Here is a 118,118-nt window from a genome sequence, read left to right as displayed (position 1 = left end):
GAGGTAATAGCTACGTCTGTGGAAAAATGAAGATATTAGACTATTTTATGATTGCACATGGTAAAGAATGTGATTAAAGGCTCTTTTCCTATTTCAAAAGTTTTAGTTTTTGGGGGTAATAGCTACGTCCATGGAAAAAATGAGGATATTAGACTATTTTATGATTGCAAATGGTAAAGAATGTGATTAAAGGCACTTTTCCTATTTCAAAAGTTTTAGTTTTTGGGGGTAATAGCTACGTCCATGGAAAAAATGAAGATATTAGACTATTTTATGATTGCATATGGTAAAGAATGTGATTAAAGGCTCTTTTCCTATTTCAAAAGTTTTAGTTTTTGGGGGTAATAGCTACGTCCATGGAAAAAATGAAGATATTTGACTATTTTATGATTGCAAATGGTAAAGAATGTGATTAAAGGCTGTTTTTCTATTTCAAAAGTTTTAGTTTTTGGGGGTAATAGCTACTTCCGTGGAAAAATGAAGATATTTGACTATTTTATGATTGCAAATGGTAAAGAATGTGATTAAAGGCTCTTTTCCTATTTCAAAAGTTTTAGTTTTCGAGGGTAATAGCTACGTCCTTCAAAAAAATGAAGATATTAGACTATTTTATGATTGCACATGGTAAAGAATGTGATTAAAGGCTCTTTTCCTATTTCAAAAGTTTTACTTTTCGGTGGTAATAGCTACGTCCGTGGAAAATATGAAGATATTAAACTATTTCATGATTGCACATGGTAAAGAATGTGATTAAAGGCTCTTTTCCTATTTCAAAAGTTTTAGTTTTCGGGGGTAATAGCTACATCCGTGGAAAAAAATGAAGATATTAGACTATGTTATGATTGCACATGGTAAAGAATGTGATTAAAGGCTCTTTTCCTATTTCAAAAGTTTTAGTTTTCGGGGGTAATCGCTACGTCCTTGGAAAAAAATGAAGATATTATTCAATTTTATGATTGCAAATGGTAAAGAATGTGATTAAAAGCTCTTTTCCTATTTCAAAAGTTTTAGTTTTCGGTGGGAATAGCTACGTCCGTGGAAAAAATGAAGATATTAAACTATTTCATGATTGCACATGGTAAAGAATGTGATTAAAGGCTCTTTCCCTATTTCAAAAGTTTTAGTTTTCGGGGGTAATAGCTACGTCCGTGGAAAAAAATGAAGATACTAGACTATTTTATGATTGCACATGGTAAAGAATGTGATTAAAGGCTCTTTTCTTATTTCAAAAGTTTTAGTTTTCGAGGGTAATAGCTATGTTGTGGAAAAAATGAAGATATTAGACTATTTTATGATTGCACATGGTAAAGAATGTGATTAAAGGTTCTTTTCCTATTTCAAAAGTTTTAGTTTTCGAGAGTAATAGCTATGTCTGTGGAAAAAATGAAGATATTAGACTATTTTATGATTGCACATGGTAAAGAATGTTATTAAAGGCTCTTTTCCTATTTCAAAAGTTTTAGTTTTCGGGGGTAATAGCTAAGTGCGTGGAAAAAATGAAGATATTAGACTATTTTATGATTGCAAATGGTAAAGAATGTGATTAAAGGCTCTTTTCCTATTTCAAAAGTCTTAGTTTTCGGAGGTAATAGCTACGTCTGTGGAAAAATGAAGATATTAGACTATTTTTTGATTGCACATGGTAAAGAATGTGATTAAAGGCTCTTTTCCTATTTCAAAAGTTTTAGTTTTTGGGGGTAATAGCTACGTCCATGGAAAAAATGAGGATATTAGACTATTTTATGATTGCAAATGGTAAAGAATGTGATTAAAGGCACTTTTCCTATTTCAAAAGTTTTAGTTTTTGGGGGTAATAGCTACGTCCATGGAAAAAATGAAGATATTAGACTATTTTATGATTGCAAATGGTAAAGAATGTGATTAAAGGCTCTTTTCCTATTTCAAAAGTTTTAGTTTTCGAGGGTAATAGCTACGTCCTTCAAAAAAAATGAAGATATTAGACTATTTTATGATTGCACATGGTAAAGAATGTGATTAAAGGCTCTTTTCCTATTTCAAAAGTTTTAGTTTTTGGGGGTAATAGCTACGTCCATGGAAAAAATGAAGATATTTGACTATTTTATGATTGCAAATGGTAAAGAATGTGATTAAAGGCTCTTTTTCTATTTCAAAAGTTTTAGTTTTTGGGGGTAATAGCTACTTCCGTGGAAAAATGAAGATATTTGACTATTTTATGATTGCAAATGGTAAAGAATGTGATTAAAGGCTCTTTTCCTATTTCAAAAGTTTTAGTTTTCGAGGGTAATAGCTACGTCCTTCAAAAAAAATGAAGATATTAGACTATTTTATGATTGCACATGGTAAAGAATGTGATTAAAGGCTCTTTTCCTATTTCAAAAGTTTTACTTTTCGGTGGTAATAGCTACGTCCGTGGAAAATATGAAGATATTAAACTATTTCATGATTGCACATGGTAAAGAATGTGATTAAAGGCTCTTTTCCTATTTCAAAAGTTTTAGTTTTCGGGGGTAATAGCTACATCCGTGGAAAAAAATGAAGATATTAGACTATGTTATGATTGCACATGGTAAAGAATGTGATTAAAGGCTCTTTTCCTATTTCAAAAGTTTTAGTTTTCGAGGGTAATAGCTATGTTGTGGAAAAAATGAAGATATTAGACTATTTTATGATTGCACATGGTAAAGAATGTTATTAAAGGCTCTTTTTCTATTTCAAAAGTTTTATTTTTCGGGGGTAATAGCTACGTCCGTGGAAAAAATGAAGATATTAGACTATTTTATGATTGCACATGGTAAAGAATGTGATTAAAGGCACTTTTTCTATTTCAAAAGTTTTAGTTTTCGGGGGTAATAGTTTCTTCCGTGGAAAAAATGAAGATATTAAACTATTTCATGATTGCACATGGTAAAGAAAGTGATTAAAGGCTCTTTTCCTATTTCAAAAGTTTTAGTTTTCGGGGGTAATAGCTACGTCCTTGGAAAAAAATGAAGATATTAGACTATTTTATGATTGCAAATGGTAAAGAATGTGATTAAAAGCTCTTTTCCTATTTCAAAAGTTTTAGTTTTCGGGGGTAATAGCTACGTGCGTTGAAAAAATGAAGATATTAGACTATTTTATGATTGCATATGGTAAAGAATGTGATTAAAGGCTCTTTTCTTATTTCAAAAGTTTTAGTTTTCGGGGGTAATAGCTACGTCTGTGGAAAAAATGAAGATATTAGACTATTTTTTTATTGCACATGGTAAAGAATGTGATTAAACGCTCTTTTCCTATTTCAAAAGTTTTAGTTTTCAGGGGTAATAGCTACGTCCCTGGAAAAAAATGAAGATATTAGACTATTTTATGATTGCACATGGTAAAGAATGTGATTAAAGGCTCTTTTCCTATTTCAAAAGTTTTAGTTTTCGGGGGTAATAGCTACGTCCGTGGAAAAAATGAAGATATTAGACTATTTTATGATTGCAAATGGTAAAGAATGTGATTAAAGGCTCTTTTTCTATTTCAAAAGTTTTAGTTTTGGGGGGTAATAGCTACGTCCCTGGAAAAAATGAAGATATTAGACTATTTTATGATTGCACATGGTAAAGAATGTGATTAAAGGCTCTTTTCCTATTTCAAAAGTTTTAGTTTTCGGGGGTAATAGCTACGTCCTTCAAAAATAATGAAGATATTAGACTATTTTATGATTGAACATGGTAAAGAATGTGATTAAAGGCTCTTTTTCTATTTCAAAAGTTTAATTTTTCGGAGGTAATAGCTACGTCCGTGGAAAAAATGAAGATATTAAACTATTTCATGATTGCACATGGTAAAGAATGTGATTAAAGGCTCTTTTCCTATTTCAAAAGTTTTAGTTTTCGGGGGTAATAGCTACGTCCGTGGAAAAAAATGAAGATATTAGACTATTTTATGATTGCACAAGGTAAAGAATGTGATTAAAGGCTCTTTTCCTATTTCAAAAGTTTTAGTTTTCGGTGGTAATAGCTACGTCCGTGGAAAAAATGAAGATATTAAACTATTTCATGATTGCACATGGTAAAGAATGTGATTAAAGGCTCTTTTCCTATTTCAAAAGTTTTAGTTTTCAGGGGTAATAGCTACGCCCGTGGAAAAAAATGAAGATATTAGACTATTTTATGATTGCACATGGTAAAGAATGTGATTAAAGGTTCTTTTCCTATTTCAAAAGTTTTAGTTTTCGAGAGTAATAGCTATGTTGTGGAAAAAATGAAGATATTAGACTATTTTATGATTGTACATGGTAAAGAATGTGATTAAAGGTTCTTTTCCTATTTCAAAAGTTTTAGTTTTCGAGAGTAATAGCTATATCTGTGGAAAAAATGAAGATATTAGACTATTTTATGATTGCACATGGTAAAGAATGTTATTAAAGGCTCTTTTTCTATTTCAAAAGTTTTATTTTTCGGGGGTAATAGCTACGTCCGTGGAAAAATGAAGATATTAGACTATTTTATGATTGCACATGGTAAAGAATGTGATTAAAGGCACTTTTTCTATTTCAAAAGTTTTAGTTTTCGGGGGTAATAGTTTCTTCCGTGGAAAAAATCAAGATATTAAACTATTTCATGATTGCACATGGTAAAGAAAGTGATTAAAGGCTCTTTTCCTATTTCAAAAGTTTTAGTTTTCGGGGGTAATAGCTACGTCCTTGGAAAAAAATGAAGATATTAGACTATTTTATGATTGCAAATGGTAAAGAATGTGATTAAAAGCTCTTTTTCTATTTCAAAAGTTTTAGTTTTCGGGGGTAATAGCTACGTGCGTGGAAAAAATGAAGATATTAGACTATTTTATGATTGCATATGGTAAAGAATGTGATTAAAGGCTCTTTTCCTATTTCAAAAGTTTTAGTTTTCGGGGGTAATAGCTACGTCTGTGGAAAAAATGAAGATATTAGACTATTTTTTTATTGCACATGGTAAAGAATGTGATTAAACGCTCTTTTCCTATTTCAAAAGTTTTAGTTTTCAGGGGTAATAGCTACGTCCCTGGAAAAAAATGAAGATATTAGACTATTTTATGATTGCACATGGTAAAGAATGTGATTAAAGGCTCTTTTCCTATTTCAAAAGTTTTAGTTTTCGGGGGTAATAGCTACGTCCGTGGAAAAAATGAAGATATTAGACTATTTTATGATTGCAAATGGTAAAGAATGTGATTAAAGGCTCTTTTTCTATTTCAAAAGTTTTAGTTTTGGGGGGTAATAGCTACGTCCCTGGAAAAAATGAAGATATTAGACTATTTTATGATTGCACATGGTAAAGAATGTGATTAAAGGCTCTTTTCCTATTTCAAAAGTTTTAGTTTTCGGGGGTAATAGCTAAGTCCTTCAAAAATAATGAAGATATTAGACTATTTTATGATTGAACATGGTAAAGAATGTGATTAAAGGCTCTTTTTCTATTTCAAAAGTTTAATTTTTCGGAGGTAATAGCTACGTCCGTGGAAAAAATGAAGATATTAAACTATTTCATGATTGCACATGGTAAAGAATGTGATTAAAGGCTCTTTTCCTATTTCAAAAGTTTTAGTTTTCGGGGGTAATAGCTACGTCCGTGGAAAAAAATGAAGATATTAGACTATTTTATGATTGCACATGGTAAAGAATGTGATTAAAGGCTCTTTTCCTATTTCAAAAGTTTTAGTTTTCGGTGGTAATAGCTACGTCCTGGTAATAAAGAATGTGATTAAAGGCTCTTTTCCTATTTCAAAAGTTTTAGTTTTCAGGGGTAATAGCTACGCCCGTGGAAAAAAATGAAGATATTAGACTATTTTATGATTGCACATGGTAAAGAATGTGATTAAAGGCTCTTTTCCTAATTCAAAAGTTTTAGTTTTTGAGGGTAATAGCTATGTCTGTAGAAAAAATGAAGATATTAGACTATTTTATGATTGCACATGGTAAAGAATGTGATTAAAGGCTCTTTTCCTATTTCAAAAGTTTTAGTTTTTGAGGGTAATAGCTATGTCTGTGGAAAAAATGAAGATATTAGACTATTTTATGATTGCACATGGTAAAAAATGTGATTAAAGGATCTTTTCCTATTTCAAAAGTTTTAGTTTTCGGGGGTAATAGCTACATCTGTGGAAAAAATTAAGATATTAGACTATTTTATGATTGCACATGGTAAAGAATGTGATTAAAGGCTCTTTTCCTAAAACTTTTGAACTAAAACTTTTGAAATAGGAAAAGAGCCTTTAATCACATTCTTTACCATGTGCAATCATAAAATAGTCTAATATCTTCATTTTTTCCACAGACATACCCTATTCCACAGACGTATATTGCAATCATATAATAGTCTAATATCTTCATTTTTTCCAAGGACGTAGCTATTACCCCCGAAAACTAAAACTTTTGAAATAGGAAAAGAGCCTTTAATCACATTCTTTACCATGTGCAATCATAAAATAGTCTAATATCTTCATTTTTTCCACAGACATAGCTACTACCCTCGAAAGCTAAAACTTTTGAAATAGGAAAAGATCCTTTAATCACATTCTTTACAATGTGCAATCATAAAATAGTCTAATATCTTCATTTTTTCATGGAAGTAGCTATTACCCCCGAAAACTAAAACTTTTGAAATAGGAAAAGAGCCTTTAATCACTTTCTTTACCATGTGCAATTATGAAATAGTTTAATATCTTCATTTTTTCCACGGAAGAAGCAATTACCCCCGAAAACTAAAACTTTTGAAATAGAAAAAGTGCCTTTAATCACATTCTTTACCATGTGCAATCATAAAATAGTCTAATATCTTCATTTTTTCCACAGACGTAGCTATTACCCCCGAAAACTAAAACCTTTGAAATAGAAAAAGAGCCTTTAATCACATTCTTTACCATTTGCAATCATAAATTAGTCTAATATCTTCATTTTTTCCACGGACGTAACTATTACCCCCGAAAACTAAAACTTTTGAAATAGGAAAAGAGCCTTTAATCACATTCTTTACCATGTGCAATCATAAAATAGTCTAATATCTTCATTTTTCCACGGACGTAGCTATTACCCCCGAAAACTAAAACTTTTGAAATAGAAAAAGAGCCTTTAATCACATTCTTTACCATGTGCAATCATAAAATAGTCTAATATCTTCATTTTTTCATTTTTTTAAAAATAAAGATATTAGACTATTTTATGATTGCACATGGTAAAGAATGTGATTAAAGGCTCTTTTCCTATTTCAAAAGTTTTAGCTTTCGAGGGTAGTAGCTACGTCCTTGGAAAAAAATGAAGATATTAGACTATTATATGATTGCAATATACGGGTTTTACTTTTCGGGGCTAATAGCTACCTCTGGGGAAAAAATAAAGATATTAGACTATTTTATGATTGCACATGGTAAATAATGTGATGAAAGGCTCTTTTCCTATTTCAAAACTTTTAGTTTTCGGGGTTAATAGCTACGTCCGTGGAAAAAATGAAGATATTAGACTATTTTATGATTGCACATGGTAAAGAATGTGATTAAAGGCTCTTTTCCTATTTCAAAAGTTTTAGTCTTCGGGGATAGCTAGGTCTGTGGAAAAAATTAAGATATTAGACTATCTTATGATTGCACATGGTAAAGAATGTGATTAAAGGCTCTTTTTCTATTTCAAAAGTTTTAGTTTTCGGGGGTAATAGCTACGTCCGTGGAAAAAAATGAAGATATTAGACTATTTTAGGATTGCATATGGTAAAGAATGTGATTAAAGGCTCTTCTCCTATTTCAAAAGTTTTAGTTTTCGGGGGTAATAGCTACTTCCGTGAAAAAATGAAGATATTAGACTATTTTATGATTGCAAATGGTAAAGAATGTGATGAAAGTCTCTTTTGCTATTTCAAAAGTTTTAGTTTTCGGGGGTAATAGCTACGTCCGTGGAAAAACTGAAGATATAAGACTATTTTATGATTGCACATGGTAAAGAATGTGATTAAAGGCTCTTTTCCTATTTCAAAACTTTTAGTTTTCGGGGGTAATAGCTAAGTCCTTCAAAAAAAATGAAGATATTATACTATTTTATGATTGCACATGGTAAAGAATGTGACTAAAGGCTCTTTTTCTATTTCAAAAGTTTTAGTTTTCGGGGGTAATAGCTACGTCCGTGGAAAAAAACGAAGATATTAGACTATTTCATGATTGCTTATGGTAAAGAATGTGATTAAAGGCTCTTTTCCTATTTCAAAAGTTTTAGTTTTCGAGAGTAATAGCTATGTCTGTGGAAAAAATGAAGATATTAGACTATTTTATGATTGCACATGGTAAAGAATGTTATTAAAGGCTCTTTTCCTATTTCAAAAGTTTTAGTTTTCGGGGGTAATAGCTACGTCTGTGGAAGAAATTAAGATATTAGACTATTTTATGATTTCACATGGTAAAGAATGTGATTAAAGGCTCTTTTCCTATTTCAAAAGTTTTAGTTATCGGGGGTAATAGCTACGTCTGTGGAAAAAATGAAGATATTAGACTATTTTATGATTGCACATGGTAAAGAATGTGATTAAAGGCTCTTTTTCTATTTCAAAAGTTTAAGTTTTCGGGGGTAATAGCTACGTCCGTGGAAAAAATGAAGATATTAGACTATTTTATGATTGGACATGGTAAAGAATGTGATTAAAGGCTCTTTTCCTATTTCAAAACATTTAGTTTTCCGGGGTAATAGCTACGTCTGTGGAAAAAATGAAGATATTAGACTATTTTATGATTGCGCATGGTAAAGAATGTGATTCTATTTCAAAAGTTTTAGTTTTCGGGGGTAATAGCTACGTCCGTGAAGATATTAGACTATTTTATGATTGCATATGGTAAAGAATGTGATTAAAGGCTCTTTTCCTATTTCAAAAGTTTTAGTTTTCGAGGGTAATAGCTATGTCTGTGGAAAAAATGAAGATATTAGACTATTTTATGATTGCAAATGGTAAAGAATGTGATTAAAGGCTCTTTTCCTATTTCAAAAGTTTTAGTTCTCGGGGGTAATAGCTACGTCCGTGGAAAAAATGAAGATATTAAACTATTTCATGATTATACATGGTAAAGAAAGTGATTAAAGGCTCTTTTCCTATTTCAAAAGTTTTAGTTCTCGGGGGTAATAGCTACGTCTGTGCAAAAAATGAACATATTAGACTATTTTATGATTGCATATGGTAAAGAATGTGATTAAATGCTCTTTTCCTATTTCAAAAGTTTTAGTTTTCGAGGGTAATAGCTAAGTCTGTGGAAAAAATGAAGATATTAGACTATTTTATGAGTGCACATGGTAAAGAAAGTGATTAAAGGCACTTTTTCTATTTCAAAAGTTTTAGTTTTCGGGGGTAATTGCTTCTTCCGTGGAAAAAATGAAGATATTAAACTATTTCATGATTGCACATGGTAAAGAAAGTGATTAAAGGCTCTTTTCCTATTTCAAAAGTTTTAGTTTTCGGGGGTAATAGCTACTTCCGTGAAAAAATGAAGATATTAGACTATTTTATGATTGCACATTGTAAAGAATGTGATTAAAGGATCTTTTCCTATTTCAAAAGTTTTAGCTTTCGAGGGTAGTAGCTATGTCTGTGGAAAAAATGAAGATATTAGACTATTTTATGATTGCACATGGTAAAGAATGTGATTAAAGGCTCTTTTCCTATTTCAAAAGTTTTAGTTTTCGGGGGTAATAGCTACGTCCTTGGAAAAAATGAAGATATTAGACTATTATATGATTGCAATATACGTCTGTGGAATAGGGTATGTCTGTGGAAAAAATTAAGATATTAGACTATTTTATGATTGCACATGGTAAAGAATGTGATTAAAGGCTCTTTTCCTAAAACTTTTGAACTAAAACTTTTGAAATAGGAAAAGAGCCTTTAATCACATTCTTTACCATGTGCAATCATAAAATAGTCTAATATCTTCATTTTTTCCACAGACATACCCTACTCCACAGACGTATATTGCAATCATATAATAGTCTAATATCTTCATTTTTTTCCAAGGACGTAGCTATTACCCCCGAAAACTAAAACTTTTGAAATAGGAAAAGAGCCTTTAATCACATTCTTTACCATGTGCAATCATAAAATAGTCTAATATCTTCATTTTTTCCACAGACATAGCTACTACCCTCGAAAGCTAAAACTTTTGAAATAGGAAAAGATCCTTTAATCACATTCTTTACAATGTGTAATCATAAAATAGTCTAATATCTTCATTTTTTCACGGAAGTAGCTATTACCCCCGAAAACTAAAACTTTTGAAATAGGAAAAGAGCCTTTAATCACTTTCTTTACCATGTGCAATCATGAAATAGTTTAATATCTTCATTTTTTCCACGGAAGAAGCAATTACCCCCGAAAACTAAAACTTTTGAAATAGAAAAACTGCCTTTAATCACATTCTTTACCATGTGCAATCATAAAATAGTCTAATATCTTCATTTTTTCCACAGACGTAGCTATTACCCCCGAAAACTAAAACCTTTGAAATAGAAAAAGAGCCTTTAATCACATTCTTTACCATTTGTAATCATAAATTAGTCTAATATCTTCATTTTTTCCACGGACGTAACTATTACCCCCGAAAACTATAACTTTTGAAATAGGAAAAGAGCCTTTAATCACATTCTTTACCATGTGCAATCATAAAATAGTCTAATATCTTCATTTTTTCCACGGACGTAGCTATTACCCCCGAAAACTAAATTTTTTGAAATAGAAAAGAGCCTTTAATCATATTCTTTACCATGTGCAATCATAAAATAGTCTAATATCTTCATTTTTTCATTTTTTTAAAAATAAAGATATTAGACTATTTTATGATTGCACATGGTAAAGAATGTGATTAAAGGCTCTTTTCCTATTTCAAAAGTTTTAGCTTTCGAGGGTAGTAGCTACGTCCTTGGAAAAAAATGAAGATATTAGACTATTATATGATTGCAATATACGGGTTTTACTTTTCGGGGGTAATAGCTACCTCTGTGGAAAAAATAAAGATATTAGACTATTTTATGATTGCACATGGTAAATAATGTGATGAAATGCTCTTTTCCTATTTCAAAACTTTTAGTTTTCGGGGTTAATAGCTACGTCCGTGGAAAAAATGAAGATATTAGACTATTTTATGATTGCACATGGTAAAGAATGTGATTAAAGGCTCTTTTCCTATTTCAAAAGTTTTAGTCTTCGGGGATAGCTAGGTCTGTGGAAAAAATTAAGATATTAGACTATCTTATGATTGCACATGGTAAAGAATGTGATTAAAGGCTCTTTTTCTATTTCAAAAGTTTTAGTTTTCGGAGGTAATAGCTACGTCCGTGGAAAAAAATGAAGATATTAGACTATTTTAGGATTGCATATGGTAAAGAATGTGATTAAAGGCTCTTTTCCTATTTCAAAAGTTTTAGTTTTCGGGGGTAATAGCTACGTCTGTGGAAATAATGAAGATATTAGACTATTTTATGATTGCGCATGGTAAAGAATGTGATTAAAGGCTCTTTTCCTATTTCAAAAGTTTTAGTTTTCGGGGGTAATAGCTACTTCCGTGAAAAAATGAAGATATTAGACTATTTTATGATTGCAAATGGTAAAGAATGTGATTAAAGTCTCTTTTCCTATTTTAAAAGTTTTAGTTTTCGGGGGTAATAGCTACGTCCGTGGAAAAACTGAAGGTATTAGACTATTTTATGATTGCACATGGTAAAGAATGTGATTAAAGGCTCTTTTCCTATTTCAAAACTTTTAGTTTTCGGGGGTAATAGCTAAGTCCTTCAAAAAAAATGAAGATATTATACTATTTTATGATTGCACATGGTAAAGAATGTGACTAAAGGCTCTTTTTCTATTTCAAAAGTTTTAGTTTTCGGGGGTAATAGCTACCTCCGTGGAAAAAAATGAAGATATTAGACTATTTTATGATTGCTTATGGTAAAGAATGTGATTAAAGGCTCTTTTCCTATTTCAAAAGTTTTAGTTTTCGGGGGCAATAGCTACGTCTGTGGAAAAAATGAAGATATTAGACTATTTTATGATTGCACGTGGTAAAGAATGTGATTAAAGGCTCTTTTTCTATTTCAAAAGTTTTAGTTTTCGGGGGTAATAGCTACGTCCGTGGAAAAAATGAAGATATTGGACTATTTTATGATTGGACATGGTAAAGAATGTGATTAAAGGCTCTTTTCCTATTTGAAAAGATTTAGTTTTCCGGGGTAATAGCTACGTCTGTGGAAAAAATGAAGATATTAGACTATTTTATGATTGCGCATGGTAAAGAATGTGATTAAAGGCTCTTTTCCTATTTAAAAAGTTTTAGTTTTCAGGGGTAATAGCTACGTCCGTGAAAAAATGAAGATATTAGACTATTTTATGATTGCATATGGTAAAGAATGTGATTAAGGGCTCTTTTCCTATTTCAAAAGTTTTAGTTTTCGAGGGTAATAGCTATGTCTGTGCAAAAAAGGAAGATATTAGACTATTTTGTGATTGCAAATGGTAAAAAATGTGATTAAAGTCTCTTTTCCTATTTCAAAAGTTTTAGTTCTCGGGGATAATAGCTACGTCCGTGGAAAAAATGAAGATATTGAACTATTTCATGATTGCACATGGTAAAGAAAGTGATTAAAGGCTCTTTTCCTATTTCAAAAGTTTTAGTTTTCGACGGTAATAGCTATGTCTGTGGAAAAAATGAAGATATTAGACTATTTTATGATTGCACATGGTAAAGAATATGATTAAATGCTCTTTTCCTATTTCAAAAGTTTTAGTTTTCGAGGGTAATAGCTACGTCCTTCAAAAAAAATGAAGATATTAGACTATTTTATGTTTGCACATGGTAAAGAATGTGATTAAAGGCTCTTTTCCTCTTTCAAAAGTTTTAGTTTTCGAGGGTAATAGCTACGTCCTTCAAAAAAAATGAAGATATTAGACTATTTTATGATTGCATATGGTAAAGAATGTGATTAAAGGCTCTTTTTCTATTTCAAAAGTTTTAGTTTTCGGGGGTAATAGCTACGTCCGTGGAAAAAAATGAAGATATTAGACTATTTTATGATATCACATGGTAAAGAATGTGATTAAAGGCTCTTTTCCTATTTCAAATGTTTTAGTTTTCGGGGGTAATAGAATCTTCCGTGGAAAAAATGAAGATATTAAACTATTTCATGATTGCAAATGGTAAAGAATGTAATTAAAGGCTCTTTTCCTATTTCAAAAGTTTTAGTTTTCGGGGGTAATAGCTACGTCCATAGAAAAAATGAAGATATTAAACTATTTCATGATTGCACATGGTAAAGAATGTGATTAAAGGCTCTTTTCCTAAATCAAAAGTTTTAGTTGTCGAGGGTAATAGCTATGTCTGTGGAAAAAATGAAGATATTAGACTATTTTATGATTGCACATGGTAAAGAATGTGATTAAAGGCTCTTTTCCTATTTCAAAAGTTTTAGTTTTCGGGGGTAATAGCTACGTCCTTCAAATAAAATGAAGATATTAGACTATTATATGATTGCACATGGTAAAGAATGTGATTAAAGGCTCTTTTCCTATTTCAAAAGTTTTAGTTTTCGGGGGTAATAGCTACTTCCGTGAAAAAATGAAGATATTAGACTATTTTATGATTGCAAATGGTAAAGAATGTGATTAAAGTCTCTTTTCCTATTTTAAAAGTTTTAGTTTTCGGGGGTAATAGCTACGTCCGTGGAAAAACTGAAGGTATTAGACTATTTTATGATTGCACATGGTAAAGAATGTGATTAAAGGCTCTTTTCCTATTTCAAAACTTTTAGTTTTCGGGGGTAATAGCTAAGTCCTTCAAAAAAAATGAAGATATTATACTATTTTATGATTGCACATGGTAAAGAATGTGACTAAAGGCTCTTTTTCTATTTCAAAAGTTTTAGTTTTCGGGGGTAATAGCTACGTCCGTGGAAAAAAATGAAGATATTAGACTATTTTATGATTGCTTATGGTAAAGAATGTGATTAAAGGCTCTTTTCCTATTTCAAAAGTTTTAGTTTTCGGGGGCAATAGCTACGTCTGTGGAAAAAATGAAGATATTAGACTATTTTATGATTGCACATGGTAAAGAATGTGATTAAAGGCTCTTTTTCTATTTCAAAAGTTTTAGTTTTCGGGGGTAATAGCTACGTCCGTGGAAAAAATGAAGATATTGGACTATTTTATGATTGGACATGGTAAAGAATGTGATTAAAGGCTCTTTTCCTATTTCAAAAGATTTAGTTTTCCGGGGTAATAGCTACGTCTGTGGAAAAAATGAAGATATTAGACTATTTTATGATTGCGCATGGTAAAGAATGTGATTAAAGGCTCTTTTCCTATTTAAAAAGTTTTAGTTTTCAGGGGTAATAGCTACGTCCGTGAAAAAATGAAGATATTAGACTATTTTATGATTGCATATGGTAAAGAATGTGATTAAGGGCTCTTTCCCTATTTCAAAAGTTTTAGTTTTCGAGGGTAATAGCTATGTCTGTGCAAAAAAGGAAGATATTAGACTATTTTGTGATTGCAAATGGTAAAAAATGTGATTAAAGTCTCTTTTCCTATTTCAAAAGTTTTAGTTCTCGGGGATAATAGCTACGTCCGTGGAAAAAATGAAGATATTGAACTATTTCATGATTGCACATGGTAAAGAAAGTGATTAAAGGCTCTTTTCCTATTTCAAAAGTTTTAGTTTTCGACGGTAATAGCTATGTCTGTGGAAAAAATGAAGATATTAGACTATTTTATGATTGCACATGGTAAAGAATATGATTAAATGCTCTTTTCCTATTTCAAAAGTTTTAGTTTTCGAGGGTAATAGCTACGTCCTTCAAAAAAAATGAAGATATTAGACTATTTTATGTTAGCACATGGTAAAGAATGTGATTAAAGGCTCTTTTCCTCTTTCAAAAGTTTTAGTTTTCGAGGGTAATAGCTACGTCCTTCAAAAAAAATGAAGATATTAGACTATTTTATGATTGCATATGGTAAAGAATGTGATTAAAGGCTCTTTTTCTATTTCAAAAGTTTTAGTTTTCGGGGGTAATAGCTACGTCCGTGGAAAAAAATGAAGATATTAGACTATTTTATGATATCACATGGTAAAGAATGTGATTAAAGGCTCTTTTCCTATTTCAAATGTTTTAGTTTTCGGGGGTAATAGAATCTTCCGTGGAAAAAATGAAGATATTAAACTATTTCATGATTGCAAATGGTAAAGAATGTAATTAAAGGCTCTTTTCCTATTTCAAAAGTTTTAGTTTTCGGGGGTAATAGCTACGTCCATAGAAAAAATGAAGATATTAAACTATTTCATGATTGCACATGGTAAAGAATGTGATTAAAGGCTCTTTTCCTAAATCAAAAGTTTTAGTTGTCGAGGGTAATAGCTATGTCTGTGGAAAAAATGAAGATATTAGACTATTTTATGATTGCACATGGTAAAGAATGTGATTAAAGGCTCTTTTCCTATTTCAAAAGTTTTAGTTTTCGGGGGTAATAGCTACGTCCTTCAAAAAAAATGAAGATATTAGACTATTATATGATTGCACATGGTAAAGAATGTGATTAAAGGCTCTTTTTCTATTTCAAAGTTTTAGTTTTTGGGGGTAATAGCTACGTCCGTGGGAAAAATGAAGATATTAGACTATTTTATGATTGCATATGGTAAAGAAGGTGATTAAAGGCTCTTTTCCTATTTCAAAAGTTTTAGTTTTCGGGGGTAATAGCTTCTTCCGTGGAAAAAGGGAAGATATTAAACTATTTTATGATTGCAAATGGTAAAGAATGTGATTAAAGGCTCTTTTCCTATTTCAAAAGTTTTAGTTTGTTGTGGTAATAGCTACGTCCATGGAAAAAATGAAGATATTAAACTTTTTCATGATTGCACATGGTAAAGAATTTGATTAAAGGCTCTTTTCCTATTTCAAAAGTTTTAGTTTTCGGGGGTAATAGCTACATCCGTGGAAAAAAAATGAAGATATTAGACTATTTTATGATTTCACATGGTAAAGAATGTGATTAAAGGCTCTTTTCCTATTTCAAAAGTTTTAGTTTTCGAGGGTACTAGCTATGTCTGTGGAAAAAATGAAGATATTAGACTATTTTATGATTGCACATGGTAAAGAATGTGATTAAAGGCTCTTTTCCTATTTCAAAAGTTTTAGTTTTCGAGGGTAATAGCTATGTCTGTGGAAAAAATGAAGATATTAGACTATTTTATGATTGCACATGGTAAAGAATGTGATTAAAGGCTCTTTTCCTATTTCAAAAGTTTTAGTTTTCGAGGGTAATAGCTATGTCTGTGGAAAAAATGAAGATATTAGACTATTTTATGATTGCACATGGTAAAGAATGTGATTAAAGGCTCTTTTCCTATTTCAAAAGTTTTAGTTTTCAGGGATAATAGCTACGTCCCTGGAAAAAAATGAAGATATTAGACTATTTTATGATTGCACATGGTAAAGAATGTGATTAAAGGCTCTTTTTCTATTTCAAAAGCTTCAGTTTTCGGGGGTAATAGCTACGTCCGTGGAAAAAATGAAGATATTAGACTATTTTATGATTGGACATGGTAAAGAATGTGATTAAAGGCTCTTTTCCTATTTCAAAATTTTAGTTTTCGGGGGTAATAGCTATGTCTGTGGAAAAAATGAAGATATTAGACTATTTTATGATTGCGCATGGTAAAGAATGTGATTAAAGGCTCTTTTCGTATTTCAAAAGTTTTAGTTTTTGGGGGTAATAGCTACTTCCGTGGAAAAAATGAAGATATTAGACTATTTTATGATTGCATATGGTAAAGAATGTGATTAAACGCTCTTTTCCTATTTCAAAAGTTTTAGTTTTCGAGGGTAATAGCTATGTCTGTGGAAAAAATGAAGATATTGGACTATTTTATGATTGCAAATGGTTTTTCCTTTGTTGTTTCTTATATTCAATTTTGTTTTTGTTTAGTTCTTTTTCTTTTCTTTTTTGTTTTGTTGTGGAGATGAGGCCATATTACTTTGTTGTAAAACTGTATAAATATGGTTGGTGGTGATTGTGGCACCCCGGGCAACAGCCGTCTTAAAATGTTGGAAGCTTCATTTGTGGATTTTGGTAGTATTTTTACGGAACAGCTCCACCGGAATTATGATATTGGAATTGCTGGTCAATATGTTTCTTGTAATTCAAAGTACCTTTTTAAGGATGGTTTGAGGTCCGGGAATGGTGGTGATGATTCTGAAGATCTCAGAGTTTTCCATCTTAACTGCCAGGGTTTGAATTCATCTTTTAATTTTATAAGCGAGATATGTGAACTTTCCATTTTTCAGGTTATTGGTCTCACAGAAACATGGCTAAATGAGCATAACTCTGCTCTGTTGGATATTCCAGGGTATATATTTTATCATAGGAATCGTCAATTTCGTCAACATGGAGGTATTGGAGCTTATATACGGAGTGATATCGAAGTTTTGGTAAGAAGTGATCTAGTGCTGTTTCACAAGATGTTATTTGAGCCACTTATCCTTCAGCTCAGGCTTAACCCAAAAGATGTTTATGTTGTTTTACCATATAGACGGCCATCTGGGTCTATACCAGCCTTTTTTGATATTTTGGAGGAACAGTTGGATAAACTACCTACTGGTTCGCACCCATTCTTCATGCTTGGGGACTTTAATATTGACCTTAATGACATGAATTCGAATACTCCTATAGATTTCCTACAGCTTTGCATGTCATATAGTTTATTTCACACTATCAATATTTGTACGCGTGTTACCACTTTAACGGCAAAGCTACTTGATAATATTCTTTCTAATTCTAAATTTTCAGATCCAGGGGTTATTGTTACTGATGTTTCTGACCATTTTGGGATTTCGGCAAGTTTTAAAGTTTGTTTTCCGAGGCAGCAAGGTTCTAGACTGAAAATGAGTATGTTACCTGTGCTCAACCAGGGTAACTTAGAAAAGTTTAAACAAGAGATTTCTAATGTTGATTGGAATAATAAAGTTGAAAATCTAGATGATATAAATATAAGTTTTCAAAGATTTTATGATACATTGATCTCTATTTTGAGTAAAACCTGTGTAGTGAATCGGACAAGGTCAAGGAAAAAGATGCCCAAAAAGCCGTGGGTGTCACCTGGTCTTCTGCGGTGCATAAATAAGAAAGACCAGTTATATAGGGATTCAATAAGGAATGAAAACGATCCAGTTTGCACAAGAGTTTATAAAAATTATAGATATGCTCTTAATAAACTTTTGAGAAACGCGAAGAAAAAATATTTTGAGTGTAAATTTAAAGATGCTAGTGGTAACCCAGCTAAAACTTGGAAAATTATTAAAAGTGTTATATCTTCAACAGATCCGGTTCTGCCTGACAAAGTTACTACACGTGATGGGTTAAAATCGAATGAGCCATGTAATGCCCTTTCGGAACATTTTGCAACTATTGGGGCTAGATATTCTCGTACTGCAGTAGCTTCTGATAATGATCCTCCGCTTGAGATTTTTATGGGTACTTCTGTCGATGTATCAATGTATCTAAGACCTGTCACTCATGATGAAGTTCGTAAAATAATCTTTGAGCTGAAAAGTTCTTCGGCTGGGAGTGATTCCATTAACCTTCTTGTTTTAAAAGCCGTGTTTCCAAGCATTTCACATATATTAACGTCCTTTATTAATGCTTGCTTTAAGCAAGGGAAGTTCCCCAATTGTCTTAAAATTGCAAGAATAACTCCTGTGATTAAGGGTGGTAATAAGAATGATCTGGGGAATTATAGACCAATTTCATTATTACCTGTTATTTCACGAGTTTTAGAAAAATATATTAATATTAGAATTTATGAGCATTTGGAGCGTCATAAACTTCTACATACCAATCAGTTTGGTTTCAGGAAGGGCAGAACAACAGAAATGGCGATATCATTTATTACTACTATAATTCATGATGCTCTTGATAAAAAGCTTAGGGTAGCTGGTGTTTTTTTGGACTTAATTAAGGAGTTTGACACTGTTGACCATCCAATATTATTAAAAAAATGTGAATTTTATGGATTAAGGGGTGCTACATTGGGTTTGCTTTGCAGTTATCTTCAAAATAGACAGCAGTATGTCAATTTACAAGGATTTTTGTCTAGTAGAAATGTTGTTAATTGGGGGGTTCCCCAAGGATCGTTACTGGGTCCGACTCTGTTTTTAATTTTTATTAATGATCTACCGCATGTTGTGAAAGCTCTGCCCAGAATTGACGACTTTGTCGACAATGGTACGAGTAAGACCCAGCTTACTATGCCCTTATTTGCTGATGATACAACTTTGGTGTGTGTTGCCCCTACAGAAAAACTGCTCATGTCAACGATAAATGCAGCAATGAGCGGGATATGTACATGGCTTAAAATAAACCACCTTGACCTGAATATAGATAAGTCAAATTTTGTTATTTTCTCTCGATCTCCGAATTTTTACCCTTGGTTTACGGAAATAATTTCGGAGCGGGGAGTTATTAAACGAACAAGATTCACCAAATACCTCGGAATCAATGTTGATGAAACCCTATCATTTAAAGATCATGTGAAGTCAGTTTCGAAAATATTGTCACGTAACTTAGGTATCATGAGCAAATTAAAACATATTTTCCCCCCAAATGTTCTACGATTGTTATATTTTTCCCTGATTCAACCTTACATTTTGTATTGCTCGTTGATTTGGCTTGGTACTTTCCCTTCGATAGTTCGTCCAATCCGTGTGATTCAGAATAATGTTATCCGATTTTTTTTGGTGTCGGGAATCAGGAGTCTTTGAGGTATATGTAAAGAGATTTAAATATAATGCCTGCAGCTGGATTACGTGATTTTTATACCTTGATTTTTATATATAGGTATTACAGAGGTAGCCTTCCTGATTGTTTTACAGAAATATTTTGTGAGAGGTCTGATGTTCACCACCACATTACTCGGATACGAGGTAATACTGAGGTTCCTCGATTAGTTTCAAGTAGGTCTTCTTTTTCACTTATTTACAGAGCTTCAAAACTTTGGAATAAACTGTGTATGGATATCCAGGAAATAGGTAGCCTTGACCAGTTTAAGTCTGATTTACGTGTGGAGTTGCTCGGTAGGTATGCTTTTGAAACAGATTAAATAGAATAAATTTTACATAGCTTATTCATTTGTAATATTTGTGTTTTTTTTTGTTTTTTTTTTGCTGTCTTGGGGTCACGCAAGGGAGTGTATTGTTTATGTTTTTTGATTTTTGTTGATTTCGGTATATGGTCTCATTCTCCATATTTTCTTATTCTCCATATTGTCTCTTTATTTTCTTTGAATTTAGCACAGCCTCGCAAGCTTCGCTTATGTTGTGCTATTGATTAAGAAATGTTTATTTCTAATAAAATTGTTCTACTACTACTACTACTAAAAAGAATATGATTAAAGGCTCTTTTCCTATTTTCAAAAGTTTTAGTTTTCGCGGGTAATAGCTACGTCCGTGGAAAAAATGAAGATATTAGACTATTTTATGATTGCACATGGTAAAGAATGTGATTAAAGGCTCTTTTCCTATTTCAAAAGTTTTAGTTTTCGGGGGTAATAGCTACGTCCTTAAAAAAAAATGAAGATTTTAGACTATTTTATGATTGCACATGGTAAAGAATGTGATTAAAGGCTCTTTTTCTATTTCAAGAGTTTTAGTTTTCGGGGGTAATAGCTAAGCCCGTGGAAAAAATGAAGATATTAGACTATTTTATGATTGCAAATGGAAAAGGATGTGATTAAAGGCTCTTTTTCCATTTCAAAAGTTTTAGTTTTCGGGGGTAATAGCTACGTCCGTGGAAAAAAATGAAGATATTAGACTATTTTATGATTGCATATGGTAAAGAATGTGATTAAAGGCTCTTTTCCTATTTCAAAAGTCTTAGTTTTCGAGGGTAATAGCTATGTCTGTGGAAAAAATGAAGATATTAGACTAATTTATGATTGCACATGGTAAAGAATGTGATTAAAGGCTCTTTTCCTATTTCAAAAGTTTTAGTTTTCGAGGGTAATAGCTATGTCTGTGGAAAAAATGAAGATATTAGACTATTTTATGATTGCACATGGTAAAGAATATGATTAAAGGCTCTTTTGCTATTTCAAAAGTTTTAGTTTTCGGGGGTAATAGCTACGTCCTTGGAAAAAAATGAAGATTTATTAGGTACGATATTAGGTACGATTTTATGATTGGGCATGGTAAAGAATGTGATTAAAGGCTCTTTTCCTATTTCAAAAGTTTTACTTGTCGGGGGTAATAGCTACGTCTGTGGAAAAAATGAAGATATTAAACTATTTCATGATTGCAGATGGTAAGAAATGTAATTAAAGGCTCTTTTCCTATTTCAAAAGTTTTAGTTTTCGGGGGTAATAGCTATGTCTGTGGAAAAAATGAAGATATTAGACTATATTATGATTGCAAATGGTAAAAAATGTGATTAAAGGCTCTTTTCCTATTTCAAAAGTTTTAGTTTTCGAGGGTAATAGCCATGTCTGTGGAAAAAATGAAGATATTAGACTATTTTATGATTGCACATGGTAAAGAATGTGATTAAAGGCTCTTTTCCTATTTCAAAAGTTTTAGTTTTCGGGGGTAATAGCTTCGTTCGTGGGAAAAATGAAGATATTGAACTATTTCATGATTGCACATGGTAAAGATTGTGATTAAAGGCTCTTTTCCTATTTCAAAAGTTTTAGTTTTCGGGGGTAATAGCTACGGTTGTGGAAAAAATGAAGATATTAGACTATTTTATGATTGCACATGGTAAAGAGTGTGATTAAAGGCTCTTTTCCTATTTCAAAAGTTTTAGTTTTCAGGGGTAATAGCTACGTCCGTGGAAAAGATGAAGATATTAGACTATTTTATGATTGCAAATGGTAAAGAATGTGATTAAAGGCTCTTTTCCTATTTCAAAAGTTTTAGTTTTCGGGGGTAATAGCTACGTCCTTGGAAAAAAATGAAGATATTAGACTATTTTATGATTGCACATGGTAAAGAATGTGATTAAAGGCTCTTTTCTTATTTCAAAAGTTTCAGTTTTCGGGAATAGCTACGTCTGTGGAAAAAATGAAGATATTAGACTATTTTATGATTGGACATGGTAAAGAATATGATTAAAGGCTCTTTTCCTATTTCAAAAGTTTTAGTTTTCGGGGGTAATAGCTACGTCCTTGGAAAAAAATGAAGATATTAGACTATTTTATGATTGCAAATGGTAAAGAATGTGATTAAAGGCTCTTTTTCTATTTCAAAAGTTTTAGTTTTCGGGGGTAATAGCTACGTCCGTGGAAAAGATGAAGATATTAGACTATTTTATGATTGCAAATGGTAAAGAATGTGATTAAAGGCTCTTTTTCTATTTCAAAAATTTAGTTTTCGGGGGTAATAGCTACGTCTGTGGAAAAAATGAAGATATTAGTCTATTTTATGATTGCAAATGGTAAAGATTGTGATTAAAGGCTCTTTTCCTATTTCAAAAGTTTTAGTTTTCGGGGGTAATAGCTACGTCCTTGGAAAAAAATGAAGATATTAGACTATTTTATGATTGCAAATGGTAAAGAATGTAATTAAAGGCTCTTTTTCTATTTCAAAAGTTTTAGTTTTCGGGGGTAATAGCTACGTCTGAAACTATTTCATGATTGCACATGGTAAAGAATGTGATTAAAGGCTCTTTTCCTATTTCAAAAGTTTTAGTTTTCGGGGGTAATAGCTACGTCCGTGGAAAAAAAATAAGATATTAAACTATTTCATGATTGCAGATGGTAAAAAATGTGATTAAAGGCTCTTTTCCTATTTCAAAAGTTTTAGTTTTCGGGGGTAATAGCTACGTCCGTGGAAAAAATTAAGATATTAGACTATTTTATGATTGCACATGGTAAAGAATGTGATTAAAGGCTCTTTTCCTATTTCAAAAGTTTGAGTTTTCGAGTGTAATAGCTATGTCTGTGGAAAAAATGAAGATATTAGACTATTTTATGATTGCACATGGTAAATAATGTGATTAAAGGCTCTTTTCCTATTTCAAAAGTTTTAGTTTTCGGGGGTAATGGCTTCGTCCGTGGCAAAAATGAAGATATTAAACTATTTCATGATTGCACATGGTAGAGAAAGTGATTAAAGGCTCTTTTCCTATTTCAAAAGTTTTAGTTGTCGGGGGCAATAGCTACGTCCTTGGAAAAAAATGAAGATATTAGACTATTTTATGATTGCACATGGTAAAGAATGTGATTAAAGGCTCTTTTTCTATTTCAAAAGTTTTAGTTTTTGGGGGTAATAGCTACGTCCGTGGAAAAAAATGAAGATGTTATAGTATTTTATGATTGGACATGGTAAAGAATGTGATTAAAGGCTCTTTTCCTATTTCAAAAGTTTTAGTTTTTGGGGGTAATAGCTTCGTCCGTGGAAAAAATGAAGATATTAAACTATTTCATGATTGCACATGGTAAAGAATGTGATTAAAGGCTCTTTTCCTATTTCAAAAGTTTTAGTTTTCGGGGGTAATAGCTACGTCCGTGGAAAAAATTAAGATATTAGACTATTTTATGGTTGCACATGGTAAAGAATGTGATTAAAGGCTCTTTTCCTATTTCAAAAGTTTTAGTTTTTGGGGGTAATAGCTTCGTCCGTGGAAAAAATGAAGATATTAAACTATTTCATGATTGCACATGGTAAAGAATGTGATTAAAGGCTCTTTTCCTATTTCAAAAGTTTTAGTTTTCGAGGGTAATAGCTACGTCTTTGGAAAAATGAAGATATTAGACTATTTTATGATTGCAAATGGTAAAGAATGTGATTAAAGGCTCTTTTCCTATTTCAAAAGTTTTAGTTTTCGGGGGTAATAGCTACCTCCGTGGAAAAAATTAAGATATTAGACTATTTTATGGTTGCACATGGTAAAGAATGTAATTAAAGGCTCTTTTCCTATTTCAAAAGTTTTAGTTTTCGGGGGTAATAGCTTCGTTCGTGGGAAAAATGAAGATATTGAACTATTTCATGATTGCACATGGTAAAGATTGTGATTAAAGGCTCTTTTCCTATTTCAAAAGTTTTAGTTTTCGGGGGTAATAGCTACGTCCTTGGAAAAAAATGAAGATATTAGACTATTTTATGATTGCAAATGGTAAAGAGTGTGATTAAAGGCTCTTTTTCTATTTCAAAAGTTTTAGTTTTCGGGGGTAATAGCTACGTCCGTGGAAAAGATGAAGATATTAGACTATTTTATGATTGCAAATGGTAAAGAATGTGATTAAAGGCTCTTTTCCTATTTCAAAAGTTTTAGTTTTCGGGGGTAATAGCTACGTCCTTGGAAAAAAATGAAGATATTAGACTATTTTATGATTGCACATGGTAAAGAATGTGATTAAAGGCTCTTTTCTTATTTCAAAAGTTTCAGTTTTCGGGAATAGCTACGTCTGTGGAAAAAATGAAGATATTAGACTATTTTATGATTGGACATGGTAAAGAATGTGATTAAAGGCTCTTTTCCTATTTCAAAAGTTTTAGTTTTCGGGGGTAATAGCTACGTCCTTGGAAAAAAATGAAGATATTAGACTATTTTATGATTGCAAATGGTAAAGAATGTGATTAAAGGCTCTTTTTCTATTTCAAAAGTTTTAGTTTTCGGGGGTAATAGCTACGTCCGTGGAAAAGATGAAGATATTAGACTATTTTATGATTGCAAATGGTAAAGAATGTGATTAAAGGCTCTTTTTCTATTTCAAAAATTTAGTTTTCGGGGGTAATAGCTACGTCTGTGGAAAAAATGAAGATATTAGTCTATTTTATGATTGCAAATGGTAAAGAATGTGATTAAAGGCTCTTTTCCTATTTCAAAAGTTTTAGTTTTCAGGGGTAATAGCTACGTCCTTGGAAAAAAAATGAAGATATTAGACTATTTTATGATTGCACATGGTAAAGAATGTGATTAAAGGCTCTTTTCTTATTTCAAAAGTTTTAGTTTTCGGGAATAGCTACGTCTGTGGAAAAAATGAAGATATTAGACTATTTTATGATTGCACATGGTAAAGAATGTGATTAAAGGCTCTTTTCTATTTCAAAAGTTTTAGTTTTCGGGGGTAATAGCTACGTCCTTGGAAAAAAATAAAGATATTAGACTATTTTATGATTGCACATGGTAAAGAATGTGATTAAAGGCTCTTTTCCTATTTCAAAAGTTTTAGTTTTCGGGGATAATAGCTACGTCCGTGAAAAAAATTAAGATATTAGACTATTTTATGGTTGCACATGGTAAAGAATGTGATTAAAGGCTCTTTTCCTATTTCAAAAGTTTTAGTTTTCGGGGATAATAGCTTCGTTCGTGGGAAAAATGAAGATATTGAACTATTTCATGATTGCAAATGGTAAAGATTGTGATTAAAGGCTCTTTTCCTATTTCAAAAGTTTTAGTTTTCGGAGGTAATAGCTACGTCCTTGGAAAAAATGAAGATATTAGACTATTTTATGATTGCAAATGGTAAAGAATGTGATTAAAGGCTCTTTTTCTATTTCAAAAGTTTTAGTTTTCGGGGGTAATAGCTACGTCCGTGGAAAAGATGAAGATATTAGACTATTTTATGATTGCAAATGGTAAAGAATGTGATTAAAGGCTCTTTTTCTATTTCAAAAATTTAGTTTTCGGGGGTAATAGCTACGGCTGTGGAAAAAATGAAGATATTAGTCTATTTTATGATTGCAAATGGTAAAGAATTTGATTAAAGGCTCTTTTCCTATTTCAAAAGTTTTAGTTTTCGGGGGTAATAGCTACGTCCTTGGAAACAAAAATGAAGATATTAGACTATTTTATGATTGCACATGGTAAAGAATGTGATTAAAGGCTCTTTTCTTATTTCAAAAGTTTTAGTTTTCGGGAATAGCTACGTCTGTGGAAAAAATGAAGATATTAGAGTATTTTATGATTGCACATGGTAAAGAATGTGATTAAAGGCTCTTTTCTATTTCAAAAGTTTTAGTTTTCGGGGGTAATAGCTACGTCCTTGGAAAAAAATAAAGATATTAGACTATTTTATGATTGCACATGGTAAATAATGTGATTAAAGGCTCTTTTCCTATTTCAAAAGTTTTAGTTTTCGGGGATAATAGTTACGTCCGTGGAAAAGATGAAGATATTAGACTATTTTATGATTGCAAATGGTAAAGAATGTGATTAAAGGCTCTTTTCCTATTTCAAAAGTTTTAGTTTTCGGGGGTAATAGCTACGTCCTTGGAAAAAAATGAAGATATTAGACTATTTTATGATTGCACATGGTAAAGAATGTGATTAAAGGCTCTTTTCTTATTTCAAAAGTTTCAGTTTTCGGGAATAGCTACGTCTGTGGAAAAAATGAAGATATTAGACTATTTTATGATTGGACATGGTAAAGAATGTGATTAAAGGCTCTTTTCCTATTTCAAAAGTTTTAGTTTTCGGGGGTAATAGCTACGTCCTTGGAAAAAAATGAAGATATTAGACTATTTTATGATTGCAAATGGTAAAGAATGTGATTAAAGGCTCTTTTTCTATTTCAAAAGTTTTAGTTTTCGGGGGTAATAGCTACGTCCGTGGAAAAGATGAAGATATTAGACTATTTTATGATTGCAAATGGTAAAGAATGTGATTAAAGGCTCTTTTTCTATTTCAAAAATTTAGTTTTCGGGGGTAATAGCTACGTCTGTGGAAAAAATGAAGATATTAGTCTATTTTATGATTGCAAATGGTAAAGAATGTGATTAAAGGCTCTTTTCCTATTTCAAAAGTTTTAGTTTTCAGGGGTAATAGCTACGTCCTTGGAAAAAAAATGAAGATATTAGACTATTTTATGATTGCACATGGTAAAGAATGTGATTAAAGGCTCTTTTCTTATTTCAAAAGTTTTAGTTTTCGGGAATAGCTACGTCTGTGGAAAAAATGAAGATATTAGACTATTTTATGATTGCACATGGTAAAGAATGTGATTAAAGGCTCTTTTCTATTTCAAAAGTTTTAGTTTTCGGGGGTAATAGCTACGTCCTTGGAAAAAAATAAAGATATTAGACTATTTTATGATTGCACATGGTAAAGAATGTGATTAAAGGCTCTTTTCCTATTTCAAAAGTTTTAGTTTTCGGGGATAATAGCTACGTCCGTGAAAAAAATTAAGATATTAGACTATTTTATGGTTGCACATGGTAAAGAATGTGATTAAAGGCTCTTTTCCTATTTCAAAAGTTTTAGTTTTCGGGGATAATAGCTTCGTTCGTGGGAAAAATGAAGATATTGAACTATTTCATGATTGCAAATGGTAAAGATTGTGATTAAAGGCTCTTTTCCTATTTCAAAAGTTTTAGTTTTCGGAGGTAATAGCTACGTCCTTGGAAAAAATGAAGATATTAGACTATTTTATGATTGCAAATGGTAAAGAATGTGATTAAAGGCTCTTTTTCTATTTCAAAAGTTTTAGTTTTCGGGGGTAATAGCTACGTCCGTGGAAAAGATGAAGATATTAGACTATTTTATGATTGCAAATGGTAAAGAATGTGATTAAAGGCTCTTTTTCTATTTCAAAAATTTAGTTTTCGGGGGTAATAGCTACGGCTGTGGAAAAAATGAAGATATTAGTCTATTTTATGATTGCAAATGGTAAAGAATTTGATTAAAGGCTCTTTTCCTATTTCAAAAGTTTTAGTTTTCGGGGGTAATAGCTACGTCCTTGGAAACAAAAATGAAGATATTAGACTATTTTATGATTGCACATGGTAAAGAATGTGATTAAAGGCTCTTTTCTTATTTCAAAAGTTTTAGTTTTCGGGAATAGCTACGTCTGTGGAAAAAATGAAGATATTAGAGTATTTTATGATTGCACATGGTAAAGAATGTGATTAAAGGCTCTTTTCTATTTCAAAAGTTTTAGTTTTCGGGGGTAATAGCTACGTCCTTGGAAAAAAATAAAGATATTAGACTATTTTATGATTGCACATGGTAAATAATGTGATTAAAGGCTCTTTTCCTATTTCAAAAGTTTTAGTTTTCGGGGATAATAGTTACGTCCGTGGAAAAAATTAAGATATTAGACTATTTTATGGTTGCACATGGTAAAGAATGTGATTAAAGGCTCTTTTCCTATTTCAAAAGTTTTAGTTTTCGGGGGTAATAGCTTCGTTCGTGGGAAAAATGAAGATATTGAACTATTTCATGATTGCAAATGGTAAAGATTGTGATTAAAGGCTCTTTTCCTATTTCAAAAGTTTTAGTTTTCGGGGGTAATAGCTACGTCCTTGGAAAAAAATGAAGATATTAGACTATTTTATGATTGCAAATGGTAAAGAATGTGATTAAAGGCTCTTTTTCTATTTCAAAAGTTTTAGTTTTCGGGGGTAATAGCTACGTCTGAAACTATTTCATGATTGCACATGGTAAAGAATGTGATTAAAGGCTCTTTTCCTATTTCAAAAGTTTTAGTTTTCGGGGGTAATAGCTACGTCCGTGGAAAAAAATAAGATATTAAACTATTTCATGATTGCAGATGGTAAAAAATGTGATTAAAGGCTCTTTTCCTATTTCAAAAGTTTTAGTTTTCGGGAGTAATAGCTACGTCCGTGGAAAAAATTAAGATATTAGACTATTTTATGATTGCACATGGTAAAGAATGTGATTAAAGGCTCTTTTCCTATTTCAAAAGTTTGAGTTTTCGAGTGTAATAGCTATGTCTGTGGAAAAAATGAAGATATTAGACTATTTTATGATTGCACATGGTAAATAATGTGATTAAAGGCTCTTTTCCTATTTCAAAAGTTTTAGTTTTCGGGGGTAATGGCTTCGTCCGTGGCAAAAATGAAGATATTAAACTATTTCATGATTGCACATGGTAGAGAAAGTGATTAAAGGCTCTTTTCCTATTTCAAAAGTTTTAGTTGTCGGGGGCAATAGCTACGTCCTTGGAAAAAAATGAAGATATTAGACTATTTTATGATTGCACATGGTAAAGAATGTGATTAAAGGCTCTTTTTCTATTTCAAAAGTTTTAGTTTTTGGGGGTAATAGCTACGTCCGTGGAAAAAAATGAAGATGTTATAGTATTTTATGATTGGACATGGTAAAGAATGTGATTAAAGGCTCTTTTCCTATTTCAAAAGTTTTAGTTTTTGGGGGTAATAGCTTCGTCCGTGGAAAAAATGAAGATATTAAACTATTTCATGATTGCACATGGTAAAGAATGTGATTAAAGGCTCTTTTGCTATTTCAAAAGTTTTAGTTTTCGGGGGTAATAGCTACGTCCGTGGAAAAAATTAAGATATTAGACTATTTTATGGTTGCACATGGTAAAGAATGTGATTAAAGGCTCTTTTTCTATTTCAAAAGTTTTAGTTTTCGGGGGTAATAGCTACGTCCGTGGAAAAGATGAAGATATTAGACTATTTTATGATTGAAAATGGTAAAGAATGTGATTAAAGGCTCTTTTTCTGTTTCAAAAATTTAGTTTTCGGGGGTAATAGCTACGTCTTTGGAAAAAATGAAGATATTAGACTATTTTATGATTGCAAATGGTAAAGAATGTGATTAAAGGCTCTTTTCCTATTTCAAAAGTTTTAGTTTTCGGGGGTAATAGCTACGTGCTTGGAAAAAAATGAAGATATTAGACTATTTTATGATTGCACATGGTAAAGAATGTTATTAAAGGCTCTTTTCTTATTTCAAAAGTTTCAGTTTTCGGGAATAGCTACGTCTGTGGAAAAAATGAAGATATTAGACTATTTTATGATTGCACATGGTAAAGAATGTGATTAAAGGCTCTTTTCTATTTCAAAAGTTTTAGTTTTCGGGGGTAATAGCTACGTCCGTGAAAAAAATGAAGATATTAGACTATTTTATGATTGGACATGGTAAAGAATGTGATTAAAGGCTCTTTTCCTATTTCAAAAGTTTTAGTTTTCGGGGGTAATAGCTACGTCCTTGGAAAAAAATGAAGATATTAGACTATTTTATGGTTGCAAATGGTAAAGAATGTGATTAAAGGTTCTTTTTCTATGTCAAAAGTTTTAGTTTTCGGGGGTAATAGCTACGTCCGTGGAAAAGATGAAGATATTAGACTTTTTTATGATTGCAAATGATAAAGAATGCGATTAAAGGCTCTTTTTCTATTTCAAAAATTTAGTTTTCGGGGGTAATAGCTACGTCTGTGGAAAAAATGAAGATATTAGACTATTTTATGATTGCAAATGGTAAAGAATGTGATTAAAGGCTCTATTCCTATTTCAAAAGTTTTAGTTTTCGGGGGTAATAGCAACGTCCTTGGAAAAAAAAATGAAGATATTAGACTATTTTATGATTGCACATGGTAAAGAATGTGATTAAAGGCTCTTTTCTTATTTCAAAAGTTTTAGTTTTCGGGAATAGCTACGTCTGTGGAAAAAATAAAGATATTAGACTATTTTATGATTGCACATGGTAAAGAATGTGATTAAAGGCTCTTTTCTTATTTCAAAAGTTTTAGTTTTCGGGAATAGCTCCGTCTGTGGAAAAAATAAAGATATTAGACTATTTTATGATTGCACATGGTAAAGAATATGATTAAAGGCTCTTTTCTATTTCAAAAGTTTTAGTTTTCGGGGGTAATAGCTACGTCCTTGGAAAAAAATGAAGATATTAGACTATTTTATGATTGCACATGGTAAAGAATGTGATTAAAGGCTCTTTTCAAATTTCAAAAGTTTTAGTTTTCGGGGTAATAGCTACCTCCGTGGAAAATTTGAAGATATTAGACTATTTTATGATTGCACATGGTAAAGAATGTGATTAAAGGCTCTTTTCCTATTTTAAAAGTTTTAGTTTTCGGGGGTAATAGCTTCGTTCGTGGGAAAAATGAAGATATTGAACTATTTCATGATTGCAAATGGTAAGGATTGTGATTAAAGGCTCTTTTCTTATTTCAAAAGTTTTAGTTTTCGGGGGTAATAGCTACGTCCTTGGAAAAAAATGAAGATATTAGACTATTTTATAATTGCAAATGGTAAAGAATGTGATTAAAGGCTCTTTTTCTATTTCAAAAGTTTTAGTTTTCGGGGGTAATAGCTACGTCTGAAACTATTTCATGATTGCACATGGTAAAGAATGTGATTAAAGGCTCTTTTCCTATTTCAAAAGTTTTAGTTTTCGGGGGTAATAGCTACGTCCGTGGAAAAAATTAAGATATTAGACTATTTTATGGTTGCACATGGTAAAGAATGTGATTAAAGGCTCTTTTTCTATTTCAAAAGTTTTAGTTTTCGGGGGTAATAGCTACGTCCGTGGAAAAGATGAAGATATTAGACTATTTTATGATTGCAAATGGTAAAGAATGTGATTAAAGGCTCTTTTCCTATTTCAAAAGTTTTAGTTTTCGGGAATAGCTACGTCTGTGGAAAAAATGAAGATATTAGACTATTTTATGATCGCACATGGTAAAGAATGTGATTAAAGGCTCGTTTTCTATTTCAAAAGTTTTAGTTTTCGGGGGTAATAGCTACGTCCTTGGGAAAAAAATGAAAATTTTATACTATTTTATGATTTTATGATTTTATTTCAAAAGTTTTAGTTTTCGGGGGTAATAGCTACGTCTGAAACTATTTCATGATTGCACATGGTAAAGAATGTGATTAAAGGCTCTTTTCCTATTTCAAAAGTTTTAGTTTTCGGGGGTAATAGCTACGTCCGTGGAAAAAATTAAGATATTAGACTATTTTATGGTTGCACATGGTAAAGAATGTGATTAAAGGCTCTTTTTCTATTTCAAAAGTTTTAGTTTTCGGGGGTAATAGCTACGTCCGTGGAAAAGATGAAGATATTAGACTATTTTATGATTGCAAATGGTAAAGAATGTGATTAAAGGCTCTTTTCCTATTTCAAAAGTTTTAGTTTTCGGGAATAGCTACGTCTGTGGAAAAAATGAAGATATTAGACTATTTTATGATTGCACATGGTAAAGAATGTGATTAAAGGCTCTTTTTCTATTTCAAAAGTTTTAGTTTTCGGGGGTAATAGCTACGTCCTTGGAAAAAAAATGAAGATATTAGACTATTTTATGATCGCACATGGTAAAGAATTTGATTAAAGGCTCTTTTCCTATTTTAAAAGTTTTAGTTTTCGGGGGTAATAAGTACATCCGTGGAAAAAATGAAGTTATTAGACTATTTTATGATTGCAAATAGTAAAGAATGTGATCAAAGGCTCTTTTTCTATTTCAAAAGTTTTAGTTCTCGGGGGTAATAGCTATGTCCGTGGCAAAAAATGAAGATATTATACGATTTTATGATTGGACATGGTAAAGAATGTGATTAAAGGCTCTTTTCCTATTTCAAAAGTTTTACTTGTCGGGGGTAATAGCTACGTCTGTGGAAAAAATGAAGATATTAGACTATTTTATGATTGCGCATGGTAAAGAATGTGATTAAAGGCTCATTTCCTATTTCAAAAGTTTTAGTTTTCGGGGGCAATAGCTTCGTCCGTGGAAAAAAATGAAGATATTAAACTATTTCATGATTGCAGATGGTAAAAAATGTGATTATAGGCTCTTTTCCTATTTCAAAAGTTTTAGTTTTCGGGGGTAATAGCTATGTCTGTGGAAAAAATGAAGATATTAGACTATTTTATGATTGCACATGGTAAAAAATGTGATTAAAGGCTCTTTTCCTATTTCAAAAGTTTTAGTTTTCGAGGGTAATAGCTATGTCTGTGGAAAAAATGAAGATATTAGACTATTTTATGATTGCACATGGTAAAGAATGTGATTAAAGGCTCTTTTCCTATTTCAAAAGTTTTAATTTTCGGGGGTGATAGCTACGTCCTTGGAAAAAAAATGAAGATATCAGACTATTTTATGATTGCAGATGGTAAAGAATGTGATTAAAGGCTCTTTTCCTATTTCAAAAGTTTTAGTTTTCGGGGGTAATAGCTACGGTTGTGGAAAAAATGAAGAAATTAGACTATTTTATGATTGCACATGGTAAAGAATGTGAGTAAAGGCTCTTTTCCTATTTCAAAAGTTTTAGTTTTCAGGGGTAATAGCTACGTCCCTGGAAAAAAATGAAGATATTAGACTATTTTATGATTGCACATGGTAAAGAATGTGATTAAAGGCTCTTTTTCTATTTCAAAAGTTTTAGTTTTCGGGGTAATAGCTACGTCCGTGGAAAAAAATGAAGATATTAGACTATTTTATGATTGGACATGGTAAAGAATGTGATTAAAGGCTCTTTTCCTATTTCAAAAGTTTTAGTTTTCGGGGGTAATAGCTATGTCTGTGGAAAAAATGAAGATATTAGACTATTTTATGATTGCGCATGGTAAAGAATGTGATTAAAGGCTCTTTTCCTATTTCAAAAGTTTTAGTTTTTGGGGGTAATAGGTACGTCCGTGGAAAAAATGAAGATATTAGACTATTTTATGATTGCATATGGTAAAGAATGTGATTAAAGGCTCTTTTCCTATTTCAAAAGTTTTAGTTTTCGAGGGTAATAGCTATGTCTGTTGAAAAAATGAAGATATTGGACTATTTTATGATTGCCAATGGTTTTTCTTTTGTTGTTTCTTATATTCTATTTTGTTTTTGTTTAGTTCTTTTTCTTTTCTTTTTTGTTTTGTTGTGGAGATGAGGCCATATTACTTTGTTGTAAAACTGTATAAATATGGTTGATGGTGATTGTGGCACCCCGGGCAAAAGCCGTCTTAAAATTTTGGAAGCTTCATTTATGGATTTTGGTAGTATGTTTACGGAACAGCTCCACCGGAATTATGATATTGGAATTGCTGGTCAATATGTTTCTTGTAATTCAAAGTACCTATTTAAGGATGGTTTGAGGTCCGAGAATGGTGGTGATGATTGTGAAGATCTCAGAGTTTTCCATCTTAACTACCAGGGTTTGAATTCATCTTTTAATTTTATAAGCGAGATATGTGAACTTTCCATTTTTCAGGTTATTGGTCTCACAGAAACTTGGCTAAATGAGCATAACTCTGCTCTGTTGGATATTCCAGGGTATACATTTTATCATAGGAATCGTCAATTTCGTCAACATGGAGGTATTGGAGCTTATATAAGGAGCGATATCGAGGTTTTGGTAAGAAGTGATCTAGTGCTGTTTCACAAGATGTTATTTGAGCCACTTATCCTTCAGCTCAGGCTTAACCCAAAAGATGTTTATGTTGTTGTACTATATAGACCACCATCTGGGTCTATACCGGCCTTTTTTGATACTTTGGAGGAACAGTTGGATAAACTACCTACTGGTTCGCACCCATTCTTCATGCTTGGAGACTTTAATATTGACCTTAATGACATGAATTCGAATACTCCTATAGATTTCCTACAGCTTTGCATGTCATATAGTTTATTTCCCACTATCAATATTTGTACGCGTGTTACCACTTTAACGGCAAAGCTACTTGATAATATTCTTTCTAATTCTAAATTTTCAGATCCAGGGGTTATTGTTACTGATGTTTCTGACCATTTTGGGATTTCGGCAAGTTTTAAAGTTTGTTTCCCGAGGCAGCAAGGTTCTAGACTGAAAATGAGTATGTTACCTGTGCTCAACCAGGGTAACTTAGAAAAGTTTAAACAAGAGATTTCAAATGTTGATTGGAATAATAAAGTTGAAAATCTAGATGATATAAATATAAGTTTTCAAAGATTTTATGATACATTGATCTCTATTTTGAGTAAAACTTGTGTAGTGAATCGGACAAGGTGAAGGAAAAAGATGCCCAAAAAGCCGTGGGTGTCACCTAGTTTTCTGTGGTGCATAAATAAGAAAGACCAGTTATATAGGGATTCAATAAGGAATGAAAACGATCCAGTTTGCACAAGAGTTTATAAAAATTATAGGAATGCTCTTAATAAACTTTTGAGAAACGCAAAGAAAAAATATTTTGAGTGTAAATTTAAAGATGCTAGTGGTAACCCAGCTAAAACATGAAAAATTATTAAAAGTGTTATATCTTCAACAGATCCGGTTCTGCCTGACGAAGTTACTACACGTGATGGGTTAAAATCGAATGAGCCTGCTGTAATTTGTAATGCCCTTTCGGAACATTTTGCAACTGTTGGGGCTAGATATTCTCGTACTGCAGTAGCTTCTGATAATGATCCTCCGCTTGAGACTTTTATGGGTACTTCTGTCGATGTATCAATGTATCTAAGACCTGTCACTCATGATGAAGTTCGTAAGATTATTTTTGAGATGAAAAGTTCTTCGGCTGGGAGTGATTCCATTAACCTTCTTGTTTTAAAAGCCGTGTTTCCAAGCATTTCACATATATTAACTTCCTTTATTAATGCTTGCTTTAAGCAAGGGAAGTTCCCCAATTGTCTTAAAATTAAGGGTGGTAATAAGAATGATCTGGGGAATTATAAACCAATTTCATTATTACCTGTTGTTTCACGAGTTTTAGAAAAATGTATTAATATTAGAATTTATGAGCATTTGGAGCGTCATAAACTTCTACATACCAATCAGTTTGGTTTCAGGAAGGGCAGAACAACAGAAATGGTGATATCATTTATTACTACTATAATTAATGATGCTCTTGATAAAAAGCTTAGGGTAGCTGGTGTTTTTTGGACTTAATTAAGGCGTTTGACACTGTTGACCATCGAATATTATTAAAAAAATGTGAATTTTATGAATTAGTGGGTGCTACATTGGGTTTGCTTTGCAGTTATCTTCAAAATAGACAGCAGTATGCCAATTTACAAGGATTTTCGTCTAGTAGAAATGTTGTTAATTGGGGGGTTCCCCAAGGATCCGTACTGGGTCCGACTCTGTTTTTAATTTTTATTAATGATCTACCGCATGTTGTGAAAGCTCTGCCCAGAATTGACGACTTTGTTGACAATGGTACGAGTAAGACCCAGCTTACTATGCCCTTATTTGCGGATGATACAACCTTGGTGTGTGTTGCCCCTACAGAAGAACTGCTCATGTCAACGATAAATGCAGCAATGAGCAGGATATGTACATGGCTTAAAATAAACCACCTTGACCTGAATATAGATAAGTCAAATTTTGTTATTTTCTCTCGATCTCCGAATTTTTACCCTTGGTTTACGGAAATAATTTCGGAGCGGGAAATTATTAAACGAACAAGATTCACCAAATACCTCGGAATCAATGTTGATGAAACCCTATCATTTTAAAATCATGTGAAGTCAGTTTCAAAAATATTGTCACGTAACTTAGGTATCATGCGCAAATTAAAACATATTTTCCCCCCAAATGTTCTAGGATTGTTATATTTTTCTCTGATTCACCCTTACATTTTGTATTGCTCGTCGATTTGGCTTGGTACTTTCCCTTCGATAGTTCGTCCAATCCGTGTGATTCAGAATAATGCTATCCGAGTTTTTTGTGGTGTAGCGAATCAGGAGTCTTTGAGGTCTATGTAAAGAGATTTAAATATAATGCCTGCAGCTGGATTACGTGATTTTTATACGTTGATTTTTATATATAGGTATTACAGAGGTAGCCTTCCTGATTGTTTTACAGGAATATTTTGTGAGAGGTCTGATGTTCACCACCACATTACTCGGATACGAGGTAATACTGAGGTTCCTCGATTAGTTTCAAGTAGGTCTTCTTTTTCACTTATTTACAGAGCTTCAAAACTTTGGAATAAACTGTATATAGATATGAAGGAAATAGGTAGCCTTGACCAGTTTAAGTCTGATTTACGTGTGGAGTTGCTCGGTAGGTATGCTTTTGAAACAGATTAAATAGAATAAATTTTACATAGCTTATTCATTTGTAATATTTGTGTATTTTTTTGTTTTTTTGTTGTTGTCTTGGGGTCACGCAAGGGAGTGTATTATTTATGTTTTTTGTTTTTTGTTGATTTCGGTATATGGTCTAATTCTCCATATTTTCTTACTCTCCATATTGTCTCTTTATTTTCTTTGAATTTAGCACAGCCTCGCAAGCTTCGCTTATGTTGTGCTATTGATTAAGAAATGTTTATTTCTAATAAAATTGTTCTACTACTACTACTACTAAAAAGAACATGATTAAAGGCTCTTTTCCTATTTTCAAAAGTTTTAGTTTTCGGGAATAATAGCTACGTCCGTGGAAAAAATGAAGATATTAGACTATTTTATGATTGCACATGGTAAAGAATGTGATTAAAGGCTCTTTTCTTATTTCAAAAGTTTTAGTTTTCGGGGATAATAGCTACGTCCTTAAAAAAAAATGAAGATATTAGACTATTTTATGATTGCACATGGTAAAGAATGTGATTAAAGGCTCTTTTTCTATTTCAAAAGTTTTAGTTTTCGGAGGTAATAGCTACGGCCGTGAAAAAAATGAAGATATTAGACTATTTTATGATTGCAAATGGTAAAGAATGTGATTAAAGGCTCTTTTTCCATTTCAAAAGTTTTAGTTTTCGGGGATAATAGCTACGTCCGTGGAAAAAAATGAAGATATTAGACTAATTTATGATTGCACATGGTAAAGAATGTGATTAAAGGCTCTTGTCCTATTTCAAAAGTTTTAGTTTTGGAGGGTAATAGCTATGTCTGTGGAAAAAATGAAGATATTAGACTAATTTATGATTGCACATGGTAAAGAATGTGATTAAAGGCTCTTTTCCTATTTCAAAAGTTTTAGTTTTCGAGGGTAATAGCTATGTCTGTAGAAAAAATGAAGATATTAGACTATTTTATGATTGCACATGGTAAAGAATATGATTAAAGGCTCTTTTCCTATTTCAAAAGTTTTAGTTTTCGGGGGTAATAGCTACGTCTGTGGAAAAAATTAAGATATTAGACTATTTTATGATTGCACATGGTAAAGAATGTGATTAAAGGCTCTTTTTCTATTTCAAAAGTGTTAGTTTTCGGGGGTAATAGCTACGTCTGTGGAAAAAATGAAGATATTAGACTATTTTATGATTGCGCATGGTAAAGAATGTTATTAAAGGCTCTTTTTCTATTTCAAAAGTATTAGTTTTCGGGGGTAATAGCTACGTCTGTGGAGAAAATGAAGATATTAGACTATTTTATGATTGCGCATGGTAAAGAATGTGATTAAAGGCTCTTTTTCTATTTCAAAAGTATTAGTTTTTGGGGGTAATAGCTTCGTCCGTGGAAAAAATGAAGATATTAAACTATTTCATAATTGCACATGGTAAAGAATATGATTAAAGGCTCTTTTCTTATTTCAAAAGTTTTAGTTTTCGTGGGTAATAGCTACGTCCGTGGAAAAAATTAAGATATTAGATTATTTTATGATTGCACATGGTAAAGAATGTGATTAAAGACTCTTTTCCTATTTCAAAAGTTTTAGTTTTCGGGGGTAATAGCTTCGTCCGTGGAAAAAATTAAGATATTAGACTATTTTATGATTACACATGGTAAAGAAAGTGATTAAAGGCTCTTTTCCTATTTCAAAAGTTTTAGTTTTCGGGGGTAATAGCTACGTCCTTGGAAAAAAATGAAGATATTAGACTATTTTATGATTTCACATGGTAAAGAATGTGATTAAAGGCTCTTTTTCTATTTCAAAAGTTTTAGTTTTCGAGGGTAATAGCTACGTCCGTGGTAAAAAATGAAGATATTATAGTATTTTATGATTGGACATGGTAAAGAATGTGATTAAAGGCTCTTTTCCTATTTCAAAAGTTTTAGTTTTCGGGGGTAATAGCTACTTCTGTAGAAAAAAAGAAGATATTAGACTATTTTATGATTGCGCATGGTAAAGAATGTGATTAAAGGCTCTTTTCCTATTTCAAAAGTTTTAGTTTTTGGGGGTAATAGCTTCGTCCGTGGAAAAAATGAAGATATTAAACTATTTCGTGATTGCACATGGTAAAGAATGTGATTAAAGGCTCTTTTCCTATTTCAAAAGTTTAGTTTTTGGGGGTAATAGCTACGTCCTTGGAAAAAAAATGAAGATATTAGACTATTTTATGATTGCACATGGTAAGGAATGTGATTAAAGGCTCTTTTCCTATTTCAAAAGTTTTAGTTTTCGGGGGTAATAGCTACGTCTGTCGAAAAAATGAAGGTATTAGACTATTTTATGATTGCACATGGTAAAGAATGTGATTAAAGGCTCTTTTCCTATTTGAAAAGTATTATTTTTCGGGGGTAATAGCCTCGTTCGTGGAAAAAATGAAGATATTAAACTATTTCATGGTTGCACATGGTAAAGAATGTGATTAAAGGCTCTTTTCCTATTTCAAAAGTTTTAGTTTTCGGGGGTAATAGCTACGTCCTTGGAAAAAAAATGAAGATATTAAACTATTTCATGGTTGCACATGGTTAAGAATGTGATTAAAGGCTCTTTTCCTATTTCAAAAATTTTAGTTTTTGGGGGTAATAGCTACGTCTGTGAAAAGAATGAAGATATTAGACTATTTTATGATTGCACATGGTAAAGAATGTGATTAAAGGCCCTTTTCCTATTTGAAAAGTTTTATTTTTCGGGGGTAATAGCTTCCTCCGTGGAAACAATGAAGATATTAAACTATTTCATGATTGCACATGGTAAAGAAAGTGATTAAAGGCTCTTTTCCTATTTCAAAAGTTTTAGTTTTTACGGGTAATAGCTACGTCCTTGGAAAAAAATTAAGATATTAGACTATTTTATGATTGCACATGGTAAAGAATGTGATTAAAGGCTCTTTTCCTATTTCAAAAGTTTTAGTTTTCGGGGGTAATAGATACGTCCGTGTAAAAAATGAAGATATTAGACTATTTTATGATTGCAAATGGTAAAGAATGTGATTCAAGGCTCTTTTCCTATTTCAAAAGTTTTAGTTTTCGGGGGTAATAGCTACGTCTGTGGAAAAAAATGAAGATATTAAACTATTTCATGATTGCACATGGTAAAGAAAGTGATTAAAGGCTCTTTTCCTATTTCAAAAGTTTTAGTTTTTGCGGGTAATAGCTACGTCCTTGGAAAAAAATTAAGATATTAGACTATTTTATGATTGCACATGGTAAAGAATGTGATTAAAGGCTCTTTTCCTATTTCAAAAGTTTTAGTTTTCGGGGGTAATAGATACGTCCGTGTAAAAAATGAAGATATTAGACTATTTTATGATTGCAAATGGTAAAGAATGTGATTCAAGGCTCTTTTCCTATTTCAAAAGTTTTAGTTTTCGGGGGTAATAGCTACGTCTGTGGAAAAAAATGAAGATATTAGATTATTTTATGATTGCGCATGGTAAAGAATGTGATTAAAGGCTCTTTTCCTATTTCAAAAGTTTTAGTTTTCGGGGGTAATAGCTTCGTCCGTGGAAAAAATGAAGATATTAAACTATTTCATGATTGCACATGGTAAAGAATGTGATTAAAGGCTCTTTTCCTATTTCAAAAGTTTTAGTTTTCGTGGGTAATAGCTACGTCCGTGGAAAAAATTAAGATATTAGACTATTTTATGATTGCACATGGTAAACAATGTGATTAAAGGCTCTTTTCCTATTTCAAAAGTTTTAGTTTTCGGGGGTAATAGCTTCGTCCGTGGCAAAAATGAAGATATTAAACTATTTCATGATTGCACATGGTAAAGAAAGTGATTAAAGGCTCTTTTCCTATTTCAAAAGTTTTAGTTTTCGGGGGTAATAGCTACGTCCTTGGAAAAAATGAAGATATTAGACTATTTTATGATTGCACATGGTAAAGAATGTGATTAAAGGCTCTTTTTCTATTTCAAAAGTTTTAGTTTTCGAGGGTAATAACTACGTCCGTGGTAAACAATGAAGATATTATAGTATTTTATGATTGGACATGGTAAAGAATGTGATTAAAGGCTCTTTTCCTATTTCAAAAGTTTTAGTTTTCGGGGGTAATAGCTACTTCTGTGGAAAAAAAGAAGATATTAGACCATTTTATGATTGCGCATGGTAAAGAATGTGATTAAAGGCTCTTTTCCTATTTCAAAAGTTTTAGTTTTTGGGGGTAATAGCTTCATCCGTGGAAAAATTTAAGATATTAAACTATTTCATGATTGCACAGGGTAAAGAATGTGATTAAAGGCTCTTTTCCTATTTCAAAAGTTTTAGTTTTCGGGGGTAATAGCTTCATCCGTGGAAAAAATGAAGATATTGAACTATTTCATGATTGCAAATGGTAAAGAAAGTGATTAAAGGCTCTTTTCCTATTTCAAAAGTTTAGTTTTCGGGGGTAATAGCTACGTCCTTGGAAAAAAAATGAAGATATTAGACTATTTTATGATTGCACATGGTAAGGAATGTGATTAAAGGCTCTTTTCCTATTTCAAAAGTTTTAGTTTTCGGGGGTAATAGCTACGTCTGTCGAAAAAATGAAGGTATTAGACTATTTTATGATTGCACATGGTAAAGAATGTGATTAAAGGCTCTTTTCCTATTTGAAAAGTATTATTTTTCGGGGGTAATAGCCTCGTTCGTGGAAAAAATGAAGATATTAAACTATTTCATGGTTGCACATGGTAAAGAATGTGATTAAAGGCTCTTTTCCTATTTCAAAAGTTTTAGTTTTCGGGGGTAATAGCTACGTCCTTGGAAAAAAAATGAAGATATTAAACTATTTCATGGTTGCACATGGTTAAGAATGTGATTAAAGGCTCTTTTCCTATTTCAAAAATTTTAGTTTTTGGGGGTAATAGCTACGTCTGTGAAAAGAATGAAGATATTAGACTATTTTATGATTGCACATGGTAAAGAATGTGATTAAAGGCCCTTTTCCTATTTGAAAAGTTTTATTTTTCGGGGGTAATAGCTTCCTCCGTGGAAACAATGAAGATATTAAACTATTTCATGATTGCACATGGTAAAGAAAGTGATTAAAGGCTCTTTTCCTATTTCAAAAGTTTTAGTTTTTACGGGTAATAGCTACGTCCTTGGAAAAAAATTAAGATATTAGACTATTTTATGATTGCACATGGTAAAGAATGTGATTAAAGGCTCTTTTCCTATTTCAAAAGTTTTAGTTTTCGGGGGTAATAGATACGTCCGTGTAAAAAATGAAGATATTAGACTATTTTATGATTGCAAATGGTAAAGAATGTGATTCAAGGCTCTTTTCCTATTTCAAAAGTTTTAGTTTTCGGGGGTAATAGCTACGTCTGTGGAAAAAAATGAAGATATTAAACTATTTCATGATTGCACATGGTAAAGAAAGTGATTAAAGGCTCTTTTCCTATTTCAAAAGTTTTAGTTTTTGCGGGTAATAGCTACGTCCTTGGAAAAAAATTAAGATATTAGACTATTTTATGATTGCACATGGTAAAGAATGTGATTAAAGGCTCTTTTCCTATTTCAAAAGTTTTAGTTTTCGGGGGTAATAGATACGTCCGTGTAAAAAATGAAGATATTAGACTATTTTATGATTGCAAATGGTAAAGAATGTGATTCAAGGCTCTTTTCCTATTTCAAAAGTTTTAGTTTTCGGGGGTAATAGCTACGTCTGTGGAAAAAAATGAAGATATTAGATTATTTTATGATTGCGCATGGTAAAGAATGTGATTAAAGGCTCTTTTCCTATTTCAAAAGTTTTAGTTTTCGGGGGTAATAGCTTCGTCCGTGGAAAAAATGAAGATATTAAACTATTTCATGATTGCACATGGTAAAGAATGTGATTAAAGGCTCTTTTCCTATTTCAAAAGTTTTAGTTTTCAGGGGTAATAGCTACGTCCGTGGAAAAAATTAAGATATTAGACTATTTTATGATTGCACATGGTAAACAATGTGATTAAAGGCTCTTTTCCTATTTCAAAAGTTTTAGTTTTCGGGGGTAATGGCTTCGTCCGTGGCAAAAATGAAGATATTAAACTATTTCATGATTGCACATGGTAAAGAAAGTGATTAAAGGCTCTTTTCCTATTTCAAAAGTTTTAGTTTTCGGGGGTAATAGCTACGTCCTTGGAAAAAATGAAGATATTAGACTATTTTATGATTGCACATGGTAAAGAATGTGATTAAAGGCTCTTTTTCTATTTCAAAAGTTTTAGTTTTCGAGGGTAATAACTACGTCCGTGGTAAACAATGAAGATATTATAGTATTTTATGATTGGACATGGTAAAGAATGTGATTAAAGGCTCTTTTCCTATTTCAAAAGTTTTAGTTTTCGGGGGTAATAGCTACTTCTGTGGAAAAAAAGAAGATATTAGACCATTTTATGATTGCGCATGGTAAAGAATGTGATTAGAGGCTCTTTTCCTATTTCAAAAGTTTTAGTTTTTGGGGGTAATAGCTTCATCCGTGGAAAAAATTAAGATATTAAACTATTTCATGATTGCACAGGGTAAAGAATGTGATTAAAGGCTCTTTTCCTATTTCAAAAGTTTTAGTTTTCGGGGGTAATAGCTTCATCCGTGGAAAAAATGAAGATATTGAACTATTTCATGATTGCAAATGGTAAAGAAAGTGATTAAAGGCTCTTTTCCTATTTCAAAAGTTTAGTTTTCGGGGGTAATAGCTACGTCCTTGGAAAAAAAATGAAGATATTAGACTATTTTATGATTGCACATGGTAAGGAATGTGATTAAAGGCTCTTTTCCTATTTCAAAAGTTTTAGTTTTCGGGGGTAATAGCTACGTCTGTGGAAAAAATGAAGATATTAGACTATTTTATGATTGCACATGGTAAAGAATGTGATTAAAGGCTCTTTTCCTATTTGAAAAGTATTATCTTTCGGGGGTAATAGCCTCGTTCGTGGAAAAAATGAAGATATTAAACTATTTCATGGTTGCACATGGTAAAGAATGTGATTAAAGGCTCTTTTCCTATTTCAAAAGTTTTAGTTTTCGGGGGTAATAGCTACGTCCTTGGAAAAAAAATGAAGATATTAGACTATTTTATGATTGCACATGGTAAAGAATGTGATTAAAGGCTCTTTTCCTATTTCAAAAGTTTTAGTTTTCGAGGGTAATAGCTACGTCCGTGGAAAAAATGAAGATATTAGACTATTTTATGATTGCACATGGTTAAGATTGTGATTAAAGGCTCTTTTCCTATTTCAAAAATTTTAGTTTTCGGGGGTAATAGCTACGTCTGTGGAAAAAATGAAGATATTAGACTATTTTATGATTGCACATGGTAAAGAATGTGATTAAAGGCCCTTTTCCTATTTGAAAAGTTTTATTTTTCGGGGGTAATAGCCTCATCCATGGAAAAAATGAAGATATTAAACTATTTCATGATTGCACATGGTAAAGAATGTGATTAAAGGCTCTTTTACTATTTCAAAAGTTTTTTTTTTCGGGGGTAATAGCTACGTCTGTGGAAAAAATGAAGAAATTAGACTATTTTATGATTACACATGGTAAAGAATGTGATTAAAGGCTCTTTTCCTATTTCAAAAGTTTTAGTTTTCGGGGTAATAGCTACGTCCGTGGAAAAAATGAAGATATTAGACTATTTTATGATTGCACATGGTTAAGATTGTGATTAAAGGCTCTTTTCCTATTTCAAAAATTTTAGTTTTCGGGGGTAATAGCTACGTCTGTGGAAAAAATGAAGATATTAGACTATTTTATGATTGCACATGGTAAAGAATGTGATTAAAGGCCCTTTTCCTATTTGAAAAGTTTTATTTTTCGGGGGTAATAGCCTCATCCATGGAAAAAATGAAGATATTAAACTATTTCATGATTGCACATGCTAAAGAATGTGATTAAAGGCTCTTTTACTATTTCAAAAGTTTTAGTTTTCGGGGGTAATAGCTACGTCTGTGGAAAAAATGAAGAAATTAGACTATTTTATGATTGCACATGGTAAAGAATGTGATTAAAGGCTCTTTTCCTATTTCAAAAGTTTTAGTTTTCGGGGTAATAGCTACGTCCGTGGAAAAAATTGTTTCCACGTATTTTAATGAATGTTACAATACGATACAATACCTTTGATCGAGCTTTTAATCTTGAGCCTATAATGAGTGTATTGTAAGAGTGTAAGTGTATCCAAGTTTTCAAACAGCAGAGAAAGTATTTTTTGGGAATTGTATTATGATTTATTTTTCTGATAACTTGAAGATGCATACAATTAAATTGTTTATTTTTCTTAGGATTAAACATTGGTGAAAAAGTTTCTCCAAGATATAAGTAGAAAGCCTGACTATGGATTCTAATAGATAAGACCATATATATATATATATATATATATATATATATATATATATATATATATATATATATATATATATATATATATATATATATATATATATATATATATATATATATATATATATATATATATATATATATATATATATATATATATATATATATATATATATATATATATATATATATATATATATATATATATATATATATATATATATATATATATATATATATATATATAACAAAGATCAATGAAAAAATTATTTCAATAAATTTTTTAAGAAAATTAAAGAGCTCTATTATACCAAAACTAAGTAGGAGTAAAGTCAAATAGTCTTCCAAGGAAAAAACTACTCCAAATGCCCATCAACGAATAAATGAAGCCCAAAACAAACAGAAACTACAACAAATAACCGAGTCAAAATCCAAACGAGAGAAAATTAACATGAGTTGTGCTGAAAACCCCTATACCTTCTCAAAACCAGAAACTAATTTGAACTTCACTGAAAAACAGAACAAATGACAATAGATAATCAGAATATTATGCATATACTGACATATGTTTTTTTAAGTTTCAGGAATTTTTATTTATTGAACTGAAAAACGTAAAAACATTTAAAGTGTATTTTTTAGCAGCAAATTGCAAATTATATTCTGGTCTTGCTGTAGAATTAAGATTCATTTACACATTGCAGAAATCCTTGCCGAATTTGCAATCTATGAGCAATTTCTGTTCGTTTTTGTGCTCGGAAATTCTCTAGCTTTCCCCAGTAATTTGATTAAATCAGGGCAGATTCGTGACAAAGTTTTTAACGAAATAAAACCACAACCACGGAACATCAAAATCTTACTTTTTCACCCTAATTGCTTTCTCTTTTTGTCTGCTGTTCCTCCTTTGCACATTAAGAACTAGAGCGAGAATCTAAAGAAAGAATTGTTTACAGAAAGAAGTTGACATCATTATTAACGCTTGCTGCCATCTCTTCAAAATCAGTTTCAGCATTAAAACCTGGATTCGATAGAAAAATGCATATCAATCAAAATTCAGATGATCTGAGATATACCTATACAACCGTTTGAACTACAAAGGATGTTTCTTGAAGAGAAAAAAAATGATCCAAACTCTTATGAAATCGAAGGAGGAAAATTAAGGAAATTCTATTCTTGGAATGAAGTCAGAAGGAGTGAAAGCTGCTGCTCCTTTAGATTGCCTAAAAGAAGTCACTCTAAAGAAAGGAGCCAGAACTGGTAGGAACTGCCATTATAATGTGGGTAAAATTGTAGTTGAGGGGCTTCTTGCTGTCATTTTAGTGGCTCTAATCAGGCTTGAGTGCCTTGCTCTTCAGCAAGGCACTCAGGACCTAAATCAATCCTGGAAAGGTGCTAGGCTATTAAACTTCTAGACTAACGTTTACTTATTTTAGGGCTGAAAGACTGACTGAGTAGCTATTTGATTGAGGGTCTCTTTAGAAGAAAATTTCTTAAGCTAATAAACTAAAAATGTGGTCAATATGTATGCTCTTTTTAAATATACTAATGAATTCTTTCTTGGATGAACTCCTCACCTGACAGAACACTAGCAATATAAAACATGACTTTAGCACTAGCAACATAACTCTTCATTTCTTGAATCAAGCCAAGATTTACCAGTAGGCCCAGGCATATTGGGGGGGGGGAATAAATTATCCCTGAGTATTTATTCTTAATAAAACCTTAACTGTTTTTTTTTATCAAAGCTGCTCTGCTGCTGCACTAATCACATCTTGAAAAGCACAAAGTATACAAGTGAGCTAAGCCTATTCAGTTTTTGAGTGAGCTATTTACCTAGGCTATATTGGGTCTATGATTATGGATTACCTGTTAAATTTGAAACCCTTCTTGGTACAAAACACTGATGAGCAAAAAAAACACGACCGTAACTAATGTTACCAAGGTTTTGTTTCATTTTGTGCAGTTGACCATACTCAAATATTATCCAGGACACACTAAAGAAGTGAAGTTAATTATAATGAAATATACCAAAATGTGATGAAAATTTTGTACTTTTTAGACCAAATTGTGGAAACTACAATAAAAAATTATGGGAAGCAGGCTACCCCAAATACATTCCATTAAATACCTAACCACTTCTATATATTTTATACTTAATTAAAATATACCTGCTTTGCAGTTTGTATCATGAAAGTAAATGCTTATAACCAAATGTAGGAAAAAACCAGTTTACTTTGATCAAACAAAGCAAACTTTTTGAGGGTGTTCTGGATAATACATAGGTACCCAGTTAACATATATCTAAACATTGGCATCACCATAAGAATGGTTCTTAGAACAAACAACACAGAAAAAATATCCTTTTCCACCTCCTTTTAGGTGAAGAACTGCTTAAGATCTTCAGTCTGCCATGATAAATTGACATCATAGACACCTTTGCACAAAAATTGAGCAGAGAAAAAGGCTTTAGGCTATCAATTGGCTTTGAAGATAAATACCTCTTCTTACAAAATAATCACCACTTGTATGATATACCCTTGACCACCCAAGTTGTACATTTGTTGATGCATTGTAGAACCAGACAGCCAAGCATGAGAAAATGTAGACATATATTTTTGTGTTGCTATCTACTAATGAATTTGATTTATTTCCAATACACCTATGATATTAATCAAGGTACTTCCAACATCTTGTTGGTTTATTTAATTTACTTAATACCTATTACATATAAATATTTGATTCTCAAATTATTATCATAAGTGATAATCAACATTTTCATCATAAAGTTTATTTATTAAGCAAAATTGACCCTCCCTCCTATGGTATGACTTTGGAGTGGCTAAAACACTTGGGCCTAAAATCATCAAAGCTTTAAATCTAGCCCTCACTTCAAAACAGCAAACCAGATTTCTTCTCAATTTGCTGTTTATCTCTGTGTGATTGAATACATAATTTACTGAAATGTTTTTTGAAAGTATATTTATAGTGTACCAGTAAAGGAGAGGAGACAGAACTAAATCTTTCATTTTTGGCCATCCTGTGTTCAGTTTGTTACTCAAAACAATTCCTGATAGATAGCCTCTATGTTGCTCAAAATAGGCATAAGTTTAAAATCAGTTTGAAAATCCAGATGTGTGAAGTTTTTTTTATAGAAATTATTGAAAAAACCCTTCCACACCTGAACCAACCTATTCAAAGGGTAATCATAAGAAGAATACTTTTTCAAAGTATAAGAAATTCAAAAGCACACACCACTGGGATCACTTTGCAAGATCAAGGAATATGCTGAGGCAACTGACTAGGCACTTAATAGCTGACAATGAAGATAACTTGGCACTTGGCATTGAACATCAAATACAATCCAAAGAGGTTCTGGAGATACATATCTGCTAAAGATAAGAGCAGATAAACAATTCTATTCCTGCTCAACCCTGAAGGAAAAAAGCTGGAAGATCCAGAGGATATTACAAATTTGCTGAACAACACATTTGCATTCAACTTCTCAGTGGACTCCCGTGACAAGCCACCATGCACTGCCCCCAGGGTGGTCAAGCACCCAATGCCAAAATTTACATCACAATTGACAAAATTAAGAAGACTGAGTAAACTTTACCCCAACAAAGCTAAAGGCCCAGACAGTATACATACCAGGCTTCTTAAAGAATTTGTGGATATAGTAGCCAAGCTGCTCTGTTTGCTATTTGAGCTGTCCTTTCAGACTAGTAGCCTACCTGCAGATTGGCAGACAGCCATAATTACTCTAATATTCAAAGAATAATTTAGGACTCAACTGAGAACTATCCCATTAGCCTGACCTTGGTTGTGGGCAAACTTATCAAAGGGATGTTGCAATCTTATTGCAAATGACCAGGAATGGTCTTGTTTTTGGTGGTCAGCACAGCCTCAGGAGACACCTGTCTACTTAAACAGATCTAATACTAGCTTTTGAATCTATAACTAATCTGCTGGATCAGGGTTTTCCTGTCAATGTGTTACTACTGGATCAAACTAAGGCCTTTGTTAAAATATCTCACAACTACCTGATGATCAAGCTATCAGTATGATTAGATAGACAATAATGTTGCCCAGTGGATCCACAACTACCTATCTGGTTGAATCCAGATTGTCACTGTATATGATGAAAGAGGTGACCTCATCTCCACACCAGTTCATGGTAAGATTGGTGTCCCCAAAGGGACCAAAGTAGCCCCAACATTGTTTAACTTCTATGTAAATGATGCTCTTGATATGGTCAAGAATGGCTTGGAACTGTATGCAGATGGTTCTAAATTCTTTGGTTTGGCAGCCTTGACAGAAAATCACTCTTCTCTGCAAAATCTCAACCAACTGTTCTTATCAATAAATAGGAAAATGTCCTTTTCAAATATAGTACATAAAATGACTGTATGAGTCACTAAAACTGCTCCATTTACTGACCAAGCTGAAGATTTTGGTATATTATCTCACTATTTTAGTGCCGTCTATTTGAATAAATGGAAAATTGGTGCACCATCTGTAAAATTATGACAGGTGTCAGTAAAACTGCTGTATTTACTTACAAGGTTCAAAATTTCTGTAGTATTTGTTGGTCTATTTTTAACCAGACATATTTTTTTGGTAGAGTAAAAAAAATTATGGTACTTTGCACAATGATTCTACCAATTCATTTTTATTCACCAAATTCCCAACATTGGGGAAAGGGGGGGGGTGTACAATTCTTGACTTAAAAAAAAGTTTGAGTATGTAGTCACACAAGTTTCAAAAGCTTCATTTATTTTAAAGATCAGTCCTTGGAACATAGCTGCAGGGTTTGTTATGACAGGTACATGTTCATTTAATTCAGATATATATTTTAAGTCTATCATCATTTTAGAATTTGTGACTGTCATGGCTAAACCACAAGAGAAACCAGTATAAGACCAACATACAAGGAATGGCTTTATTCAGTCAACCCAAATGGGGGGGGGGGCATACCAAATGTTTACAGTTGTACATCAGTTAGAGGATTTTAGAAAACATGGCAGCACCAGAGTCCTTACATATATTCCAAAAAGGTTTAAGCCTCAGCAAAGGAAAGGAAAGCTATGAAGAAACTAAAGCTCTCATCAAACAGTTCGTGGTAACGAACTGTAGTAAGGAGCGACCCGGCTCAATAGTAACCAAAACTCTAAAAAATGGAATTTTGATACCAATAGCTACATCAAAAGAATTGCATTTTAATGCTGGTTTTAAATATATAAGTTTCATCAAGTTTAGTCTTACCCATCAAAAGTTACGAGCCTGAGAAAATTTGCGTTATGTTCATTTAATTCAGATATATATTTTAAGTCTATCATCATTTTAGAATTTGTGACTGTCATGGCTAAACCACAAGAGAAACCAGTATAAGACCAACATACAAGGAATGGCTTTATTCAGTCAACCCAAATGGGGGGGGGGCATACCAAATGTTTACAGTTGTACATCAGTTAGAGGATTTTAGAAAACATGGCAGCACCAGAGTCCTTACATATATTCCAAAAAGGTTTAAGCCTCAGCAAAGGAAAGGAAAGCTATGAAGAAACTAAAGCTCTCATCAAACAGTTCGTGGTAACGAACTGTAGTAAGGAGCGACCCGGCTCAATAGTAACCAAAACTCTAAAAAATGGAATTTTGATACCAATAGCTACATCAAAAGAATTGCATTTTAATGCTGGTTTTAAATATATAAGTTTCATCAAGTTTAGTCTTACCCATCAAAAGTTACGAGCCTGAGAAAATTTGCGTTATTTTAGAAAATAGGGGGAAACACCCCCTAAAAGTCATAGAATCTTAACGAAAATCACACCATCAGATTCAGCGTATCAGAAAACCCTATTGTAGAAGTTTCGAGCTCCTATCTACAAAAATGTGGAATTTTGCATTTTTTGCCAGAAGGCAGATCATGGATGCGTGTTTATTTGTTTTTTTGTTTTTTTTGTTTTTTTTCCCAGGGGTGATCATATCGACCCAGTTGTCCTAGAATGTTGCAAGAGGGCTCATTCTAAAGGAAATGAAAAGTTCTAGTGCCCTTTTTAAGTGACCAAAAAAATTGGAGGGCACCTAGGCCCCCTCCCACGCTAATTATTTTCCCAAAGTCAACGGATCAAAATTCTGAGATAGCCATTTTATTCAGCGTAGTCGAAAAACCTTATAACTATGTCTTTGGGGACGACTTACTCCCCCACGGTCCCCGTGGGAAGGGCAACAAGTTACAAACTTTGACCTGTGCTTACATATAGTAATGGTTATTGGGAAGTATACAGGCGTTTTCAGGAGGATTTTTTGGTTGGGGGGAGGGGTTGAGAAGAGGGGGATATGCTGGGGGAACTTTCCATCGAGAATTTGTCATGGGAGAAGAAAACTTCCATGAAGGGAGAGCAGGATTTACTAGCATTATTTAAAAAAAAATAAAAAAATAAATGTGAAAAAGCTTTTTCACCTGGAAGTAAGGAACAGCAATAAAACTTAAAACAAACAGAAATTATTACCCATATAAGGGGCTCACCTCCTTATGATACCTAGCTCTTTACGCTAAAGTATTTTTAGTAATTTCAACTATTTATTCTACGGCTTTTGTGATTCAGGGGTCATTCTTAATGAATTGGGATAAAATTTAAGCTTTAGTGTAAAGAGCGAGGTACTGACGATGGGGCGAATCCCCTCATATATGTAATAAAAACATGAGAATACAAAAGTTCTTGACGTAAGCTAATTTATAAGTTACGTAAATCTTTTACCAATAAAAAGATTAGTAAAAAATTAAAAGTTCTAGTTGCCTTTTTAATTAACCAAAAAATCGGAGGGCAACTAGGCTTCGCCCCCGCTCTTTTTTTCTCAAAATCATTCGATCAAAATTATGAGAAAGCCATTTAGCCCCCCCCCAAAAAAAAAATATGCAAAATTTCGTTTTGATTATTCCTCTGCGGAGAGCCAAAATCAAAACATGCATTGATTCAAAAACGTTCAGAAATTAAATTAAAAAAAACGAGTTTTTTTAACTGAAAGTAAGGAGCGACATTAAAACTTAAAACGCACAGAAATTACTTCGTATATGAAAGAGGCTGCTTCCTCATCAACGCCCCGCTCTTTACGCTAAAGTTTTTTACAGTTTTAAAAAGAAGAATTGAGAGAAAGAGTCAAACTTTAGCGTAAAGAGCGGGGCGCTGATGAGGAAGCAACCTCTTTCATATACGAAGTAATTTCTGTGCGTTTTAAGTTTTAATGTCGCTCCTTACTTTCAGTTAAAAAAACTCGTTTTTTTTATTTAATCTAATAAAAAGAAAGCAAATAAACCTCATATTAAAGACAAGGGGACTTGTAGCAAGGACAAAGAGAAGTTTCTTGGGAAGGGGATTGAAGACTGATGAGTTATTTTATATTGATAGTGAGCCACAAGCCAAACTAAACATAGTTCCTGAGATTGGTTTTGGCATAGGTCTCTGTTGGAAAAAAGGAAAGTTCTGCATTCTTTTTATGTGGGAAAAATTTCAGTGCAGAAGTGGTGAAAATTTTTTTTTCCACAGCAAGTTGAGAAAACTGAGGTAGATTTGACAAATATTGAGCTCTGACTCTTAGTTTCTCACTTCACATATAGAAGAAAAAGACTATTGAAAGACCTGGCATTTGGATATGACCTTTTCCCCCTACAGTGTCAGTGATTGAGGTGTTTCCATGTATTTTACGGAGTTTAATACTGTTTTTTTTTTGTACTTCAGATATTGGTGTTTGAGCAAATAGCTGGAGTATCTTGCCCATTGGGATTAGCCTCGTGGTCAGGGCTACTCCAGAAACATTAAAGTCTAGTGATCTTTGTGATACACACATTTCACCTTGCTTCAAAAGAAATCATTAATTGAATCTAGAATGTCAAGTTTGTGTTCTGCCCTGTGTATAAACACCAAGTATTGGTTGAAAAATTAGGCTTTTGTGAGACAAATGGTGAAAATCATTTTGTAATATTTTGTCTGTTCAAGCAATACTTCTAACACACAGGTCACAAAGCCTTAAATAATTAACCATAAGCAAAGGTCAAGCAATAAATAGCAGTAAGCAAACGTATAGACTATATATAACACAGATGCACAAATTGCAAGTAAGGATTGTTATATTTCCTTCTCTAGAGAAGAGCTTTCAATCATAAGCTTATTCTTGACATTGGCTTGACTTGTCAACCGCTCCTGGTTTTAACAGAACTTTTGACACTGTTGTTGATTTTGGCTATAGAAGGCAGGGAGACTACATTCTTTTCCTGGGCCATGACAACTGGCGATTTTGGCAGGCTGGTTGGACAAAATTCCACGTCTTCTACTTGGGTTGAGTCCAGAAAGCAATGTATTGAATCATGTACTGACAAGCTGCCTGTGTTTGAATTAAAATCAGAATTTTTATCATCTGTAGTCACAACTTTCAAGTGTTTTCTATTCATCTAGTGTTGTCAGTTTTCTTCTGTCCGTACTATGTAAAATTGTGGTGCATCTGTCTCTTGGAAGATTGTGTCAGGTTTGATTGTTGGACTGTACTTAAACTTGTTGGCCTATCTGTAGTGGTCTAAGACTTTTGGTGTGCTGATCATAATAGTGTCTCTGTCTTTTTCTTGCTTTATTCCATGCAGGTATGGATTCCCGCAACTGCAGGTATGGACAGCTTTTGTAAACAAGTGCTCAATGGTAAAGGGTGATAGGGATCTCAAATTTATACTCATTTGCAGCTGGTCTGGGGAAGCTAGACCAACAGCTGGTTTCCTGTCGTACCCAAGGAGGGGTTGTTTAAGGCTAGTTTTTTACTGCACTTCCCTGTTGGCCAAGTGTGATATAATGATTGCAATTTCTGTTGGTTGGTCCCAGTTTTGCTAGTTTGGGTACTTCCAGATAAGCTAGGATATTGAAAGTTGGTAGGCATATCAGGGACTGGAGCAGATTGAATTAGATATAGTCGCTTTCGTGATTCGATCATCGAGGGGGGGGAGTAGAGGGAAGATTAATTTGGAAAAATATTTAAAAATGCCTCTTTGAAAATCTTCATAGCACAGTGGATATGGTGCTGGTATGCTATTCCGTAGGTCTTAGGCTCAATTCCTGACAGAGACAATTTTTATAAGTTTTTTTTTCTTGCTCTGTCATTTTAGTATTAATTTTTAGATTAATTTCAAAACCTTTTTTAAAATGTCTGGCCTTGACTAACGCTTTTACCAAAAATATCAGATTGTATTACATTTTATGGTGATTAAATCTGGAATTTGCTATAGTATGGGCGAGTAAGCATAGAAATCAGGCAATGGATTTAAAGCAATCAAAAATTACAAAAAAAATCTGTTCAGCTTCAGAGGCAGAAATCTCGTGGAGTGGTGCTTGTCATGGTAGCCTCCAAAAAAACATCACTGCAATAACATTGTGAAATGTTGGCTCTTCCAACCTTGTCACAAGTGCCATATGAGCTCTTTGCTCCTGTTATTCCTTTGTCTTCATGATCATGTCCTTAGCAACACCAACTGTTTTCTAACCAAGAAGTGAGATTTTAGTCTTTGGATTATGAGGTACATGTAAATTTTTTTTTTCGCATCTCATCAGCTTCGAACGTGACTATAATAATCTACTATGATCATTTAGTACCTCCCAGATATGTAAAAGAGATCAATACCAACATGTTCCCACAGGTAGCTGGAAATATGGTGATGGTGCTGAATTAAGGGTTCTCTTGCATTTGCAGTAGGATAAATGGAGCATGCATGACACTTCTGGACAAAACCTTCTATTGCCTAACTCATCTTTAGCCAAAATATCACTGATGTGGCTCTGCTTTTTGTTTTCTTGGTACCAAGCTGTGAGGCATGGATGCTTTTCACTACAGCAGTTTGTATGCTTTGTGGGATGACAAGATAGTCATATTTCATAATGATGGCCATCAACTACACTCAGATTACTTTTTAGATTCCAGCATTAAGCTAAATACAACGGAACTATTGATCTTATTTAGGCCAATTTTCTTCTACCATGTTTACAGAACCCTCAGCTGTGGATCTTTCAGCATTTCTTGTTTCAACTCAGATAGCTTTTCTTGACTTATTATAGTAGATTCATAACAGAGCATACTTTGTATTAAATTTCTCTGTGAAAGAATGGATTCTTTGTTTCCAATTGGAACTAGGAGAGAGTATCTGGGATTGGTTGTTATGCTGAAACCATAGGGTTGTACATGTAACATTATTGTCTGAGGTCTTGGTGATGACTCAATGATTGGCTCATTGAGGATTGTTTTCAGGGGTATAGGGTCACTGATAACTTGGAAGTGACGGCCATAGAGATACTGATGAAAATGGTGAAATCCAAAGACAATAGCATGCAGATCCTTTTCGATTTGTGAGTATCTTTGCTTTGTTTCATTTGGTGATTTGGATTCAAATGAAAATATTTTATTCTCTTGAAGTAGGACATCACGAAGTCCTGATTTGGAATTATAAACTTGTACCTCTATCTGATTTTTTCATAGGACCAAAGAGCAATATTGTTGTTCTGATTGACAGGGGCGTCACTAGCCTTTCAACTTTGGGGGGGACGCCTGAGATGTGCTGACGAAAAAAAATTCTCCAGATGTTGGTACCCTTTGTTGAAATTTAAACTCGAAAAAAAACATGTCATATATCATAGTTTAAAACAATTAAAAAAGAGGAGACATATGGCTTGTGCAAATGAATCAGCTAAACTTTAAGTTGGTGCTGCTTTACTACTTTCCACTTGCCTACAAGACGGTTGAGGTCAGTCTTAGTCAGCAAGAGTTTTTTCTGACATTATAAGCTTGAGATGGTCAAGTCTTTCGTCTCCCATTGTTGACCTCAATCTGTTCTTCACAATCTTCATTTTACTGAATATTTGCTCACCTTTGGCTGATGTTACTGTAATTATTTTTGCAAATATGAATGCTCTGTACACTAAGGGTAATCCTCTTCTATTCTTCTTTGCTAAATAGGATATCTGGGCAAACTCAACTACGCTTCCAGAAACTCTGTCGTTTTAACGCTTGTAAACTTTTGCAAAAATTTCTTTTTCAGGCTGGAACACTTGAACAGGCATATCTGCTAATGGGAACGCTACTCTGAAAGCTTGACGCTGCGAAGGTCCAAGGTTCACGAGGCAATCAAAAGCAGGAAGTTCCAGATGCTTTGTTCTAGATGTCCAGATCTTTGATCTTTGAATGCTAGGGACAACTTTTCCCCTAAGACTGTTAAAATTTTCTTAAAATCAGTAACATAAAATGCGACATCCCCAACACTTCACTTGTTCTGTTGCCATCGGCGTATCTTCTAGGAAGCCGCCACTGACAATGGTAATGTCCATGTTCCCCCTCCAACCAAGAGTAGAATTATTCGTCATTCATGGGACAATCATCCTTCTCTGCAAATTAATAGCTTGACCATGCTGACAGATGCCGTTACTTGACCAGCGAGTTTGCTCTTGTTGCTCATGGATTGTTTGATGAGTCACCGTGGCTTTCATGAAGTTGCATGCACTGACGATATCCAGCTCTACTGCTTGAAGTTCATGAATCAGGACGTTTATTCTAGAAAGTAAATGCCCTCATGAACATCAGATGTACTATGAATTAGAATCTAGTAATGACATTAAGAAGCCCATCGGACTTCGACTTGGTGTATGTATCAAAGTTGTCTGAATTGGCCATTTCTCTCAGCAGTCCAACATCTTATGGCAGAACACTCCAAAGCGTTTCAAGCGGCTTCGATCTTGCAGACCACCTTGTTTCTGACATTCCCTTTCGATGAAGCTTGCCTTCAGCTTCTTCTACAGCCTTGCAACACAGATAGAAGCGTTTGAATCCGCTGGCGAAAAAAAATATAGGTTTGCTGTAAGACAACAAACATGTTTCAGGTCAAGGAGCTTGATTCACAGCAATGCTCCACTATAATATTCCCTCTCTGGGTGAGACACCTGAGGTACCAAACATTTCTTCTGAGCTTCTTGGAAAAGTGAGCCTGTTCTCCCTCCAAACGGCCACTCATGTTGCTGGTAAAATCATAGCATTGAAATGCCAGTCTGTCTTCATTGATACCAAGCTTCCTCATAACTTGCAGAATTTCTTTGGAAAGATCGACTTCTTTCTTTGACCCAGAATCAACGACGGTGACTAAGTGCTTTTTTGCGGCTCCTTCAACATCAACGTATCGGACACCTACAGCTAAATGTTCTTTGTGGCTGACATCTGGTGTCCAGTATGCAAACGCTCCAGAGAAGTGAGCTTCATTAACTTCCGCTATGATTCTCTGAACCAGCGCTGTTCCAACAGTGGCAATCAATTTGTTTTGACCACATCCCAACAGATAGCTGGTGACATTTGGCTTGTTCTGCTTACTCATCCATTAATTCATTTCAGTGTTATGCCTCGAAAGCAGATTTGCTAGCTCAACGTAGTTGCCTTCTTCATGATCTTTGCCGCGAAATGCAAGACCTTCTTTACCGAGTGTAGTGGTGGTGTCGAGCAGCATGCGTATGATGCGATGACCTCTATCCTTTTCTTTTTCTGACTCTATATCCTTTGTGAGTTTTTCCTTGTCAACTAAGTAGGGCAAAACTTGTCTCTCGCTACAAAAGTAATGAGATCACCAACAGAAGCTTTATGGCCATTTGATTGGAAATGAGTGACGAGCATTCCAGGGTTGACACCCTTGCTACGCATTTTATGCAAGTTTCTAGTTCCGGCAGCAAAAGCCCCATCTTTGTTTCTGTATTTGCGTCCAGGTCCAGTTGGGAACAAGGAACACGCAAAGCAGTAGTTTCGACCGAATCATTTCTAATCCGGTCACAAAGGGTATAGCCGTATAGGGATGCACCTATCTTGACGTTTTAAAGCAGCCATGCCAGTATCATTTGTATCTACTCTTTTTTCAGCCCCCACTCCATTGTGTATTATTCAGTCATCAAATTCTCATGTGGATGGTTTGGATTACGTCATATTTCCCATTACTGTTCGTATTTTTTAGCAAAATATCTTTTCATGATCATGGACCGAAGCCCCGAGACGTCCAGAATCTGGCAATAAACATCACGTTTATCAGACGTTTCTTCCAAAGGCTGTAGAAAATTTTATATTACGCTGTTTTGTACATTAAACACAAGAAAGAAATAACCGCGAAACAGTTCAGACCAATATCAACGAATACTTTGTGTGAATAGAAGCCATAAGTAAACAGAAAGAGACATGTTCTATTGGCAGCTGCTTATTCTCCAAAATAAGTAATGCCTAAAATCTGTGTCCTTTCCTTACATATCCGAAATCGCGCTAAAGAACCACATTAAAAGCACCAGACCATAATCCCTCTATGCATTTTATTTGAAATGCTTCATCCGCTTTAAGCAGAAATAACTGTCGCGTGAAAATAGGCTAAGAAAACTGCTACACGATGTAAAATACATGTCCGTGCGCTTCTGTGTGGGCGAGTCTCTAGTATTGCCTGTTTCTGAAGTAAATTCCTATTCCAGCTTCTCGAGTTAATTCTAAAAAAGGGCTTCGAGAAAGATTAGTATAGCTTGAACATATTTCATATCCAGTTTCTTGTGCTAAAAAATGATTCAGTATAAGACGCTCAATATTTGGAACAGAACAATCGCTGGCTCATACACAGGACTATCTTTTGTAACCGAACAACCGGCAACTGCTCAGCTAAATTAATTGCTAATTACTTCTTATTTGTAAGTTCAAAGTAAATGTCTACTAATTTTGTCGGTTTTGCCCTTTCTGGGAATTCTAGTTCTACATCAAATTATTATTCTTTCTCTTTACCTGAAAATCTTAATACTCCTTCATTTTAGTATTTAACTCGCCTTAATTCCGTACAACTTAAATTGTTTCGGAAGGCGATAACTACATCTTTAGGAATAAATGTATTTTTCAGCTCTGTTTGACGATAAAATTTACCAACAATTAGTTAATCAGTTTGTGACAGCTAGTTTTCCTCCCTAACTATTACGTGTATAATTATACTCACAACAAGGACGTGAGGAGGCTGGGAATCTGAAACACTAAAACAAGAGGCACCTCCAAAGACTGATTCAATTCTTTTTACTGCGCTAAATTAACTCAAGCTTGCATCTTGCTGTTCAAGATCATTTTCGCCAACCATGGATTCTTCTGGGTTTTTCTGCGAGCCACCTGGCCGAAGCCATTTCGGAATGTCAAACAGGGTCGTCTTTTGTACTTTCTTTGGCTTAACTTTCGCCTGAGTTCCGTTTCTCAGTTCTTCGGAATGACGCTTTTGCAAGTGGGTAGCTCGATAATCTGAGTCGAATTCACAATATCTCTCATTTTTCTTTCTTTCCTTGGACACTTCACAAACAAGCTTCGTCCTAGTTCTGGCTCTTTTCCCTTGTCCTCCGAACATGTTCCCATATCGAAGCGCGACACAATACAATACATCGAACTTTCGTATCTTATGGTTCTAGATCCAATGTCGCACTAATTCAAAATCACACTTACCTTTACATTTTGGAACTTGATACAACTGGCGGTCTAATTTGAGCATCCCTCGTTCACAATAAACCAGTTGGGTTTCCTAGCGAAATAGCATTTTCTGTATTTCGAATCAACATCGAGAATTTTATTAGGGTTGTACATGGATCAGACAATATCCTCTTTCGAATTTAGAATAAGAACGAATATACTTAATGTATTATTTACTGCGAGATCTTCGGCTGCATCGGTTTCATCCCCGATGCTGTATTTCTGACATTCTGAATTGCTGCAATTTCTCTGTGCTGACGGACTAGTAAACTTTTGAGCGTTGTCTGACGCAAGTTGACAAATTTTTGTTTGTATGTTGTAAAGTATATGTAAAGTATGCTGTAAAGAATTTGCTTTAATCTGTGTTTTTTGGTGCTCTCTACCGACGGACTAGTAAACTTTCGAGCGTTGACCGAGGAAAGCTTACAGAATTAGCTCTTTGTGTGTTTATTAGTGCTCTGTGCTGGCGAACTAGTAAAATTTCGAGCGCTGCCTAACTAACGCTTACAGAATTGGCTTTTTTACGTGTTTCTTGGTACTCTGTAACGACGGACGAGTAAACTTTCAAGCACTGCCCGATGAAAGTTGACAAAAAAAACACCGCCCGACGAAAAGTTTATTCTTAAGACCTTTAGGGGAGAGAGTCCCCAACCCCCTCCCCCCTCCCTTAGTGACGCCCCTGCGGCTCCCAGGGAAAAGGCTGTATGTTATGAAACTTGTCCATTATTCACATATATTATTTGCTATTGAGAAATGTACGAACATTTTTTTCTGGGGGGGGGGGGGGAGAACTTTCTATGGGAGAGTTAGTTTCCATGGATGAACTTTCGAGGGAAGTTTTATATGGGTGGAATTTGCCAGAATTTCCATTGAAAATTCTTTTATTTGTCCTCCTCCTCTTTGAAAACTCAATTTTTACATGTGGGAATGTTCTGGGGAAAATTTGCTGCTAGGTTGGAATTGTTTTGGGGATTTCTCTTTTGTGGGGGGGGGATTTCCTGGAAACAATTTCACGAATAGGGGGATCTCTGGCATGGTTTAAAAATGATCTTAAAATGAATATAAAATAATTCTTTCTTCGCTTAAAAATACTGTATGCTAAGAAAAGTTTTTTCAGGAGGATCGTCCTCAAGAACTTCCCTGGGGGGGTTTTAGGGTTTCCCTGGGGAGGCGAAATATTCTACTCCAGGGTGGATTGACTTGGGGGGAACTGTCTATGGAGGAATTTTTCGTTCAAGGATTTTCTATGGAGGGGAAGGTGGATTTCCCAGCGTTATTTAAGAAACAATCAGAAATTAAATAGAAAAAAAGAAGTTTTTCAACTGAAAGTAGGAAGCAACGTTAAAACTCAAAACGAGCAGAAATTATTCGGTATATGAGGGGACTGCCCCCTCTTCCACACCTTGCTCTTTATGCTAAAGTTCGACTTTCTGTACCATTGCTTTACGAACACCTCCTGAAAAATAAGGACTATTTAGCTAGAATAAGAAGTGCTTTTGACAGTTCTCAAAAAAAAAACTTCAGCATGAAGCACAAAGGATCGGAGAGAGGCAAGTCCCCTTATGTGTGGGATAATTTCTATTTGTTTTAAGTTTTAGTGTTGCTCCTTACTTTCAGTCGAAAAAACTTGTTTTTGTATTTAACTTGTATTCAAGATTCAATTCAAAAAAATTACTATTGCTCAGTAATATCCAACACAGCATTGCTAAATAATTCCAGCATTACAATTTCTTGTTTGATTTCTCTTATTATTTACATCAATGCTTTTAATTGAACAAACTACTTTGAAAATACTTCGCTTTTTATAATAAACGTACCAAATCTAAAGGCGTCAAACATATGGTGTTGGATAATTAAATTCGAATTGCTCAATGTTTCCAAACATTTATGGCATGTCTCAATATTACTAAACTTTAGGAATTCTTTTACCGTTTATCACAATAGGGTATTAATTGGTCGGTTTTTACAATTATTTCAATTTTCAGCAATCAAAACTAATTCAATTGTCACTTTATATAAGGTATTTATTGGTAAAATATGAAAGCTTATTCAAGGTTATGTGCTGTCTTGTTTGATTTTGTGTATTTTTTTTTAATTAATTCTCTACGGTCGTTCCTCTTGAATAATAAAAATTAATTCCTATTTGCACAACCGTATCCAGGAGGCGGTGGGGGTGTAGGTGGTTTGTACCCCTTCCTCTCCGAAATTTTTGTCTGATTCATAAAAATGCATATAAATGAGTTTTTAATGCGTTTTTAAAGTTTTTTATTGCACTTGGTATTTACCAAGTGACATATGGCAATCGCAATTTCTGTCCGTCGGTCTGTCTGCTTGTCTGTCGGTCCCGGTTTTGCTACTTTTGGCTTGGCACTTCCAGATTAGCTAGAACGATGAGAGCTGGTAGGCGTATCATGGACCAGACCAGATTAAATTAGAGATTTTAGCTTCCCCGATTCGAACATCTGGGAGGAGGGGAAGTGAAGGGACGGTTCAAAAAAATGAGATATTTTTAACTTACGAACTTGTGATATGATCATAATGAAATTTGACATTTAGAAGGATCTCGTGTCTCAGAGCTGTTGAATTAAATCCGGACCGAATCCGATCACATTGGGAGGAGTTGGAGGGGGAAACTGGAAATCTTGGAAAATGCTTAAAGTGGAGAGATCGGGATAAAACTTGGTGGGAAAAATAAGCATGAGTCCTAGACACGTGATTGACCTAACCGGAACGGATCCGCTCTCTTTGAGGGAGTTGGGGGACGGTTATGTCGGTTAATTCGAAAAAAATCGGTATTTTTAACATACGAATAGGCGACCAGATCTCAATGAAATTGGATATCTAAAAGCACCTCGTAACTCAGCTTAGAAACCGGAAATCTTGGAAAATGCTTAGAGTAGAGAAATCGGGATGAAACTTGATGGGATGAATAAGCACAAGTTTTAGATATATGATTGACATAACCGGACTGGATCCGCTCTCTTTGGGGGAGGTGGGGAGATTTCCAGTGCTTCAGCGAGTTTGGTGCTTCTGGACGTGCTAGGACGACGAAAATTGGTAGGCATGTCAGGGACCTGCACAAATTGTACTTGTTAACAGTTGTTTCCCCGATTCGACCATCTGAGTGGGTGGAGGGAGAGGAAAAATTGGAAAAAATGAGGTATGTTTTTCATACGAATGGATGATCGGATCTTAATGAAACTGGATATATAGAAATATCTCGGGTCTCAAATGCTCCGTTTTTCATTTGGATCAGATCTCGCAACATTGGGGGCTGTAGGGGGGAAGCGAGAATCTCGGAAACCAGAAATCTTGGAAAACGCTTAGAGTGGGGAGGTCGAGATGAAACTTGATGGGAAGAATAAGCACTAGTTCTAGATACGTAATTGACATAACCGGACCAGATTTAATTTCTTTGGGTGAGTTAGGGGGGTGGGGGATATTTCCAGTGCTTTGGTTAGTTCAGTGCTTTTAGACGTGTTAGGACGATGAAAATTGGTAGGCATGTCAGAGATCTGCACAAATTGACTTGATAATAGTCGTTTCTTCGATTTGACCATCTTGGGGGCTGGAGGGAGTAGAACAATTTGAAAAAAATAGGCTTTTTGAACTTACGAATGGGGGGAATTTAATATTTATGAGGACCTCGTGTCTTAAAGTTCTTATTTTAAATCCCGACCGTATCCGGTGATATTGGAGGGAGTTGAGAGGGGAAACAGGAAATCTTGGAAAACGCTTAGAGTGCAGAGATCGGGATAAACTTAGTGGGAAGAATAAGAACATGTCCTAGATACGCGATTGACATAACTGGACAGGATCCGCTCTTTTTGGGGGAGTTGGGGGGGGGGTCCATTGCTTTGATGAGTTCGGTGCTTTTGGACGTGCTAGGACAATGAAACTTTATAGGCGTGTCAGAGACCTGATACAAATTGATTTGATGACAGTCGTTTCCCCCGATTCGACCAACTTAGGGGCTGAAAGGAGAGGAAAAATTGGAAAAAAATAAGGAATTTATAACTTACGAATGGGGGATCGGATCCTAATGAAATTTGATAATTAGAAAAACATCGTGTTTCAGAGCTTTCAATTTGAATTTTGACCGTGTCTGGTGATATTGGGGGGAGTTTGAGGGGGAAACTGGTAATCTTAGAAAACGCTTAGAGTGGAGAGATCGGGATGAAACCTGGTGGGAAGAATAAGCACAAGTCTTAGATACGCTATTGACATAACCGGACCAGATTAGCTCTCTTTGGGGAAGTTGTGGGGGGGGACTGCCAGTGCTTTTGCGAGCTCAGTGCTTCTGGACATGCTAGGACAATGAAAATTGGTAGGCGTGTCAGGGACCTGCACAAAGTCACTTGATAACAGTCGTTTCCCTGATTTGACCATCTGGGGGGCTGGAGGGAGGGAAAATCGTGAAAATTGAGGTATGTTTATCTTACGAATGGGTGTTTGGATATTACTGAAACTTGATATAAAGAAAGATCTCATGTCTCAGAAGCTCCGTTTTCAATTTGGATCCAGGGACATTGGGGTGGAAGGGGAAAGCGCAAATCTTGGAAAACGCTTAGAGTGAGGCAATTGGGATGAAACTTGATGAGCAGAATAAGCACTAGTTCTATATACATGATTGACATAGCCGGACCGGATCCGATCTCTTTGGGGAAGTTAGGGGGATATATCCAATGCTTTGGCGAGTTCATTGCTTCTGGACAAACAGCAAAATCGATAGCTCTAGTATTGAGTCAAATTTTAGTTTCTGATCTCGTCACAAGTGCTAGATGAGCCCTTGGCTCTGGTTTGTACTCCCCTTAACATAATAGCGACGAAGACCACATTGCCTTTCCATAACAAACAAACACAAAGTAGAAACAATAGGGAAAATCTTTTCAAGACAGTGGAATTTCAATTCTGTGAGTATTTTGGCCCTATGTCCAATGGCCGTCTTCACAGAATTGATTTCCACTGTCTTGAAAATATTTTCGTTATTGTTTCTGCTTTATGTTTGTTTGTCCCTTAACATAAATTCTGGATCCAGCCTTGCTTTTTTGGTCTTCCAAATAGTGCTGTATTGTTTCATTATTGTTTGTATCAATATTATTTAATTTTAGGCAATCATGTCAAGGAAATAAAATCTTGCGGCTTGGTAGAGAAGAAGATTTTTTGCCTGACAGATCTGATCACAACAGAACATTCGGCTACGGTGACAAACTTGATCACAGTACAGTATTTAAAAGAAACCAAGAGAAGTTAAGCTTAATGGTCAGATGGTTTGAAGAATTTTCTGGCCAGGAAAAAACGTCTTTCCTTCAGGCGATTTTGGTGAGTGAACACGCTTACAACGATAATGGTAGTAATTAACTACAAGACAAAGGAATACAAAGCTCAAAATTTGTGACGATGGGGAAACATGTTCTTTTAAATAAGTTTTATATGAACTTATTGAGTTTTCGGTTCCATGGATCCAATCAATTGGATAACTGTCCAAAGCTATTCAAATTGTGTGCATTTCATTCAGAGCTGTAACTAATTCGTTTTGATTTTGAACAGCTAAAGAAAGGCTCCTGTATAAACTCAACCAGTATATAGCTAGGGTTGCCGCTTCTAGTCATTTATTACTATTTATAGTGATGTTTATAGTGCTGAAACAAAAAGATCAGTAAATAAGCACATAAGTCACTAGATTATTGAAGGAAATCACTAGTCTTGTAATTTTTTTAGCTGGTGGCAACCCAGTTAATACCTAGCCTTCGAGGAAAAGCGAGTTTCTGAATTTGATATGAGGATCGTACAACAACTAAGAACCTGTGAATGTCTTGTATTGTGTCAGTGACTGAAGGTTTCTTTGTTCTCCTATTGACTTTTTTTTTTATCATGGGTTAAACCTAGTCGTGCGAAAAGGCTCTTAGATTGTTGAATTCCCTTTAGAATTTAAATTTAGGCACTTAGATTTTTGAATTCCCTTTAAAATTAAAAAAAAAATTTTAGTTCTTTTCAGTTCAGGTCTATCCTGTCTGGCCACATTGCATTTTGTTTAAAGGATTTTTTTTTCGTCTTCTTCATAAAGCAAGAGTTCCATGAACGCCAAAGGCTCCAGTAACGACAAAAAAGTGACTGTGTGTCTTCTGTGCAGGCTCATATAACGTACAAATGTAAAAATAAACGTTATCGGATATTCTACAGCGTATATTCTGCCTATATTTTGGAATTTAGTTAGAATATTCGAAAAATTCTTCTTTCTTCATTTTTATTTCGTAATACTTTTTACTTTGTTATCAAATTTTATATTTCTTCTAGCAGCGCAATTCTTTATTCTTCATTTTAGTTTTCGACTCGTGCTGGTAATCGCGTTCATGTGTCTGCTAACTGCACATTTCTTTGTTGTTCACTTTTCATCTTGGATTCACCTAACCTGATTTTCGCTAATGCTTGTGATTCTTGCTGCTGCTGATCTTTTAACCGCATATTTCTTTGTTCTTGCTGTCGTATGTCTTCAAGCCAATTTTCAAGCCAACATATTCTCTTTGGTGTTCAAGCCAAGGAACAGTTGCTTTCCTATATAGGGGTATTGGACAAGGCGGTTCTAATAGTGTAGTTCCTTTTTCATCTGATTCTAGCTTTAGGAGTTATAAAGAAAAAGGCGTGGAAGAAAAGAGGTTAAGATGAACAAAAAATCGACCATTAAGTCTACGGTTGGAAAACAAGAAACAACGGTGACTGGCCACAAAAACGATATAAATAGGTCAGGACTTTAAGAAAGAATTCCTATTTTTCACCTGATGGCTGTATCGAACCATTGGTGACGTAATGACACTAAGAAAAGGATCAATTATATGACAAGCGGCAACTGGCCTGGGATATATTGGCGAGAAGGGCGACAAGACAAGGGGCAGTCTTACTATCAAGAAGAGCGTGAACGGTGTAGAGCTGATAAAAAGTGGGGTAATTTTAAAGGTCCTATCTACAAACACGTGATCAAACCTGCGGATAATGAGCAATCATTGGGAATATTGTACACTACTACCAAAAGTCAGGAAATTTTTCCCTGTTGTCAAGTTTTGTTCGAAATTATCAGGTTTCAGGTAGAAGGATGGGGACATGCCAGGTTCTGATAACTTAACACCCAACCCCCCAAAAATAGGAAAAAAAGAATCATAAGAAGGAAACATGTAGAAATAAATACTACATGCAAACGAAGTCTATACCACATACTGTACCTATATTTTAGAATATCAGCCTAGCACTAACCTACATATAATACATTATCTTCTTCTTTAAAATATTGACAGCATATTTAAGGATTATTGATTATGTTTGATGGGGGAAATAGTGTTAGCAACAGCTTCTGATATGCACCATTGGAATTAACATGATCGGAAACCTTTTATAGAATCATTAGAGTTTTCTACATTGAACAACAAGGAAAATCACTTCCTTGTATTTGTAGCCCTGATATGTCTCCTTTTTTCTATTTTTTTGCCAGGACTAGTGGGTTGTCAGAACATTATAGAGACATGTTTAATAGCCCATTTTAAAGGAAATTACCACATCTAGTTGCTGTAGTAAGTAAGAAAAAAACATTTGTAAAATAAAATCAATTGTTTACTGAAAACTCTATTTTCGTATACAAGATCGTGGTTGTAGCGATAGCTGCTATCTAGTATAAGATGAACGTGACAAAAATCTGTTAACTTGAAAAACAAGAAAATTGGCTGTAACCACGGTATTTTGCGTCGAAAATATCTGTTTTTTCCGCTTCCCCCTTCTCCCAAAATAGCTGGGTGCTTGAACATTACAGTGAGCTGTTTAAAGGTTCATTTGAAAATAAATTGCCTCATCTAGTGCCTTTTGTAATAAAAAAAAATCAATAATTTTTACAAGAAAGTGCATTTTAATATACAAGATGATGAATGTCGTCATAATTGCAGGTTAGAACCATATAGGACGCAATAATTGAAGGCTATATTATTTGCTTTTTACGTCTTATTTTCATGTCAAATTTACGCTAGGCTATGAAAGAAAAAACTAAAATTTTTTAAACTTTAAGATATTATGTAAACTGCAGAAATATTTAGGGAGTGTATAATAAAGGAGGAACTCTAGGTCATAGTACCTTATTTTTGAAAATAAATGATTACATACATGATGATGCGACAAACACTTATCTTTTGACAAGATAAGAACCATATATACCCCAGGGCATAACTTAAAACGCCTGCCCCGGGCCCAGGGGGGTAGCGTCGACGCTGGATTTTTATTTATCGGCCCTTTGATCGATTTTTAACAAAATTTCTACCGTAAAATTCTTATCTACCGTAATGCATTTGGAGAGAAAGGGGGGGGGCTAGCTGGCTTTTAATCACTTTTGACTCTTAAAAAGTGAACTAGAACTTAAAATTTTTGATCAAATGAGCCCTCTGTGAAGTTTATACGATCGTCCCTTCTATAAGAATGCCCCCAGGGCATAACTTACAACGCCTGTCCCCTGGTCCTGGGGGGGGGGGGGTTGTGTCGAAACCGGAGTTTTTTTTTTTTTTTTTTTTTTACCTTTGAGCTATTTTTAACACAATGCCTATCTAAAAATTTTATTTGATGTATTTTGGGAAAAAATTGCATTAGGGAGATGGCTATTTGCCCTCCGATCTCTTTTGACTCTGAGAGAGTGAACTAGAACTTTTAATCTATAATGATGCGAGCCCTCTCTGAAGTTTATTTGAGCGTCCCATCTATAAGAACCATATTTTCCCCCAAGGCACAACTAACAATGCCCGCCCCCGGGCTCTGGGGGTTGTTTCGACCCTGGATTTTTGTTATAGGATCTTTGAACTATGTTTTTAAAAAAATGGCTACCTTAAAATTTTTATTGGATATATTTTGAGAAAAAAGGGCATGGGGGGTCTAGTTGCCCTCTGATCACTTTTGACTCTTGAAAAGGGCACTAGAATTCTCGATTTCCAATTGAATGATTCCCCTTTGAAGTTATATGACAACCCCTTTCATTTGAAGTGCTTCTGGGAAAACAAATTATCGATATATATAAAAATAAGTTGTCTGTGTGTGTGTGTGTGTGTGTGTGTGTGTGTGCATGTGTGTGTGTGTGTGTGTCGAGTGACGTCATGTTTGTGTGTCGACTGACGTCATGAAGTTAGTTGTCGTCATGTTTATTATGACGATGACGTCATTAAAGGTATTTAAGACATTCGTTCACGGACAAATGTTTAATTGTAAAATGACTGAAGAACCTACAATGGCAAATGCCGAGGAAGCTGCTCAAAGAGTCTATGCCAAAAAACTTGCTGCTGATAGAGAAAGTGAGAAAAGAAAGCGTGCCGAGGAATCACAAGAACAGCAAGAAAACAGGCTTGCGGCTAAAGAAGGCGAAACCCTGCAGCTAGATGAAAATCCACCTGGACAGCGAGAGTCAAAACATATCAAAACTGAAAATGAAAGCGATGATGATTGGGTTTGGGATTTTGACTTGGATAAGGTCATCAATGCCTACCAGATTTAAGTTAAAAAACAAAGGTTCGGCGATATGTACTTCATAGTGACCCTGAAAAATAAACAAGAAAAAGAAAACTGAAAAAAGAAAAAAGGTAAAAAACTAAAAAAAACTAAAAAGAAAAAACACTCAAAGAGAAATTACAGACCAGGACACAAATGACGACCGAGACAGAGGGAATATAAATGACGACCGGGAACCTCAAAGAGAAATTACAGACTGGGACACCCGGACACAAATCACGACCGGGACACAGGGAATATAAATGACGACCGGGACACAGGGGCACAACTACAACGGGGACGCCGGGGGCACAGGCGGGATATATAAATGACGACCGGGACACAGGGATCTTTCGAATAGAAATTATAGACCGGGACACAAATGACGACCGGGACACAGGGAATATAAATGACGACCGGGACACTCAAAGAGAAATTGCAAACTGGGACACCGGGACGCAGGGAATATAAATGACGACCGGGACACAGGGACACATCATTAGAATAATGAGGTATAGATCTGAATACGTATTGTTTTTCCCATGGACAATTATATGTTGCATGTTCAAGAGTCAGTAAACCTGACAATCTATTTATATGTACAGACAAAGGGACAGCGAAGAATGTTGTATATTCGCAGGTTTTACGTAGTTAAAAACATATATTTATATCTATCTCTATTCACAGGTGTCTATCCCTAGACACAGGGACACAACTACAATGGCGCGTAACGACTTAGGCGCGCGGGGGGGCTTGTGGGGTCGCGAAGCGCCCCACCAACTAGATGTTGGGGTGGCGCGAAGCGCCACCCCAACAGCTAGTAAATAATAAAACTTTGGAGCCAATTTCTTTTCATTTCGGATTTTTATTACTTCAGACACTTTGCTTATGTCCTTAGCTTTAGCTGCCCTTATTGGTCTAGTCTTACATGATGGTCCAGGTTGTAGATATGTTAATTGCCTAGGAGGTGGGACAAAAACTCCATGTTCTTCCTACGAAATACCATTTATAACAAATGATCTATAATACTTGTAAATTTTCGTTTTTTGGGTCTACCTCTAGATAAGTTTTTCATCCTGATATGTCTTTTCATATTGCAATCTTTCAATAATTAAATAAAAAAAACTAGTTTTTTTAACTGAAAGTAAGGAGCGACATTAAAACTTAAAACGAACAGAAATTACTCCGTATATGAAATGGGTTGTCCCCTCCGCAATCCCTCGCTCTTTACGCTATAGTTTGACTCTTTGCCACAATTCCACTTTTTAAAACAATTAAAAACTTTAGCGTAAAGAGCGAGGGACTGCGGAGGGGACAACCCATTTCATATACGGAGTAATTTCTGTTCGTTTTAAGTTTTAATATCGCTCCTTACTTTCAGTTAAAAAAACTAGTTTTTTTTATTTAATTTCTGAACGTTTTTGAATTAATGCATGTTTGATTTTGGCTCTCCGCACATAAATCATTGAAATGAAATTAGTATATTAATTTTTTTTGGCTAAATGGCTTTCTCTTAGTTTTGATCAGACGATTTTGAGAAATAAGGGGTGGGGAAGGAGGCCTAGCTGCCCTCCAATTTTTCGGTTACTTAAAAAGGCTACTAAAACTTTTAATATTCAACGAACGTTTTTATTAGTAAAAAATATACGTAACTTAAGAATTAACTTACATAACAAACTTTTATATTCTTATATTTTTATTATGTGTACGAGGGGGTTTGTACCCTCGTTAATACCTCGCTCTTTACACTAAATCGTAAGTTTTGTCCCAATTCTTTAAGAATGACCCCTGAATCAAAAAGGCCGTAGAATAAATAGTTGAAATCACTAAAAATATTTTAGCATAAAGAGCGAGGTATTTATCTCCTCCTAAATACCTCGCTCTTTATGCTAAAGTATTTTTAGAACCCCTCATATGCGTAATAATCTCTGTTCGTTTTAAATTTCAATGCTATTCCTTACTTTCATTTGAAAAAACGTTTTCATATATTTTTTTTCATTGTTTTTTTTATAGTAATGCTAGAAAATCCTGCGCCCTTTTCATTGAATTTTTCTTCCCCCATGACATATTCCTCAAAGGAAAGATCCTCCCACAAAGCCCTCTCCCATCAACCCCACCCCCAAACCAAAAGATCCCCATGAAAACGTATGTACACTTCCCAATAACCATTACTATATGTAAACACTGGTCAAAGTTTGTAACTTGCAGCCCCTCCCTCAGGGATTGTGGGGGAGTAAGTCATTCCCAAAGACATAGTTATTATGGTTTTCGACTATGCTGAACAAAATGGCTATCTTAAAATTTTAATCTGTTGACTTTTGGAAAAAAATGAGCATGGGAGGGGGCCTATTTACCTTCCAATTTTTTGGTCACTTAGAAAGAGCACTAGAACTTTTCATTTCCGTTAGAATGAGCCCTCTCGCGACATTCTAGGACCACTTGGTCGATAAGATGACCCCTGGGAAAAAAACAAACAAACAAATAAACACGCACCCGTGATTTGTCTTCTGGCAAAAAATACAAAATTCCACATATTTAGATAGGAGCTTGAAATTTTTGCTATAGAGTTCTCTGATATACCGAATGCGATAGTGTGATTTTCGTTAAGATTCTATGACTTTTAGGGGATGTTTCCCCCCTTTTTCCAAAATAGGGCAAATTTTCTCAGGCTCGTAACTTTTGATGACAAAGACTAAATTAATTGAAACTTATATATTTAGAATCAGCGTAAAAATTCGATTCTTTTGATGTATCTTTTAGCATCAAAATTCCGTTTTTTAGAGTTTCGTTTACTATTGAGCCGGGTCGCCCCTTACTACAGTTCCTTACCACGAACTGTTTGAAAAGAAAATAATTCGTTATTTCGGGGCTTCTGACATTATTACTCCTTTGCGGAAGTTAGGCTCAAAATTGAAAAAGGATTATATTTTTTCTCTGGGCCCCTTCCACCTCTTAGTTCGTTTATTTTCCCGTTAGTTTTCACCTGTTTTCGCTTTATAGTTGTGTTATCTCTTAGCAGTTCTTTCGTTAGTTGAGTTATGGCTGTGGTATATATGTTTTATCGCTCGTATAGTTGTGTTATTTTCAAATTATACTCCATAATAGAGAGGCTCCGAACACCCAGCATTGTATATTAAGCTCTTAATTTGACGTTTTTTTCTAACGTGACCAGATTCGTCTTGCGACCTTTTCATTGAATTTTTTCCCCCATGGCATATTTCTCCAAGGAAAGATCCTCCCACATAGCCCCCTCCCTCAACCCTACCCCCAAAACCAAAAAAAATCCCCCTGAAAACGTCTGTACACTTCCCAATAACCATTATTATATGTAAACACTGGTTGAAGTTTGTAACTTGCAACCCCTCCCCCAGGGACTGTGGGGGAGTAAGTCATCCCCAAAAACATAGTTATTATGATTTTCGACTATGCTAAACAAAATGGCTATCTCAAAATTTTGTTCCGTTGACTTTGGGAAAAAAACTAGCATGGGAGGGGGCCTAGATGCCCTCCAATTTTTTTGGTCACTTAAAAAGGGCACTAGAACTTTTCATTTACGTTAGAATGAGCCCTCTTGTGACATTCTAGGACCACTTGGTCGATACAATGACCCCTGGGAAAAAAAAAAAAAAAAAAAAAAAAAAAAAACAAATAAACACGCACCCGTGATTTGTCTTCTGGCAAAAAATGCAAAATTCCACATTTTTGTAGATAGGAGCTTGAAACTTCTACAGTAGGGTTCTCTGATACGCTGAATCTGATGGTGTCATTTTCGTTAAGATCCTACCACTTTTAGGGGGTGTTTCCCCTATTTTTCTAAATAAGGCAAATTTTCTCAGGCTCGTAACTTTTGATGGCTAAGACTAAACTTGATGAAACTTATATATTTAAAATCAACATTAAAATGCGATTCTTTTGATGTAGCTATTGATATCAAAATTCAATTTTTTAGAGTTTTGGTTACTATTGAGCCGGATCGCTCCTTACTACAGTTCGTTACCACGAACTGTTTGATATTTGATTAATGACGCAAGTCTGATTACTAACACTGATTGTCTGCTAATTTTCAAAATTTTGGTATTCTTTTTTAATGTTTTTGCTTGTTGTAATCCCTTGATAAAATATATAAATTTATTTTTGCAATTACCAGTGTTATGTTCTTTAAGTAATTTAATATCTTTTCATAATGCAGTTTCTTGAAAGTTATTTGATTGTTCATGCAAGTTCAATTACTAACAACGATTTCAACTAAGCTTCAAACGTTCCGTTTTCAAATATTCTTCAAAGATATTTGATTATTATTAAGTCAATTTTAATTTCTAACAACTATTTCTACTAGACTTCAATTTTTTGGTTTTCTTTTTTAAGGTTTTTGAATTGTTGTAATTCCTTTTCAAAATATATATACAAATATTTTTGTACTTACCAATATTTTGCTCTTTAATTAATTTAATGTAAACTTTTCCGTGCATATAAGTGTGACAACGGTATTGTAATACTGATGTGTTAAAAAATGACGTCACTCACATAAATATTTTTTTTATGAGTTTTCTCAAACTTTTCACCGATCTCATATAATAAACTAGCTGTTGGGGTTTCCACCAACACCTTCCCATCAACTCCTAGTTGGTGGGGGCGCTTCGCGCCCCCCAAGCCCCCCGCGCGCGTAAGTCGTTACGCGCCATAGTAGTTGTGTCCCTGTGTCCCGCCTGTGAATATAGATAGATGTATATTTGTTTTTAACTACGTAAAACTTTCAAATATACAAGATTCTTCGCTGTTCCATTGTCTGTGCATATAAATAGATTGTCGGGTTTACCGACTCTTGAACACGCAATATATAATTGTCCATGGGAAAAACAATCCTTATTCAGATCTATACCTCATTATTCTAATGATTGCCCTTGAGCTTTGTCGATGGTGATTGCTAATCGAACATTCCCTGTGTCCCCGTCGTCATTTATATGTCCTCCTGTGCCCCCCGGCGTCCCCGTTGTAGTTGTTATATGCCCTGTTTCCCGGTCGTCATTAGATATATATATATATGTTTGTAAAACTTGCGAATATAAAACATTCTTCGCTGTCCCATTGTCTGTGATTATAAAAAGATTTTCAGGTTTACCGACTCTTGAACATGCAACATATAATTGTCCATGGGAAAAAACAATCCGTATTCAGATCTACACCTCATTATTATAATGATTGCCCTTGAGTTTTGTTGATGGTGATTGCTAATCGAACATTCCCTGTGTCCCGGTCATTTATATATCCCCCCTGTACCCCAACGTCCCCGTTGTAGTTGCGTCCCTGTGTCCCGGTCATCATTTATATTCCCTGTGTCCCGGTGTCGAAGTCTGTAATTTCTCTTTGAGTGTCCCGGTCGTCATTTGTGTCCCGGTCTGTAATTTTGTCAGTCGACAAACAACTTCATGACGACATACAGCTCAATCCTTACAATTACGTCAGTCGACAAACATGACGTCAGTCGATACACAAACATGACATCAGTCAACAGACAAACAACTTATATAATGACGTCATTCGACTAATATGACGTCAGTCGACACACACACATGACGTCAGTCAACAGATAAACAACTTATTTATATATATATATATATATATATATATATATATATATATATATATATATATATATATATATATATATATATATATATATATATATATATATATATATATATATATATATAAGTATAAAAACTTCTCAGCATATAATAAGTTAATATTAAGATTGACTGTGGCAACAATCAATCTTAATATATGTTCATTTTAGATACAGAAATAGAAAAAAGTCTTGTTCTTGTTGTTCGTGCTAAACCAATTCAAAACTGACTTAAGTCAAAATCTTTCAAATTTTACCCTGTCACAGCACATTGGATTAAAGTGAACTCTTAATTAGAGGATTATGGGTTCAGTCCCACTTGTGGCAAGGGATAAATACCACGGCCAAATGGTCACCAAACATAAATTAGTTCCTTGTTTATTGTATACGTACCTCTAAAATGCCTTCAAAATAAAAGTAACCGAATGCTCTAAAAAATAGAAAAAAATTAGTTGGATCACATTCAATGAAATGTTAAGCAAAAGCTATAGTGGGAGGGAAGGTGTGAAGAATTTCTTAGGAGTGGGCAAGAATAGAGGTTTTTGTATCAAGTATTTTACTAGAAAAAATAATGTATTTTCCCGAGTGTTGGCCTTTTTTCATAAAGTTAGCGAGAGAAGAGAAAGAGTAGAATGCAGTAATATTGGGGTAAACTGTATTTTGTAACTTAAACAATAATTAACTTTGTACTGAGCACTGAAATTTAGGCAATTATGCTGAAAAATTTCCTCCGTTTCTAGGTGGGGGAACATTTGAAAAAACACAGACTTATTTTATTCAAAACGTCGAGAACTGTGAGGTAAATCATCAAAACAGCTCTATGTCTCTGAAAACTCGATGGAAGGTACCAGTCTGAATCCCCCCTGTCCCTTACCTATGTGCATACTTCTATTTTAATTTTTTTATTATTTTGACTTTCAGAAGCCTCCTGTGTAACTCAACCCATTTTTTAGCCCTCGTCTAACTCTACCCCGTTCAAATTAACAGATGTTTAACTCAATCCTCTTGCAGCTCAACTCTCAGTCAACTCAACCCCTGGTTAACTCAACACTTTAAACTTCATTCAACGTGACCTTATTTATCTCAACCCTCATGCAATTCAATCCTAATTCACTTAGCTGGTTACTTGTGGGGGTAAATTTGCTGGGGTTGATTAGATCTAAAGAAAAAATTGCAATAAAATAAAGCAGTACCTTAGATTATTTATTTTAAATTTTCCCAGATATCATGGGCGTTTTTCTGACAATGCACCCATCCCCATCTCCTTCTTATGGTTCCATGGTCCTTGGATATATAAAAAAAAATCTAAAAGTAATTGCTAAAGCATTTTAATAAAAGTAATGGAATTGTTACTTTGTAATCGCGGCTTGTTTCTATTAATCACATCGCTATGTTTCCGTCTATTGGCACCACATTTTTAAATCTTTTCAAGCAACATTTTTATCCAACAATTATATTAAAATCTCTTGGTGAAATGCTTTTCAATGGGTCAAAAATTCGAGAAACACTGCTAACAAAGAATATATGACGCATCATGGATTGCAAAACAATGGAGAAATATGTTATCTAGGCTATATATGAGACCATACAGGGTGGAGGTGTGTATTTTCAGAAAAAAGTTTGTGGTATTTGGATAGAGCATAAAATAATGAATCTAATGGTACTACCTTGGCCGTATTAAAAGCTTTGACGCTTGTAGGCTCAAGCGTTTTGGTGAGAATTTTAGGGTTATTTCCGAAAATTCAGGGATAGTGGAAGTACTAAACGCAACGTAACTGATGAGCTAAAAATAATTAAAGAGAGGGGTGATACCGAACTCTCAGCTACCATTCTTGTGAGACATCTGACAGTTTACAAGTGGCCACGGTATTCCTGTGTTGTTTAAAAATCCCTTTTTTGTGAATAGGCTGCGTGGCAGCGGAGTGCCCCCGGCACTTGGACGCTAAATCATAGCAGTCCAGTTGGTCAAGAAAAAAATCGTTCAGTGATAATTTATTGCAACCTTGGTGTCGTGTGCCCCTAGGCCGGGCCTAGTGAGACACCCAGACCTGGGTACTACTTTTGTTTATTTAGGTTCTTCCATTTAAATGTGGTCAGCCAAAGTAAATTTACTGAAAGGTGTCTAGTGGATTGTAGGTTTTGTTGAACGGGAGTTGAATTGAAAAAGGGTTGGCTTAAATGAGTTGAATTGAACGGGGCTGGGTTCTACGCTTACCTTCCCAAATATTTGTTTTGAAGATGTATTGTTTATGTCATACTGACTTATCAAACATGTTTTAGCCACTGTGTGGTCCAGAACAGAATCATACAATATCATCCGTTGTCCAAGACAGACTACATTGTTATTGCATTCCTAATTGCCAGGATCCTCTTGCCTTCCTGCCTGCAAATGTTGTGGAAAAAATATTGTCTTTCCTTGACTGCAAGTCTCTTGCAAGATCTCAGGGAGTTTGCAGGTAAGAAATAGATATTCAGGGTTGCCAGCCGTTAAGAAAAATTACTAGATTATAGTGATGTTTTGGTTGATTATTTCCTTCAATAATCTATTAATTTTTGAGCTGATTTGGTGAGTTTTTTGTTTAGAAAATAATAAAAAAAATGACTAGAAATAGTTTTAAATCACTAGGGAGGGTAACCCTGATCCCAACTGTTAATACTAATTTAGCTAGCAGAAAAATAATTATTAATTAACAGTAATTTGTTGATAAAAATTCCTATTAAGGCCGTGATTAAGTGAACTGAAGGAACTCGAAAATCCCATGTTAAATTGAAAATTTATGTTTCAAAAGTACTCAAGTATTCATTGGCGGAAGATGCCGCTTTTAATATCAGGCCATAGCTTCTTGAAGATGCTACAAAATGTTTGAAAGGATTTTGCTCTATTTCCTCTAATTGCTTAGAAATCTTAAAAAATGTCTAGGTCTTTTTCACAAGTGTACTCGATAAAGGATATTACTTTTAGAACAAAATCGGTACTATCATGAGCAGAAGACAATAACCTGTAAGATGATTGGAACCATTTTCGATTTATTTTCCTGTTTTCTAACAGTCTCCTAGAATATTTTCAGCTACCTGAAATTTTTACAAGTCGGTTGCCAGAAAGAATCTTTTCAGATCGCCGATAATACCCCCCAGAGACCAAAATGACAAGCTGGTATAATCAGCTGCTTGTTAGTAGAGTGTGAAATTTTCATAAATTATTTCACTGCAATGAAGAAACCTAAAAAGGAGAAATAGTCAGGAGCCTTCAGTAAAGTTGTGCACACAAAGCCAAAATCATGGGGAGAATTAAATCAAAGTGAGGTATACATCTTAAAAGTGTTACCACACATAGACAGCGCCTTTGTAAAAAGTATTTGGAGCTTGGTAGATGTAAATATCAAAAAATACCTAATAATGCGGTACGGTGAAGAACTAGACAAGTCAAAAGATTTAGGTTAAGCGACAAACCTTGAGGCGGAGCAGAACCGTAGAACCGTAGCTTCCTCCCCGTTGCCCTACCGGGTCGTGACTGGTTGTAGAAACTTGGATTGCGACGTATTGAAGGATTGCCGGCTAGAGACTTAAGTTTGGAAGCACAGGTGAGGAGGAAAAAACCCGTAAAAATCATAGAACCTTAACGAAATATACACCACCAGATTCAGCGTATCAGAGAATCTTACTGTAGTTTCAAGCTCCTATCTACAATTAAACAAAAAAAAAAAGTTTTTTAAGTGAAAGTAAGGAGCGACATTAAAACTTAAAACAATCAGAAATTACTCCGTATATGAAAGGGGCTTTTCCTCCTCGACGCCCCGCTCTTTACGCTAAAGTTTTTTACTGTTTTAAAATGTAGAGTTAAGAGAAAGAGTCAAACTTTAGCGTAAAGAGCGGGGCGTTGAGGAGGAAAAGCCCCTTTCATATACGGAGTAATTTCTGTTCGTTTTAAGTTTTAATGTCGCTCCTTACTTTCATTTAAAAAAAACTCGTTTTTTTTTTTTTATTTCTGGACGTCTTTGAATTAATGCATGGTTTGATCTTGGCTCTCCACACATAAATAATTAAAACGAAATTTGCATATTAATTTTTTGGGGCTAAATGGCTTTTTCACAGTTTTAATCGAAAGATTTTGAGAAAAAAGGAGCGAGAGAGGAGACCTAGCTGCCCTCCTATTTTTTGATTACTTAAAAAGGCAGCTATAACTTTTAACTTTTTACGAACGTTTTCATAAGTAAAAAATATACGTAACTTACGAATTAAATTACGTAGCGAACTTCAATATTCGTATGTTTTTATTGCGTATATGAGGGGGCTCACCCATCGTCGATACCTCACTCTTGATATTAAAGCTTAAATTTTGTCCCAATTCCTTAAGAATGACCCCTGAATCACAAAGGCCGTAGAATCAATAGTTGAAATTACTAAAAATGCTTTAGCGTAAAGAGCGAGGTATTACGAGGAGGTAGACCCCTCAGATGCGTAATAATCTCTGTTCGTTTTAAGTTTTAATGCTGCTTCTTACTTTCAGTAGAAAAAAAACTTTTCATGTTTAGTTTTTTCATTGTTTTTTTTAAACAATGCTAGAAAATCCTGCGTCCCCTCCATTGAAAGTCTCTTCCCCCATGAGAAGTTTGTCCATGGAAAAATCCTCCTCGGTAACCCTCCCCCTCAAATATCCCCCCCCAAACCAAAAAAATCCCCCTGAAAACGTCTGTACACTTCTTAGTAACCATTACTATATGTACACACAGGTCAAAGATTGTAACTTGCTGCCCCTCCCACGGGGACTGCGGGGGAATAAGTCGTCCCCAAAGACATAGTTATTGGGTTTTTCGACTGTGGTGAATAAAATGGCTATCTCAGAATTTTGATCCGGTGAATTTGGGGGAAAATGACCGTGGGAGGGGGCCTAGGTGCCCTCCAATTTTTTGGTCACTTAAACAGGGTATTAGAAATTATCATTTCCGTTAGAATGAGCCCTTTCGCGACTTTATGGGACCACTGAGTCGATACTATCACCCCTGGGGAAAAAAAAACAACAAATAAACACGCATCCGTGATTTGTCTTCTGGCGAAAAATGCGAAATTCCACGTTTTTATAGATTGGGGATTGAGACTTCCACAAAAGGTTCTCTGATACGCTGAATCTGATGTGTGATTTTTGTTAAGATCGTATAACTTTAGGGGGTGTTTCCCCCTATTTTCTAAAATGAGGCAAATTTTTTCAGGCTCGTAACTTTTGATGGGTAAGACTAATCTTGATGAAACTTATATATTTAAAACCAGTATTAAAATGCAATTCTGTTGATTAAACTATTGGTATCAAAATTCCATTTTTTTAGAGTTTTGGTTACTATTGAGCCTGGTCGCTCCTTACTACAGCTCGTTACCACGAACTGTTTAAAAATGTGGAATTTTTTGTTTTTTGTCAGAAGGCAGATCACGGATGCGTGTTTATTTGTTGTTTTTTTTTGTTTTGTTTTTTCAGGGGTGATCGTATCGATCCAGTGGTCCTAGAATATTGCGAGAGGGTTCATTCTAACGGAAATGGAAAGTTCTAGTGCCCTTTTTAATTGACCAAAAAAATCGGAGGGCACCTAGGCCCCAGTCGCACGCTAATTATTTTCCCAAAGTCACCGGATCAAAATCCTTAGATAGCCATTTTATTCAGCGTAGTTGAAAATCCTTACAACTATGCCTTTTGGGATGACCTACTCCCCCACAGTCCCCGTGGGAGGGGCTACAAGTTACTAACACTGACCAGTGTTTACATATAGTAATGGTTATTGGGAAGTGTACAGACTTTTTCTGGGGCGTTTTCATTTGGTTGGGGGCAGGGGTTGAGAAGAGGGGGATATGTCGGGGGAACTTTTCATGGATGAATTTGTCATGGGGGAAGAAAATTTCCATGAAGGGAGCGCAGGATTTTCTAGCATTATTTAAAAAAACAATGAAAAAATAAATATGACAAAGTTTTTCAACTGAAAGGAACAGAATATTCCTGTTATTATTTTCCTGTAAATATTAATTCCTGTAAATATTCCAGAATAATTTCTGTTAAAAGGAACAGAAATTATTACGCATATGAGGGGCTCTCTTCCTTCTAATACCTCGCTCTTTACGCTAAAGTATTTTTAGAAATTTCAACTATTTATTCTACGCCTTTTGTTATTCAGGGGTCATTCTTAAGAAACTGGGACAAAATTTAAGCTTTAGCGTGAAGAGTGAGGTACTGACGAGGGGGTGAACCCCCTCAGATATGTAATAAAAATATGAGAATACAGAAGTTTCTTTACGTAAGCTAATTTTTAAGTTGCCTATATCTTTAGCTAATAAAATTTATTTTTACTAATAATTTTACTAATAAGAACACTCATAAAAAAATAAAAGTTCTAGTTGCCTTTTTAAGTAACCGAAAAATCAGAGGGCAACTAGACCTCCATCCGCGCTTCTTTTTTTTCCTCAAGATCATTCGATCAAAACTATGAGAAAACCATTTAGCCAAAAAAAAAATAAATACGCAAATTTTGTTTTAATTATTCATCTGTGGAGAGCATAAATCAAAACATGCATTGATTCGAAAACGTTCAGAAATTAAATTAAATAAAAACAAGTGTTTTTTAACTTAAAGTAAGGAGTGACATTAAAACATAAAACGAACAGAAATTACTTCAAAATGAAAGGGGCTGTTTTCTCATCAGCGCCCCGCTCTTCACGCTAAAGTCCGACTCTTTCTCTTAACTCTATTTTTAAAACAGTAAAAAACTTTAACGTAAAGAGCAGGGCGTTCACGAGGAAGCAGTCCCTTTCATATACGAAGTAATTTCTGTTCGTTTTAAGTTTTAATATCACTCCTTACTTTCAGTTATTTTTTTTTCAATTCAATTCGTAAGAAAACTTTGGTTTTCTGAGAATCCTCGAAGAATTCTTTCAACTAAGCTTGGTGTTTAGTTTCGAATTAATCAACTGAGTTATTTTAATTAGCCTATTCCTAGGAAAAAAAGTGGAAAAAACAATAAATTTTCAAATGCACTCTGTGCATGCCGTCCCAGTTTTATATTAAATAAAAAAAAAAAAAAATTTTTTAGCTGAAAGTAAAGAGCGACATTAAAACTTAAAACGAACAGAAATTACTCCGTATATAAAATGGTTTGTCCCCTCCGCAATGCCTCGCTCTTTACGCTAAAGCTTTTAATTGTTTTAAGAAGCAGAATTGTGGCAAAGAGTCAAGTTTTTAATTGTTTTAAAAAGTAGAATTGTGACAAAGAATCAAACTTTAGCGTAAAGAGCGAGGGATTACGGAGGGACAAACCATTTTATATACGGAGTAATTTCTGTTCGTTTTCAGTTTTAATGTCGCTCCTTACTTTCAACTAAAAAAATTATTTTTTTTTTTATTTAATTTCTGAACGTTTTTGAATTAATGCATGTTTGGTTTTGGCTCTCCGCACATAAATTATTAAAATGAAATTTGTATATTAATTCTTTTTTTGGCTAAATGGCTTTCTCTTAGTTTTGATCAGACGATTTTGAGAAATAAGGGGTGGAGAAGGAGGCCTAGTTGCCCTCCAATTTTTCGGTTGCTTAAAAAGGCAACTAGAACTTTTAATTTTTAACGAACGTTTTTATTAGTAAAAATTATACGTAACGTAACAAACTTTCATAATCTTATATTTTTATTATGTATACAAGAGGGTTTGTATCCTCGTTAATACCTCGCTCTTTACACTAAATCTTAAGTTTTGTCCCAATTCTTTAAGAATGACCCCTGAATCAGAAAGGCCGTAAAATAAATAGTTGAAATTACTAAAAATACTTTAGCATAAAGAGCGAGGTATTTATCTCCTCCTAAATACCTCGCTCTTTATGCTAAAGTATTTTTAGAACCCCTCGTATGCGTTATAATCTCTGTTCGTTTTAAGTTTCAATGCTACTCCTTCCTTTCATTTGAAAAAACGTTTTCATGTTTATTTTTCATTGTTTTCTTATAGTAATGCTAGAAAATCATGCGCCCTTTTCCTTGAATTTTTCTTCCCCCATGACAGATTCCTCCAAGGAAAGATCCTCCAACATAGCCCCCTCCCCTCAGCCCCACCCCCCCCAAACAAAATAAAATCCCCCTGAAAACGTCTGTACACTTCCCAATAACCATTACTATATGTAAACACTGGTCATAGTTTGTAACTTGCAGCCCCTCCCCCAGGGATTGTGGGGGAGTAAATCATCTCCAAATACATAGTTATTATGGTTTTCGACTATGTTGAACAAAATGGCTATCTCAAAATTTTGATCCGTTGACAATGGGAAACAAATGAGCGTGGGAGGGGGCCTAGATGCCCTGCAATTTTTTTGGTCACTTAAAAAGGGCACTAGAACTTTTCATTTCCGTTATAATGAGCCCTCTTGCGACATTCTAGGACCACTCGGTCGATACGATGACCCCTGGGGAAAAAAAAAAAAAAAAAAAACAAATAAACACGCACCCGTGATTTGTCTTCTGGCAAAAAATACAAAATTCCACATTTTTGTAGATAGGAGCTTGAAACTTCTACAGTAGGGTTCTCTGATACGCTGAATCTGATGGTGTGATTTTCGTTAAGATTCTATGACTTTTAGGGGGTGTTTCCCCCTATTTTCTTAAATAAGGCAAATTTTCTCTGGCTCGTAACTTTTGATGGGTAAGACTAAACTTGATGAAACTTATATATTTAAAATCAGCATTAAAATGCAATTCTTTTGGTGTAGCTATTGACATCAAAATTCAATTTTTTAGAGTTTTGGTTACTATTAAGCCGGGTCGCTCCTTACACAGTTCGTTACCACGAACTGTTTGATACATGGGCATTTTGTATTTGAGAATGATAGTGCTCTTTTTCTCATTTTCTCTTCTCCCTTGGTCGGTAACCAAGCTTTGCAAGACCCAGCCAAATATATTACTATTCCTCGGCTGAAGCATCTCACCAAAGGAAGCTGTCTATCAAAACCTCTCACAAGACTTGATAATTGGTACTATTTGAAGTTTTGACATTCGACGGTCTCTAGAGAATTAAAAGACAGAAGACTAACCTAACTTCAATTTTGAAGCTCGATGTTTTCAAGTTCACTTAATCACGGCCTTAAATGGGCACGAAGTTTGAAAAGCGGACCTTCAAATATAAACAAAGGTGTTAAGGAATATTTCAAACTTCAAGACTAGCTTAAGAAAATAACAACATAAAATGTGAAAAATTAAAGTCCTCCACAGATATTTTAGGTAGGTAATCGGATCAGCCAAGTTTCTTGATTACTAAGGTCTCTCTGGCGGCCCTGAGGTGTATTACTACAGCATGATTTGATCTCTGGATTCTGTATTACTCAACATATATTTATTGCTTTTTTTTGAATTTTTTAATTTTTTGCTCATAATCTATCAATAATTTTCACTAATATTGACTCAAATTGTTCGAGAGAATTACTTACAATTCTTAATAGCCTTTTAATGTAAGCTTTCAGAAACAAAATTAGTAGTAAAATGACATAAATGGATTTATTTCATGATAGTATCTGCCTAATATATTTTTATCTACTGGTACACGTACTGCTCGCCAGGGTTGTCAAATCTTTTATGCAGAATAAATGTTTAACATTGATCCAGAAATACTAATGAAATTGAGGGTATCTCCCAGGTATCAATACCTGATTTTCATTTCAGTGAAAGTTTAAAACCAAATTGTCCAAAACACAAATTGGATTCTCCACAAAAATTATTTTTAAATAGAAAAATTCCAGAAGGTAGATATGATCTATTGATCTCTAGATATTAACACTAGCCATGCTGTGGACAAAAAAAAATCCAATTGAAGAACGTATTTTTAAAGGTTAATAGATGCATATTAAACAATGCTGCAATGTAAACCACCAGTTATTTTTTTCCATTTTTATTATTGCTGTCCATAATTGCAGCTTATTGTTGTTAAAAAAATTCAATTTTTTCAGTTAAAAAAAATCTTCCTCTTTTACCTATTTTAGGTCATGGTGTGTATCATGCCTTTTGTAACATATTCTATGTCATATTTAAGTCTGAAACGTTAGAAAGTGCTGAGTGTTAGGAAAAGAATACCTTGAATTTCAAACCCAAATTTTTGCTAATTTTCCGAAAAGTCGTTTGTTGTAATCACAAATAAACGATAGAAATGCAATTGAGCAGCATTCACAAGTATGTAAAATTCGATTTTAAGGTTGGGTTAAAAAGGGACTTATTGCCGTTTATTATTTTTTGCCATTTTTATTACTGCTGTCCATCATTGCAGTTTACTATTTTTTGCCCTTTTTATTACTGCTGTCCATTATTGTAGTTTATTATTTTATGCCTTGGGAGGGGACCTAGCTCCCAACCAATCCTTCTGGTCATTTAAAAAGGGCACTAGAACTTTTAATTTTTCTCGAATAAGCCCTCTCCTGATGTTCTGGCACCGTTGGTTCGATACAATAACCGCTAGAAAAAAAACTCATAAACAGGCATGCGTGTCTTTCTTCTGGCAAAAAATAAAAAAAAGCTCCGCATGCAGAAGTATGTAAAATTTAATTTAATGTAAAGAACAAGACATTGAGTAATTTGTCCTACGTGATAAGACCCAATACACTTCTTTGGATGATAGCTTCCGAATCTGAGATTGTTCAGAGTTGTACGATTTGAACACGAAAAAATTTCAAAAAACATTAAAAAAAGCTGAATAAAATGTTTTAAAAAATTAAGATAAGATTTGTTATGAAAATATTGAAACATTTTGAACTTTTGACTGGCTTAGGAAAGAACTCGAAGTTTATAACTTCCTTGAAGTCTCTTCAAAAAAACCTCTGATATGCTTATGGATTTTATGGCTCAATGCGGCTAAAAATAGCTGAGTGCGAAGCAGCTATTTACCAATAATTCGATAAAATAGTTTCTTCTAGACAAGTATAGGATGCATATTGTCCACTGGTTATAACTTTTCAATCTGTTCAAAATTCAGTTTTGTTGTTATGATTATAAGTTGTTAATTTAAATTATATGCTAAATTTGTAATTAAATTGGAATTACTATATTAATATTACGAAGTTTCTAATTACAGTCATATACAATCAGGGGAATATTTTTACAGGTTATGGCGAAGTATGGCATCTAACGACAAGATCTGGCAGCGTTTAGCTTTAAGCAGTACTTGGCCATTCTCGAAAACAGGTCATGAACGCCAAATGCGTTCTCATCGAAAGGAAGATGGGTCTGTCGACTGGAAGAGAGTAAATCTATTTCGCCTTGCTTTTTTTATATTTATTTCATAAGGCAATTAAAAAATTAGTTCGTAGAGCCGAGCCTTTTTTATTTTATTTTTTTTATAAGATAAAATACAAAAATTAAATACAGTGCCATCTATTTCAAAGTTAGTAAATAATTGGCACTGTTTCTGTTTTTCAGGAAATTAAATTAAAAAAGCAAATTTTATTTACTGCCTGTAACGAGCAAAATTAAAACATAATACGAACAGAAATTTACCCGTATATGAAAGGGGCTGCTACTTCGTCAACGCCTCGCTCTTTACGCTAAGGGTCGACTCTTTCTCACAACTCTATTTTTTAAAACAATAAAAAACTTTAAAAATAATAAAACTTACAGGCTCATAAATTTGATGGGTACGGCTAAACCTGCTGAAACTTATATATTTAAAATCAGCATAAAAATGCAATTCTTTTGATGTTACTATTGGTATCAAAATTCCGTTTTTTAGGGTTTTGGTTACTATTGAGCCGGGTCGCTCCTGGATGAAAAAAGAAAAGAAAAAAAAACGGATCAGAAACAGAACCGTCAAAAACAGGCGACCTGTTTCTCCTTTCTGATCTGTTTTTTGGAATAACAGAAAATTGGAAACAAGAAAGGTTAAGAAAAATAAGAAAGGTTTAGAAAAACAGAAAGGTTAGACAAAAAGAGAAACAGACGTAAAAGCAGAAACAGTGCTGATGCTTAGTCATGAATTATAGTTTTTTGATTTCAAAGCCCTGGTTTTTGATCGCCTTTGAATTTATCTAGCTTGAGGGTAAAGTTTGGGCATTATTTCTTGTTTTAGACACATCCTTTGAGGGTATATTCTTATGGATGTCAATGTTTGTTTGTGCTGAAAAAAGGTTTGTGTGTGTAAAACGGTTTGTGTCTGCTGTATTTTGATATTTACATCTTGCTTTTAAATTAAACAAGCAATTACGTAACTAAATTAAATGAAGCTTTTAGTAAATATATTCATTCATTATTAAGCAGAATCAATTCTAGGAAATTAAAACAGAAAACAAATTGCTAGGTGCAAGCCGAAACCTTGAAGCAATTTAAATTGAAGTAATTAAATTGTAAATTTAATTGAAGTAAATTAATGCGCAGTAATTTAAAATGTCAAATGAAGTGGCGCTTATTAATCAATTGCAAAATGAAACAAACGTACACAGACAATCTTTCAAGGGGGAGGGGGAGATCAAGGCTTCTAAAAGGTAGGCCAGCTCTTAAAATAAAGTGCATAAAACGTGGAAACAAATTGAAACAGACTGTGAAAATTTGGAGGAAGACGCTTGGCCGGAATGTCCTTCTACGTACTCCCCTATCCAAGTTAGGATCGACTACAAGTTGTCAATACAAGCGTCATATAGAATTATTCCCTTATAGGTATTTGTTGAGAGGTATAAATTACAAAGAAATTGGAGGCGAGGATATTGTCACGTTCGTACTTTTGAAGGACACACTCAGGCCATTACATGCATTCAATTTGATGGATCTCGTATTGTTAGTGGATCTCATGACAAAACTATTCGGGTACGTCTTTTCTCCTTAACTGTCGTTCTTTTCCTTTTATATGTAAAGCCTTATTTGAAGTCATCTAGCTTATTAGTTCATTTAGCTTGAGTTGAGGAGACCAAAAATGTGTATATTAGTTCAATATCTTAAAGAATCACATTAACCTGGTATCCTAAATAAAGAAACAAAATTAAGCAAAGAATTCGCCAAAAAAATTATTTGGGATGGATGAAGTTTCAGATTTTTTTTTTTTCAGAGAAGTATTATGTTTTTCCAAATATTAGAAAACTGTTGCACTTGTTGTGTTGAGGAAAGTGTTATTTTTTTCAAAATATTAAATAAAAATCAGTACTTATAGGTTGATGGGGGGTATTCTTAGGAACATAACAATAATTTAGGATGTACTCTGGGAGTAAGCAAAAAGATATATTTAAAATACTACCAATTGGAATCGATTTGATGACAGACTGGCTCTTTGGTAGATTTTGGGTTGGTTTTGACTGATTTTCCTTAATGTCAGAGAGTCAAGTAAGGGTATGCAATCAATAGAGTGTATATTTGTAACAGTATCAACAAAAGAAGTAGTTCTTTCCTTTTTAAGGTTTTTCTTCCAAAAAATTTATTTGGTTTATTGTATTACATTTTTTTTCTCTTATCTTGATAAATGCTTTTCAGTACTTAAGATCTTGATTGAATAAATATCAATATTTTGAGGACACGATTTTAATTTAGGAAGCTGTTTATCCTAAGCAGTAAGATATATATGATGAATGTAATTAGTTAATATAATTAGTCGGTATAAACAAATATATAATTAAGACAACTTTGTAAACCACATTGGCCTGCCACCACAAAAACAAAAGAGAAGCAGAGTCATTTGTCTTGATTCTAATTGAGAACATCGTTAGTTGTTTGATTTTGGAATGGTTGACCTTTTTTATTTGGGTTTATTGTTTCATATTTTTTTTTTTTTTTTTATTCCGCGTTGATAGCTTTTTAATTCTTCCAATTTTGGTTTTGTTTCATTTTAACATCCACTTTTTTTGTTTTTTTATCTATTTTATTCTCTTTTTTTTTGTTTAAATCGTTTCTATTGTGACTCAGAATATGTGAACAAGATTTTTTTTGGGCGGGGGGACTTTTCATAATATTGCTAAGGAAAATAAGCACCCGTCTTCTTGAAATATTCGTTTTTGTTCCTTCCAGTATTTTCCTTGACCTTATGAAACCTCATTTTCGCTTTTCTTCTCTCTTTTTTTATAATGTATAATAATGTTATTATATGTTATAATATAATATAATTTGCGTATTGTAAAATTTATAATAAACTAATATTTGTAATGTTTTATATAATAATGTAATTAATATGAATAATTTAATATTAGCAATAACATATATAGTATAATTTGTGGCTCTGACGCCCAAAGGTTGTATGACATTTTCATATTCCCGAGATAATTGTCAAAAACCGGGAGGTATACTTTTCATAAAGAGACGATGAGCAGGGTAGTTTCACTTACGAGGATTAAAATGGGATTGGACATAGTGTTAGTATTATGCCTAAAAGACGTATCTGACATTTTCAAACTCCTGAAATAATTGCCCAAAATTGTTTATTATGTTGTTTGAAAACGGAAGATGATGTGTGCGAAGTATGTCTAATTACATTTCAATCCTCATCGTCTACATTGTACTGCCGATTTTTCCTTTGAGAACAGCTTATTAAATAGTTATCCGCAATTAATTCAGACGTGGGAAAATATCAGGTACGACCTCTAGGCGTAACATGGTCGATAGATAAATATTTACTACGGGAAAGCCACATAATATAAGATAGTAATATATTTTTTTTCACATGAATGCACAATTTAAAACCTATTGCCCTACTGATTGCCTTGTTGAGAACAACTTGGATAATAGTTTTTAACAGTTATTTGAGAAGTTTGGAAATGTCGCATGTGATTTTTGGACGTGACATAGACGAAATGATAATTCAATAAGGCTAATAAGATAAGCATAAAATGAGATAATGTACAATATTAATATGCAAAGATTTGTACAGTAAAAGTGTACATGCAACATTAAGCTATGTTTAAATTGCTCAATGTATACTAAATGATAACTTTGAGTTTACCATTTCGATGAAAAACCAAAAACCGTAGTCACAGGGCAAAGCATCTTAAGTTGACGGAACAGTTGAAAGTCATGCCAGCTCTTGTATATGTTCACCTCAAGGGTTGCCTCTCCTCGAGGCCTTGTGACAGCCCGATTTGGCCACAGAAAACGTCAATTTATATGATTCTCTCTACGCGTTTCCTTTACATATTCGTTCTTGTAGGTGGAAAACAACACCGTCTATAAAGATTCAATCAACAAAGTAAACAATAAGTTGATGTAACTATGTATTTTCCCTAATTTGATATAAGCAGTAGGAAATCTTAATGGGGGAAGGTTCAATATATTTTTTCATAACCTTATTTAGCATATTGTTATAAAATACAAGTCAAAACTGATTGACAGGGCGTTGATTGATGTTACTTTACTCTATACTTTTCGTGCCATATTACTTGTTTGCTTGTGCTTCTGTGTATTAGGGGTCGGTACCGTTTCTTTTTCTGTTTTATTTTCCACCGTTTTCTGTTTTATATTTTTAGAAAATGGAAAAACAGGTAGCTGTTCTTTCTTTACCGTTGTTGTTTCTGTTCATTTTTATTTCTTATCGTTTTTGCCGTTTCTGTTTTTCTTAAACCCGTTTTCTTCATTTTCCGTGCTTTGGTTATGAATAGAATCATATCATATTCTTGCGACTTTTACTGGATTTGGACTTTTCCCACGTATTGAGTCCAATCCAAGCTTCCAGGGTGAGTTTCGTTAGTTCAAAAATGTCTGAATGAGAAGGAGCTTGTAATCAGAGAAATTTAACATAGTAGCAATTTAAGGTAGGCTAATGTAGCTACATAGATGTACTAAATAAAATAAAACATTTTCAACTGAAAGTAAGGAGCAACACTAAAACTTAAAATGGACAGATATTATTACTTATATGAGGGGAATCGCCCCCTCGTCAATACATCGCTCTTCATGCTAAAGTTTTTTTTTTAGTACTTTCAGATTTAGTCTAATTAAACAGCTTTTGTCATTCAGGGGGTCAAAGTGGGAGATTAAGTCGTCCTCAAAGACATAGTTGTTAGATTTTTCCACTAGGGTAAACACAATAGCTATCTCAAAATTTTAATATGATGACTTTGAGAAAAAACTAGCGTGGGAGGGGGCCTAGATGCCCTCCAATTTTTTTCTTCACTTAAAAAGAGCACTAGAAGTTTTAATTTCGTTTGAACGGGCCCTCTCGTAATATTCTAGAACCAATGAGTCAATACAATCACCCCTGTGGAAAAAAAAAACAAAAGAAATAAACACGCATCTGTGATTTTTTTTTTTTCTGGCAAAAAACACAAAATTCCATGTTTTTGCAGGTAGGAGCTTAAAATATCCACAATAGGTTTCTTTGATAAGCAGAATCTGATGGTGCGTTTTTCATTAAGATTCTATGACTTTTAGGCGGTGTTTTCCCCTTTTTAGTATATATATATATATATATATATATATATATATATATATATATATATATATATATATATATATATATATATATATATATATATATACATATATATATATATATATTTGCAATGAAAATTTTTTTTTGCAATGAGTTAATATTTGTGATTTGGTAAATTTTATCATATTTAGTTTACCTATTGTTGCTAAAAAGAGGGATATATTAACAGGATAAGCTTGTTTTGGTGTTACTTGGTTGTTTTACATTTGCTGGGTTTTTTTTTCATATGCATGTATTTTGGGGGGGATACCTGACACGGGGATGCCATGGATATTCTGTGGTAGCCACAACACTTGGCTGGGTAGAGAATTTAAAGTGGCGAAACCCTATAGGCCAGTGTATTCTCCTGATGAGCCCTTGTGTTGGGTTGTTGCCTCTGAATTATTTGTCTTTATTATTTTTTCTATTGTTTGGTAAATGACGACTTATACTTATTGACGACATGACTGCCTGTCCATGGATTATTCTTTAGTCCATTTTCTGTCCATGGGATGTATACCATTTGTGCTGTATAGGTACTTATCTCTTTAACCCACCTCACTCAAGAAGTGAAATTAGGTTAATATTAATGAAATATACCTAAGTATTATGAAAATATTATACTTTATAAGCAAATTTTAGCTATATATTGGTACGCTAGGGGGTGAGGCGGAGGGAGCTGATGATGATACTTTCATCAAAATCCTGGGGGGAGACGAAGTTATAGCCAATTTTACCAAATCAAAAGTAAATAATAGTAAAAACTAAAAAAGAAGCCATTTGGTACCATAAAGTAACTATTTTGCACTATAAAGGTACTTTATAGTACTATAAAGATAAATATAAACTATAAAACTGATCTATTGATGCTTGAATTTTGCAGATTTTGACAAGATTTTGAAAGAAACTAAATTTCAGGGGGGGGGGGGCAAACTGGCGTCTGTTTGATCTTTTTTGGGGAATGATTGGTCCGTTTGATATTTGTTTTTTTGTTGTTTATTAACCAATATTTGTTTAATGTTCATTTTACTTTCATAAACCGAAAAAAAATGGAAGTGTCTGTTAAAACGACCATTAAAAAGAAAAAGACTGACCGTTTCTGTTTTTTGGAAAAAAAATAGGAAAAAAGAAACGGAATTTCGTTTTTTTCCGTTTCTGTTTGAATCTGTTTATCGTCCGTTTCTAATTGCGGTTTTTTACCGTTTCTGTTTGAGCTAAAATCAGAAACGATGCCGAGCCCTACTGTGTATCATTTTACAACCAAATACCACCACTTCCTGCACCAACAATCTCTCCCTCTTGGCCTCCCCTTACCAGTTTCCTCCTTTTTGTCGCAAAAAAGCGCAAAAAGACACAGCAAATAAACTGAAATAATATTTAGAAGATTGGATGCTTCTACACATTTCTAATAATCTCTAAAAGTGCAAAAAGTCACTATTAATAAACTGGAATAATGTGCAAAAAAGCCGTTTTTTATCCACATTTCTTTGTTATTAAAAATAGTGTGTGTTTCATATATTATCTCAGTTTGTTTATGTTTGTCATCCTTATTATATTCTGTCTAATTTTGATTAACAATAATTTATATGTTTTGCAAATAATAATTTGAGCTTGGTTTCCATAGGAAATAAATTAATTAGGAAACATAGGAAACAGTGTTGTTTTAGGGAGGGGAAAGGACGTGTCGACCAAATTTTTAATCCTAAATTAATAATTGAGAAGAGGCTGAGTCATCAGGCCTCTTCACTCTTGAAGTTAATAGGTTGTCAACAAGTGCTTGATTCAGTTAGATTTAGGGAATGTCCTATCCTTGTATTGTGTACCATATAAATACATTAAAGTGATGAGTTCAACATTGATGTGGTTAAGGTAGGAAATGAGGCTAGTAACTGGTTTCATAGTGAATAAAGAGTTAAGCAGGGTTTAATTCTATCCCCATTTACAAGGTATTTGTCCTAAGAAATATGGTGAAGGCTAAGGAAGATCATGGAAAGAAACTCATGTTAAACGAAACTCTCCTAAACTTTGATTATGCTGATAATTTGAGCATCTCTGACGAAAATGTTAGTAAAATGTACCAGCAAAATAATGCTGAAGTTAAAAAAGGAAATGGAGCTAGTAGCTTGTTTCGTATTGAATCAGGAGTTAAACAGGGTTGCGTTCCATCCCCATTTACAAGGTATTTGTCCTAAGAAATATGGTGAAGGCTAAGGAAGATCATGGAAAGAAACTCATGTTAAACGAAACTCTCCTAAACTTTGATTATGCTGATAATTTGAGCACCTCTGACGAAAATGTTAGTAAAATGTACCAGCAAAATAATGCTGAAGTTCAAAAAGGAAATGGAGCTAGTAGCTTGTTTCGTATTGAATCAGGAGTTAAACAGGGTTGCGTTCCATCCCCATTTATATGGATTATTTTGATAGACCTTGTCCTGAGGAAGACAACAAAGGCTTTGAGAGAGCATGGAATGAAATGGGAGGCTAAAACTCTCATAGACTTAAACTATGCTCATAATTTGAATCTCCTATATGAAAAAGTAAGGAAATTAAATTATTTTTTGGAGGTTTGGAGAGTTCAAGGTACAATAATAGGTTTGAAGATTAACGTTTAGAGGACAAAGTCGCTTAGACTTGGAATAAATGAAGGTGAAGGGGTGATGTTGGAAAACAAGGAGATTAATCAAGTAGATACCTTCATTTACCTGAGTAGTATTGTTAGTGAAAATGGGGAATGCATTGAAGATATTAAAATTAAAATAGTCAAGGCCCAGGATGTTATTTTGCAGTTGAAAACAGTTGGAAAGAATAGGAAGATAGTCTGCGAACCACGATTAGAATTTAGGAAGCTACTGTAATGATAGTAGTCAGTATAGGTATGAAACGAAGGCGCGTCGGAAGATGGAAGAGGATTTGTTAGATATTTTCTAGAAACTTTTCTACAGGTAGTTTTGGGTACCCCTTTTACTCACCGTATTTCACGTAATTCAAACAGCAAACTTTATGGAAAATGGGGTTGCATCCCGGTTTCTAGCACTTTAACGAGAGAAAGACTGGGATGACTAAGGTATGTTTTGCGTATGAAGGATGACAGATTGCCAAAGATTGTGTTTTTGACCTTCCATCCTGGCCCAAGCGATAAGGTTGTCTCCGAAAGGGGTAGGAAGAGATCATAAGATGGATCTGAAGGAAATGGAAACTTCTTGGGAGGGTGTTAAGAGTGAACGTTTGAATAGATTGGGATGTAGGAGGAATTTCCCCAGCTGTGTAGGCCCTAGGTGGCTTCGTACAGTGGTTAGTTTTTAGTAACACTAGCGTTAGCTTATGATAGATGATATATGAATTTAAATAACATGATAATTTAAAGATTATAATGTATGTCACATACAATATAGTAATTTAATTTATTATATTATATTTGCATATTTTCTCTCTATTGTATTTTCATCAGAAATGAAGACATATTCCCTTTTGTGACATTTTCAAATTGATGATCCGTTACAGGTATGGGATATGCGTACGAATAGTCCCTGGTCAGTTATTACGCTTTGTGGTCATTCTGGTACAGTCAGGTGTCTTCACTTACTTGATAATAGACTGATTAGTGGATCAACTGACCGAACAATCAAGGTTTGGGATCTCTCAATTAATTTACAATGGTCCGGAATCGCTTGTAAGGTGACGATGGTCGGTCACGAAGATACTGTTCGCTGTGTTCAGGTGTTTCTCTCGTAAATTTGTCTCTCTCCCTCTCTCTCTTCCTCATACGTTACGGATAACTTTTCCCGAAAGGAAAATTTTACTTTAACGATTTAATGACAATAGCTTTTGAAATACTGTTCATAATCAATTGGGTCAACCCAATTTTGTTAAAAACAAATTACCAAGTTAACCAGCCTGCTAATAACCCCCAAAGAAAAATACAAAAATAAGTTGTAGGGGTTAGTTAGATATATTTAACGAATTAACAATTTAACTAATTACTAAATGCTGACGAAACAAAAAATCGAGTAAAACCTGAAAGGAGATAACCAATCTAAAAAAAAAAGAAACAAAAAACTTAGCTGCTACCTAACAGATAGCTGCTCAGTGACTTCTAAAAGCTCGTAGGTACTAAGCTGACTCCACGAGTCGAACCCGGGAATAACCTGGAATCGGCCAGAAATCCTATAGGAAAGCTGGCCCTGGTTCCACTTCTATGCTTATGATGTAATTACCCACATGACGAGATTCATAATTCGGGAGAAATTAATTAATAAATCTAGTTAATTAAAATAAAAATGAATAAGTTAATCACTAAGAACCTCAGGATTGAAAAAACTGCAACATTGGTGTACAAAATTTCCTGACTGGTAATTAGTCAGGAAAAAGGCAATGACAAGTTTTAATTGTCTGTCTTACTTTCAGAACCTGTAACTTATTGAACCAAGCTGGAGTATCTTGAATTCCTTCAACATTTCTACCTTTTAATTTTCTTCTTTTGATTTCCTCGGTTTTATGTCCTAGACATCGGTCTGATAAACTGGTACTCTCCTTGCATTCCCGGTCACAGAGTCTTGCGGCGGGTATTTTATATTTTATGTGCTTTTATTGTTATAAATCCATGGTTGAGTAAAATAAATCCATAGTTCTATATATTAATTAAATAAAAAAAACAAGTTTTTTTAATGAAAGTAAGGAGCAACATTAAAACTTAAAACGAACAGTAAGAAACTTAAACAGTAAGAAACTTAAGCGTAAAGAGCGGGGCGTTGAGGAGGAAAAGCCCCTTTCAAATACGGAGTAATTTCTGTTCATACAATGTGTATTTATAATACACATAGAATTGTGTATTATATGTACAATAGAATTTACGAACAATGTGTAAAATTTGAGAATGTGCAAAAATGAAGGAAGCCTTAGATGTATCAACTTATTCAGATAAAGTTTACAATTGACGATAATGATAACCGTTCATTTTCTATGACCAGCATATGGTAACTTTAGGAACAAGTACTTTTTTCAATAATTGCAAGTCGATTTGTTCCAAATTTGTTGTTATGTGAACTAAAATGGCAGGAATTAGCTTTTTTGTGTTTGACAGGGTTCTCTTTTGTTACCTATAAAGGGAACTAAAACTCGAAAATTCGATTCAAACAGGCTCTCTTCCAAAATTGTACTACCACTTGTTTGATACGTCTATTCATAGTATAAAAATCCATCAATTATACCATATCTTATGTACCCTGGGTATTTCTACATAGTTTCAAATAATGAAATCTACTTTTAGGGTTCTAAGAATCCCCCCACCACCGTCCTTTCAAATTCTGGCTCTCCAGCATATATTCCTCTTTATTTACTGTCCATTACTCTGAGGAGGTTAGAAGTTGTTATCTGTACTTTTCTTACATATCAATTAGCGTACCCCTTCTGCAGTGTCACAAGCTAATTTGTCGAGATAGGGGGAGGGGGGGATGGTTTGTTTAGTGCTAACAGAAACTTTTTTCGATCGAGATGTAACTTGTAATAATTCTCATTCCTATTTGCAAAAAATATTAAATGACTTATTGTTTCCCAGAGGCAAATTCCCCCAACTTATGGGTACAAGCCGACAAAAAAGACTGTTCAAAGAATTCGGCTAAAATCAGTAAAAATGACGAATCTATAATCAGTTTCAGACATTTCAGCCCCCTCCCCGTCCTAATAAATATGTTTTTTGGTACATTTTTTCAAGGATGATGATAATTCTTGAACCATTGGTTTGCTAATATTAAGCTTGAATATAAGAAAATGGGGCTTATAGAAGGGAGTAGTAACCTACCATCATTTCAAGGGAGTCAGCATCAAACAGATCGTAAGTAAAGACTGACCAAAACTCTAAAAAAGAACGAAGTTTTAATTACAATACATATTCAACAACGAAATCTATTATTCTTACCGGATTCTTAGTATATAAAATCTACTAATTTTAAAATTGTTCATTCAATTACCACATGAAAATACACACAAATTTATAAATAAGAATGAACATCCCCAAAAAGGGTCAGACGAAAGACAACAAAACCGCCGACAATGCTGCTTTGCGATGACCACTGAGTAAATATTTTGCTCCTTTCCCCAAACAAAAAGTTTCAAGTCTTCTTACCCTCTCCCATACAAAATAATCTTTGGAAGTTATATCTCGATAATCCAGTCGTGAAACAAAGCTGTGAAAGTAATATTCCTCAGTGAGAAACAGATACCCCATATAACGGTAGATCCAAGGTAGACTGCCTTGGGGTAATGCTTGAGTGGATTGTTTTGGCCTTAGGATTCAGGTCATTGCCAGGCGTGTAAATAGGGATAGGACAGGCTTTAATCCCGTGTTCTCGTAAGATTGTCTCTACGATTTCTTGCGTTTCTGATATTAAACATTTGTGTTTTTTATTTTCTTTTTTTCAAGTTCGTCGGCTACATCCGTAGCTGGCTGTCATGCCAGTTCGTATTTACAATTATTATATTGACTTTTATAGCATTAAATTATTAATTGTTTTTAATAATGAGAGTGGGTGGGGATACATCTCGAGGGGGAGGGTCATGGAGGATCCCTCTCGTCTTGATATTGGTATAATCGTCATCCAGGATGGGGTGTTAGGGGGCTTGATCCCACTCGAAATTTTTGTTTGAATTGTAAAAATGTAACAAACACGCATAAAAACAAATTTCTGTTATGTTCCCCCCTGAACAACCTCTCCCCCCTGAACCAAAATTCTGGATACGCACTTGGTCCTATCCTGAGATTATTGAAAAGCTGTGGTCCAAATATCTACTTTTTGCAATTTTGAGTCCCCCTCTCTATGAAAGATGAAAGGCCCCCCCCGCGATGGTTGGGCTTATATGCACCCATGAACTACTTAATTTATTTTATTCCTAACAGATGGATGAGAAGAAGGTTGTTAGCGGCTCTTACGACAGAAGTGTTCGCGTTTGGAATATAAAAACAGGAAACTGCGAAAAAATACTTAATGGCCACGAAGATCATGTTTTATGCGTCCAATTTTTTGGTGATATGCTTCTTAGTGGATCTGCAGATAAAACAATCAAGGTGCCTTTACTTATAAATTATCTTTATCCTCATTTGCTTTTAATTTAACTTTCTCTTTTAAGATTTTTTTTTAGGGGGGGGGGGGGGCTTGTCTAAAAGATAAAATAGAACGTAGAACTGTATCTGTATCTGGCAATGCAGTACCTAATTTCTTTTCAAATTTAAGATTGGCCCAGTGGCCCTGAAAATTATTTCAAAACAAAGAAATGAATCTGAAATCACAGTTCGTGGTAACGAACTGTAGTAAGGAGTGACCCGGCTCAATAGTAACCAAAACTCAAAAAAATGGAATTTTGATACCAATAGCTACATCAAAAGAATCGCATTTTAATGCTGATTTTAAATATTTCATCAAGTTTCATCCAAGTTTCATCAAGTTTAGTCTTACCCATCTAAAGCTGCGAGCCTGAGAAAATTTACCTTATTTTAGAAAATAGGGGAAAACACCCCATAAAAGTCATAGAATCTTATTGTAGAAGTTTCAAGCTCCTATATACAAAAATGTGGAATTTTGTATTTTTTGCCAGAAGGCAGATCACGGATGCGTGTTTATTTGTTTGTTTGTTTTTTGTTTTGTTTTTTTTTTTTTCCAGGGGTGATCGTATCGACCCTTTGGTCCTAGAATGTTGCGAGAGGTTTCATTCTAATGAAAATGAAAAGTTCTACTTCCCTTTTTAAGTGATAGAAAAATTTGAGGGCACCTAGCCCCCTTTCACGCTAATTATTTTCCCAAAGTCACCGGATCAAAATTCTGAGATAGCCATTTTATTCAGAGTAGTCGGAAAACCTTATAACTATGTCTTTGGGGACGACTTACTCCCCCACAGTCCCCGTGGGAGGGGCTAAAAGTTACAAATTTTGACCAGCGATTACATATAGTAACGGTTATAGGGAAGTGTACAGACGTTTTAAGGGTGATTTTTTGGTTTGGGGAGGGGTTTAGAAGAGGGGGATATGTTGTGGTAGCTCTCCATCGAGGAATTTGTCATTGGGGAAGAAAATTTCCATGAAGGGAGCGCAGGATTTTCTAGCATTATCCAAAAAATAATATGAAAAAGTTTTTTTAACTGGAAGTAAGGAGCACCATTAAAACTTAAAACGAACAGATTTTATTACGCATATGAGGGGATAACCTCCTCCTAATACCTCGCTCTTTATGCTTAAGTATTTTTAGTAATTTCAACTATTTATTCTACGGCTTTTGTGATTCAGGGGTCATTCTTAAGGAATTGGGAAAAATTCAAGCTTTATTGTTAAGAGCGAGGTACTAAACATGAAAATACAAAAGTTCGTTAGGTAAGCTAATTTGTAAGTTACGTGTATCTTTTACTAATAAAAACATTCGTAAAAAATTTAAAGTTCTAGTTGCCTTTCTAAGTAACCAAGAAATCGGAGGGCAACTAGGCCTCCTCCCCCGCTCTTTTTTCTCAAAATCATTCGATCAAAACTATGAGAAAGCCATTTAGCCAAAAAAATAAATTTGCAAATTTCGTTTTAATTATTCATCTGCGGAGAGCCAAAATCAAAACATGGATTGATTCAAAAACGTTCAGAAATTAAATAAAAAAAAGTTACTCTACTTTAACAGTAAAAAACTTTAGCGTAAAGAGCTGGGCGTTGATGAGGAAGCAGCCCCTTTCATATACGAAGTAATTTCTGTTCGTTTTAAGTTTTAATGTCGCTCCTTACTTTCAGTTAAAAAAAACATGTTTTTTTTTATTTAATCTAAAAAAAGAGAAACGGGTCTATGACCAGTAAAAGGAAACAAAGAGAACAAAAATCAAATGTATATTTCGCCTCTATAAAACAAGGCGTCGGCAGGGTATAAAAAAGCCTAACTAGAATCTAAAAGTAAAATAATATAATTAAAAATGTATACAAAACTAAACAAGCTAACTAATATATATATATATATATATATATATATATATATATATATATATATATATATATATATATATATATATATATATATTTATATATATATATATATATATATATATATATATATATATATATATATATATATATATATATATATATATATATATATATATTTATATATATATATATATATATTTATATATATATATATATATATATATATATATATATATATATATATATATATATATATATATATATATATATATATATATATATATATAGTTACTCACTTATGCAATTGTCAGCTACCCTCGTGAACCTTAAAAATGTAACTGGATTTTAAATATGAAATTACAATTAAATTTAATTATGTTGTTGTGACATAATTCTAAGGAAAGCGTTCGATGCCGCCAAAACCTGTCAAAGTGTCATTTATTATTGTTTTTGTACAATAGCTATTGTGGTCCTATTCTGTGTTTATATTTTTTCTTCTGAATAGTTTAGCGAGATTTAATTGAAATATTAGTATCCCTAGGTAGAGAAAAGAGGAATGATCTCTCACGTGTAAGATGGGTTACATGATCCCTGAAATTGTTTTGAGAAAGCTGATTTTATGGTATGATTTTTTGTTTGTAATTATGTTTTCTAGACTTTTTTTTTGATAGTGTCAATCAGATTTAATTGGAGTATACTTTGTCTCGGTTGAAAATAAAGGAATTATCTCTCAAGTATAAAATGGGCCGAAGGATCCTTGAAGTTTATGGGGGGGAAAGCAATCAAGTGTCTTTTTTCTCATAATCATTTTTGTAGATCTCTTATCTGTTTCTAGTTTCCTGTTTTTAGATACATTTTTTTTCTAGAATGGGTAAGTAAGATTTAATTGAAGTAGGTCTGTATCTAAAGAAGCATTAGGGAATGTTTCCCCTGTCAAGTTCTTTTATGTAGTTTGATACAAGTTTTTCTGTTTTTCGTTTTTTTATAGCATTAGTGGGATTAAGCAAAACATATTAAATATATATGTAAATGCTTGTCTAGAAACACAGCTTGCTGGTTTTGAACCCATTTAAAATCTCCTGAACTCCTCCCCTTATATAGCCTTTAATTCTACCATTCTGTGATACGAGCTACATAAATTAAGAATATAAAATGGTCTATAATTTGCCGGCTAAAAATGATTCATAAATTGCAATCAAATTTACTGTTTTTTTTTCAGGCTTTAACTAAACCAGCGAGATAGGCCTGTTTAGCCTATTTGAAACCGCTTTTAAGCCATGCTCACCTATGAATTGAAGAGTATTAGAATAGTAAAATTACGGCAAGTGCTTAAGAAAGAAAGAGTTTTTTTTATTGCAGTCTTACTAACACTAATAGGATTAAATGACAGGGTAATACTACTACGTAGACACATTAACTTACAACAGAAAACAGATGGTGCTATAACAGAAAACAAATAGTGGGAAACAGCACTTTTTTTATATCGACAGGAGGAAAAGAGGTGTATGCCAATTATTTTCTAAGGTGTAAGTTGGAACAAAGGGTCCCAGTAGGATTTTTGGGCAAGCATGTTAAAATACAATATATTATGTGCTTCGATCGGAAAACACAGTTACCTGGTATTTTATTCCTTTGAAATATACTAGTATTCTTCCCCTAAGGCTTTGCAGCTTTAAAACAGCGGCACTACAGATTGCTTTGCTGTGCCATTGTGTAACATAAGTGGCTTAACGTAAGAATGGAAACTGATCTATAATCAGTCAGCTAAAAATAATCCATCAGTCAGAATCAAGTTTACATAATTCTGTCCCTTACTAAAACCAGTGTGACATCCGTACTTATCCTGTTCTTAGCATTATGAATGTAAGAGCATTGAAATAGCATAAATACTACAAGCGCTTAAGAAAGAGATATTTATTTAAGGGAATTCATTGTCTTAGTAGCACTAACAGTATTAAATGTGATTAGCAGCACTAAGATAAAACAGTAGATGATGCAGACCAGTATGTGTTTTGGTGAGATGTGATTTTTATTCCAACACCAACAAAGCTTACCTAAGGTATTTGAAGCAGGCACAAAGTGGTTATTAAGTTCTGCTTCTCTATCACCCGGCAGATATCCTCAGGTACTCGTTCATGTTAGATGGCTGGGGCTGTTTACCTCTTGTCATATTTTCCGCATTACCTGGTATCTATTCAGGTAAAATGAAACCTTGAATAGTCCACTTAATACTGCAGCTGCGGTGCTGCTCAGCTGGCTAGTAGTAGTAGTAGTATTCAGGTAATAAATCCATTTATGAAACTAATTGCAGTAAAATCAGAAAAAGCTTAATGTTTAGGGAAGCAGTTAAGAAATAGGACCCATGCTTTAAAAACAAACAAAATGAAAATTTATCAACGTAATTGACTCAAAGATGGGTTAAGATTTAATACTAAAAAAAAATCTTCCATAACAATTTTTGGTACATAGTGGGTCGAATCCATGTTTCACGTGCATGGGTCTTAAGAACAAGTAGCAAGCTTCTCGCCCAACTTTACCACAGCGAGGATCAAACCCTTTGCCTTTTTATTGCCAAGCATGGGATCAATCTACTGTGCAGCTCTAGGGTGGTTGAGATTTAGTAACTTTTCTTGAATCTTGCCTTTTGCTATCTTGCTTTAACTTTCTAATGCTTAATTTGAGTGTGATCTTGTAGTCTTTGAAATATCACTAGTTCCAAGTCAAGATAGACGCACCCAGTCGCACTGGTATATATCCTAGGTGTTGGGTTCTGATAGATATTCTGATCTCCTAATTTGTGAAACCTTGAAACCGAAGTTAATTGCTTATGAAATAAAACATATTATAGAAAAAAAAATCTTGCGGGTGTCTTAAGGTGAGGAGGTAGGCTCGAAGCCACAAAAGGAGGGCAGGATTGTAGTTATTAAAAATTCTTAATAAGCATATTATTTTTTGTCATTCATTCATCAAGGAGGCACACTCGTGCCTCTATAAAGAGGCGACACACGACAATGTTAAGCGATCTTCGGTTCCAGTGGTCGCAGACGGATGGGGAGGGATGCATTTCGTAGCCCGAGCTCCAACTAAGAAACCTGCAAAATTTCATCCCCCTCCAACTTTTTCTTCATGGGGAAAATCTGGCCGAAAGTTTCGACCTGTCAACCGAAGCCCCCCTTTAACGTTGTCCGATCGGGCTGAAATTCACAAGTTAAGGTCCCCTAGGGCCCAGGAGCTTATCCGCGAAATTTCAGCTTGATCCGATAACTCCTTCCCTGTTTTCCAGAAACCACGCATAGCCACTTAAAATTCATTTACTTTCTTTTTCGCCACGCCTACAGGTCACATCCGACATCGGATCTGGGTGTACGAAGACTCATTCGATGCGGAATTCTCCGAGTAAGTGCCCATGAAAGTTTCGTAGGAAAATCTTAACCCCCCGAAAGTTTCGACCCTCCAACTCCCCCCCACCCCTTTTAACGTTGTCCGATCGGGCTGAAATTCACAAGTTAAGGTCCCCTACGGCCCAGGAGCTTATCCGCGAAATTTCAGCTTGATCCGATAACTCCTTCCCTGTTTTCCAGAAACCACCCATTAGCTATTTAAATTAACGGATTTCTCTCCATAAGAGCCCATGTTAATTTGAAATTTTTAAAAGCTATTGAGAAGTTATATTTACACACATGCAAGTTATTAGCTCAGTTGGTAGAGCGTGAGACTTTTAATCCTCGGGTCAAGGGTTCAAGTCCCTTACGGGCGGTTTTTTTTCACAACATCAAAAAAATTTTGATAACACCTGGACAGCTTATCATTTGAGAGATAACAGAATATTAGCTTCTTATGAGCAAAAGAAACATTTCGGTCATTCTATCTATTTTTTTTCTATTTTATACAATGATTTAAAAGCGGGGGGGGGGGGGGGGTTCCTCTCCTAATTCCTGTACGAGGAGTACAGGAATTATTAAATTACATCCACCATGGATTGTAGAAAAACGTACAGAATTAATATGAAAAAAATTAAACCTGTACAAAAGAGTCTTTAAAAGCGGGGGGTTTGCCTCTCCTAATAGTCTTCTTATAGTCCTAATAGTCTAATAGTCCCATGTTAATTTTTGAAATTCTTAAAAGTTACGAATATCAACATTCAAGTACATCAAAATAATCAGCTCGGCACGGCGAGAATGACTGCAAGCATCATAAAAATCCAGCTCCATTCCAGAAAAATTTTTGATAACACCTGGACAGCTTATCATTTGAGAGATAACAGAATATTAGCTTCTTATGAGCAAAAGAAACATTTCGGTCATTCTATCTATTTTTTTTCTATTTTATACAATGATTTAAAAGCGGGGGGGGGGCGGCAGCCACCCAAGTTCCTCTCCTAATTCCTGTACGAGGAGTACAGGAATTATTAAATTACATCCACCATGGATTGTAGAAAAACGTACAGAAATAATATGAAAAAAACTTCGTTTTCTTAAAGAGTTAAAGAGGCTGCGTCCCAAAGTCGAACCTTAAAACGTACAGGAATTAGAAGAGGCAGTTGGGGGGCTGCCGCCCCCCAAACCCCCAGCTTTTAAAGACTCTTTTGTACAGGTTTTTTGTTTTTTTGCTAACCTCCAGCTCTTGGCTTCGGAAAGGCCCTCTTTTAATTAACAAAAAATTGAAATGAATGAATAATGGAATAACTTCGAAAAATGTTAAACACAAGAGGACAGGAGAACCATTGCGCCGAAACTAGTAATTAGTAACAATGAAGTCCCCCCCCAAAAAAAAAACCTGTACAAAAGATTCTTTAAAAGCTGGGGGTTTGGGGGGCGGCAGCCCCCCAACTGCCTCTTCTAATTCCTGTACGTTTTAAGGTTCGACTTTGGGACGCAGCCTCTTTAACTCTTTAAGAAAACGAAGTTTTTTTCATATTATTCATCATGATAAAACGACCAAACTAAGAGATTAGAATTTTCAGCCTAATTAGTGTTGATTAGCCAGAAATTAGACATTTTTCGCAAATGACAACTAATTTTTTTCTGGGAGTAATTTGATTAAGTCCAGGCGGAGATTCCCTATCCACTCATTTGTTTTATAGACTTGACAAAAAAAAAAAATCTGGATTTTCTATTGTATTTTTTCGTGAACATGATCAGTTTTGTCTCTGGATGGCTTAAATACTGCCAAGATAAATATTTTTTGGCCGATCAGTATTTAAATGTATATCCCTCAAATACGTGAAAAAATAGAGCTGGACGTTGATTGTAAAAAAATTTCTGATGTCTCTTTTAGGTATGGGATTTGCCTTCTGGTTCTTGCTCAAAAACCTTACGAGGCCACAGAGACGCAGTTACGTGTATATCTTTTGACCAATCACGATTGTTTTCTGGGTCCTTAGATCGAACAATTAAAGTGTGGAATTTAAGCTTAGGAAATTGTATCAATACAATTGACTGGATGTCATCCGAAGGACATACAGGTAAGTCAATCTTTTGTTTTTGTTGTTACTAATTGCCAGTTTTCATGTGACAATGGGTGGCTAAATAGCGCGCCGATTTCATGGCTAAACTGCCAAATAGCTAATGGCTAAGGGGCCAATCGGTAACATTATATCAATACAATTGGTTGGATGTTCCCTGAAGGACATACAGGTAAGAAATTGTTTATTGGTGTTCTAACAATTGCCAGTTTTGATTTGCCAATGGATGGCTAAATAGTTCGCCAATTGGTGGCTATAATATATGTTTATAAGCCAGTAAGCATTTAAATTTGATATTGAAAGTTATGCAGAAACCAATTGTTGTTCAATCAAAGGACTCAAGAAGAATATTTCTAAATTACCAAATGTATAATGGCTAATGTGCCAGCTGGTAGTCAAAACCTTTGCCAGTTGAAACATTTTGACCGTTTTGTATAAAGCTCTTCATACTTTTAATCATATATTTTAATCATGTGACTACAAGACCGTCTAATTGCTGATAAGGTCAATTTAATACGTTCGGTTATCCTATCGAAGCCAAACTTTCAATTGGAAACTTAAAAGGTGCGTAAAACCTAATGACGAAAATGAACAATCGAAATCTTTCTAATAATTGGATTTGTCAGAAAAACTGCATAAATCTATGCCCAGAGGCTCTAGTCTGTAAAAGACTAAACACGACATTAACAACAATACTTCAATTAAAATAAGGACAAAAAGGGAAAAAACAAAAGGATTTAAGCTTCATCGGCCTCAGACAACCGACTACACACGGACGCACACACACACATATATATATATATATATATATATATATATATATATATATATATATATATAGCAACTTCATCAATCAAAACCAAATTTGAAAAATGCAAAATTCAAAAATTTCAAAACAATTTAATTTCAACAATTTAAGAATTCCGATAGAACATCACGTAAAGATAACTTATTTGACAAAATTCCCCAGAAATACCTATTAGGTTTGATGTATTTTGCATCGAACCTAGAAAACGGAGAAAATCTTAGGATTCGTTGATTCAATTTTCTTTCTATGTCAAAGATGATATTAAAAAATGTAGTTAAAATCAAATCTTTAGTTTTTAGATCAAAGGCTAGAGAAAATCGTAAGATATGAATCTGAAACCAGTGCTATATACAGCACTATATACCTATTATAAAATACAACGCTTCGATCCAGTAAAAATAGAGTATATATTAAAAAAGAAAAAAGGAACGAAGATAATTCACAAATATCTTAGCCATCTTCAAAGGGCCCGTAAAGCTTCTTCTATAAATGTGAATTGATTGTTGTAAATTTGCAAAGTGCAACGTGTCAGCCAACTTATTGTCTGATGGAAGGAGTCTTTCGCCCAAAGACCAATTTAAAGCTAGCTTAATGTGGTCAAATTTAGACAAACAAAACTAAGCACGCTGTGGACGAAGCCCGCGCTCCCCGCTCCCCCTCCCAAAAAAAGGTTTATAAAAATATTTAAGATGGTTATCATATTTTCCCATAATTGTGTTGCAAGAGTAACACTTTGGTTTTGTCGTGCTTTTTTTTTTTTCTAACACCCCGATTTCAGCTTATTCATAGAAAGTGGTGAGGGTCTAACCTCTGCAATTTTTACTCAAAGTGTGGACCTTAGGCCGGATTGGTGAATATGATTTTGCATTTTGGAAAGCTTCGTAGAACTCTAGCTTGGGGCCAAAATGGATGGTTTTTGCTTGTCCTTGAGACAGAGCTTATAGTGTGTGAATTGAATTGGAGTTTTATAGCCTATGTCAGAGAGAACTATCTGAAGTTCTGCAGTCAAGCTTTCGTTTCGTCAAACCATGTTTCTGCTTTCGAGTGGAAAGCTCCGTTCTAGCAGGCAAGCAGGCAGGCATCAGTTTCAAATTGAATATGGACTAAAATCTATAAGTGTTAAGTATATGCGGCAGTTACCCGGCCCCACAGTCAATATATCTTCTTTGAGTGATAAATAGAAAAATTTACAGAAACAAAAAGTGAAAACCAGAAGTGCTACCATCTATTGTTTCTACCTATTTCTATTCGTGATTTCAGATAGGTTTATCATTCGGTTTTTTGCACTTGGGATTGCGGCAGAGAAATGGTATTAGATGTGCCTGTTAAACTTAAAAGTTCTCTCATTGCTAAAGAAATTAGAGTTTATCTTTTGCTCCTTTCTAAGTGATGACGTTAGAAACTTGGCCTACGGAAAACAAGGCAACGTTTGAACTAAGACAGATAGTTTTTTTTTTCGACGGCAATCGATAACTCTTGACGAGCTGATCAAAGTATATGTCATATATTTTTTGGTAGAAAAATTCCTTCACGAGATATACCAGATTGAAAGTTAAAAGGGGTTGACAGCTTCAGTAGTAAGGAACACACTGAAACTAAAAATAGGCTGATACCAATTGTGAGACATATAGGGAAGTTTTAAGCAGTAGTCGGCTGTTCTCATAATCATCTTTGGAAATGAGGGGTTCGCAACTTTTGCTAGTTGGTGTATCTATTATTTCTATCCGATGTATTTGATGGTAAGACCAATTTGGTTCCAGTGGTAAGACATGTAGGGGACTTGTAAGTAATAATCGACTGTTAGGCTACAATCATTTTCAGTGATGAGGGGCTTTCAACTTTAGCTAGTTCCAATGAGGGGTTTGCAACTTTTGCGAATTGGTATACCTAGTATTTATTTTAAGATCCTTACAGATTAACAACTTTAGCGTTTTAATTGAAGTGACAAAATTAATTGTTGCTCTCGCAATACTTTACTCGGCGAAGCCGAACAAAGGTTTCCGCAACACCTCACGTTGCCCATGCAACGTAGATCCAATTTTGATACCATTCGTCAGTAATCCTTCACGGACAAAGTTTGGGGGCTCTTACGCTAATCTAAAAAATCCATTAATTTCTTTTTAGTGAGTTTTAATGATGGAGTATAAACATATTTTATATTGCTCTTTATTGTTTTTGGTGTTTGTCCATTTGGGTGATCTTCCGTCTACTCCCTACCTAGTATTACGTACCTTGTCCGTGAGTTTCTCCTTTTTTAGTTTGTGGTTTTGTTTTACATTCATTCATTTACTTCTTTGTGTTTTAAAGTTCAGCTCTTATGTCCATCATACACAGAAGTTATGAGCTCAGCTCTGTTTGGAATGTGTTGTTTTGTTGCAATGTTTGAATTTCTGGAATTTATATACATAATTATTATCATTTGTTTTACTGTCTCTTTGGCTACTCAATTTTTCTTGTAGGGAGAGTTTTCCTGGGGCAAATTTTCCGGGGGAATTTATTCCCTATATTTCCCGTAACAAATCTCATATGTGGAGAATGGGTAAATTGCATAACTTACAGCCTTGTCCAACGGATTATGGGGTTCATATTATCCCTAAAGGCATAGTTGTTTGACCTTTAAAATATGTTGAACTAAATGTCTATCTCAATATTTTGATCAGATGTCTTTGGGGAAAAGGGGGCATGGGATGGGGACTAATTGCCCTCCAATTTGTTTGCTCACTTAATAAGGGCACTAGAATATCTTATTTTCGTTCGAATAAGCCCTCTCTTGATCTTCTAGGACCATTGGTCATGTACGATCGCCCCTAGGAAAAAGTAAGAAACACGCATTCGTGATTTTTCTTCTAGCAAAAAAGTACAAAATTCCACATTTTTATAGATAAGAATTTGAAACCTCAATAGTAGGGTATTGTGATATGCTGAATCTGGTGGTTTTTCATTAAGATTCCTTGACTTTTTGGTGGTGTTTCCACTCTTTTTCAAAAATCTGACAAATTTTCTCAGGCTCGTAGCTCTTAATGGATAACATTAAGGATAATGAATTTTGCTATAAAATTGTGATTTTTAGAGTCTCGGTTACTATTAGGCTGAGTCTCTCCTTACTTTCAGTTCGTTATTACAAACTGTTTGATACTGTATATATTTGCTCTGAAGTTTTCTTTGTTTTTCTGCAATCTTATTTTCTAATCACGTCAAATTTTGTTTTACTATTATATTATATTTAATAATATAAAATACAATGTTATATTATATTCTCAAATTGTTTTGTTTTAGGCGTCATTCGCTGTCTTCAAGCTGATGCATCAAAATTAGTAAGTGCTGCTGACGATAGAACCCTTAAAGTTTGGAGTTTAGATACTGGGCAAAGAATTGCAACCCTGAGAAATCATACAGATGGCGTTACTTGTCTTCAATTCAATGACTTTGTGATTGTTTCTGGGTCTTATGATAGAACTGTCAAGTTATGGGATTTCAGTGTCTGTTAAAGTACTCATGGATTGGCTGCTGTATGAATTTTAAAGAGGCCAATTCGATTAAGTCCATAAAAATAAACAATGGGGGCAGTGAGAAAGGAAATGTGTCGCTGGTTCTGATTTTGCTTATAGCTTAGTCAAAACAACAACTTTTTGGCATTGTTTTTTACCATTTAGGATCATTTACTGCAATTATCACCCTGTTCAAATGATTTTCAAAAAAGGTTCTAAACTGTTGGATGGATTTACCCTAATTGGGTTCTAAAAAAAATATTTGCCATCTTACACAATGTGTCAGAATGTACTTGTTGTATTTAGTTTTTTAGAAATTGATCCTTGATTTTACGAATTTCTTTTTAAAAGTACAAATAGTAGGGTCAATCATTTGCTTCGTCACGAATATCTAAGAAAATTGTAAATTTATTAATCAATTTCGCTTCTGGGCTTGTTTCTTTTTCTCAACTGTCTTTCAAGAAAATATGTATGGAATCTTAATTTTTTTTATATTAAACATATACTTTATAATATAGACAAATACCATTGAATTTCAAAATATTAAGATTTCATATTAAGTACAATATTAATATTAAAAATTAGGTTTGGTATTTAGTAGTGTTGCGACTACAAGCAATGTATCAAATTTGTTTGTGATAATTTATTGTATCATTATTTGTGTTTAGGTGAAATTTTTGTAAAGATAGGGTTATATGATGGTAGGCGCGTTCCGTGAGTAGTTTCTAGCGTAGACTGAATCTAAAAGGCTCTTTAAAACATCGATTTAATGATATTTAAAGTAAAAATCCTTGTTTTGAATAAATTAATGCTTAATTATTTTATTAATGCTAATAATTATCTCTTTTCGTTTTGATTATACTACTTCTTCAAAGTTAGCTTGCTAACTTTGTAACCAGTAGCCTAACCACAATTTCTTCTTCTACTTGCATTCTTTTGCTTCTTCCAAGTTAGACTAATAACTTTGCAGTTGGTTGGCTAACTAACAAGAAAATGAACAAAATTCATTTTTCTAAGAAATTAATTTAAAAATACTGGGACAATTGGAAAATCTTCATATGTAGGGTGTGCAGTCCCCCTCTCCCTCTATAATTGACTAATAGGTGAGGATAATTCTTTTGACCAAATTGGCTAATTGTGATGTCAGGATGAATGAATGAGTAATCTTATTTGACAAAAGCAATTAAAATAATTGTTTTAAAGAGTAGTTAGTTAATAAGTTATTTATTTGGTATTTAGTACTTTAAGTGCTACTTTTGAGAATTATTAATTTAATTATTGTTATTATTTAGTTGGTAATTTAAAAAGTAATTATTGATTTTATTAGACAAAAGTAATTAGAATAAGTAATTTTATTTGACATAAAAGGTCAAATAACCGATAACGCTAAGGAAAGGAGAAGGAATCTCTTTTTCAAAAAAAAAGTTTGTTTTTAAAATCGCCTAAAAAGGCTTTTTAGGTCTTTATTTGATGCTCTAATTGGTAGTCCTAAAAAAATGGTAATTTGTTCAGAACAGGTTAAACTTCTCTCATTCTCTCCTTCCCATCTTTTGGTCTGTAATTATCAATCGTGTCATTGATTTTTGGAAAACTGGGAAAGTAACCGCCATTGATGAAAAAGTGTTTTAAACTATTTTTCTAAATAATTTAGTGTAGAGTTGGTGGCAGTTATTCAGGAGAATTTAGTTTATGTAATGAAATAAGAGTTCACTATTAAACCTAATCGAGATAATAGTTTCCGTTCTCGACTTAGCAACAAATGGTGATTTTGCCTCACTAGCAAGTTTTACTTAACAAGTTTTTAATTTTAGGTTACTATAGGCTTTTCTTCGTTCATTACTAGGCTGCAGCTACTGCTGCAACCAGGATGGAACAAGATTTGTAGGAAAGCAAAAAAAAAAAAAAAAAAAATCTGAACATTCTGAGTGATGTTTAGGCCCTTGTTGTTTGTAAGACAGAAAAATTCAGAAAGTTTTCTTTTTTATTTTATTTTAATCAAATAGAAAACAACAATGGGGTATAAAAGATGATGAAATAAAGAAAAGACAGAAAAAAATAAAATAATTTAAGGAAAATATGACAAAATGTCGATATAATTATTACCAGGAAGAAAATAAAACTACATTTATACTCAGAAATAACATCCCAAGATATCAGTTTTTTTTTTTTTTTTTTTTTTTTTTTTTTTTTTTTTTTTTTTTTTTTTTTTTTTTTTTTTTTAAGAGAAAAGAAACTTTCGGCAAAATAGAAACACTTTTGAAAATGGTCTCATTTTTTCTCATTTTATTTCGTTTTGATTATGGTCTTGTAAAACAGAAAAAAAACGGTAGAAAATGTGATTGAACTATTATCATTTAAATTTTCAAGGAAGTTTGTAAAACTTTCAGAGGAATTTGAATTATACGATATAAAATTTTCCAGAATTTTTTTTCTTTTTCTCAAAAATGAAAAACAGCACTGGAGCATAAACGATGATGAAATAAAATAAAAATAGAAAAAATGACTTTAGGAACAGAATAACAAAGAATCGTTCTAACTAACATCAGAGAGGAAAAATAAGTTGATTTCGAGAAATGAAATTCGGAAAACGTCAAAAGTTACATTTTCTGCAAAAAAAACTTTCTGAAAAAAACACTCTAAATGTGGTCTCTTATTTTCTTTTATTTCATTTGTGGCCTTGTAAAATACCGAAAAAAAAAATAATCGTTCATTTACGCTAATAAAAAAAAATTCGTATGATTTAAGTTGCAAGACGTACATTTTTCAGGGGATTGAAGAAAAATGGTCTTGGAATGTAAGAACTTCTTTTTTCTACAAAAAAAGTAAATAAAGAAAATTAGGCTTTTTTGCAAAAAAAAAGAAATACTTTTGTAACTGATCTTTGTTTTAAATAGCGTTCTCGTAACATCAAAATTTTTTTTAGCCTATTCCTTAGTGAAAAAAAAACAGAAAAAAACAAGTTTTTTTAAATGAAAGTAAGGAGCAGTATTAAAACTTAAAACGAACAGAAATTGCTCCGTGTATGAAAGGGGCTTTTCCTCCTCGACCCCTCGCCCTTTATGCTAAAGTTACACTCTTTCTCTTTTTAAAACAGTAAAGAAACAGTAAGAAACTTTAGCGTAAAGAGCGAGGCGTTGAGGAGGAAAAGCCCTTTTCATATACGGAGCAATTTCTGTTCGTTTTAAGTTTTAATGCTGCTCCTTACTTTCATTTAAAAAAACTCGTTTTTTTTTATTTAATTTCTGGACGTTTTTGAATTAATGCATGTTTTGATCTTGGCTATCCACAAATAAATAATTGAAACGAAATTTGCATATTAATTGATTGCAATAAATCGGAAGATTTGAGAAAAAAGGAGCGAGGGAGGAGGCCTAGTTGCCCTCTAATTTTTTGATTACTTAAAGAAGCAACTAGAACTTTTTACAAACGTTTTCATTGGTAAAAAATTTACGTAAATTACGAAATAACTTACGTAACGAACTTCTATATTTGTATTTTTTTATGGCGTATATGAGGGGGTTCGTCGATACCTCGCCCTTTACACTAAAGCTTAAATTGTGTCCCGATTCCTTAAGAATGAACTCTGAATCACAAAGGCCGTAGAATAAATAGTTGAAATTACTAAAAATACTTTAGCGTAAAGATTGAAATATAACGAGGAGGTAAATCCATCATATGCGTAATAATTTTGTTCGTTATAAGTTTTAATGCTGCTCCTTACTTTCAGTAGAAAAAACTTTTCATATTTATTTTTTCATTGTTTTTTCAAGTAATGCTGGAAAATCCTATACCCCCCTTCATTGAAATTCTCTTCCCCCATGAGAAGTTTCTCCATGGAAATATCCTCCCAGGTAACCCCCCCCCCTCAACTCTCCCCCCTAAACCAAAAAAAAAATCCCCCTGAAAACGTCTATACACTTCCCAGTAACCTTTACTATATGTAAACACAGGTCAAAGTTTGTAACTTGTAGCCCCTCCCACGGGGACTGTGGGGGAGTAAGTCGTCCCCAAAGACATAGTCATTAGGTTTGTCGATTATGGTGAATAAAATGGCTATCTCAGAATTTTGATCCGGTGACTTTTGGGAAAAATTAGCGTGGGAGGGGGCCTAGGTGCCCTCCAATTTTTTTGGTCACTTAAAAAAGGCACTAGAACTTTTGATTTCCGTTAGAATGAGCCATCTCGCGACATTCTAGGACCACTCAGTCGATACGATCGCCCCTGGGAAAAAAAACAAAACAAAAAAACAAATAAACACGCATCTGTGATCTGTCTTCTGGCAAAAAATGCGAAATTCCACATTTTTGTGGATAGGAGCTTGAAACATCTACAACAAGGTTCTCTGATACGTTGAATCTGATGGTGTGATTTTCGTTAAGATTGTATGACTTTTAGGGGGTGTTTCCCCCTATTTTCTAAAATGAGGTAAATTTTCTCAGGCTCGTAGCTTTTGATGGGTATAACTGAGCTTGATAAAACTTATATATTTAAAATCACAATAAAAATCCGATTCTTTTGTTGTAACTATTGGTATCAAAATTTTTAGAGTTTCGGTTATTATTGAGTTGGGTCGCTCCTTACTACAGTTCGTTTCCACGAACTGTTTGATATGCCTAGAAAAGATGCAATATTAGGAATTGAAACTTTCTAATTCATATTTTAGTAGATGGAGTATATTGTTTCGCAAGATTTGTCACTCATGAATGTTTTTTTTTTTTTTTTTTTTTTTTTTTTTTTTTTTTTTTTTTTTTTTTTTTTTAATACTGATGTATTGCTCGTGATATATTTTGGTTGCATAATGTAATTATATTATTTTGCTGTTTTAAGTGATAAGAAGGAAAAGGTATATAGAAAATAAAAACTAAAAATTTTGTAAAAATTTCTAAACACCAACAATGCCATTATAACCAAATGAGGTTTTGGAGGAGTAAATAAAGCTCTGAGGTTAAGGAGATTTTGGAGTTTCTTGGATACATACGAAAATTTATTTCTATGGACTGGGAGAGAATAGAGAAGCTAATGTTAGAGGGAGGGGGAGATTCCCATTTAGTCTGCCGATGCAGTATGCTTAGTTTTGGATTTGGGGGTGGTTCCAGGAATTGGTTCTACTGGCATCTCCCCCAACCCCTCTGATGGTCGCAAACTGTACCAATAATAGGGTCGTAGGGATGAAACATATCGAATCAGCTTCCCTATTCTCTCTCAGTCCATAGAAATAAATTTTCATATGTAACCAAGAAGTGCGGTGTAAAAATTCTATGTTCAGTGTTTCTGATAGTTTAAAATAAGGGGAAAATAAACAAATGACAATGAGGTCTGTAGAATGGAAGGGTAGCCTAGAGTGAGGAAGTTCTTTTTATTCTAATTTTTCGCTTTATTTTAATCTGAGATTTTGTTCTGATCATGTCTTTGGAGTTGATTGTATTTCCTTTTTAAGAGTTTTTGTTGCAGATTTAGTAGATTATTTTTCAACTTTATATAGATATAGAAGTGACCTAATGCGGTATTCTCTTTGTGAAACCATGTAATGATTTTTTTTTCTCATTTTAAGGTTTGTAATTTGCACGACATTTTGTTCAAAGAATCTTTTGTATTAAACACAGGTTGGAATATTATGTTTGTTGTAGATGACAAAAAAGTGGTTGCTGTAAGTGACGTATTTAACCTAAATTATAATTTTCATTTGACTTGTATATTAAATTGGGCTTTTTAACCTCCCTTTCTACTGTTTTCTTCATTAAATATTAAAATGCTCAAAATTTTATTCAAAATAAATCAAATCTACGAGTTATCTGCACTTAACCATGCATTCAATTCATCGTAACAGTTATCTGGTAGACTATTCTTGTACGCTAGGTTGGGGCTCTGATCCGTCTCCCTTCCCCTAAAATATTAAATATCCCTAAAATATAAAATATCCCCTAAAATATAAAAATATTTTACGGCTAAACATTTGTGCGGATGAAGGATGACAGTTTGCTGAAGATTGTCCCTTTTGGCCAACCGTTTGGGGCTACACGGAAAGCAGGTCGTCCTCGTCTGGGGTGGGAGGATGTCATAGATAAAGATTTAAAGGAAATGTGAACTTCCTTGGAGGGTGTAAAGAGGGAGGCCTTGAATAGATTAGGTTGGAGGAGGAGGGTAATTAGATATGTTGGCTTCAGGTGGCTTAGTGCTGCAGTGAGTTATAGTAGTAGTGGTAGTAGTAGTAGTTTTCAGTATCCCACTGTTATATATATTTTAACTTTTGCCTCCCCCACCCCCCAGTTAAATATTAAAATGCTCAAAATTTTATTCAAAATAAATCAAATCTACGAGTTATCTGCACTTAACCATGCATTCAATTCATCGTAACAGTTATCTGGTAGACTATTCTTGTACGCTAGGTTGGGGCTCTGATCCGTCTCCCTTCCCCTAAAATATTAAATATCCCTAAAATATAAAATATCCCCTTAAATATAAAAATATTTTACGGCTAAACATTTGTGCGGATGAAGGATGACAGTTTGCTGAAGATTGTCCCTTTTGGCCAACCGTTTGGGGCTACACGGAAAGCAGGTCGTCCTCGTCTGGGGTGGGAGGATGTCATAGATAAAGATTTAAAGGAAATGTGAACTTCCTTGTAGGGTGTAAAGAGGGAGGCCTTGAATAGATTAGGTTGGAGGAGGAGGGTAATTAGATATGTTGGCCTCAGGTGGCTTAGTGCTGCAGTGAGTTATAGTAGTAGTGGTAGTAGTAGTAGTTTTCAGTATCCCACTGTTATATATATTTTAACTTTTGCCTCCCCCACCCCCCAGTGTCCTTCCTAAGAGTTTAATTACGTTATATCTTGTTAAATGCCTTAGTTTGTGTAAACTTTAAAATTTCCGAAAATCTAGAATAGACATTGGAATATAAATATATATATATAAATATATATATATATATATATATATATATATATATATATATATATATATATATATATATATATATATATATATATATATATAAGCTCTCATGGTATTAAGCAGAACTTCCTCTAATCCTCCCTCCACCCCAGAAAAAGTCTTGTCAATAATAAACCTGGATTAATTGCAATACCAGGGAGTTGAAACCTAATTAAGTTTACAATATAAAACAAAACACAATTAGGAAATAAACAGAAGAAATTGAATAGAAGAAATAGAAGAGCATGAAGAATAGAAGAAATTTTCTTAGAGAAGAAAGAAAACTTTAATACTCCACCTCCCTCCCATCAGTTAGCCATCTTGACATGTTTTGTAGTTAAAAAACCAGATAAATCAATTAGCAAAAATATAGAGATCCAACGTTATTTCTAAAGTTGACTTCTAAGAATTCATTCCAGAATTTATTAGCAATTTTTATTAATGAACAGATGGCATCTTAGTACATGTTTAATAAATTTTAATGAGAAATAACATTGATTTTTATTTAATATTTGATTAAGCTGAACGTGACGTAAAAAAAAATTCCTAGTAAGAAGAATAAAATTTACGGAGCTGGATGCACGAGGTTCGCAAATACAGAATGTAATTCATTTTTTCCTTGGGAGCCCAAGAAGAAAGAATTTTACTGGTTTCTGGAGGGGGAGGGGGGTAGTTAAAGACACAAAAAGTATTTCCCAGTCCCCTTTACAAATTAAGAAAATCATACATATTTTAAGAATGCTATAACTGATGGGGGAGGTAATAACTGTACTATCTTTCTTAAGCCTCAACTAAAAGGAAGGGTTGTTAATCCCTTTCCCTCTAGCAAAGAAATTATAATGACTAAACACGTAGCGAAATGTTTAAACATCTCCCTTTTAAATAGGAGCGTAAAAGTTTAAAAAAGAAGAGGGGAAATGTTTTTTGGATATTTTTTTCGAATTGTTCAACCTATCCCTACACTAAAAATCAATTCCTTAGAATTTCTGAGTGTGGTTTGACTAAACAATTCGTAAAAATGTCACATTTATTTATATTTATTTGCTTATTAGTATTATTTGTTAATTAGTTGTCATCATTTTGTTATTAAATAAGTTTATTTTGCTTGCATGTTATAAAGCACTTGTCACACACTCCCAAATAAAACTTGATAAACAGAACTGAATCGAGCAAAGTCGAGGAGGGTAGAGTGAAAACGATTTTCCTTAAAGATAAAAATTTTTGATTTTTTTTTTATTATTATTATGGGTGCACCAAAATAAAACCGACAATGAATATACTTCTTATTGTTGGTTTTTTCATAAGCTTGGGGAAATTGGCCTGTTAATGGCTCCCTTAAAAACTTAAAAAACGATATCCTATTTGTCAAGCTAGATCAAATTATATCGCATATATTTGGCATAAAACATATTTAGAATCATATTAACCTGATACACAACA

The 118,118-nt window shown here is 33.8% G+C and overlaps 2 protein-coding genes across 3 annotated transcripts; both read left to right on the top strand.

The window, feature by feature from the left end:
* The first annotated feature begins 16,993 nt into the window (after positions 1-16,993).
* Positions 16,994-20,091, top strand: LOC136029611 (uncharacterized). Its single transcript, XM_065708115.1, has 2 exons — positions 16,994-18,834; positions 19,974-20,091. Exons 1-2 carry the CDS (start codon positions 16,994-16,996, stop codon positions 20,089-20,091), a joined length of 1,959 nt encoding a protein of 652 aa, XP_065564187.1.
* Positions 20,092-46,052: 25,961 nt separating this feature from the next.
* On the top strand, positions 46,053-111,899 carry LOC136028908 (F-box/WD repeat-containing protein 7-like). 2 transcript variants are annotated; one of them, XM_065706869.1, is made up of 9 exons: positions 46,053-46,280; positions 64,661-64,871; positions 76,957-77,132; positions 85,776-85,914; positions 87,320-87,466; positions 94,550-94,765; positions 97,941-98,108; positions 105,267-105,453; positions 109,538-111,899. In XM_065706869.1, the coding sequence occupies exons 1-9, from the start codon at positions 46,123-46,125 to the stop codon at positions 109,747-109,749; spliced, it is 1,614 nt and encodes a 537-aa protein (XP_065562941.1). In that variant the 5' UTR covers positions 46,053-46,122; the 3' UTR covers positions 109,750-111,899. The 2 variants fall into 2 exon arrangements, with proteins under 2 accessions (XP_065562941.1, XP_065562942.1); XM_065706870.1 differs by having other exon boundaries at positions 46,062-46,280; positions 94,550-94,675.
* The last annotated feature ends 6,219 nt before the right edge of the window (positions 111,900-118,118 follow it).

This window comes from Artemia franciscana, chromosome 7 (genome assembly GCF_032884065.1).
Source record: "Artemia franciscana chromosome 7, ASM3288406v1, whole genome shotgun sequence".
Classification (NCBI taxonomy): domain Eukaryota; kingdom Metazoa; phylum Arthropoda; class Branchiopoda; order Anostraca; family Artemiidae; genus Artemia; species Artemia franciscana.
Note: the sequence above shows the minus strand (reverse complement) of the source record. Positions and strands in the feature narration are given on the sequence as shown.

Coding starts and splice junctions, on each gene's coding strand:
- LOC136029611 (XM_065708115.1), top strand. CDS start 16,994: ATGGTTGGTGGTGATTGTGGCACCCCGGGCAACAGCCGTCTTAAAATG. Junction 18,835..19,973: donor AAACTTCTACATACCAATCA/GTTTGGTTTCAG, acceptor ACTTATTTACAG/AGCTTCAAAACTTTGGAATA.
- LOC136028908 (XM_065706869.1), top strand. CDS start 46,123: ATGTTTCTTGAAGAGAAAAAAAATGATCCAAACTCTTATGAAATCGAA. Junction 64,872..76,956: donor CTTTCCTTCAGGCGATTTTG/GTGAGTGAACAC, acceptor AACATGTTTTAG/CCACTGTGTGGTCCAGAACA. Junction 77,133..85,775: donor AGATCTCAGGGAGTTTGCAG/GTAAGAAATAGA, acceptor ATATTTTTACAG/GTTATGGCGAAGTATGGCAT.